General features: G+C 35.1%; 12 protein-coding genes, 1 long non-coding RNA gene and 1 other non-coding gene across 18 annotated transcripts; 6 read left to right on the top strand and 8 right to left on the bottom strand.

The window, feature by feature from the left end:
* The first annotated feature begins 2,714 nt into the window (after positions 1 to 2,714).
* LOC18037394 (probable ATP synthase 24 kDa subunit, mitochondrial) lies at positions 2,715 to 6,707 on the top strand. The gene is made up of 7 exons (XM_006427893.2): positions 2,715 to 2,895; positions 3,328 to 3,421; positions 3,724 to 3,868; positions 4,305 to 4,415; positions 4,728 to 4,874; positions 5,384 to 5,506; positions 6,287 to 6,707. Exons 1-7 carry the CDS (start codon positions 2,857 to 2,859, stop codon positions 6,348 to 6,350), a joined length of 723 nt encoding a protein of 240 aa, XP_006427956.1. The 5' UTR covers positions 2,715 to 2,856; the 3' UTR covers positions 6,351 to 6,707.
* A 758-nt stretch (positions 6,708 to 7,465) lies between these two features.
* Positions 7,466 to 7,789, bottom strand: LOC112097003 (protein DOWN-REGULATED IN DIF1 11-like). The gene has a single exon (XM_024181262.1). The coding sequence runs from the start codon at positions 7,787 to 7,789 to the stop codon at positions 7,466 to 7,468; it is 324 nt and encodes a 107-aa protein (XP_024037030.1).
* Positions 7,790 to 10,158: 2,369 nt separating this feature from the next.
* LOC18037677 (RNA cytidine acetyltransferase 1) lies at positions 10,159 to 22,339 on the bottom strand. Of its 3 annotated transcripts, XM_006427892.2 has the most exons (26): positions 22,037 to 22,339; positions 21,803 to 21,894; positions 21,133 to 21,304; positions 20,928 to 21,050; positions 20,353 to 20,526; positions 19,404 to 19,514; positions 19,159 to 19,292; positions 18,971 to 19,064; positions 17,941 to 18,039; positions 17,660 to 17,796; positions 16,701 to 16,798; positions 15,852 to 15,975; positions 15,680 to 15,767; positions 15,507 to 15,606; positions 15,355 to 15,407; positions 14,605 to 14,781; positions 14,474 to 14,511; positions 13,091 to 13,184; positions 12,621 to 12,800; positions 12,389 to 12,497; positions 12,214 to 12,286; positions 11,991 to 12,138; positions 11,394 to 11,522; positions 11,064 to 11,189; positions 10,633 to 10,698; positions 10,159 to 10,526 (listed from the first exon to the last, which is right to left on the bottom strand). In XM_006427892.2, exons 1-26 carry the CDS (start codon positions 22,139 to 22,141, stop codon positions 10,269 to 10,271), a joined length of 3,102 nt encoding a protein of 1,033 aa, XP_006427955.1. In that variant the 5' UTR covers positions 22,142 to 22,339; the 3' UTR covers positions 10,159 to 10,268. The 3 variants fall into 3 exon arrangements, with proteins under 3 accessions (XP_006427955.1, XP_024036191.1, XP_024036192.1); XM_024180423.1 differs by having other exon boundaries at positions 12,389 to 12,800; XM_024180424.1 differs by lacking the exons at positions 21,133 to 21,304; positions 21,803 to 21,894; positions 22,037 to 22,339 and having other exon boundaries at positions 20,353 to 20,437; positions 20,928 to 21,010.
* Positions 22,340 to 22,396: 57 nt separating this feature from the next.
* On the top strand, positions 22,397 to 25,001 carry LOC18037676 (protein SLOW GREEN 1, chloroplastic). The gene is made up of 4 exons (XM_006427891.2): positions 22,397 to 23,190; positions 23,664 to 23,810; positions 23,955 to 24,035; positions 24,618 to 25,001. Exons 1-4 carry the CDS (start codon positions 22,534 to 22,536, stop codon positions 24,801 to 24,803), a joined length of 1,071 nt encoding a protein of 356 aa, XP_006427954.1. The 5' UTR covers positions 22,397 to 22,533; the 3' UTR covers positions 24,804 to 25,001.
* A 510-nt stretch (positions 25,002 to 25,511) lies between these two features.
* On the top strand, positions 25,512 to 27,850 carry LOC18037494. Its single transcript, XM_006427890.2, has 2 exons — positions 25,512 to 25,953; positions 26,487 to 27,850. The coding sequence occupies exons 1-2, from the start codon at positions 25,627 to 25,629 to the stop codon at positions 27,795 to 27,797; spliced, it is 1,638 nt and encodes a 545-aa protein (XP_006427953.1). The 5' UTR covers positions 25,512 to 25,626; the 3' UTR covers positions 27,798 to 27,850.
* A 677-nt stretch (positions 27,851 to 28,527) lies between these two features.
* LOC18037457 (F-box/kelch-repeat protein At3g18720) lies at positions 28,528 to 29,441 on the top strand. Its single transcript, XM_024181261.1, has 2 exons — positions 28,528 to 28,950; positions 29,016 to 29,441. The coding sequence occupies exons 1-2, from the start codon at positions 28,528 to 28,530 to the stop codon at positions 29,439 to 29,441; spliced, it is 849 nt and encodes a 282-aa protein (XP_024037029.1).
* Positions 29,442 to 29,671: 230 nt separating this feature from the next.
* Positions 29,672 to 29,742, bottom strand: TRNAG-GCC. The gene has a single exon. It is a non-coding gene; the product is annotated as a tRNA-Gly (tRNA).
* A 756-nt stretch (positions 29,743 to 30,498) lies between these two features.
* Positions 30,499 to 36,439, bottom strand: LOC18037591 (tRNA(His) guanylyltransferase 2). 3 transcript variants are annotated; one of them, XM_024180513.1, is made up of 13 exons: positions 36,074 to 36,438; positions 35,824 to 35,955; positions 35,690 to 35,734; positions 34,998 to 35,167; positions 34,742 to 34,827; positions 34,544 to 34,651; positions 33,692 to 33,948; positions 33,158 to 33,289; positions 33,019 to 33,063; positions 32,205 to 32,374; positions 31,955 to 32,040; positions 31,283 to 31,390; positions 30,499 to 30,691 (listed from the first exon to the last, which is right to left on the bottom strand). In XM_024180513.1, the coding sequence occupies exons 1-13, from the start codon at positions 36,175 to 36,177 to the stop codon at positions 30,551 to 30,553; spliced, it is 1,584 nt and encodes a 527-aa protein (XP_024036281.1). In that variant the 5' UTR covers positions 36,178 to 36,438; the 3' UTR covers positions 30,499 to 30,550. The 3 variants fall into 3 exon arrangements, 2 of the variants coding, with proteins under 2 accessions (XP_024036281.1, XP_024036282.1); XR_002904603.1 differs by having other exon boundaries at positions 30,603 to 30,691; positions 31,051 to 31,390; positions 36,074 to 36,439; XM_024180514.1 differs by lacking the exon at positions 33,019 to 33,063.
* An 857-nt stretch (positions 36,440 to 37,296) lies between these two features.
* LOC112097002 (glucan endo-1,3-beta-glucosidase 8-like) lies at positions 37,297 to 39,635 on the bottom strand. The gene is made up of 2 exons (XM_024181260.1): positions 38,755 to 39,635; positions 37,297 to 38,468 (listed from the first exon to the last, which is right to left on the bottom strand). Exons 1-2 carry the CDS (start codon positions 39,633 to 39,635, stop codon positions 37,358 to 37,360), a joined length of 1,992 nt encoding a protein of 663 aa, XP_024037028.1. The 3' UTR covers positions 37,297 to 37,357.
* Positions 39,636 to 40,601: 966 nt separating this feature from the next.
* Positions 40,602 to 42,952, top strand: LOC112096848. Its single transcript, XR_002904689.1, has 3 exons — positions 40,602 to 41,220; positions 41,962 to 42,175; positions 42,583 to 42,952. It is a non-coding gene; the product is annotated as an uncharacterized LOC112096848 (long non-coding RNA).
* Positions 42,953 to 47,126: 4,174 nt separating this feature from the next.
* Positions 47,127 to 72,569, bottom strand: LOC18037590. The gene is made up of 26 exons (XM_024180490.1): positions 72,340 to 72,569; positions 70,781 to 70,962; positions 68,407 to 70,602; positions 66,976 to 67,051; positions 65,468 to 65,590; positions 62,839 to 63,094; positions 62,258 to 62,752; positions 62,001 to 62,186; positions 61,577 to 61,873; positions 59,951 to 60,592; positions 58,637 to 59,033; positions 58,394 to 58,521; positions 57,693 to 57,860; positions 55,881 to 56,081; positions 55,115 to 55,675; positions 54,964 to 55,023; positions 54,518 to 54,843; positions 53,865 to 54,291; positions 52,453 to 52,920; positions 51,312 to 51,428; positions 51,092 to 51,213; positions 50,280 to 51,003; positions 49,821 to 50,075; positions 49,407 to 49,589; positions 48,888 to 49,229; positions 47,127 to 48,343 (listed from the first exon to the last, which is right to left on the bottom strand). The coding sequence occupies exons 2-26, from the start codon at positions 70,953 to 70,955 to the stop codon at positions 47,594 to 47,596; spliced, it is 9,675 nt and encodes a 3,224-aa protein (XP_024036258.1). The 5' UTR covers positions 70,956 to 70,962; positions 72,340 to 72,569; the 3' UTR covers positions 47,127 to 47,593.
* Positions 72,570 to 74,418: 1,849 nt separating this feature from the next.
* LOC18037662 (zinc finger A20 and AN1 domain-containing stress-associated protein 6) lies at positions 74,419 to 75,576 on the bottom strand. Its single transcript, XM_024180578.1, has 2 exons — positions 75,359 to 75,576; positions 74,419 to 75,154 (listed from the first exon to the last, which is right to left on the bottom strand). Exon 2 carries the CDS (start codon positions 75,140 to 75,142, stop codon positions 74,627 to 74,629), a length of 516 nt encoding a protein of 171 aa, XP_024036346.1. The 5' UTR covers positions 75,143 to 75,154; positions 75,359 to 75,576; the 3' UTR covers positions 74,419 to 74,626.
* Positions 75,577 to 82,876: 7,300 nt separating this feature from the next.
* On the bottom strand, positions 82,877 to 84,865 carry LOC112097001. The gene is made up of 3 exons (XM_024181259.1): positions 84,670 to 84,865; positions 84,236 to 84,519; positions 82,877 to 84,193 (listed from the first exon to the last, which is right to left on the bottom strand). Exons 1-3 carry the CDS (start codon positions 84,863 to 84,865, stop codon positions 82,877 to 82,879), a joined length of 1,797 nt encoding a protein of 598 aa, XP_024037027.1.
* A 17,910-nt stretch (positions 84,866 to 102,775) lies between these two features.
* Positions 102,776 to 105,822, top strand: LOC18036332 (probable disease resistance protein At5g63020). The gene is made up of 2 exons (XM_006427885.2): positions 102,776 to 105,450; positions 105,780 to 105,822. Exons 1-2 carry the CDS (start codon positions 102,776 to 102,778, stop codon positions 105,820 to 105,822), a joined length of 2,718 nt encoding a protein of 905 aa, XP_006427948.2.
* The last annotated feature ends 4,372 nt before the right edge of the window (positions 105,823 to 110,194 follow it).

The following is a 110,194-nucleotide window of genomic DNA, read 5'->3' as shown; positions in this document are numbered from 1 at the left end:
TCCAAAAACTGAAAACAAATACTCAAGACATTGATATGGATTTGAAATGTAGATAGGTACAACAGATGGGAAAATGGACAGCCAAGTAACTTAGCTTAGAGTTCAGTAGCAAACTACTGCTGGACCACAAAAGACTGGACAGAATGAAGCTGCTCAAAATGGGAAATTATGGAGAATAAAGTGGCAAGACAGTGGAATTACTTGCATCACAAGCATATGGACCCTATTATTTCTCAACTTCAATGGACCATGCATAGTGCCAAATAATCCAATCTGAAATCACACGTTGAGAGGCCCTCCATTTTGTAGTATCATTTTAAGATGAAAGAAATGTGAAAGACCCAGTTCGCAGTACATTTGCATTCATAAACCAGTCCCATGCTTTCAAGATGCACCTTTTTTAATGCATCAGGTGCTTAAGCTACCAACAACATCCTGAGATATTCACCATTGCCATATGCAAACTCGGACCAAAATGCATACACCAGCCGTTAGATTCTTCCCTATTTTTTATCACAAATCCTAACCTAAATATTGTTTAAGAAATCCCCAAGTTTAAAATATACATTTCTAGATTGATCCAGCTGTCACAATGGATTTTTGGCTCTTCACATCATAAAGTTTTGGGCACTGCAACAAAATGGTATGAGATAGAATGACAAAATAGAAACTAAAAGCTGCTTCTTAGGACTATTCTTCGCATGAAGATAATCAATTGTTTAACCAAACCTCAGTATGGTTTCTCATAAATTTGCACATGAAAGGTCTTTTCAATGTTTCATTTTCAATGCAAATCATTCCAAGATAAAAGAAATAACAATGATATCAAAAGTGATTACCTAACAATGTTTTCGTGCTTCAGCTCTTTCAAAAGAGAAACTTCTCTGATTACTGAGCTAGGGACACCTTCAGATGGATTCATGATTGGGATCTTCTTCACGACTACGGTATCACCTGTCAAAGAGTCATGGGCCCTGTGAACCGCACCATATCTGCCTTCTCTTATTACCTCCAAGAGCGTGTATCGCTTGTACAGACATTCCATCCATCGAATATGTTAGAAAAAGATGATTTTCAAGAAAAAAAATTAAACTAGATAAAAACAAAATCAGTGTCTCTACCTTGTTCTCCATTTGAACAGCTCAGAAAAGCCCCACCAATCAAACTAACAAAGAGTAACTAAAGATGCTGATTCATGAAAAGAGTTAACACTATGGTAACAAGATGAATTAACAAGTTAAATAAAAAATCTATAGTAAATAATGTATGGGTGTACTTGAACGGATGCAAGAAAGAAAGAAATGAAAATAATTTCAGCATGCTGATACATTCGAAAGAAAATTATGAACTAGCAGAATGATCAATCAACAAATAAAAATCAATAAGGAAAAAGACTCAGCACCAAAATTATCAATCTAGAATCTAGCTAAAACAAAGCTGTAATTTCCTTCTTTTTATTTTTCCTTACCAAGGAAGGGAGTGGAAAAAGTAGTTTCCTTTTATGATATATTGGATGCTAAAGAATATTATGAAAAGGGAAACTTTGGTTAACACCTACAATTCAACAGGTTTATGCTTATTATCTGCATAAAGATAAAACCTTTCATAAAAATGTAGAACAGATTGTGCATTATTTCAGGACTTTCAATGCATTATTCCCCACAATATGACAGACCAGAAACAAACCATTCAAAACAATCTAAAGAAGATCAACCAATCAACAATTAGATCTACATATGAAGTATCTAACTGATTGTGTGAATGCTCAGTTTCTTTCTCTGCATCTAGATTAACAAATTATTTATGCAACAAAGGAACTAAAAATTGCAGTTTTATTTGTTGTGTCGTCAATGATTCGTTAGAAAATCCTAGACTTAGATAACAAGGGCCAGAAAGAAGATAAGGAGGGTAATATTACAAGCCAATGTCCAGTCTAATCTTTGTGCATAGGCTTTAATTTTACAGTTCTCACGTAGGATGAAATGATTTTTTTTTTTTTTTTAACTTGAAATAATGTTCACAAGAACAGTACTCAATTCGCAAGATTTTATCAACCAAATAAATAGATAAAAGAATTCATCTAAAAGCTACGATCAAGAAACTCAACAAAGATTCAATATGAATAGCTACAGTCAAAACTTAAATTAAGTGATTATTTTACTCTTGATTCACTTTCTTTAGAATAATTTTCGTAACAACCAAACAGATCATTAGAGAAAACTAATTAAATGATTCTTATCTAGTAAACTTAGAATACAATTACAGCCTAGCCATTGATGTAATTCAAAGCATATACAAAGGAAAACAGGATAGGGAATGTAAATGTAAGCATGGAAACTTTCTCTTTGGTTGCCAAGAAAATGAAAATTTTCTTTCCATTTCTTTTCTCGGCAACCAAACAAGACTCAAAAAGAGATAATTTCCAGTACCTGTGGCTATGTGTGACCGTTAATCGCCAAAACGGAAGTGAGAAGTAAGCTGTAGGCTTATAGCGATCGAGTAACTGTATCTTTCGCTTAAAAGCGAATTTTTTCGATTGGGCGCCAAAATAAGTAAATAACCAAAACCGAGTCTGGAAGTGGGCCGATAGGTTCGGGTCGGGTATAAACTTATACACGTGTCACGTTTTCCGGGTCTATTTCTAAATAAATCAGCACCATCGATGGCGGATGCACACTCGACACAATCCGACGGTTTAAGATGAAGGAAATGCAACTCCTGAGAAGCATGAAGCCAGTCGTTCAACAGTCTCCTCACCTCAAAGGCTCAAAAATCAGAATCCCAAACGAACCCTAAACACGCTAAAAGCAGAAACCTCCAAGAAGAAGAACAACAGCTGAGGTTCTGATTCCGATCATGGCATTTGCTTCTCGCCTCGCATCCAAATCCAAACAGGTATATTTCTTTCTCGCTATTCCGATCTGGAATAAGAACATATCCGTATCCTTGTACAGGTATCCGTTATAATTAACCTAAATTTCGATTTTTTTCAATCCTTATTGTTTATTTCCTTCAATTTATGAAAGAAAAATGAGATATTGTTCGTTGGAGCTCAAGTATCGTGGCATTTGACTCATCGGATCTGACAAAAGAGTTATTTTTCTAATTTAATGATTATTTTTATTGTTTCATCTCGAAAAAAACCTGATTCTTGATTTTTTTTTTTTTGTATTTTTGGTGGTGGATTTTTGAATTTTTGAAGCGAAAATTTGATTATTAGTGGCATATTTATTATCATTTGACCAAAATAAATAAATATCTTTTAAATATTTTTATGGTATTTATCTCTTGTTTAATGCTGAAAATTTTTTGTTTGAAATTGTGCAGCTGTGTAGTAGCCAAGTGATACTGCAACGGCAGCATGCAATTTCAGTTCGTTTCTTTGCAAACGAAGCTGCTCCTCAGGCTCTTAAAGGAGATGGTTAGTCAATATGTTGTTGTTTCATTGTTTTTGCTAGCAAATGTGTGTGTTTTTTATTATGTTTTCTTTGTCTCATTTAATATAAAAGGGATTACAGCTGTTTGTCATTTTGAATTTACTTGGTATGCTCAGGGTTCAACACGATTTCATGAGTTATTTGTGTTTCTAATATTTTGTGGGGATTGGAAATGTGTGACTTTTTGTTATATTTATAAATGGTGATAATGCATTTTGAAGTTCTTATGAATCTTTGCCGCGTTATCTGGGAGTTTACTGAATGTACTTCTGTTTATGTTGAAAAGAGATGTTGAAAAACATCTTTTTGGATGTTAAGAAGAAATTTGAGACTGCCTTGGGGGTACTCCGGAAGGAGAAGATCACCATTGCTCCAGAGGATCCTGCTGCTGTTTCTCAGTATGCTAATGTCATGAAGACTGTCAGAGAGAAGTAAGTTTCTTTTTTATCCTCTCAACATTCATTTTGTTTCATGATTGTTAGCTTTAGTTATTTAGTGCACGCACGTTATAGTGAAATGAGTTCAGGTATTTACATTTTGTTTGTGCTCGATGCCTTTAAAAGATTGCTTCAATTCATCTGAATATTACTTCCATGTCATAAGCATCAAATTTTATTATTCATGGTATAAACTTTAGTACTCTTTGTTTCAAATATTAGATTTAATTAATCCATGGGGGTGCAAAAAAATTGTTTTGTGTTTGTGAGTAGGCGCTTGTCTGGTTCTTGCTACTGTATTACTATTAAAAATGTACCTATTGGTGATTGTTGAATTGACAGCAGAACTTTTTATCTTGCTATAGTCCATGCTACAGTGTGTCACCTGCGCTCTGGAGGTTGTATTAATGCTTAATTTACCTATGTGCAGGGCAGACTTGTTCTCAGAATCCCAACGAATAGCGTATACCATTGAAACACGAACAGCAGGAATTCCAGATGCTCGAACATATTTGTTGACGCTCAAGGAAATAAGGGAGAGGTATGCATTTGTTTGTCTTATAACTACTTGCTTTTAGTGGTATAGCTATAATCAATGTAGTTAAAAAATTCTTTTCTCCTTTTGGTAGAAAGAATGTTTTCTTGCCCATACTTTTATGTTATTCTTTTAAAGTTGACATTTAAGAAATGGTTAAATTTTCTTCCGGCCTGGAATCACTTTTTCACTGATGAACTATCTATGAAGTTGACCACTTGTGCATTTGTAAATCCTCAGTAGTTCCAAGCCACAACTAACTCTTGTTTAGTATATGTAGTTAGACGTAGAATCTCTTACCATTTTTATTATTTTCAGGAGAGGTCTCATTGATGAGCATGGTGCTGAGGCTATGATGATGGATGCATTGGATAAAGTTGAAAAAGAAATTAAAAAGCCTCTTATGAGGAATGATAAGAAGGGGATGGCTCTTCTTACAGCTGAGTTTGACAAGATTAATAAGAAGTAAGCATCATTCCAATAACCTAAGCTTATTTTTTTTACATGTAGTGTGTGTATGTATTGTGGTGATTACATTGCTGGTGCCCCCAGTGAGCTTGGCTTGTCTCCCGGTAACAATATTGCACTTGGCAAGGTCCAATTATGAGCTGCGATTGCATATGAATTAGTTTAGCATGACTGTTTTTCCTACATGAAACTCATATTGGTTTTAACTCAGAAAGTCAGTGTCCTTGTATGCACAAACATTTCTGCATGTGCTCTTGTTTGAATTTGTGCTTTTGGCGAAAGCCATGACCGTGGAAGTACCTTATAAACCTTTGACTAACATTTTGTCTTAAACCTTATATGAATTAGTTTAGCATGACTGTTTTTCCTACATGAAACTCATATTGGTTTTAACTCAGAAAGTCAGTGTCCTTGTATGCACGCTCTTGTTTGAATTTGTGCTTTTGGTGAAAGCCATGATGGTGGAAGTACCTTATAAACCTTTGACTAACATTTTGTCTTTATAGGCTTGGGATCCGAAAGGAGGATCTACCAAAGTATGAAGAACAGTTGGAACTCAAAATTGCCAAAGCACAGTTGGAAGAATTGAAGAAGGATGCTCTTGAGGCCATGGAAACACAAAAGAAGAGGTGCGTTATTTGCCCCTTGCTTACCTCCTTCACATCACAAAGCCTGTTTCTTAGGTGTGGTCTCTAGTCAGTTGGTGAATAGACCATTTAGAGAAAAACCAATTTTTTGTAGTCTTTAATTCCGAGGTAACTGTGTGGATGGTCATTCAGAGTTCTCTGAGGGCCTTATCTTTATTTCCATAGGATTGTTTTGGGTATCTTTTCTAGCAGTTGGTTGATTATCAAATGACTAGAACCTTTCTGCAAATTGTTGCTGTTTATCTGCTTGAAGCTATTGTTTTAGGCTAACATCTGGGAAGCAAAAATACAACATCATACAACATAGCATTGGTGGTTAAAAGATCGCCAAAGGCTAAGATCAGATTGTGAGACTATTAGGCAAGTCTGTTGGCCAGAAAAAACATTAGAATTGGAAGGTTGCTGTTAATAATTTTTTGGTTGTGGAGGCAGGATGCGCCTACTTATGTGAACCCCAATTTTCGGTGAAATATAGGAAGTAATAGTTAAAATAGCTAAGGCAAAGTTGTAGATGCACTGACTGGGTGATGTTGCAATCACAGTTAGATGCATTTGGAAATGGAAAGTTTGTGAATGACACAGATGTAGCTTGCCTCTAAACTGGTCTGTCAATTTCTTAAATTATATTTGATTAGAAATACTTTCAATTGTTTGGAACTGCTGCTTCCTGGTTTTGCTGGTACTTGTTATCCTTTATTGTCTATAAATAATAATTCTATAGAAACTGAACTTCGAATTGATAATTGTCCTCTTTATTTGCAGAGAGGAATTCAAGGATGAAGAAATGGTCGAAGTGAAGTCCTTGGATGTCAGAAACTTCCTTTGAGTCTCTGCATTTACTTTTTACGGTTTTTGAGCACAATGGAAATCAGCAACTTGGAATGTGGAAAATACCATCATTGCTCTCGATTTTAAGAATAAGAGACCATGAGAGAACTGGAATTCCGTTTATCACTGTTTGTGCAATGAAATCGCACATTCGGCACCTTTCATCCTCTGTGTTATTAGCCAGTTTTAATGTATTTAATGGATCGTATTCCCATTGCGCTTTTCCCCAAACGAGCAAAAAATGGACGGATTGAGTTTCTAATAACCCTGGAAGATAAGTATTTGCTTGCCACATTGAGTTTCTAATAAAAGAGGTTACTTGAGTTTAAAGGTTTTTGGTTGATGTTTCGGTGAATCGGTACTGAATTTTCATGGACGCTGTGTACCGTACATTCTGCTCAATATCAAAATCCACTGGGTTTTTTTTTTTTGCATTAAGATCCTTGCAAAATCGAATGCTCGTACATTTTTGTCTTTTAACCACTGGTTACAATTTAGATCATCAGGTAATCCTGGTAGTTTACAGTATTTCATAATATGGATATCATCAAATGATGATAATATTAATGAAATCTAATTATTTAACGGTGTTCAGACTTGTGAATTGTGATCCCATGAACTGTTATCGGTTCTAAATAAAGAAACAATATGAATTTATTATTCTATTTTCATTATTTTAGATAAAATGTCAAACATGCATCTACAATATATTCCATCAAATGTCCATTCAAAGTTTAAGAAATACTAAATTGGATCGTATTTTACTAATTTTTCAAAACAGTTTTCTCCTGAAAATGTTCCTAACCTGATCAACCATAAGTGTAGAAGAACATTAATGAAAGGTTATAATTAGTGAAAAGAAGTCGTATAATTCTTGAAGCTTCAAAATAGAAGAGAACACAACTCGAACATATAATTTATTTGATACTCATGCTTGTGAAAAAAATAATAAATAAATAAATTAGATAATATGAGTAGTAGTAAAGGACTCTGGATCTAAAATCGAGTGGCCAATTAAGTAAAACTACTTAAAAATCACTCAATTAAAATTTCTGAAGGAAATTGCCGCGATACATCATTTCGGCAAAAACACAAGCTATTAATTAATTCAGTTTAAATTAAACTTCGGAAGTCAACAACCATACAATGGTCCCAAATTTCAACACCCTTAGCCACAGCTTTCTTTCGATTAACTTGAGGGTATTGAGGTGCAGTTACCTGCATAAGTTTCTTGTGACAGGCACTCCCTGCAGTTATAAGCTCCTTGCAACAATCATCACAGGCTTCCTCATTTTTGAATATGCTATTAGCAATATTTTCACCACACTTTTTGCTTAAATCTTTCCCACATTCCTCGAGATCCTTAATTGCAAGAACCGATGAGAGCATCACCAATGCACTAATTATGAAGAAATATTGAATCTTGATGACTCCCATTTCGATTCTATTTTAACATGTACTGTAGTTTTTATAAGTGCTATTTTAGATGAGATCAAATGAGGCTCATTTATAGACTATGAGAAATGAAAGTTTTTACTATTTTTAGAACTCTTATCATTTATCGCAGGCTAATTGGGCAGCTATAATGCATATATAGGTTGTTTTATTTAAAGCTCATCTATTTAATTGTTGTCTTTGACGAATTCATATGTAACACTTTAAATAAGTGGTAGCTATAGAAGGGTCTTTTGTTATCCACCTTTTAACAAAATTAGAATGACCTTTTAGTTGCATTTTTGCTGCAGTACAAGTGTAAATTAAACGAATACAATGGGTTCTGGTGCTCAAAAGATCATTTTCATTAGGATACGGTTTAAACTTTTTTGTTGAGTTTGTATTCTTTCTGTTTTTAATAACTAAATGACTACGACTTTGTTAGACATGTATGTCCAATAAATTGTTTTCTGAATTTAAAAATTTATAGAAGCATGTTAACACGAAAAAGACAAGTATAATAAGTCAAATCCTCTCATCGTCATGAGCATGTACAGCTCTATATATTGTGCTCCTTTTATTTTGGATTAAAATCTGTTGTTCTCAAGATTTGAAGAATTCATGTTGCTTTCTGCTTAGGATATTTGAGTCATATTAAGATAAAACTTGGCCCCCAAAGATTTGATCAGGGCCACTTTATTTTACTCGTCACCTGAGTTCGAATCTTGAGAAAAGTATGAGATTGAAAAATTGATTTAGCAGAAAACTAATTAATTATAGTATCCTTCAGAGATAATTCACCTCTTACATTAATATATATTAAATGTCCCATTTTTAGTACCACTATTTATAAAACTTATCGCAATAATATTAGTTAGAGATCCCAACATTCGAGTCTCAATTAATGCGACGACATATCATGTTAAATATTAATTACCAACCTAATGTTTCAGTTACAAATAAGTTACTACATTAGTTGATACTCAAATGCTAATGCTTCATGATTTATTAGGGACATGACTTTGGTAAACCTAAAGCTTCAAAATAGAAGAAGATTAATGCTACACTTAAGAGTTACATAGTTGGAATCAATACATAATTTATATACCGAGTTATGTGAGGTATGACGTGTCATTCACTGATAAGTGATGGAATGAAACTATCACATTAACAGTAGACAAATAAGCAAAGACAATCGCTTGAGATGCAAACTATGTAAGCATCATTATTCTATTTAGATATATGCACGTTGAAATCATTGAATTATTGCAATGATTTAGGTGGAAGCACATTTCTAATTTTGAATTTGATAGCAACATTGACACAATGGTTCCAAAGTCGAACACCCTGCTGCATGGCATCGGAGTGATTCATTACTTGGAAGAGACTAGGCAATGTTACCTCCACAAATCTCCTATGGCAAGTGGGTCCTGCAACTATTAGTCTCATGCAGCATTCATCTGAGGGCTCAACATCTTCTTTACGGTTGTGCATAATTGCATTGAAAGTCGCCCCACATTGTGCGGTTAAAAATTGTGCACATTGCTCTAACAAATCATGAAGTTTTGCTCTCAGTGGGGGCAAAGCCACAATCTCTTCAGCTGCAAGCACTGATGACGATGAGAATATGATGACTAGCCCACAGAGAAGAAGTAATAAGGCAATTTTGATGGATTGGTGGATCTCGATGCTTATTGCCATGCTGCCTTTATATGTATGCTTTATAAATGAGGCTCATTCATTTATAGGATATGAGAAATGGAGCTTCCCCAATTTATAAAACGTATCATAAGCTTATTATCCCGGAACGTTTTGTATGGAGCTCATTTACTTAAAACTTTAATAGCGTGCTGTTAGTGTGAATGTTCTTTATTTTAAGATTTTATTATCAATAGAAATTGAATAACACATTCTCTTATTAACCAAGAAGGTGAGGATCACAATTAAACGTCTAAATTTTAAATTTCAGTTTACCCCTTTATAGATTGATATATTTCAAATCCCTTAACCGATTGAAAACATCCATACACTCACATTTATCGTTCTAAAAAAGAAGCCTTGGATTGATGAAAAACATTTTATCTTGATGTTTTCAATAGGTTGTAAGGTAAATTCAAGTACATCAATTTATTTGAGTAAATTCAAATCTAACCCCTCTCGTCGTACTAGAAAGTCTAGAATGTAATTATATATATATATAAAAAGAAGCACTATTACGTACCACTGCCAGATTGAACCCAAGCCTTATTTATATTTTATAGCTGCAACATAATAATAATAAACCAAAAATTGAATAAAAAATCAAACATTTTCTTCTAATCTAAAAGCAGCCGCCAGCATGTTATTCACTTGTTGAAGGAAAATTACACAGATTACAGTAAACCGAGGGCAAAATTGCACATATCGATTGATATTCTAAGTTTAGTTAGTAGAACAACAAAAATAACCAACTAATTCAATCTTTTGTGCGTCTAGTCTATAACTAAGATTTACGCTTTTTATTTGATTTGGAGCCGCTTACATCTTTGTTTCGCTTTTTCCCACTTTGGTGACTCTCTTTGTGCTTTGCGGGCTTGTCAATTTTACTCTTGCTGGATTTCACACTTATAACCCCCCCAGCGGCAATCTTTCCACCACCACTTTGTAAAGCCTTCTCTAAATCGGCATTCTTGTCAACAATGGCATACTGTTGAAGAAGCTCGGGATTTAACAGTCCTTCCATCTTCGTTTTCATTCCCTCCTACAGATGGCGTCTCATCAGTGGATTTGGTTTGGAATGGACAAAGAGAGAGCTTGAGGAAAGAAAATAAGGAAAAGAAACAAAGGCCACAGAGTGAAGAGCTCACCTCAAATTGCTCTGCACCATCATTCAGATCCTCATCCAAAGAGATATTGTGAGGTTCAAATGCTCCCTGAAAGCAATTTTAAAAAGTCTCAGTAAGGGTGCTGAATTATTAATGACTAAAGCATTTCAAAGAAGAAAAACGCAACAAATCTTGATTCTAAATATAAGGATTCTATACTTTTTCCTATAGACACAATTAACCCACAATTTTCTAAGTACCTTTCAGGTTTATGCGATTGGGATAGTCATTGATTTTGACTAAATATACTGACAGATCCACTAGTCACAACTCAAACAACCTTACATAATTCCCAGTGAAGCTTTTCACTTCAGATTTTCCTTAATCGATGTGCCAAACCAGGAGAAAGTACAATAAGCCCAAACATCAATCTACTGTAAAGGCAATAGTGACAAGGTGGCCGCTCAACTTACTTCTTTCAGTCTAGGAGGAGCTGTTTTAATCTCCTCTGAAGAAATTTCATATAAGTAGTCAGTAAGTTTTGTCATGACCTTTCTGAATAGCACAAAAATCCGATCAGCTTCTAGCTTCATTTGGTCCTGAAATACGGAAGTTCAATTAAGTATCAATCAATGTCTAAACATTATACATAATAAAATAGACACCAGGACAACCAGTGGGACGTCAGTATGAATGCATAAGGTTCTCAAGAAGGTGAGAAAACTGATTCATAATGTTACATGATGCAAGCAAACGGTTGTCTATGTGCACAGAGTTATTCCAAGAGTCTGGTGAAAGCAAACCTGAATGCATGAGATGTCTTGTCCCAGCATGCCAATGTAAAGCAGTACAGCAGCCTGAACATATGAAAGTGTAACTGGAAGCTTCTCTTGAAAATATAGATGTGCCAGTCTTGGAACAAGGTCTAGGATCTGGAAAAAGATGATAAAATAAGGGCCCCAGAGTCATAATCTAGAACTAAAAGAGAGCCAACACTTTTAAATTTCTCACTGCTGGAACTAAACAGCAAAGACAACATGTTACTGCTAATTTGAACTTTAGTGATTGATTGCATCAGACCATCAGTTAAACTTTTGCAAGATCTTTAATCTGTAGTTTCATAACAATAATAGGAAATAAAGAACCAGTTTCTTATTAAATGGGCTTTATATCCTACAAGTACTGATGCCATAGCCATATAATCCAAACTGTGTCACTAACAAAAATTGTAAGGAAAACCAAATCCAAAGGTTGAGGTCCTCAAGGAAATGTTTTGATCGAGCAGTTCAGTAGATTATTTAAGTGCAGATGCCATTTTATTTATCATGTATCAATATGACGTGTGTCGTTTTATGAACAATTCCAAAACAAATACATAATTGTCATCTAAGAGATCTTACTGCATAATGCTCAATAAGACCATTTGTATAATCTTTCAGCCGCAGGATATCATTTGCTGAAAAAACACCAGTCAATGACTTCAAAAATTTATCTGAGTTGTCCTGTCTTGGGTCCAGTTCTTTAAAGTTGATTTTAGGGTCCAAAACACTGGAAAATTAAGATTGGAATGAGAATACTTCACAACCAAAACTAATTTGAAGAGGGTAAAGATATAATCCTAACCTCATTAGAAGCTTATAGTCCATTCTCTGTAACTTGTGTTGCACGAGCAGCCAAAAGAATCTTTGTTTGAAATCTAGGGGCAAGAAGCAAAATATAAAGCTAGGTACTGAGGATACCAACCGAGAAAAGAAAAATATACAGACGAAGAAAACATCATTGTCAAAAGTGGCCTCACCTCGGTAGAATGGACCAAAAAAGCCCCATTCATCAGATTCATTGACTTCGATATCTTCACTATGTAATGGTTTCAAGACCATACATGTATGTTCACCAGTTACCGCATTCTTTGAAGGAAAACAAGAAAAGTCAAATTCCACACTAAACATCCAAAGTTCCAAACCAAGTAGCACTGTAAAGCGAGAGGCCAAGAGAAAAGAAAAAAAGAGTGGTAAAAGGAGCATCTTAACTGCATTCTGGGAAACATAGAACGGAGCAAATTTATGCTTCCTCCAAAAGCGGAAAAGGTCTAATGTAAGCCCGAAGGAGACACCAATGTAATTGAGCTTCTCTGGCTGCCGTTCACGAAGATGTACTAGCAAAGGAGGGAGATTCGTCTTAGGCTTTATATTTTCTTCAAGCAATGAAACCTGCAAGCACAGTGTGTACAAGGCCAGAAAATTCAGATATACTGCTAACATAAATACCAAAAGAAAATGCCAGAACACTAATTCAAACCCAAAAGACATAATACTAATAGCTGAAGCCAATCAGATGCTTATGGTCTGTTGACCGCCATTTTATTTCAAGATTTATCAGATGATCGGCCAACAAATGAATGTGGGTAAATAGCGGTTTGAACAAAGAATCAGCTCTCAAAGCTTTATTTAAAATAAAAAAAATTGTAAAATGGAGTATGAAGCTGGTTCTCTAAGTGAACCTTTTTTGCAGCTTCTGTAACTCTAACTTCTGGAGTCTCCACAGTATCTTCGACGTCTATTTCAGAAAACGTTGTCAACTGTCCTTCATAGTACCTGTGGACACTATACTTGTAAATGGCTCCCTCCAAAACAGTTTTGAAATTAAATTGTTTTGATCATATTAATACAAATAACAGTAATTTCTTATTTTGATTGTAATATGTACCCCAAAAAAATTGGATGTCTTATCATGTAACAAATTAACACGAAATAGCTCTCCCCAAGTCATTTCATATTCCAGAAATAACTGCAGTTCAAATTCTCAGGTCATTAATTGTTTTCCCCCTTTCAGATGTGGTGGTGCAATGGACCAATTTCCCTTACATTAAACACACAGAATTCTTCATGACTTAATAGCAGTGAATAAGATCGACAAATATTAATGGGAAAAGAAAACCTGTGAACCTAACAAACCACATTTAATTTAGACATTAACAATTTTTCACAAACAATAAGCACAGCAGTAACTGAAAACATTTAAAGATGGCACTACACACCATGCAAATGCAATATTTGCCACCATATACGACACCTCTAGGGACACTGCACCTTTTTTCTGTTTGAATCATTTTCCAAATATCACTTGCAAATGAGTAATGGATGATGTTTTATGCATGTTCTACATCTGTCAGGTCTTATGAAACATATAACGTATAAACAGACACCTGGAATGAATATTTTATGGTTCTTCATTTTCCTTCCTCCTATTTCAGGGGATTATTAGAACCCAAAATATAATAAATGTATGTTTTTAAAGTTGAAATCCATCACTCCTGCTCCAAATTCCACCAAATCTCCCCAGTAAACTGGTATCAATTTTCAGGCTGGGACACTTGACAGACAACCCAATTTAATGAACTCATGGTGATTAAATCTTAGCTTGCTAGTCAGTATCCTTGTTTAGAAGAGTAATGTTATGGCTACAAATTATTTTTGTACAACCGATGTAGAAATACATGATTGGTTGAATGAATATATAAAATAAAAAAAATAGATCCTGCGGACCAAGTGATGTCTTGATTAAACCAGTCATATGATACCACATCAGTTTGTACAAATAACTCGTACAAAAAGTTCCTAGATGTATCATTACTCTTGTAAGAATATTGGCCTCATCAATTGTTATAATCCATCACAAGGAAAAAAAGCATGACACAGATAAGCAGAAAGTACCAAAAATATGACCAAGGATGACAAAAAGAATAAAGTTTCTCCCTTTCTTATCATGTACATAGGGTGAACATACTCATCAGATTCTCCGCAACACTTATGCATCCTAGTGCGAGTTCAGTGATTTATCTAGAAGAGTAATAAAATGAACAAAAAGTGAAAAATGCATGTACCTTGTTAAGAGTTCCACAGCAGTAGAACCATATCCAAGCTGCAATGGCCACATATTAAACAAAGTAAAATAGCTTGACAGGAGCCTGCAAGTAAAATCAAAACCAAAAGTATCCATGAAACAGAAAATTACCCTCATTGCACTTGGATGGGTGGCAATGCGTACGATGCGAGCACCTGAAAGACTTGGAAAAACTGCATCCCTGAATTGCTCAGAGAATTTCCATGGTATTTGGTCCCCAGAGGGTTGGTGTCCCTCGCTGAAACTTTTAAGTACAGATCTTCGAGAAATCTGCCCTTCAAGACAGACCTGTAAAAAGTTGCATACATAAACATATTCATTCATACATGCATGTATACTGATATACATGGATGTATATGTAACACATGTGTACATGACAATCATGGAAAGTTGCTAGTTAAAGGTCTTCTAGAAGCTGTCCCAGCATAACTTATTTATAAAAAGGGAAACGCAGAACTTTTGACAAGGGAAATTTGCTAACGACACTTCTATGGTTTTAAAGACAGCCACTCTGAATTTAAAAAGTAGTAGAAAGCTCAAGAGCATTGCTGATACCCACACAAACTGACAGACTTGAATACTTGACAGCAGTTTAGTTGGCAAAATTACAGCATGACACTAGGCAGGGAAAACAGGCAACAAGATATAAATAATTCAATTTCATACATATGTGAAACTTGATACCATATTTTTTCCTATTTCACTTTTCCTGCTTTTACACTCATTTTGTTGTAAAGCCAATTTTCTTAAAGATATGCACTTGGATCAGAGAACCCCACACACTACAGTTTAGTTGGCAAAATTACAGCATGACACTAGGCAGGGATAATTAATCTGTTTTGTGATGTAAGAGTTGCAAACCTGGATGACACAGAGGATATCAGGAAGTTGATTTTTTGACTCATCAACAGGACCTGTGAACAGCCAGTTAGGATGAGAACCTCAGGTTGGAAAGGTAAATGAAACAACTAAGAACAAAAAGAAAAAAGAAAAAGGGAAAAAAGGTGATATACCAAGTAACACAAACAAATGGTGAGCTGGAGCATCGGCCATTAATTGTAGATCATTGGGTGAATTTTTATAGTGAGAAGAAACATATAGTGCCATCATCCGCTGCAAATAATAAGAGATATAAGTGCCAATTTTATGTTAAAACAAAATAAACATTTAAGTATAAGGTAATTACCTGCAAAAATAACTCGCTTTCTTTATGGTAAGAAAATAGTGTATCTCGATTAACATAGTAAAGATCACACTCACTGGGAGGAGGTAACCTAAATGTCAAGAGAGAGGAATCAATAAAGATAATGAAAATGCGTTTTTGATTTAAGACAGATCATAAACAATCCAAGCCAAACCTGTTGATATGGGGTATGGAATTCATAACATCCAGGCAAAGCAACCCGTTAAGCCAAGACTCTATCGGATCTCCAGGGGCATATCTAATAGATTCACTAAGTTCTATCTTTTTGAAAAGGCATCCTGCATTTAAGCACAATTGAAAACTCAACAAATTTAGATCAAGGAAAAAAAGGGTAACATTTGAATACATGTTGGCAAAATATACCCAAGCTGGAAAGGTTTCTTGCAAACCTTATGGCAGGCTGTAATCTTTATGTATTGATAAGAAACAAAAGAAAGTTTATTATAAATATCATATTGTTAACTAGTATAGCACAGCCTTCATATGTATCACAACATAGTATACAACAATTGTCAAGAAACTATAAACATGTGCCATGACCATGCTTTATACATTACAAAGCAAATAAGAAAATAAAATTACATAACAAAGATCATTCCTCACATTTTAGGATCTGATTTGAAATCTTTGCTGAGTTTAAAACACCCCCAAAAAAAAAAAAAAATCTCACAGGGTTTTTTTTTTATTATTAAAAAAAAAGATGGTACATAGAAATTATCAATTTGACAAAGGAATTCTCTTTATTTACTTATTGGATGGGAGTTAGGGAGAAGAGGTGCATTAATTTGGTTCATCTAACACAACCAACATGAATTGTTGGACAGCCAAACAAACATAATGAATAAGTTAAGTCTGGTTCCATGCTCGGAAGCTCCTCTGTATAACATCTATGACGTGGTGAAACTGCTATCTTTTATTCTAAAAATGCATCTTTAAAGGTCCATACTCCATGTGCATCAATTTAGCCATAGAGCTAAAAAAGCTAACTAAAGCTCAAATATACCGTGAGCAGAACCCTCGACACCCTTTGCAGGCATATGGCTTTGCTGTTCCAATTGGTGCAGAAGTTTCAACGACAATGATCGGCCAGTTCCTTCATAGCTTTTAGGGCAAGAATAAGAAACAAATGAAAAACCTAATGTCAGAATTAAATTGAACCACCCATCAAAAAAAGAATTAAATCAAACCAAGATTTTGGCTCCTGAACTAGGAGACAGTACTGAACATTCTCAAGGGAGAAAATTGACCAAGAATTTGCATCACAGGAACGCAAAGGTAAGCTAAAGTCAATGCATTAGGATGTGTATGGCTAGCCAAACAGGATTGGATAATATAGGAAACGACTAATATAGTATTATCTTGTGTTTGGTTTACTATTGGATTGGATATGAATGCAAGATGAATAATACGATAGAACTAATCAAAACTAATTTAAATGAAAGTCAAATTAAAATATTTTTATATTATCAATTAAAAGTTTATATTAGCCACTAATAAAGATAATTTAAGAACTAACTGAATAACAATTTAAATAAAATATTAAACATCGATGATTTTTTTTTGAAAGAATATTGATGAATATTTTACCTATCATAAACTCAAAAATGTGTAATTTTATATTAATAATTATTTATATCACTAATTTTAAATTTATATCATTAGCTTTTTTTCAAAAGTTCAGATGGGCATGAGAAACCTCCTAGAGGCATTAATGTTATTAGTTATCATATTGACTATTTAATGACCAGTTATAAAATTCATATTTACATTTTTACTCCGTAATTTAAATTTAAACTATGACAGAGAATTTAGTCCCATGAACATGAGATAAACAAAACCAAAGACATCCAAATGATTATTTATCCCATGACCGTGGAATTATATAGTACACTCAAAACTTATAGTAACTTGTTCATTAGACTCAATTAATTGTTTCACAAGATTATCACAAAAATTTCATACCCATTTACTGTAGATGAAAGGAAGACAAGATAAGGACCAAGCAAGGATCTGACAACAGGCAAGGGAATAGCTGCAGCTTCATCAATCACTAGAAGCTCAACTTGGGCAAGCTTTTCATGTTCATGTGGCTCCATATACTGTAAGTCATGAAGAATGAATATGTCAGCAATTTAAGCACACATTAGAATTATTCTAACACAACAGTTATGATATTCAAGCAGTATATCACAGGAAAACATCATCTAATACAAAACAAAAATACGTATGCATTTTTATTAAACCTGAATTGTTTGTCTGTGCTGCCTGTAGATATTGATTCTCACAATTGGTTTCCTGAGATCAGGATTAGAACTTCTAACTATATCATAATCAATGTGTTCCTGAGAATAAAGATTAAGAATTAGAATAAATACAAAAAGGATTCAGAAAACAAACAAAATAGCACGACAATTGTGCTGTGAATATCTAACTAAATCTTATAAAAGAACTCAGTAGACAATGAATCACTTCATGCACAATCACATGAAATTCAACATAACAACTGTATTATGTTGTCAATATCTAACTAAATCTTATAAAAGAACTCAGTAGACAATGAATCACTTCATGCACAATCACTTGAAATTCAACATAACAACTGTATTATATAATCAATATGCCTACTGCAAAACTAATTGAAATTAAAAAATTTCAATGAAACAGATCACAAGAATGGGCCAGCAACTACCCTGCATAACTACAACTTATTCAATGAATCTGGAAGTGAGTAAAGAGCAGTTTTGGTACTACTAATGTTATTCTTTTAATGTGATTTGGTAAGAAACAGACACCATATTATAAATGAAAGCGAAAAACTACAGCTGGTGTGGATGAGCAAAACAGCAAAACCAGAGAAAATTAAGAGACAAACAGCAATGGATCAAAGAAAGTACAGCTCCTAGTTAGATTGGGTGAAAAATTGAAATATCTCCAATCTCATTAGAATTAGATCCCAACAACCAAGCCAGAAAAGAAAAGTGTCCGGTAATACTTAAACATATTCCCAACACTTGATTTTCACCTTCTTTTTCATTTCATGCAATATACATCCTTTCAGTTTCCTAAAAAACCTAAGAAGTCAAATAAATAAAGCTTTTCACATGGTGCAAACTTGATGTTCACTGAGAACAAGCAACTCAATGGCGTTTAGTCTAATTCCCCCATTTATGGGAAAAGTACAACAAGAAGAGCATAGCGTGAGTAGGATGCAAAGGACTTATTTTTAAGAATCATATAAAAGAAAATGCACCAAGGGAGAGGGTACAACTTTACCTTATATTCAATTGCATTGAAACCTTTGCAAACAAATTCGAATAATGTTTTTAAGTTCTCAGGACTGGGCGCAGTCACAAAAATATTTGAATACCTACCAGGATATATTTCTTCCATCAGAATCTACCAAAGGTCAAAGTCAAAACAAGAAAAGGAAAACAATTAATTGTATATGTTCAGCAGATTACCCAGCAGCAATAGCCCCAGCAATTGCTAAACCAAGTGCAGCCGACTTCCCACGGCCACGAGCAGCAAGCAAAGCCACTGTACTACGTAGAGTTTTATCCAAAATTGCATCAAGAAATGTAATGACAGCTTTACCCTATTTCAAACACGAAGATATGATCTCAAATCATAAACAAAGTATTATTGAGATAATAGTCATCCACACAGGAAGAATAAAAAATATTGATACATGCCAATCATTCTCTACCTGATCCAGGGTACTACATTTCTTAATCAAAGGACCAACGGGAAAATCATCACACAGTTGCTCTTTCAAATCCTTCAAGTCCCGTTCTGCTTCTGAAAGCCCTTCAGAGTCCTTCAAGCACCAAACAGAAGATAAAGAAAAAAGTTACATAAAAGCACAAGAACATTTGAAAGTCAAAAACCAATGAACCAACACACGACAAAACAGTCCCTGGTTAACAAACACAATACACAAACTTCATTTTAATTCCCACAATTATAAGGCATGCAGCAAAATTCTTTACACATCCCAAGAAATAATATGTGGATAGGGAAAATAAACTATGCATCAAGCTTCCCAGTACAGCTAAAGTTTAGCTCTTTAAGATACTTTATCGCTGGTTAATCAAGCTCAAACAGAAATCTATGGTTGATTAAAATATCAAACAGGGAAGAACAGTCCCAAAGTTCTTTGATTTGTTAATGAGTGTACTACATATATATATATATATATTTTACCATTTGAAATAAATGAAATTTATTAAAAACTGAAATATATCTTATATTCATAACGAATAATACAACATACATAACCATTTATAAACTCTATAACACGGCATATTGTCATAAACATGCAATATTATAGTTAAAACATAGGAATTTGAAATGAGACATAAGATTTGTTTATGTGATATAGCCACTAAGCTCACAAACAGGTTTGAGCAGTGAGAAGGTTCAGACTTCAACAAACCAAAGTTGAAAACTGATTTGAGCTATGTCTGAGATTAATTGCAGCCTCAAGTTCAATCTGTGTTTAAAAACACACACACACACACACATTCAAACAACATAGTGCAACTCGAGATAAGCTCTTTTACAGCCTTATCCCAGATGGAGTACAATTCAAAGTATTATGACACTAAAAAAGTTTCATCATAGTCAACCACCAAAACAGTCCTGCCATAGATTACCTCTTTAACTGGAACAGCAGTAATTGACCTTATATGAGATGAAATTGGTAAAACATTCAGCTCATCATCCATAACCACACATGCTCTGCAAGATGCAAGTGATAATAGAAAACGTTCATTAAAACGTCCAGCAGCTTCAGAATGGGATTCAGTACGAAATCTCTCATGAACATCCTGACATCAGCAAGCTTTCTATAAGTCTCCATAGTGATAATATGTGTGAAGTATGAAAATCAATAGTACAATAATTACTGAAAGTCATTGTGAATATATATATATATATTGTTTAGCCTAGTGGCAACCCAATCCCCTCCTCACCCATGTGAAGTGGGGTTCAAACCCAAATCCTCGTCTTCAACACAAGAGATTTTATCATCTCAACTAGATAGCATCCACAAAGTTGTCGTGAAATTATAAAGCACGAAGACGAGCATTCAGGAATAATTATTTTTATATACAAGCAGATCAATGAAGTGACCAGCATAAAAATATAGCTAACCTAAGCCAGGTGCTACATTTTCTGAATTCCTAATGGAGAATGTCAAAATCAATTAAAAAGTGCGAATGATTCATACCATGACCATCGTACATAACCTGGTTAAAGAGGAAAGAGATCGAAGCAACAATACAATTAATCCACCACCCTCCACTGTTTCTATCGTTCTAGCCAGTAGATTTGGTGTCAACGCCTCAAAATCCTAAAATCAAATCACATGAAGATCTTATAAGATTATGAGTCAGCAAAATTTGTTAAAGCAACAAGCATCTACAGAGCTTTACCTGTAATACGCACATTCCAAATGTATTACCAAGAATCCTTTCACTATCCTTGTACAAGCAATGTGTCAATCCTCCAGTTTCAAGAAAAAGTTGAAAAGGATCGACTTTCTCAGGATCGAGCAGTCCTCTCTGCATTAACTTCTTTATCTGCTTTTGACGCTTTTTCTTGTGACTGTATAATTGTAATCACTTTGTAATTGTTTCACACACAAAAATTCTAGGGTATGAATCAACAAATGCAACATAAAAATCCAAAACCAACTATATCTCTTTTCTCTCTTTTGGTTTTCGCTATTTTGGCTACTAAACAGAGTCTTGTTTCGGTATAAGGGAACACCTGAGATTACTTTTGGAGAATTTTTTGCGATAGCACTGATCAATTGTTTAAATGCATTTTTGACAGAAACCCACTTTCCAAAATACCACCTCCGAAGTACTTACAGGAAAGCATAAGAAGTTACTTTTCTATCGAAAAGCTGCTTTTGTAAATTTCATAAAAACACTACAAAACAAACATAAAACTGTTTTCGCTATTCGGAAAACCAAAAAAAAATTATTTGTATTGAAAGCACTCCCAATCCCCCAAATGCACCTAAAAATTTGTGTAATATAGATTATAATTATTAAAATTTTAAATACAGAAAATATGAATTGAACTTAAAAATAAGACCTGCTGAGCTCCAGTTTATCTTTGTAGCACCACAAAACAGTAGGCCGAGATTTGACCACCGCTTTGCTCTGCATATAGTGAAGATTCACAATCTGCATAACACAACATGGCACGAAACAACATAAAAGCAAACACAGTTATTAAATCTAACTCAAAGTTATCACATTTTATAACCTTTAAAAAAAATAAAAGCTTAAAATTTATAATTGAAAAAAGAATTATAAAAAAGCGTACCTGGTCGCGAGACTTGTCGCCGATTATGACGAACATGGAACGGTGTCGTTGCTTGACGCCATTTTCGATCAGAGTTCTGATGCGTTCGTCCACTTTCTTCCTCATCTTCTTGTTATAGTATCAATGGATAATGTTTCTTATCAAAATTATAACAATAATAGCAATAATTAAGCAAACGCTTGTGTTATTGAGTCAGTCTCTGCGCCTGCTCTGATTTTAGGGTTTAACTAGGGTTTTTGGAATAACGAGGCAGGCACCCGGGAAAACAAACTAGTTTGGTCAATTATCAGTACGAAGGGTAAAATGGTACCGTTCTTTAAAAAAAAAATTAAAAATTAAAAGTAGGTAGAATGAAACGACGCAGTTTCAACTTTGCCATCTTCAGACAAAAACCCAATTTCTTCAACAGGTTAAACCCTCGCACTTTCTTCTGTGGAGAGCCCAATCATTTACCCTGATCACTCCCCATGTAACTGATAACCTAATTCATCTTCAAAATGAGTTCAATCAAAACATTTTCTCTTCACTTGCACTCAAATTATGACCGCCCCGTACTCCCAGACCCTAACAAATCATCATTCTTAAGCTCACCCAACAAGCAAAAGCATCACACTCTCTCATTTCAACAAACCCAAAAACAAAAATTTCACTCTTTGTTCATCACAAACTTGTCCCAATCCCACATTGCTAAGATACCGCGTTCATCTCTCTCACCTGAGAACAAAATTATGAAAGTTTTGAAAGAAAAAGCAGTCATTTTTCTTGCTGGGTCTGTAATTTTCTTGGGGAGTTTTGGTTCTAACCTTAGGCCAAGTGTGGCACTTCCAGGTAAAATGAGGGCTAGTGAGAATCTGAAAGAAAAGAGAGATGCCCTGATGGGGAAAAGTGAAGTGGAAGAGATGTTTGAGAAGCTTTTAGAGAAAGAGCCAAGAAATGTTGAGGCTTTGAAGGTGGTTATGCAAGGGAATATGAGGAGAGGGAGAAATAAGGAAGCTTTAGAGTTTGTGAAGAGGTTGATTGATATCGAGCCGAATGAGGTTGAGTGGAAGCTTTTACAAGCGCTTTGTTACGAGTTGATGGGGAAGCTGAGTACTGCAAAGAGATTGTTCAAGGATATCTTGAAGGAGAGGCCTCTTTTGCTTAGAGCTCTGCATGTATGATTCTTACTTTCTCTTTTTTATTGTTTTTTTCATTGTTGGTTGTTTTTTGTGTTATTGTGCCGTGCGTATGCTATGCTTTGCCTGTTTGCATAGGACTTGGGAAGGTATGTAAGTATGACTTTGCAAATTCAGTCACTCTTCTAAATGAATGATTCGTATATGTGAGCATGCATCCTCGGATCACCCATAGATTCAAGCTGATGGTTGACTTTTGAGTGAAGTGGTTTCATTCCTATCTTTGTAATGTTTAGCTCTGAGCTAGAAGATAACTGAAACTATCTTCTTATCTTGTGGGTATGCTTAATTTATAGTGAACAAATATTATGTTCAATCCATCAACAATTGGCTTTCAGTTGAAGATTGCTGTTGCCCCAGTTGCCTGGTGGACAATGACATGAATGAAATTCATACCCATTTGTTTCCTTTCTGTGCTAACAGCTACTAACTTAAGTGTGCTCTTTATGCAGGGTCTGGCATTGGTGATGCACAAAAACCATGAAGGCCCAGCTGTCTTTCAGATGCTATCAAAGGCTCTAGAAGTTGCTCAGCGTGAAAAAAGAGTCACTGAAGAGAGGAACATAAGAATTTTAATTGCACAAATGCATGTTGTAGAGGTGACTTCTTAAGAAATTCTTGCTATAAGTTCATATATTCACCAATTGAAACCATTGCAATCAATTGTTCTTGCATTCAGTATGAATGTAAACCTTTGGTCAGATAATCTAAATTCTTCTCATTCGTTGCCATACTTCTTGCAGGGGGAGTTGGAGGAGGGGCTGAAGAAATTTCAAGATCTGGTAAAAGAAAATCCTCGAGATTTTCGGCCTTATCTTTGCCAGGTAAAGTTCTTTAACAATATACCTTCTGCAGAAATTTGCTATCTGTTACCTGCTTCTGTCAAAATGAATCCTTTCTAAATTTAGCTTAGGGTGGAAAGTTTGTGGGGTTGGACCAGTAAGTATAAGCCTAGTGGCATAGCAGTAGAACTTAGGGGATCTTGGGTTATTATTTCTCCGATGGCCTGTAACAACTGATAATGTTGATTGTTGATACTCTGACAACTTGAATCATTGACACTTGGAATTTGTGTCCATGTAATTTTTGGAGACGGGAGGCCTTATGCATACCTGGTGTTGGTTCCCTCGGATAAAAGTTCTGTTGAATTTATAAATTGGCAGGAAAGAGGGTTGGTAAATCAATTTAGACTACCACTGAAATGTATGGTTTTCACATAGGACATGCTAAAAGGCCAAAATAGATTTCTTTTGTAATTCATATACAGATTTTGTGGCAAAATTAACACATTTTAGGAAATTGCTATCTGCAATAGCTCATATAGGGATTTGTGATCGCATTGAAATGAAATAATATTTTGTTTCTGAAGTCTTTACTGAATAACCAGTCGTTGAAATTTGTGGCAGGGAATAATCTACAGTTTGTTGGATAAAAAGAAGGAGGCTACAGAACAGTTTGAGATTTATTGGAGCCTTGTACCTGATGAATTTCCACAACGAGGATTTCTCGATGACGTGGTTTTGACAGCAAAGACCAAATCTAGAGAACGGTCTCAGAAGAATTTGGATGCTGCATTCTCACACCGGAAATAAAGCACCAGCTCCTTTCTTTTCTTGCTCTTATTATTGATTTAGCTGCTTGCTTGTCATATTTTTAGGTTAGTAACTTTAGAAACAGAGAGAAAAGTTGCTAAATTATGTGATGGTAATGTACAGTGTAATTTTTGGGCAATATACAAGCTCTTTTGATACGATTGGTCTCAAAGAAATATCACAATTCACAACATTTCAGCCGCTGCTAGTTTTAGCCTTTTTCCCACTCTTTCCCCGGCGAACCCCAAATAATCAATTAAAATTCAAACAAAAATGAGCATTGGACATTGAATGGACATCAAAATCTCATGGTAGAGTAATTTAATTTGATGTTATAGTAGAGTAATGATTCAGTGGACGACAATATTTATCTTATGGTAAGTGATAATATTGGTAAGTGATAATATTATGTAGCACTATTTGATTATTTTATAGTTTTAATATTATTCACAAGAAGATATAAAACTACACCACGTGTTTAAATGTTCATCGTATGATAGGTAGATATAGAACTGCACCACGTGTTTAAATGTTCATCGTATGATAGGTATTAGTGGTCGCTAGATTATCATCATATGACAACTATATTTTAGAGAATTTTATAAAAAAAAAAAATTGAGAACTACTTATGTAATTAGCTATATCTAAAAGGACTAAAGAGGCAATTACGCTTTTATCTTAAAATAGAAAAAATAAAGTAACCACGTCATCTGAAGACCAGACACTCTTCGATTAAGTTCTATTTCTCCAACGGCTTCAGCTCCCACATTCTTTGCGTTCCCAAGCTTCTTGCTCCTCCTCCACTTCATTTGTTACCACAATTATGAACACGTCTCTAGAAACACCCCCTTTCACCAAACAAAATCGCGGTTTTTGCCAACTAAACCGCCGGTTCAGCATTTCCCCCACCGGCTCAACTCCATTCATCCGCCGCCACAAATACATCGCCGTTCCAGTAGCTTTGTTTTCTCAACCGAAAAGTGAAACCTGTCTCCGTATTAAAAGTAAAGTGCCCGCGGTTTTGGAGAAAAATGAGAGGGCGATGACTGAGAAGCTAACTGACCCGCCGGTGAGAATAGTGGCCATCGTGGGTGAAGGTTCTGTCAGCCCTTTAAATAACGCCACGTGGCAGGAGGTCATGCTTCACACGGTAAGTTAAAGGCAGTTGATAGCGTTACGCCTAGTTTGTTATTTCAGTTTATAGATGTTTCTATATGGTTGCAAATCCGACGTCGTTCTGCCTCAGTGTTGTTTATAATTTTCCCAACCGTACTCCGAAAAGCACTTCCTATTAAAAGTGCTTTTTGAGACAGAAACTTCGATACTTTTTCTGGAAGCACGTTGTGAGTACTTCTTAGAAAGTGCAAAGCACTCGATTGGCTGTCTCTCATAAAAGTACTCTTAAACAAGCTTTTTTTTTTTTTTAAACGTAAAAGCGCTTTCAAGCATCTTATGTGACTTTGGATGTGTCCTACGATGTTGCACATGAAAGGGTATTGAGTTTGAATTATTGTGAAATCTTTCAAGTTTTGTTAGATTTTTTTCCCTCCCTTGACCAGAGGATTTCAAAATTTTCCTGCTTATAATGCTGCAGATTTGTGTTTTGTCTCATGGACTTTGCTTTGGTCGTAGAATTTGTTGAATGCTTATATCGTGTATGCTATTTTCCTTTTGTGTAAGCAGGCGAAAAGACTAAAATGGGTTGATGAAGCATATGAAATGGTTGTGTTCACTGACAATCTGAGTCGCTCTCATGAAGGAACAGTCAAGAATCTGCAAAGGGAACTAAGCCATGCAGAAATTTTGGTGACTGTTGCCGTAACAAATCAGGAATCAGTGAAATGGATTCAGAGCAACAGCAAAAACATCCCGAACATAATCAGTTTCGACTCTTCTCCAGATATGACAAACAAACTAGGAGGATCTTATGTTCATAGTGAAACAAAAGGTACCTTTTTCGACAAAATAATCAGTGTTTCCCAACCGAAGAAAGCAAATGAATCTATGGAAGTTATCAATACTATATCTGAGGCTTGGGCCCGGAAAAATACTGATGATATAAGGTTCTGTTTGTTGGTCATAATCAATGCTTATATACGACCAGTGCCAATACTACAGAACTTGAGATCAAAGGGCTTTTCGACTCTAAGCTGCATGGTACAGAACTGTGGACCTCAGATACTAGACTGCCTTTTGGATCCTGACTGTAGGAAAGCTCTTCAGTGCTTGAACCAGTGCAGTCCAGTGGATCAAGTGTGTAATTATCGTTGTATTGCTTCCTATGAAAGTCCAAATCTTGAAGCATTTTCACTCTGTGTACTACAGAAGAACAATTGTCTAGAATTGAATGCTAACATTCCAGAGAAACCTCATGTGCCTCCAATGGTTAAGTTTCGAGGAAAAGACTTGTGTCATGAAACTGCTGAAGATCTCTTTGTCGGATGGCTGGGGAATCTAGATTGGAGTTGGCGTGTTGTGGCTGGACAAAACCCAGCTTATGATCAATTTCCATGCCAGTATCAGCTTTTTTACAGGGGAAAGGCAAAAGGATCTTTTTGGTATGAGCCCGTTTTTCAGGTTAAAACCCTAGAAGGAAAATTGGTTTGGAGAAGGCGGAGGTATAGAGTTAAGAGAAACAAGATGCCAGGGACATTTTACTTCAGTGTACTAGACAATGGGGTTGTTTCAAATGAGTTTTGGACTATTGTTGATGTATCCGATGATTTAAGCTGGGGATTGTTTCATTACCACGGGGCTGCTCGAGTAGCAGGCCAGTCTTATACTGGAGCAGTGCTCGTTAGCCCGGATGGGGCTCTCCCGAAAGAGACAGACACCAGGAGATTAGCTGCTGCTCTGGAAAAGTGTGGAATTAAAGAATGGGAACTGTTTACTGTTGATAATTGTTCATGCAAGGATCCTCCTTTAGGAATTCCAGACGGTTCAAATTTGCATTCTGTCATTGATGTTAAAGACCGGAATTTGAACCTTCCTTAAGCTGCTGCACTGCATATGCAAAAAGCCTCGCTCAATCTTGATTTTAATGCTATCAGATGAATGATTTATCGGCTCCTGATGGATCGTGGGATCAGTAGATCAGGAAATTACTCCACACAGATTGTTGAATATGCAACGTTTTCTTTCTCCTTTTTCTGTGAAATTATAAGCTATATAGAAATTATGAAGGAAAAATATTTATGCATGAATGAAAGTCAGTACGTAATTAATTAAATTGTAATGTATGTGTCATTATTTTTATTTTTTTGTCAAACCTTAGACGGAACGAGGGAATGTATATGACATTTAATTCCATTGCATCAATAAAGTTTGCAAACAATTTAAATACATTGTTATACACAATTGATATCAATAGTTGAAGGTTTTGAATTAAAATTGGATGATCAATTTCTTTGCGAAAGGAAGAAAAAATGCTAACAAATAGCTAAATCCAAACAGGAGTCTATAAGCAGCTTAATCATGTGTCTTTAAACTTCACAATCTTCAACTTTGAATATCAGCCATAAATTTTTAGAAAAATTACATCTGATCCGGAAACCAAAACAAAAAAGGAAACAAGATACAAAAGAACAAAACAAATCAGGAAAGAAATTCTGGTGAAATTTCCTTCTTTCTTTTGGCTTTGAATATCGCATTCCCGCACATCAACCAGCCAAAACTTCAAAAATTGTCTTTGTTACTCGACTTACATCCACTTAAAGCAGCAGCCATGGGTCAGCCTTTTCAACTACAACAAGATCAAGCTCCGTCGCCTTTGCTGTTTTTCTTGGGTGAATTCTCCGGTGAAACCAAGAATGCAATTTATGATCCTCTAAAGAAAGCATTCTCAGTTGTTGATTTTCCAGAACTCAGCTTCCAAATCCAATGCCTTGCCTCGGGACTGGGATGGCTACTTCTGCTTTCGCGAAGAACGACTTCTCTCTTCTTCTTCGATCCATTAACCCGCCGACGGATTGATCTTCCTTATCGAAGCTCCGTCTTCAATGCTGCAACTTTCTCTACTGCTCCTACATCTCCTTCTTGCACCGTGCTCGCCATTGAAAGGGACCCTTATTACGGGAAATTCAATTTTGACGTGTTGCGCGTGGGGAGAGAGAAGTCCTGGACTCGCCATCATATTCTGTTGGCTCTGGTGTCTTTGGTTATGTTGTCAACGTTGTTTCCTAGAATGGGGTTTTCTACTGTGCGGACATGCAGGGAAGAATAAGTTCTTTTGACACCAAGAATTGGGAATACAGAGTGCTTTCCGGGAAGCACTTTCGGGAAGCTGGGGGCAGGTTCCCGGTGGAGCATAACGGAGAAATTTTTGCAGTGAAGAAAGGGAGTAACGGGATTCCTGAGAAAGTAAACAAAATTAAATTTGGAGATGATTTTATAGCTCATGAGGCTACAACTTGGGAAGAAGTGAAGGACTTGAGAGATGCAACATTGTTTCTTGGTCCCCATGGAGCTTGTGCTTGTTCAGGATTAGATGAAGATTTGCAGAACACAATTTTTGTTGCTGAAATGGGGCCTCAATCTGAATTAGTCTGCAGCAAGTTTAATGAAGGTGTTGAGTGCATGGATGTTGTGGAGTTTGATGCCAGAGAATTTAGCAGCCTACATGCTCCTGTTTGGATATAGTTAATTAGTTATTATCTTTTTTGAATTCAATTAGATTAATTTCAGGCTTTTCAGCAGCAAAAAGTTCCGTTCTTAATGCAAGTTCAAGTTTTTTTTTTTTTTTTTTTTTTATATATATATATAAGAATGCAAGTTCAAGTTCGTGCTTCATGATTTCGACAAAATTTTGTTCCAATTTGCCGGAAACCTTAATAAAACGAAAAAATAAAAATAAAATGAAAAGAAAATTATGCACCAGCCGGGAATCGAACCCGGGTCTGTACCGTGGCAGGGTACTATTCTACCACTAGACCACTGGTGCTTTGTTTAATCGTTTCAAAAACAAATTAACAAATTCGTTATTTTATGAGTTTGCCTTTGATGTCCCACAGAATAATCCTTGTTAAAACCTTCGCTGATAAAATCCTATGAATTTTTTTTTTCTCCAAACAAGTAAATTAGATAAGAAAAAAGAGTACAACTTCATTTGTATTCTAACTTCTAGGGAGAAAAATTGCCTCTTCAAAAACTAACTAAATTACTAAAATACCCAAACAAAAAATCTAGTGAGCAAAAGATATACAGTTTACCACTTGTGGTCTTGAGTCAAAAACTCCCTTCATTGAGCATGTTCTCCTTTAGAGTGAGTCGAATACTTAGTTGACAAAAAATATACCAAAAACTCCATTATATCTCAGTTTCTATAAAAATCTTTTTAATTATCATATATTTTTCACCAATTACATGTTAGAATTATTTGAACTTAAATTCTTTGAAAGTAGCATGGGTGTTTTGTGTAATTTAAAAAAAAAATACATGGAATAATTTTACTCTTTTTTTTTTTTATCATGATTCTCTACCTACCTCTTGTTTGAGCAAATATAGCATCGTAGTTGGTGGTCAATAAATAAGAATATAATAAATAAGTAAATATTATCTAAATGACAAAAAAAAAAAAAAACACCACCAATCTTTAAATCCATGTAAGCAAAATCTTAAAACTCGTAATCTCTACACAGCATTAGCGAGATAATATACGGAAGCAGAAGCGCGCCAAGAACAAAGGAAAAAAGGGGGGGGGGGGGGGGGGGGAAAGGTTACATGAATCCAGGTCGAGTTATGCCGTAAGTTTAATATATAGGGGGCTCCTCATTAAGGATGCTTGGGTGTGCCATCCAAAAGCTCGGCTCAATTATGTTACAATGCGACACAAGCACTTTGTTCCATACTTTAACGGATGATTTATTCTCAGATGCCACACTCTTCTCCGTCTGCATACAATATGAACCAATCAGTTCCAGTCAAGGAAAACACTTACAGAATAAATTGCCACTCTCATTATATATAAGTACGCATTTTTTTTTTTTTGCTGTAGTCGACATAATAAAAAATCTATCAGGAAACTTTCATCCTCTAAATTCTAAATAAAGCACGAAGAGTTAAATTTGATCTTTCCAGCAATGAACACGATCTGTGAATATAATTTTGAGCAAAGCACAAGTGGTAGGTGCATAATTGATCAAAAATTTTCATGACCACTGCTGTATGGGATTGCCCATCAGATGATGAGTGCGAAAGAGAGAGCATTGACAGGAAGGTAAAAAAGAAGGGAAGGCCAAGTGGAACAAACCATAAGAAGAAGATGGCTTCTCAGCTCAAGCAAGAGCTGGCTCCAGCCAACTGGACCATGAGCTTGGAAGAAAGCTTACTAAAAGCTAGATTAAAATAATTAGACGAGGTAATATATATAGCCATGTCAACCCATCTTGTTCTAACCAAGTATGTACTAAGTGCACAACTATGTTATTTGTGCATATAGAACATAAACAAGCACTATGGATTTAGCAAGGAGAAAAAGTAACCCTGGCGCGAAATATGGAGGAACCCTGTCGGAACATGAGTGGTAATTTGCTGTAGTCAATACCAAATTTCTGTATTAGCAGTTCATTCTTCTCTCGTGCTTGGGTGCCCTGCAACGCAGACAAAGTAACAATTAATAATAATCATAATAATAACAACAATAATGACAGTAATTTCAAGAACTTAAGGAGACATGTTAAGTATATACTGTCTCTCACTCAGGGTATTCACAGCTGATATATGCAAACACGCTAAAAATATCACAGCTCATAAATGATACTATCAACCAAATGATTCTATTCCCTCTAACAACATGCACACTGCACTGATTGGAATGGTCTAGGTATAGGAATATAACTACAATACATCCAGCTATAAGTAATGAGAAATAGGGAGTGCTTCTCCACTCTAAATCTGAATACGTCAGGACTACTACAATGTTTCAAATACATATTTCTAAGTTGTCTAAGTTGCAAGAGTAAATGGTCTTCTAGATCCAGTATTTCATGCAATGGAAAAGCTGATACATCATGGGAAAAGATACATCATACTGAATTTGAAAGCCAGTATAATGTACACATCAGAAGCATCCATAGTCAAATCTGCAACTTATAGTAGTGCAATATTTAGGTAAGGAACAAGTCCTACTAATACAGTATGAAAAGCAATATCACCTTTAGACAGCCCTGAGCTTCGCTTTTGCTTTTCCCAGACTTAACAAGCATCCAGAAGCAAGTATTGTACTGATTATTAATGTGGCCTGCAAATAAATAATTTACATGACCATTGACATAGTGTCTATATTGACATAAAAAATGCTCCAACTTCAATGCAGTATTTAGAATACTGATTACTTTTCTGTTCATATTAACACCTCAAAATGTAAAATCATTGGCTTTCAGAAAAATACTAAAGTATACTCACAATCTACTTGCCTCCATGCCAGATAATCTCGTATAATGTCAGATGATGGATAACATACAGCTCGTCCATCGAAAGAGGGTGGATAATTCAACTTTTTCTGTGGGAAGAACTCTTTCCATTTCACAACATACATTGAAGTGAAGAAAGAAACAATGACTGATACTATTTCACTGCACAGATAACGTAAGTTCAAAGTTAAACATCTGCTTCTCAAGCGATACGTCAGGATGAAACAGCTTTATATCACATTTGGCACAATTCTTTGAACAAAAAATAAAAACTCTAGGGGCCAAAGTGACCTTTCTCTGCCAAGAAGAGACAGCAGATGATAAGTTACAAAAGGCTTTCAAGAGAATTGTCATCTCAAAGCCCATTTTGTTGAAAAGCAGAGAGATCTCAAACAGATTATAGTAGACAATGTGGGATCTGGGTGTTCCTATCTTGAAAGATTTAACTATTTCTCTATCAGAAACTACAAATGGAAGATAAAATCTTTTGACAATAATTCGAAACTGAATTCAATATTTACTTTCGCTATGAACTATATACATCTCCAGATAAAGATAACAAATAACTCCCTCAAAGTGTTTTGTTTAGAGTAATCTTCCAGGATGGTGATGCAAAAAGCATGGAATATATGTAGTTTCTGCTACTACTAATGCAAGTGACAAATATCAAGAGATGGTAGTTTTCAACAGACAAGATGTTCCCATAAAGGAGTATCTACCTAGATAATCATGTCACATAACAGCCCATAACATATGCAGCAATGTAAAGTTGAAGAAACTTATACATAAAAAGAGACAAGAGAAACCTGGCTTGTCTTTGATAGAACATAGATGCATTCTTCAAAACAAAGCTGGAAGTTATGACAGCAATGAAGTGATTAGACTTTTCGTAAAAAAATTAAACTGAGCCAAAAAATTACAAAATATATAAAAACGAAGTGATACCTGTACTCATCACTGACCCCATAAGCAAAAGTAATATCTTCAAATTCTTCCAACACAGCCACTGCACATGAATTCATAAGATTCAGAGCTTGCTCATCATTGGGCTTGTCAAATTCATGAACTTCAGAAAATCTATCAAAAGACACAAAATGTCTTGAGTCTGATTGCAATATCTTAGCAATGCAAACAAGGAACAATATGCTATGACGTATGATCTGTGCGACAATATTCTGTTCATGGAGAATAAGGAAAGTTACCAGATGGAACACACTTGATTTTAAACTTATTTCCTAGAATCCTAAGGGGAAATCCTAAACTGTCAAGACTGTTTTACATTGAATGTCATATTCCAATTGCCCTAGCCAATATGTAAGAATAAGAGGAAAGGCACTTTTTCCGAACCTCAGATTGTGAAAGCCTAAGATAACCACTCAAGTTACCTATATTGATACAATACTGAGAAATGGTATTTTTATATTTTCAACAGACTCAATAACCAAAGACGGAGATTTGCTATGTGAACTGCAGCTTTACCTGTGAAAATGGCAGCCATCAATTCTGATTACGATCCATGTAGATGGTATTAACTTGTTCTCAAATACAAATGATCTGACATAATCTGGTTTAATTTTGCCAACATCCTCATCAAACCGCCCAAGCTCCTTTAGAAGACACGAGTGACCATTCCAAAAGCTTTTCCCAGCTATGTTCTCTGAGTGGACTATTCTTGCTTTTCTTCGCAGTCTTTTGACAGGAGCACCGTTCTCATTGTATTTCACAATATCTTCCATCTGTATGAATTTTGAAAGGACAAAATCATAAAACAAAAAAACAATATCAGGGAGATCAGAAGTTATAAACAAGGCAGCCATGTGCATCATCTGACAGTTACAAAAGTTCAACGAAACTCAAATGCATTATATCAAATAAATTAAGAAATGAAGCTGAATTGAGAAGCTATACACCAAATACTAGCCTAAAATGCCTCCAGCAGCTCCTCATAACATAAAATCTGATCCTCAAAGCAGCATAAAAATCTCGCTTGATTTCTCAAAATTTCTTTTTGTCATATAACACCTAAAGATAATTGATGGCCATGTAAATCCCATCCAAATAGGGTCTACATCATTCAATTTCGAACAGGAAATAATATGATCAACTCTGCAAAACAGAGCAACTAATCCAATCACAAATACAAGAAGATTATTATATATTTAAGGAAGACACCTAACAACATTCATCATTTTATATTCAAAATGATTGCCAAGATCTGAGTGTAATACCTTTAAGCTAATAGGGTGGATAAATGATGAAAACGAGCCACTGATATTTATTGAACTATGAAACTTAAATCAAGAATGTCTGCATGATAAAGGGCAAGATTACCTCGGTTTTAAAAACACAAGATCCCTGACGAAACATTTCAGGAATTTTCTTATAGTTGATACCAAACTGTTGAAAGAGAAGCTCGTTTTTCTCTTGTTTTTGAGTGCCCTACAGAGTTGACAAATGCTGTTAAGTAAACATAAAACAGAAAACTTATAAACATTTTTGTAACACATGATTTGGACAAGCAATTAGCACCTTCAGAATTTCTTGCGCTTCATTTTCACTCTTTCCATGTTTAATCAGCATCCAGAGACAAGTTTCATACTGGTTATTAACATGACCTGCCAAATCAAGCATGATTATGTATTACCAATTTCATGTTATTAACAAATTTTCTCTTGATTTTCAAAAAGGTTTGCATGAATTCAGGGATATTATGGGAAGAATAAGATCATAAATCACATGAAAATGAAAAAAGATAATATAGGAAAACCAGAACAATAGTACTTACAATCATTTTGTCTCCATGCAAGATATTGTTGAAGAACCTCTATTGATGCACAACTTATGACCCGTGACTGAAATGAAGGGGGATATCTGAACTCTTTCAGAGGGAAAAACTCTTTCCACTTTGTGACGTACACAGAAGTGAAGAATGATACAATGAGGGAAAGTATTTTGCTGCATATTGAATTTCAAGTAGCATATAAATGACATAAAATTCACCACAAAGGAGGAAAAGGGGGTGGGGAATCTACATGAATTGTATGAAACCCTGCATGTAAACACTATGATGAATCGGGACAGGGAGAACTGAAAACAATTATTATGGTTTGGCCAAATTAGATTAAAATCATAGCTAGACCTACATACAGAAATGAGGCGCTAAACAAGCCCCAAGTACTAGATCGTAGAACTAGATGCCAAGTTCAATATTTCTATTAGGAAAAATGTAAGAAGACAAAATATGCAAGGTGCTCTGACTATTTCAAAAGTTCAAACCCCAGGGGAAGGCTGAAGCCTCATGGTATTTCAGCAAAGTTATCTATCCCGCCCGGTCCTTTTAGCAGACCATACTAATAACATTTAGAATCTTTTTTCTCGGTATTATGACTCAATAACATGAATGATGCAGTAATAACACTGCCAACAATCATTTATAATGAGATATAATGAGAACTAAAATAAGAGCAAACTGAAAACCTGGCTCGCCGCTGGTAAAACTTGGACGTCCTCTTGAAAACAAAACTGTAAATGATATCAACTCAAAATAAGTTATAAATGCATAAACCATACAAAATTGAGATACATGATTAATACCGAATCAAAGCACCAACCTATACTCATCACTATACCCATACGAGAATACTATATCCGGATACTCCTCTAACACGGCAACTGCACAAGTGTTCATCAAATTCAATGCTCTCTCATCATTTGGCTTCTCAAAGCCATGATCATGAGAAAATCTATCGCAAAATAACCAAGCAAAGTATTAGAGCAGAAAATAAATAAATGAAAGCAACCCACTTAAACAAATCTCACAAGAAATCGACAATAAATGATAGGGAGGGTGTGGTTGTTTACCTTTGAAAGTCACGGCCGTGGATTCTAACAACGAGCAAATTGGGGGAGAAAATTTCGTCTTCAACTTCAAAAGACTTCACGTATTCATATTTACTATTTGCCATTCCTACTTTAATTTCTTTCTTCCCTTAAATTATTTTTTTTTCTTGTTACAGGATTTTAATCAGACACTTGGAGACCACGAGCTCCGAACGAGCAAAGATAAAACTCATGGATTTTTTTTGGATTTTCATTCCCACGTAACCCAGTAAAACAATAACTACATCTGAAAGGCCGCGAGGTTTCAAATTTCTGCTCTGCGCGGCGGCCGCTTTACCCGTGAAGATTTCAATTTTTAAAAAGATAAACGAAATATATTTAAATTTTAAAAATAAAAAATTAGAAGCAGGATGCGGGACAGGATATTTAATTTAATTTCAATTATATTTAGGGGGAATTTTACTATTTTTATATTTTCACGGAATTTGAAATTTTGTATTAAAGCGAACAATAACCAAGCATTATTTCTTAATAAAATACTATAAATCAAAAGAAATAAACGAAAAAAATAAAAATAAAATAAATTTCCCTATAACGTTTAGAAACCAAATTTTGTCAAAATAACATGAACCTTATGCCCAATGGCCCCGAAATTTATCGATCTATCATTCGCTTCATTCCAACATCAACAACACACCATATCTTACATTAGATTATGTCACCGAAATTGTTACTTCAGATTAATTTAGGTTACATTTGGTATTGAGACGGTATGATTTTTGTGTTATAGTTGTATTAAAAAAATTATAATTATAAAATAAAAATTAATTTTGTATAATAAATATAATATTTAAATAATAATTTTAATAAAAAATAATAATAATTTCATATATTTTTCATTAACAAATAGTGTATCAAACCAATTTAATCTACTATTTACAACTGCCTATGTTTCTCAAATATTTTAATGCGATAACTTTTAATTAAGCTACAACGGCACCCCAATTTTAACACCAAGCAGGGCCTAAATAATTTACGTAGCTGCTATAATATATTACATATGATGGTCTGAAGTTAAACTCAACAAGATACTAGAACAAACAAGTTAATTATTATTGAATTAGCCGCATGCACAGATAATACATAATGTTTCATTTACCAGCTTACACCACCAAACAGTGAATACTCAATTCCAACCTTTGAAGACAATTTTTTTTTTTTTTTTGTTATTAAAAGATACACAAATGTGATACATCCTCTTCTTAAGTCAGTTAAACTTTGTCTAAGCATGCACTCATATTTTGATTACATTAGAATTGTCAACAAAATTCCAGCAACAGTAGCTGCCATAGCCGCTGCCCCAGTGGCCAATTTCACCAAGCTTGCCGCATCACCACTATCAATCTGTATAGGAAACAAACAGTTGCCGACACTTGCATTCTTATCCGTGATCAAAGCCAAGCCCTCAAAGTCACAAGCTTTATTAACTTGCTGATTCATTTGAAAGTACATGTTAAATGCGTATGAAACTTTTGTTAGGTTATCAAGGCCGCTGCACGACGAACCCGGTTCAGTGGCCGTGCAATCTCCTTCTTGGCAAGCTTTAAACAGCTGCTGGTCTACCAACTCAAAATTTGTGACCCCTTTATCAAGCACACACCATTTGTGATCATAATACTTCACCCCTTTGGCCCCAACTGGCATCTTATTCTGCCCTCTCCCAGTGAAATCAATGGGGAATTTCGGCTGCCCGTCAAATCGAAAGATCCCCCAATGCCTCTCGAACTTCCCCGGGGCAATGCTCTTGGCGTCTTCATCGAGAAACCCAAACAAGTAGACATCAAATTCAGTTCCTGGCCTGAGTGGGGTGCCATCTCGTTTAGCCAACTTTTTGAACAACCCATCATAAAACTTCTGTGCGCTTTGGCTGGTGGCCGCCTTGTGACCATCCGTGGGCCACCCGATTTCTCCGATGATGATCTTGATATCCGGGTAACCGGCTTTCTTCAACGCCCACAAAAGGGTGTCGTAATTTCCATCAAGCACGTTGGTGTAACGGTGGTTCTTGTCCTGAAGGCCTTTGGCACCCTCCTCGAAGAAGGCGTACTCCACGGGGAAATCAGGGCTTTCGTAGAGACTGAGGAAGGGATAGATGTTGACGATGAAGGGTGATTCGTTGTCGTGAAGGTTTTTCAGAATGTTGTTGATGTGCTGCTTTATGTCCTTGCGGAAAATCCCGTCCGACGGCAGAGTCCCTTCATACACGTCGGCGTTCAACGGCACGGTGGCCTTGACCATTTTGCCGTGGCCAGCCTCTACCAGAGCCTGTTGAACGTTCTTCAAGGCTGGGAATGTGTCCTTGACGAACGAATCATTGTAAGATTTCAAAAATGGTTCATTTCCAACGGCTACGTACCTGCATGCATGCAAAACCATTAATTTTTCTTTTCAAAAACCGCACAAAATATTAGTCAATATTATCATATGCTAGTAAAAAATAAGATAATCAATATTTACATGCATTGATTTTTTAATAGTATTGTTTGGTTGTCAGCGTCAGTTTGAATTTTTTAATATAGTCTTACTTAACTTTTAGTTAATGAATATTTGCTTATTTAAATGCTCTTTTTTTTCTTGATTAATTTATCCAGATTTTATTTTAATTGAAATTGAAAAATAGATAAGGAAAAAAAAATGCATACTTGAGCTTCACGGAACCATCCTTGACCCATCGGGTGACATTTTCTTTGACCCAATTTTGGGCATTGCTATAATCTACAGCCATGTCAAATAACATGCCATTAGGAATGGCAACCATTACTTCAATGCCTGTGTGTGCAAGTTCTTTGACACTCGTTTCATCGGCATCGAAAAGTTTCGCCCTCTTGATTCCATTATCCTTGAGCATTTGCACAATGATCTTCGCCGGCAGTGGGTGCGATGCAAGGTTGCCCCAGTTGACGCCAACGTCGACGGGTTTAATATGGGCATAGTCAAAATTGTCGACCTTGGCGTTGTGATTGCCGCCGTTGTTATTGTTACCGTTGTTGTTGTTGTTGTTGTTCCCACCGTTGTTATTGTTATTACCATTGTTGCTGTTGCCATCGTTGTTTTTATTGTTGTTGCTGTTGCCGTTGTTGCTATTGTCACCATTGTTATTGTTGTTGCCATTGTTGTTATTGTCATTGTTGTTGCCACTGCTATTGCCACCGTTGTTGTTTCCGTTGTTATTACCATTGTTGCCATTGTTATTGCCATTGTTGCCATTGTTGTTGTTGTTGTTGTTTCCGTTGCCATTGTCACCGTTGTTGTTGCCATTGTTATTGTTACCGTTGTTGCCACCGTTGCTGTTGTTATTTCCATTGTTGCCATTGCTATTGCCGTTGTTGTTGTTTCCGTTGTTATTACCATTGTTGCCATTTTTATTGCCGTTGTTGTCGTTGCCGTTGCCGTTGTTGTTGTTTCCGTTTCCATCTTTGTTGTCCCCATCGTCTTTGTTTTTGTCATCTTGGGCTAAAACTTGACATATCAAGTGATTAGAGATGAACAAGAAAAGGAAGAAAAAGAACGCGGCTCGAGCCATGGTGTTGAGCCGGCCGGTTCGGTAACCAGGCTGTAGAGAGAGAGATTACTAGTGGTTAATGGTTGATCAACACAAAGATTATTGATTGAATCTTTGGGGGTTTATTAGCTTCTTGTGGATTAAACAGATTATGGTAATATGAATGGTTAATTCGATTAATGAGGTTTCAATAGAAAGTTACGACAATATTGGGAGGCCAAGCGGGAGTTTAGAAAAATATTTGCTTTTTATAGAGGTTTTTATTTTTTGTGTTGTTAATTAATTTCATTTTCTTGGTAATAATTGGAAGCTTTTTTTTTTCCCTATCATTGTTGTTTATGCGGAAAATAAGTTGTCTTTTGGCTAAAAAGAATTTCTAAATTTAGGAATCGTTTTGGGAATGCTTTCTAGATTAATGTCAAGAGGAATAATATGAATTTTGAAATTTATTTTACGTTAGTACGAAGATTTGATTTTTTTTTCCCCTTTTATACAGAAAGTTACAAAAGAACAAATTTTTGTTGCACAGTTAACGCTTCGATATACATAATTTTTGTATCTTAATATTTACAAAAGACATCTGTATTTTAAAAAGTGAGCTAAAGAAAACTATATGTAGGAATTAACGATCAATATCTTTTTAACTTTATGTAGAGTTTTGATAATTTTTCAATATAGAGTTTTGGTCCATTCGCAAGACAATGTGGATAAAGAAGAATTGATTACATGAACTGACATAAGTGTATAATTTACAACAATCTCAAACCGGCCTCTTTTTGCTGGACACGGCTACCATGCAGGGCCTAAAATCCCCTGTATGGTGCAGGGGCTGCCATTGAGCCATTGGATTCAGTTTATTTGAATCCAACGGTTGAGGTTTTAATTTGAAAAAAAAAGAAAGAAAACGTGAATAAAAGCAAAAAAAGAAGGGCAACCGGAAGAAAAGCATTTTCATCCCCCTCTCTTTCTCCCCCACCCCCTTGTTCTCCTCCCCCCCCCCCCCCCGGAACATTGAACCAGAAAATCCTCATCTTTCTCCCTCTCCATCCCCACATTCTTCCTCGCTCTCGCTCTTGCTCACTCTCGCGCTCCTGCTCACGCTCATGTTCCCGCTCCCGCTCCCGCTCCCGCTCCCGCTCCCGCTCTCACTCTCGCTCTCGTGTTAAACACGTTCTCAGATGAATCAGAAATTATATCAAAAAAGAAATTGCAAAACAAAACCCAAGCCTAATCTCCTTATCCCGATCGAAATTCACATCTCTTTCTCTGTCATAGTTCTTCAACCACGATTCGTCACAGCTGTCTCCCTCTCCATCACAGTTCTTCAACCAGAATCGACTGCTGTCGTGTCTCGGCTTCTCTCGATTGGTGGTGGTGGTGGTGCTGCTGCTACAATTTCTCTCTTAAGGATCGACTGCTGCTGTTGCATCTCTCTTTAGGAATAACTTGTGATGCTGCTACTGATGCGTCCATGCTCTGTCTCGGCTGGTGGTGGTGGTGTTGCTGCGTCTCTGCTTTGTCTCGACTGGTGCTGCTGCTCTCTCTCTCAAGTTGCTCCTATAAAGAGATCGGAGCATATATGTTGAGAATCGACATTGGCTCACTGGTATTATTCTTCTATTTGGGTAAATTTTGAGTAATTATTATTTATTTTGTGCATGTGATGTTGGAAAGTTCGTAGTTTATGTGGAGTATCTAGACTTTGCTACTTGGGTTCTCTGTAATGAGCTCCCCCCGCCCCAAAACCTCTCTTTAGTTTTTTTCTTCTATCTATGAATGCTTTAGAGTAGACTGTATGTGAGTAATATTTTGTCTTATTTGAATGCTTAAGCTCTCTTTCATTTTTGCAAACTTTTTTGGCTTTTGTGAAGAGATGTTTTGAGTAATTCTTATAAGGAAGAACGCTTAAGCTCTCTTTCATTTTTGCAAACTTTTATTGCAGTGTGAGAGGAGATGTTTTGAATAGTTCAATATACGGACTTGTGCAACTCAGGGAGTGTCTATAGTCAGTTTTTAACCCAAGCTTTCATAGTATTTTGTTTGTGTCCTTGTTAGAATTTTTATCATGCAATGATAGATAAGGTCAGAGTTATGGAGGAGTGTGGGACTAATTTTTTTTTTTTAAGGGGGTTTTCCAACATGCTTTTGTTTCCCTTTCATTACTGAATCCTTGAAATTTAGTTTAATGTCTTTCATTTTCTTGCACATCTCTGGAGCAGTGATGGCAAAATGTTTTTGAGTATTGGGACCGCGCTACATTATTTCTTGTATTTTTTATCTGCACCTATTTGAATATTTGAACTGCTATTTTTTACAGCTTTTTATTCTTACATATTTTGTGCTGCAGTTTTAGGGGAAGTTTTGGTATTCTCTCAGTAATTCTGGGAGATTGCCCTGTGGCGCGTTAGGATAAGGCTTTTGAAGTCATAGATCTGTCCGCTTCGCTCTCAAACTGTCCATCAAGTGCGAGTTTAGTACCAACAAAGTAAAGTTCAAGCTCCGGGTCGGATTTGGCAGCGGACTTAATGCTGAGGCACAAGAATCTTATTTAGGCAGGAGAGGTAATATATAAAATAAAATTCACTCACCAATAATTTGATTTTGATTTAATTTGATTTTGATTGAGAAACTTATCCACGAAAGCCCTTTGTGAGTGCTTGGAACTTGCATCATCGCCTGCCTGGAATTGGAATTCTTACTTGTCTCTGCATTTTAAGGAACAGGAAAAGAAAAGTAGTTTAAGAGAAATAATAAGAGTGGAAATGGCAATGTCGTCCATGAAGAAGAAATGTTTCATTTTTGCTTTGGTTTTGTATCTTATTATGGATGCGAGATTTGGTGGTGGTGTCTTTGTTGCTGAGTTATGAGAAAGCAAGTTACATTCGTGGGTTCAGTAAATATTTTGGCAAGATTTTTTATACTTCTAGTTATGGGATTTGGTTTTTGCTTTCTTGTTTGTGTCTTACAGTTGGAATAGCTGGAAATTATTCGGAGGGGGCAGAATCTGTTGGATGATGAACTTTGCTGCGGCTTTGTTGCAATTTTGTTGGCTGCAGAATTTTAGGGTTGGCTTTAGTAAATATAGGTTGATATTTGCAAGGCATCTTTTATACGGCTTATGTAAAAAAAATTTCTTTTTCCATTTACATTGCTGGGTTTCGTTGTAGTTGCTGAGCAAGTGATAGAACACATTCAATTTTATACAACAATTATAAGTATTGACCATGAGGCAGGATACTGGAAAATTGTTGTGTTATTACCCCTCAATGGTAAAATGATTGCAATTGATATGGTGATCACAATTGATGACTTTTGAATGAAACCATATGTTTTAATTATTTATTTATCCTGTTATTTATTTTAATAAAGCTTAGTTTATTTCATTTGCATGGATGTTTATTTCACAAGATACTTATTTGAAAAATGTCAAAAAAAAATGTTATACTGCTAAAAAATAAATACGTTGTTAATAAGCTGTGCTGAGCTTTTACTTTAAAACTACTTACCTTTCTTCCTTTTTTTATTTGTCGTAAATTTATGCAATATATCAATCCACTTTTTTTTTCGGAGATGGTACTTGTAATAAGGTTGGATGATACACTTGGTGTAATGTACTAGATTTTGGTGGATTTTTAGGATGATATGTAGAAAATATTATGTTTGACGTAGGAATAGTTAATTTGATTTATTTTCATTAAATTGTGTTTCCTATAATTAGTTAAAATAAATTGATTAAATTGATTTAGCGGATGGGAAAATAAGCCTATAAATTTGTGTGGGAATTAATAGAATTAAAAATGGTTGCAAGGTTATTTATAGTGGAGATTTTGGCTATAAAAAGCGCCAGTGGAACATAAGAGCTCTTCCGAATTTATTTGTGAGGCCACTTATTGCAACCATTAGTATTTTACTCATTTTAGTTTTTTTTTAATCAAACTTAATAGTTAAGTCATATTTTGCTTTAGCACACTTATATATTCAATTGTACTTTTCTTTAATAAAAAGCGAGTGCTATATTTCAAAGATTAAAATTAAATATAAGACACTAAGAGGCTTTGATAGTTCTCCGACCAAACGAAAGATTTAAAACACTTAAAAGCAAATTCGGATTGGAATATTATTATTTTGTTGGTTACCTTTATTCATAATACAAATACTTCGAAAGTGATTATATTTATAAAAAATTAGATGAAAAATGTTTACAAAATAATATTATTGAATGTTTAAAACGAACACTTGTAGTATAAGGTATGACTATTGAAAGATTAAAATCAGTGCACGAAATTAAAGTGACTAGAAGCTTACAAGCCGTAAACGGCTTGCCGGTTTGACTTGAACCGGAAATCCGGTTATGTTCCAGCAAGTCCTTCACTCGAATCCGGTTTTCCGGATATCACAAACCGGCTTGCCGGTTGGATCCAGAAGATAGCACGTTAAAACCGGCTTACCGGTTTCCTTAACCGGTTGGCCGAATGAATCCAGAATGCTGCCAAAGTGCAGCTCGAATCTGGATTTCCGGATTTACAGAACCGGCTATCCGGTTAAATCCAGTGAAGGCCATACGCGAATCCGGTTTTCCGGATTGATAATCCGGTTATCCGAATATTGACCCGAGAGCAACCAAAGAAAATGCGGCTCACCGATTTGAACAATCCGGTTATCCGGAATTTGTCCCGAGAGAAATCAATAAGAAAAACGGTTTTCCGGATGAGAAGAAGTGGTATACCGGTTTAGACTTGGGAAATCTTTTTGTCTCTAATTGGGTAAGCTCTTATACTTGTATTACACACACCATTTTATTTTTGGCCTTTTAAAATTGCTTAATTTTAAATCATTTTGAGATTTAAAACCTTTCAATAAGCCATTTAGGGTGAGTTTGGCACACTATATTGTATTATGCTGTATTGTATTATTTTAATGCTGGTATATTGTATTATGTTGTATTGCGTTAGCATTGTATTATAACAATATTGTAGAATGTTTGATTAATTAAATTAAATAATTAAAAAATAATATATATTAATACTTAGAAAAATAATAAATATAGAAATCTTAAAATTTGTATTATAATTATGATAAAAAATTTTATAAAATTTAATATTATATGTAAATAATAAATTTAGATTATAATTAATATTATAATTGTTAATATAAATTAATAAATTATTATTCAATAATATTAAATTATATTTTAATTTAAAATATATTATTATTTTTACATTTTAATATATTAATAAATTTTTAATTTAATATAAATAATTATAAATATTGAAATTTGCATAAATTTAAATAATATTAATTTTAAAATTAATATTAATGTAAATAATATTATAATATTAATATATTATTTTTATATGAATCATTAATAAATAAAATAATATTATCATATAATTTATTTTTATATTTTATTCATTATATTAGTATTTAATAATAAAATAATTTATTTTTATAATATTTTAATAAAATAAATTTGCCTCAATTGAGGCAAAAAGCTTCCGCATTACGCAAACCCGAGGTTCCCTTGGGTTTGCGTAATGCGACCCCATGCCTTATTATGCTGTATTATAATGCAGTATAATGAGGTCTCAAATTTTACCAAACAACTTCTTGGTAATAAATTAATGTGAATAGTGGTATAATACCACACAATCCCATGCACTAAACGCGCCCTTAATGCATGAAATATAAAATCATAAAATTACAAGTATATCAAGCTATCTAATTCATGAAGCATAAATTCATATAATAACAAACATATCAAGCCATGTAGTAAAACATAAATCAAGATGCAACATTCATCATTCCAACAAACATTAAACAACAAACATTAAACATTTTACTTAAAATATGCAACAGCGAACATAAAATATGAGTACCTCCATAACAGTGAACATACAACGTCAAACATGAAACGTAGAACAGCAAACATGAAACGTGGAACGTAAACATGAAACGGGGGCAAAAAAGAAAAATTTCGGGGTATTTGAAAAATCAGTACATGAAACATTGCACAACCAACATGAAACATATCACTTAAAATATGCAACAACAAACATAAAATATGAGTCCCTCCGTAACATGGAACATGAAACATAAAACATGAAACGTAGAACAACAAACATGAAACAGAGAACGTAAACATGAAACGGGGGCAAAAAAGAAAAATTTCGGGGTATTTAAAAAATCAGTACATGAAACATTGCACAACCAACATGAAACATATCACTTAAAATATGCAACAACGAACATAAAATATGAGTCCCTCCGTAACAGTGAACATGAAACATAAAACATGAAACATAGAACATCAAACATGAAACATAGAACGTAAACATGAAACGGGTGCAAAAAAAAAAATTTCGGGGTATTTGAAAAATCAGTACATGAAACATTGCACAACCAACATGAAACATATCACTTAAAATATGCAACAACAAACATAAAATATGAGTCCCTCCGTAACAGTGAACATGAAACATAAAACATGAAACATAGAACATCAAACATGAAATATAGAACGTAAACATGAAACGGGTGCAAAAAAAAAAATTTTGGGGTATTTGAAAAATCAGTACATGAAACATAAAACATAAAATATGAAACTTAAAATGTTAAACATGAGATAAATTTCATAGAAAATGAATAAAATTTTTGTCTTTTTGTTAACACACATTTTATTTTATTTTTTAAAATATTTATAATAAAAAATATTTTTTTCATTTTTACTTTACTTGTCATTTTTTACTTATTATTATTATTATTTTTTAAATATTATTCGTTTTAAATATTTTTTATTTTAATTTATTTAAATAAAAAAAACATATTAATGGCAGCAACCGGCTGTAAAACCGGTTGCTGCCAGTCAAAAAAGTTGTTTGGCTGCCAGATGGCAGCCAAACAACAAAGGGGTCAATAAATTGACCCCCTCTATGATACAGGGACTTTGAGTCCCTGTATCATAGCCGTGTCCCTTTTTGCTAAATTGTAAAAATTTTGATTCAATTCTCCAGAATAGTTAATTGCTTTAAAATAGTATCCAATAAATAAGTGGCGAGTGTGTGGTGTCACTTATAATGAGTTGTAAAGTATATTTCATATGGATAAGGGTGTATTGTGTGATGTAATATAAATTATGATGAATCATAAAGGAGATTCCTTTATGATAAAGTGTAATGATGTAAATAGTAAAAGATGATTCCCTTGGTGCCTATAAAAAAGATTCCCTAATAACGTGTTGAGGCATCGAGTCCTGAAATTTTATAATATAAAATTGTAGTAAAAATACTTAGGTAAAATCTTATATTCTTTCTTCAAGTAATAAAATCATCCTTTGTGTTTTTCTTACTTTATTTTAGTATCAGAGCCAATACTCCCAAAAGAAGTTTTTTTAAACCTTCTATAATAAAGTATGCTCTGTGGTCGCAGTTGAAACTGATCTTCCACAACAGAAACATTACTGAAGACTAGTGAGAAAAGGTCAAAAAAAAAAAAAGGTAAAAAAAAAACTCAAATGAATTTTATTTGTATTGAAGGCTGATATTTACATATTGTACATTTGCTACAAAATTGACATAACCTCACTACATAGTTCATTCAATGGGAATTTTACTTTGCGCTGACTTGTCATCTGAAGAAGTGATATGTCAAAAAATGAAAGAACTCAACTACTTTACAAAGACTTAGCTAGCCAAAAACATACTGAACCTAATCTGAACAAAATCTTGAAGCCACAGTTTATCTACCTTCAGGTGTACTCAATGAAATCCGTGAAGAAGAAACTAATTTTCAGAGCACATCAACTAGTTTACATACATCTGTACTAATTTTTATGCATATATCTTCTTGCTAATTCTTCAAGAGTCATTCCGAAGATTTAATTTCACCACGATCAAGGTGTTACATCTGAAATGCTGTATCACTGCCCTCTCAAAATCATCATTATAAGCATGCACTCATATTATAACAGTTGCCCATCAAGATCACATCAATGGAAGGTATGCCCCGCCATGTCCTCTCCTCAGCACAAGTGGCCCAGCATTTTCAGGAACTCTATCCAATGCTTTCGAGCATGCATTGACCACATCATTGAACCCAGTTGCCACAGTTGCCAACTGCAACCTTAACCTCAGATCCCTAGTTCTCTTCAACAGGCATCTAAATGACCTACCCAGATATTTAGCCCATTCTGCAGGCAATCCTCCGCCAGTTAGCCAAACTGAGAATTGGGACTGGTCACCTCGGGCTGCCACCTCAGCCCTATAAAATTTTGCCAGTTCTCCTAGCATAGAAGGCTGGAGGGGAAGTACAGCCACAAACTCAGCCACAAACTCTTCCGTTCGTTCCGGATTGAGCATCTGATTCCAAAGCACCAGAGCCCACTCGCTTGGCTGGTTAAGACCATAGGCTTCTGCAACAATTAGAGCCTCCTGAAAACGAGATTGCTCAACAAGTGCTCTCCTGGCATTGGTTTCAGATAGGTTGAGCCACTTAGAATCGGGCATTCGGATTTGAAGGGACACAAGGGAAGCTTGGGCACAAGCTCTTCGTGTTTTGTTGCCAGCATCAATAGAAGAGTGGACTTCAGCGGCTTCAATAAAATAGCGCATGGATTCTAGGAGGTCTTCATTCTGGTCCTTGTCGACACGATAAAACCACTGCCGAGAGGATTGCTCTGCTCGTGACTCTAAAAGAGCAGCTGTTTCATGCTTCATGTCAAAGTGGTTATAGACCTGCAAAAGGAAGAAAGGGATAAAGATGATAAGACAAAAACTGATACATGGCCGAAAGGTCCAAAATATAAATAAGAAAAGTAAAGGACATATTGCATGAGCCTATGCAAAGAGGAATTGAACCCTTGACCTCTTGCTTCAGCAGCAAGAGGTCAACCAACTAGGTTATCCTTATGGAGAATACATTCATTAGATAATTCAGCAAAGATTTTTTCCACATACATATCTCAACATAATAAATAAAGTAGCTGTGTTGACTCAAAATCTTTCAAACAGTCTAATAGCTTTGGATTTCCCAGGATCTCCAACCCAGATATAAACATCCCCTACACTAGCTTTACAGAAGAAATTGAGGGATAACATATATATAATTAGAAATGATTGATGGTCTGATTTAGGGGCCAGCATGTCTGACAAGAAACTATATTCTTGAAGACCGATACCACGACTCATCAGTGCCTAACTCTCATCTGTATGATGTACGACCACACAAGTAGATGTAAAAAGTTATCCAAGATATAAAGTCAATGAAGCATATACAAACCATTGCAAATGCGTCAAGGTCATTAGAGTTAAAATGCTTCAACGAAGTGAGAACAGCCATTCGGAATCCTCTGACAGCCTCAGCAGTGCCTGTATTTGTGTCTGCAGCAGCAGAATACTTCTGCAGAAGTAAATCCAGCTGACCATTTTCAATGAGAATGCCCAAAATGAAGTTTAAAGCATGGAAGTTCCCCACTCCAGTTATCAAGCGAGCTAAACATGGGAAATCACCCTCATATACATAGGCTTCAACTCTAGTTGCAGCAAGGGCGACAAGAACATCAACTCCATCAAGGCAAGCTGATGATTTGTAGAAGTGGTGGCAGAGAATGAGAAGCTCAACCTGACAACGAAATTGATGACTTGCAAGTCAAAAACAAGATGAGAGAGAAACAGCATATATAGTTATCATTTTTTTATCTTTTGTAGTGATTATCACCAGAATTGGTTGGCACTTTCACAAATTCTTTTTGAATGTGAAAATCTCAATGAAAACACACTTCTCAAATAACAACCATACCTCACATGCATGTGGCATTTCCTGTCCGGTAATTACTAACCGCATCAATGCATGGCCGATTTCTGGTTCAGAAGGACAAAGCTCTGCCCACTTCAAGAAGTCTGAAAATCTCCACAATAGAGGAGCTGGTCCTTCCTCTTTTTGAGAATCCATATAACCCCCACGATGTGCAGCCAATAAACCCTGGAGAAAATGGAAAATGTTTAACCAAAACATATGGCAGACTACAAATCCCATTGACTAGAGGAATGGGTTTGCACATAATTTATCATAGACGAAAGTGATAAGTTTCTGGTTCGAAAGTCTATATCAGTAGGATAGTATTGTCTGGCCAAAATCAATTCTTAATGCAAATCCAAAAGTCTAGAATCATAATTTAAGCATTCCAGTGAAAATGAAATTTGCATGACACACCTTCAAAAAGGATTCAGCAAGAATTTGAGCAATACTAGCAGCTGGCATAGAATGAGTTTGCACAAGAAGATGGGCTTCTTCAAATGATTCTTGTGCTTTAAGAGAAAGAAGCTGTAGCAATTGAACTGGCTGCTTGTTGAATGCCTCCGAAAATTGAAGACCCAAGACATTTGCAGCTTTTACAACTGCTATTATCCTCTTACAAATTCCACGTCCACTACCTTCAGGGAAAGAAGTCACCAAGCTCTCTAAAACCTATATTTGCACGTTCAAATATTAGAGTCCAACAAAAAATAGAAACAGGAGACCATCAAAAGGTAAAGAACCAAAGAAACTAAAGGGTCAACATTTATCACGTTAAAATGGCCTCAATATCTGGTATTTACCATTGAAAACGTAGTTTATTTACATTGACCAGCCAGTAACAGAAGAAAGAAAATAATAGATTTGGACAATAACCTGCAATGGATTGATCAATTGTCGTTCAAGCGGTATATTGCATGACTGAAGGACAGAAAGCACTCCCTCATCAAGGATTGATATTGATACTTCACTACTAGGTGTGGAGATAGATGCAAGCTTTAAAGCAGTATCCACAAGAATGAATTCAGATGGTATGTGAGCTGGAAACAGCTTATGTTGCAGTTGCTTGGCCGCTGTTATTTGTCCAACCTCCAACAATGAAAGAACAGCTCTTTCCAGCTCAGCAGGTTCAACCCTTTCCTCCCACTTTGGAAAAGACATTTCTACCATCGAGCTTTCATCTGGCAACAGTGAATCATTCCTGGAGTTAGGAGGACCAGAACTATCTTCTGAATCAGTACTTCTATCTACAGAGTCCGTTAGTTGTCGTCTAGAAGAAACAAAGCCTTTGGCCCTCCGTTTTGTTTTTGAACTTCCCCCAGCAGTGGTTGAAGAGCTGACATCTAAGAATTGGCTCTTGAAATGCGCTTGGTTATTTTCTCTAAGATCATGTTTCTCTACAATTCTCTTCCTCATTGTATTGATATGATTATCCATTTTTGTTATTATATTTGCAGTCTGGTCAATTATATTTGAAGAATTTTCCCGGGTAGAATTGATTAAACTGAAGTCTCCTTCACTTTTCACCTGTGCTTCTGATTCCACTGCTAAGAGCCACACTCTAGTCTCGATTTCCCGCAGAAGATGCAATGGATAAACCCTGATAAATTAATCATCACAGCAGTCAGAAAAGATGGTTATACACTACGAATCATAACAGAAACAGGATCTACATTAAAATCACTTACGGATTAGACTGGGTTATCATCCCACTTAGCCACTGCAGTGAAAGCAGCAGCATCTCAAGAAGCTCTTTAGCAGGAAGATCCTTCTCCAGCTTTTCTGCATGTTTTAGGAAAAATAGTCCAGCCTGCAAACCAAATGACAGTTGATCCTTTAAATAATATGCAAGCAGATGGAAAAGTTGTGATTCTGCTTGGAGAGTATTGATTGCACAGACGAACATACCTGTAAAGGAGGGAAGGAATATCTTATAAACAGCGTCTGGCAGTGGCTCCACAAAGCAACTCTCTCTTCTGGGACATCCCAAAGGAACTCTTTCCATTCAGCCACCAAGGATTCAGCCTAAAAGTGTGAAAAGCAAAAAAAATTGAAAAGATAGGAAAGGAATTGGCATTAAGGATGTTCAAAATAATACCAGCTACAGCTTAAAAGTAAAGAATCCATGCAACCGTGAATAATGCGGAGGTATGTAGCAGAGCAACCATCAGCAAAGAGGCATTAATCTGAATTTAAGCATTAAAAGGAAACAACAGAAAGGAAAACTCCAGGTAGAAGAAAAGAAAAATAGTTTACCCTCAAACAGTGTCCAAACTAAAACTCAACTACATGTAAATGATACTTATTCAATCCAACTGCATGTAAATGACACTGTTCTTCAATCTCTATATAATATTAACATTGGGTTTCACTTCAGACTGTCATCTCAAAAATTGAAACATTGAGATGAACATTTCCCTGAAACCTTCTTATTAGAAGCGTCTTCAAGCACATGTACAAAAGAACATACAACTTATCTGCCATCAACAAAAACTTAAGCACTATGCACGAAAAGATCATCACTAAGAGAATTCAACAACAATGTACTAGAGAACTGTCTAGGGTCATAAAAAATGTAATTATCCACTTGTTGAATTTTAGGTAATAAGGGAAGTCTTGGAATAATAATCCTGTTTTAGAAGAATGGAAACAACTATCAGGGTGGCCTCAACAATACCAGAGACTTTAATGCACTCAGCATCTAAGGAAAACATTTTACCAATAATATCACTACTATCACTCTCAATTTCAGGTAACAAAGTCATTTTAAGAATGCAAATGGAAATCGATAGAAGTCCTCCAATCACCTGATATTCTGGAAATAAAATGTCTAGCCCATCCTTATTGAGTTAATGAATGTAAGGATAAAATACTTTAAGAAAATGCACTAAATTCATACTCGTGTGGACTTCATAGTTCATCCTTCCACACTTTAAATTATTTATTCTTTCTTACTTCAAATCCAATCATAAATCCTTTGTTGTGAGATTGGTCATGCAACACAGTAGCTTTCGGAAGGAAGAAAAGATTTCCTTTGTATTTATAGTACCTGATTTTCTGTAACACGATGAACAGTAGATTTCCAAGGTCCACCACTAGCATCCAACTGCTTTGCCCAGTTGCGTGCTTGATCCCATTGGCCATTCCTTTCTAAAGCTGTTAAAAGCGAAGCATCATCTAAAGTCTCATTCCCTAGGTGTAGACCATCATCTTTCCGCAATGAGGGTTCTGCTAAATTAATTTTCCAGTAGAGTCGTCGATAGTAAGTGGCAGCAGAACTTCCAACACCAAAGTCAGTAGCAGCAAGAAGTTGCAGCAAGCATCTTTTTTCATAAGGAGATGGACAGGCTGAAAGCATGGCATCAGCAGCTTGCACAGCAGTTGAGCTAACCCATGAAGTTCCAATCTGCCCCTCTTTTCCTGTATATGCTGGCAACTGGCTCGATTCTTCCTTTATTCGGGCAGAGAAGGAACCCAAATGTGCTGATGCTTCAGATAGGCGCATCTGTGAAAATGCCTAAACAAAATAATAAACAAATGAGGTTGTATTAGAAAATGATCCTCAACTCTTTTCCAAATGCAAATACACTGTCAACAACTATTGTTACTCAAACAAGTCAATAATTATTCCCAAGTGAAAATACCTAAACTTATAACTGAGGAAGCAGGCAATATAGGGTATGTTATAGTCAGCCAATAGTATATTCCATGTAAGCTTTGACTTTAATGAATCCCTTATGTTTCTTCCTCAAAACCCCATCAATTAGGCAATTCTTAAAACATAACACTTAAAAATTTCTGCCCACAATAACACTTAAATGAAAATGTTGCACTACGGTCCAAAACGGTTAGAGACCTCAAATTATCAAATAAAAGGTCTAATGCTTTGGTTCTGTTCTACAAGAAAATGGGGCTGCTTAATAACCCATCATCTGAAATTATGTATTCTCCTTTGAACTCCAAAAGGAGCATGTAGATAACACTAATTAAACTTCATTCCTTTTCAATAGAAAGAGAAAACAGATTGTATAGATAAAAGGAAATTAGCAAAGGTGAACAATCTGGTGAGATGAGCTAAGAAGGCAGAGTTTTTGGATATTTTTATTTTTATTAATTTATTATTTTCCTGAAGGAAAAGTAACGAATTTAGATGATCGTATTCTTTAAAATTATTTTATATAATGTACTTTAATTACTTGCTTTGGAGCTAAGCGAATATCCATCTATATTCGTAGGATCATTGGTCACTCAATTGAGTGGTTCAGACATTAAGGAATAAAACCTACAGCCTGCCTCCAAAGAGATCAGGATGCATGAACCACCATTCGGTGAGTGCGTCAGAGAGGTAGATCCATCTGACACAGCCAAGACTCGTAATTTAAAAAAAAAAAAAAGTTTCTCCAATTAAGAAATGCAATCCAGGGTATGGATGGAAAAGCTGAGTATAGTTTGGTTACCAACCTGAAGAGCACGGATAAAAGGTAAAAAAGAACATGACGGAAGGAACATTTCAAATGCCCTTAACAGTGGCAGAAACAAGTGTTGTTCACAAAGCACTGCAACCATCTTGGAGAGAGAAGCAGATCCTTCAACTGAATCACTTTGAAAATTTAAACATTGATTAACTTTTTTTTTTCCTTCTTCCCCAGTAGAGCCTTGGGCAATAACTACAGTTGAACTAGGATAACTAATTGAAACATCGGATGAGACAACCAAAGGATCTGCAGATATTGGCTCTATAAGCCGCCTACGTTTTGGACTCTGTCGGTTGTAATGAAATGTAAGAGCTCTACCATCCGCTGGTATAGCATTAGTAGCTTTCACAGCTGCTGCAACATTATCTGCTATCTGGGAAGCAATGTCATTCACCTTTATAGAAGAAGTTTCCCTGTAAGTTGATGAGCATGATTGTATGTAAGTCTTGGCAATCAGCAATATAATGTTTTCACAGAGAGGACAACTCTTAAATAGTAGCAACAAAAACACTCATTTTAGCATAATAATTAAACAAGCATGTGGGGCTGCAACCTAAAGCTCAAACATTTCTAACTTGAAAAATCATTCAAAAATAAGAACTAATAAGGATCATTTTATGATAAGATGTTGATGGTAACCTGGCTGCAGTAATTTCCAGCCAAACTGTTAAGCAGGATAATGGAGTCACATCTGGATAGCATGATGCAATCATTGCCAACACAGACCAGGATAACTCCTTTGCTTTAATCAGTAGGGCCTGTCCAGGACTTTTCTGCTTCTCACAATCTGCTAAAATCCTAAAGAGCTCAACAGGGATATATAAATTTTCATCCAATACGGAACTTTCACTGCTTTCTGTAGCACCTGAGTTCAATGAAGAGCTAGCTTTTTTTCTTGACTGCAGGCTTCTCAAAACTGTTAATATGTGAATTTTGAGACGTGGATCACTAAATTCCTTTGATGCCTGAACCACAGAAAAGGACACAAAATGGTAAATATTTTCATTGTAAAGCTGTGATTTTCATTGATCAGAGCAAAAACTAACCTACAATCATACAATAATAAAAATGGAAGTGAAACTTACCACCTGGACCACAATTTCAAAAGGGTATCCTCCAACCTGAGCTTCGTACAAAAATCCAACCTTACAAAAGAAGAATGATAACATAAGATTTGAAGCCGGAAAACAATTCATCACTCGCAAAAACAAAATATCAAAAACAGTTGAGATATACCCAATCATTGTCTTGTGCTAATACAGCAAGATATTTTGTGCTTAAGGGAAGCTGATGCATCTGGCAAAAAACTGTGACTAAATCCCAGTGCTGACTTGCAGCTTTCTGTTGAGATCTTAATTCGGTGCCATCACCATTGCCAGTTAACAGCCAAGACCCACATGTCTTTCCATCTAACAGCACTGGAAGACTAGCCTTTTCCAAATGCTGTAGGACAAGCAGAAGAGCCCTAGAAGGCCGTGCACTAGCAACTGAACTTGGAGATCCCTTTTGCTTAGCCTTGGTCGCACTACCCTCTTGCAGATATTCGTCCGCTAGTGCTCGAGCTAGAGATTTTGTAATGTCACCTTCATGGGGTAATGCATAAAAAGCAGAACTCTTAGGCGAAAGTTGCTTATAACTTTCAGCATTTTCGCTAGATTTATAGAAAGAGGATATCCTTCTCAAGGCTGATACATCCACTCGGAGCAAGCTGGCAGATAGACCGCAAAGCTCCAGAAAAAAGGTACATGAAGCAACCAATACAGAATCTTCAAAATGCGAAATAGCAAGTGGCATGACCTAAAAATTTACACGCCATCAGTTACATATAACTAAAAATAAGTAACCTGACTACAACATTATTGTAACATAAAACAGAATATAAGTTGCATATATCTAAAATAAGTAACCTGACTACAACATAATAACAGCATAAAACTTATAAAAGCAAAAGAAACTCATTCAGTTGTGACTAAATATAGATTATAAGAAAATTGATCCTTACGGATGAAAGTAGAAACTCTTCATTTTTTATGATGGGAGCAAGAAGTGTCTGAACATCAGATTGAACATTTGCCAATCCAAGAGCTGAGGAACTTGATCGGCCTTCTGATTTCATCTTCTCAATTCTAACACCAAGAAGCTGGTTGAAAGCTGCCAGTGCACGACCACGATGTAAATGATGCTCAAGTCCAATTCCAGTTTCCTAAAGGTAATGGAGGAAAGTGTGACAAAACCATATACGTGATCCAAGCAACATGAAAGCAGCCAATGAGCCGAACAGAAGTAACAGTAACAGCATCCAGATGATTCCGTTGCAGCCATGAAAAGAGCTTTTTTGGTCAGATTTTTGTCTTTCAAGCACTTAAGATTCTGTGCAAGATCTTCCTGGGCATTCAAAGGAGTTCAAAGCAAGCTTGATTTTTAAGGTCAAGTTGGATTTAATCTTTTTTTTTTCCCGCCTCAAGAAATCTGGGTTTAGAAATTTCCATAGTAATTGATAGATTGTACATGTTTGGTGTTTACACGTTTTGATTAGGAAAAATATTGAGCTAATGATAGTGCCTTCGATTATCACTACTGTAGTGAAATACACAATTCATTCACTGCAGAAACACATTGTTCATGCTGCTGTAGCTGAATTGTACAGTAGGAATCTTTATCGTTTTATATTCTTTCAACAATGATTTTTCTTTATTATTAGGATGTCTTTAATCTAAGGATTTGAGTCAATGATAATTATTTTATAAATAGCTTCAATCTACTTTCTAATATGGCAAATGATTATTAAAAAGATCATGGGCACAGCTCAAAATTTTCATTTGCGGGCCCATAGTGTTCAAAAATAATTTGACGGTCAATGCACAAAGATTAGGCATGGTAATTTGGGTTGGCATAGAGTTTTATCCGTAATATGCCGTATTTTAGCCAACAGGTACTAAGACCGTGTATTAATCATGTCAAGAATATCAAATACTAACCAAACCCATTTATTAGTCATGTAACTTTTTTACCATGATTTTAATTTTATTTAATCGCCCCTTAATATTTTTAAAAACATTCTCCAGAATATTTGTATTATTACCTAATAAAACTCTAATCAACTTTTTAATATAACTAAATATTTTTTATAATATGGCCAAATTAACAAAGTTGAATGGGGAGTTAAAAAAAAAAAAATCAATACAGTGTGGTTAAACAACCAGGGAATATGATTTGCTTAAATTTTGCATAAATAGAAAATAATATTGTAAATGTTTGAAAACTTGCTTAACCTACAAGCTTACGCTCAGTGATGGCCAGAAAAAAATAGTTTGAAGCTCTCAAATAGGCCGCAAGACCCATACCAAACGGGCTTATCATGTGGACCAGGCCCAGAAAGAGACTCAGGAGAGATAAATACACACACACACACAATATAAACAAATACAACAGCGATCGTGAGGGGAGATAGATTCAAACAGAAGACCTCTAATACCTCTAATTCCATGTTAAGTTAGCTTGACATGAAAGGTTAAGCTTAAGCTCTCTACTAATAGTGAAATATCAAGCATATCATAGAAGTATCCTTTATATAGGGAACCAATCATAAACACCACTTGGAATCTCCTCAATAAAGATATCTCAACACATGTAAGAAATTTCACCTACAACAATACTAATAGTTCCATCTGCAACCATACTAACTACTCGGATTTCAGGAAATAATCCTTGGGCAAAAAGGAAAACTCTGCCAAAATTGGATTAAAAAAACAGTATTTCATCACGTTTCATCTAAATTGCATGAACTGATTGTTTTATGCAAAAAAGTACATACCTTGAGTGAAGCATCATAAAGTTCCTCTTCAATGTGTTTCTGGATAGTTGCTTCCCACGAAATAGCACTGACCTCAGCATCTCCATCAGCAAATGTGAAAAAATCGACATCCCCTTGCAGCAAAGTTTCTGTAGGCAGACCTGAAGGTGACTGCCATCCTAGAGGACCCTGCAATCCGCAAAGGCCATTCCCAATTACCAAGAAGATAAACATATTAGATCAGTAAGAAGTAATAGTTAAACTGCCTCCATACAATTATATAAGCATACAATAAATATTTTCACTGAGTTGTAAGAAAACAACTGTGAAACCAATTTTGACCAAAAAGCTAGAAAATAACTTTGAAAGGACAACACCATAAGAGATTTTTTTTTTTTTTAAAATAAACAAATAAGAAATGGGAAAATATAATAATAATAAAAAAGAGTTGCAACTCCCAAAAAAAAAAGTTACAGGAACAAAATGCAGAACAAAAACATCATTTGACAACAGTTTCCCAATTTTACAAATAAAGAAGAGATCCCCTAAACTCAGCAGAAACCAACACCAAAGAGACCCAAGAAAATGCACTTTATCCCAAAGGAAATCAAAGCCCTCATTTTCTGCATCCTAACCCAAAAGAATTTGCATGAAAAAACATTTCCATAACTATAGCAGATGAGGAGCACAAAAACATGTTAGCAGGAGATAAAAAGACTGACCTGCACATAAAGCTGAATCAACCTTCTTACAGCCTTCGGAAACCAGCAAGGCAGGATCTGTGAAAGTGAAGTATCACGTCCAGAAGAGAAGAAGATGCTGTCACGCCAATTAAGGTAGTCTGATAAATCTGAATTAACAAATATAGAAAAAAAATTATGCGTTAGCAAATTAAGACCACCGAAGGATTAATCTTTACATGTACAAATCAAAGAACCAAAGAAAATAAGAGTTTTAAAGCTAACCATTCTTTGCTTTAGGACCCAAAAAATTGCACCTTGGCTCCTCTCCAAAACATGCCGCTACAAGTGTGCGCCACAATGTAGGGAAGCGTTGCAGGGTGGGTCTCAAGTTCTCTAGTGTGCACTGGGCTGAAGAGCTACTATGCCTTATACTACCACTACTTAGGCAGTTTTGAATTGGGGCTGGAGCATACATTAGTGTTGCTAAAGCAGCCATTTCTCCCCCTCCTTCAGCAATGTCATCAACAGTATGAATTATATCATCAATCTCAGGAACACTCAGGTTGCTACCAGACACTAGACTATGCGACATTGTTGAACGAGCATTAGAAAATGCTGCATCATATTCATGCCCCTTAACCCTAGAAAAGAGCAACCATCTGGCCCAGTGACAATTTCCCTGAACAGTTGTATTACAGAAAACAAAGACATAGGTAAGAGCGCACACACAAAGTATTTGTCACATAAGGGCCATGTGTAAATAGTAGCAAAACACGAATGGTATCAAGGAGCTTAAACATTGCTTATCCTAAGCCAATTGACAACAGAGTGGAGACTGCACCTTGATTATAACACTCAAAACAGTTCAATATTGATATGTTTTGAAACTACACTTAATCTTGAAGTCTACTTCAGAGTGCATTAGGAAAGAAGTTGAGCATGCAAGGGCAGGGGAATTTTGTTTAACCACCATTCTGCAAGTTTCCCTCCTCAGCAAAATTAAATGGTGACAGCACTCTCTTAGCTCAACTAAAGTAATTCTGCGTGAAAACTAAGAAATCACCATCTCTAAGACTGTCATTAGCATGTATCACACAATTTTATGTTCCAGTCCGCACAAAACAGAATTGTGAGCTTGGACCAAAAAAAAAGAATTGAGCTTGGACCAAAAAAAAGAATAATAAAAGAAGAAAATTACTATTCTAGCTGGAAATAACACATTTATTTTGGAAGGGCTTGCTTTGTGCTGGCTCATTCATTAATTTTCTGAAAACGCCAAGATTTACCAACACCAATGCCTTTAGTTCAGACTTTCTCCAACTAACCAAATGGAGCTTAATAATAAGGGTAGATTATCATTATCAAAACCTATTTTCTGTGTCTTGAATCAGAAATATAAGGACTACTCTTCCTTGAAAAAAAAAATATTTGGAGATAAAAATAATTAATTTCATCAACTAACATGAATCTCAAAGATGATGACTTGATGATAAATAATTTATAGCCAATAAACATTTGGATGCAAAATTGTGATTGATAGAAATAATCAGAGTAAATCCAACACAAAAGATGATAATTTAATGAGAAAACACTTACTGCTGCTTCTTGTAATGAACAGAGTAAATCATTATCTTGAACCAACTTGTGATGATCAAGGTAGAGGTCCAAAAGGTTTGGCAAGTTATGTTCTGCACAGTGATGTACGAGTAATTTATGCAAAGCGTGCAGTGTGTCAACAGTAGATCTTCCAATATTTGATAAATTCAGATCTGAGAAACTCTCAATAGAATCATCCTCAGGTGACATTTTATTTCTGTTCATAATGAAGCCTGAACGGGCCAAAAGAGATACTATTTCTCCTGTGCCTTCCCAGTATTCCTTCAAAAAGACAAACTTTTTTGCCAGCTCCTGCTCCATGAGCATTCTTAACCACGTGGAGCATATACCATTGGCAGAAAACCTGAAAACTTTAATTTTGGGAACATCCAAGCAAACAGCATCCAGATCTTCAATAGAACATATATAATTGCCAAAGTCAGGTAACTCACTATTGCAACCAACAGTAGCAGGCTGCAAAACATCTAAAGCAATCTGGAGGCTTCCCTCTGATAGCACTGACGCAGGAATAAACTCCAGAAGTTTGGAGACTTCCTCCCAGTCATTATGGCATATATGGTACTCCAATTGTGATTCCCACAATACATGAACACCCATATGAAAAGGTTGGTCCAGTACTATCTGTACAAATAAGTAATCTATTAGAAAAATATTTAAAAATTCATATTTAAGTACTAAGCCATATAGAGAAATGAAACCAAATTATGGTTGCAAGAACCATAATAATACGGTGCAATACAGCAATAGTATTCAACAATAAAGATATGGAGATTAAGATGAGCAAGAAGATAAAGAAAATAACCATAAGTATGGAATGCAAATATACACTTATCTTAATTTCAAATATAAACATTCACTGAGGGACCACCATGAGTTCACTGACAGATAAACTGAGTTTTAAAGCAAAAAAATAAAAATAAATAAATAACTGAGAAAGTATAGATTATTGTGAATTATAAAGTAAAAATGAAAAAGCCATTGATTTTGTAGAAAGAGAAAGAAATACTATAGATATCGTGAAGAACATGTACCACTATAGGGGCACAGAGGAAATAATAGCTCTCTTACTTTTAAGGAGAAGAGAGCCATTCTTTCATGCTTAAGCATATGAATCTAGAACACTAATACCTAAAGCTCAACATTCAGTTATGGTAGAACTGTAGGGTGACAGAGAAGTAAAGAATTCATTCAACAGCATCAATTATTGCCTCTTTTTGATATCTTGTAGCATGAGCTTATTGTAATTATCCTGAAGCATAAAAAGGTTAAAATCATCGTATGAACCGTACTTTGTGCTCAACTTTAATTACAGCAATTATTAAAATTTAAAAGATCCTACAATTCAAATTGAGAAAAATAAGTGGATCGTATATCTAGTAAATTCTCAATTGATCACATACACAAGAAACATTTAAAAGTTATTGTGCAATAAATTTCTTGTTCATAGGTATTTAGTGAAAACATACATTCGATTTAAATATAGTTAGTCGAAACCTTGACCAGGGACCAGATTCTATCTCACTACAACGACAACTTCCTTCCACTACAAATTCAAAAGGATAAATGTAATATTTTAAATGGTAGGACACAGAAGTAGTGACTTACACGATCAATGGTTCTTTGATCCCACACATTTGACCACACTGCAGCAGCAACCCAATATCCAATATGAGCATTTTCTTCATCAATCACAGGGTTCGATGAACTTTCATTGACATTTGTCCACGAACCCAAAACAACCCCATCCACCTCACCACACTCAATGGTAAGATTGTTAAATAAAGGTGAATCCAACAGGCACAAATATATTTCTCCTGGAGACTTTAAAGCTGAAGAATCACTTATGAATTCTTTTTGCCTGCCATGAAATGTTTTCCAGAAACTACTGCTAGGGTAAAGCCTCTTTTCCACCAGATAGAGAAGCACAAAGAAGGGAGATCAAAGAAATAATCAGACTTTGGACCTCAAACATGGAGCACATGCTTGCAATTAAGAGAATTACAAATATCACTTTATAACAATCACATACCTGAAGGAGTGACATCCTCTCCAACATCTTCCACTCATATGATCCCAAGTATCCGTATTTTCTCATCTCCTCAGCAATTTGCATTCGTAGTGATCTCCTCACAGTACCGAATACCAACTGTTTGAGGCAGATTTCGATGTCTTCCCCAAGTCTCTGCAGTGTTGCCACAGCTAGTCCAGTTTCACCCTATTGTTCATGTACCATTAGTGCAGAAATAAAAACTACTATAGCTTTGTTCAGAGTAACAATAAAGCTACCTTCAAAAATAAGTCATATGCAATAGCTCTTCCAATGTCGCGAACTTCGGTGAAGGTATCATGATGCTCTTCTTCGCTGGAAAATTCTGTTGAATGATTAAGATGCAGCTGAAGAACTGCCAAAGGCAGACGACCAGAGAGTAGAGCATCTTTGACTACAGTTTTCAAGTCCAATTTATCTATTTTCCAACGTGCAATCATCTCCTTTGGATTTTCCAAGGGAAGAACCTTCCTCCTGAGAGCTGCTCCTTGTGGCACTGGAAGAGATGTTTCACCAGAATCTTCCAGTTCCAACACAGCTTTAGAACTCAAGGAACTGTGAGGCATCAATGCAAGGTTCTCAACGTCACTAGCGGCGGCCTCAGACAGTGTAAATGGAATTTCACGTTGATTTACAGTATCCAACAATCCCACATCTGCTGCAACTATAGACAGTTGAGATTCATCCTGTGGCAAATTTGGATCCACCAAACATAATGCCTCCTCACTTTCCTCCTGTACCATGATGAAAACGCATTGCTTGATTCTAATGATATATGTATGAACTATATCAACACGTAGGAAATAAAACAACAGCATACCGGTCCTTGGCCTGGCTTTTTAAGTTTTGCACTAAGTCGGCTCTGCAAATTGCGAATAATCTCCAAAAATTGAGCCATCTCATAAAGCCTTTTACAATTTTCCATCTCATTTTGTTCTTCATCTGGTAAAATTGGTGGAAGAGGAAGTATTCCATTTCCATTAAAGCCCTGTAGTAAGTATGCATCATTTTTTTGCTGTTGTAGTCCGTATTTGCGAATCATTTTGGTTACAAAGCTAGTAGCCACTGCAAGAAGCCTGTGATAAAGAGCATCAGTAACTGGAATATCTAGAATACTAAATGCAAAATAAAAATAATGATAATCATTAATGCATTATGATACCAAAGTTGATTAACATCCAGAATCATATACTTCATGATTCTGTAACCTGAGACAACTTTTAAGATTGATAGACTTTTTTCCTTTTTCTTTCTTTCTTTTGATAAGAAACTGTATATTGTATTAAAGACGAGGAATCATTACAAGGAGTGGATCAGCTGTCCGCTAAGAAAGCAAAATAACAAAAACTTTCTGTGCTGTACGAAAATATACTAATCACCCCTCTACAATACTAGACCAGCCTAGACACCTGTCCCAAAACACTCCCACCTATTCATAGATGTTATTCTTCACTTTTTTAAAAGAGACAAAGAAAGCTGTATTAATACAGGAAAAATAAAAGGAGGTACATCTGAGAACCAGTCATCCACAAAGGGAACAAAAAACAGGGGAGGGGAACTTCTCTATACCAAAAAAAGCCAAAAAAAAGATCCTTATTTTTTGCATTAGAAACTCAAAATTGTGTTAAAGATGAAAAATCAATACAGTGAAGTGGATAGTTGTCCACAAAGTAAGCAAAAACTAAAACATTTCTGTTCTATACAAAAATATATCCGATTACCCCTCTACAAAGCTTGACCAGCCTTTACACCCCATCTCAAAAACCCCCTCCTAGTTTAGATGAATGAAGACAATAGAAGAATCTTGGTAGTAATTAAGGGTGGGCAAAAAACCGACAACCCATAACCCAACCAAACCCAAACAAAATTAGATAGTTTGGGTTGAAAACTGATATGGATTGGGTTGGGTTCAACCCCTTTTAATTTAGTTTGGGTTGGGTCCAACCCATTTAACCACTCAGCCAATAATTATAATATTTTAGGCATCAAATTTACTCAGTCCATAATACAGGTGAAGGTACCACTGATTAATGGCGCAATGAGATCAGTGCGCAGACTGCCCTTACTGGTGGTTTTTTAATAAAATCAATTTTCAATATAGGTAAAGGTGCCGCACATCAACAAATAGACTAGAGGGGGCATTTGCCCACTGTTTTTTTTTTTTGGGATACAGTGAAGGTAGCATGCATTAATTTGATGACAGAAAGAAGGTAGCAAGCATTAGTTTGATGATAAAAAGAGACTTCAAATAGAGGGACACAAAGAGACCAGAGGGGACAGTCACCTTACTGGATTTTTTTGAACAAAAAGATAATTTTAATATGTATTTATTATTCAAATGCATGACAATTGATAATGTTTTTAATAATATTATATGATAGGTGAGTTAACCAAAGTCATTCGAATTGAAACTCAAACCAAATTAAAATGGGTTGGGTTGGCTGGGGTTGCAAAAACATTAGGTTGGTTTCAGTTTTCTCCACTCAAATCAAACCAAGAAAGTTTAGATGTCAATGCAATGACCCCAAAATTATGGGCTGAGTAGATTATTTAGCTGGACCCATCCCAAACAAAATAAATTTTTAACCCATCCAAACCAACCCCAATAACCTAATTTGGTTTGGGTTTGGGCTTAGTTGTGGGTTGTTGGTCTTTGCCCACCCCCACATGATACTCCTTAGAAACTAAAGCACAAAGTAATCCTAGAAGATGGACTCCATCCCACAATTCTTTAAACTATCCACATCTATCTCCTCAAAATTTAAAAAAATATATATATATTTACTGCCACAATACCCCAAAAGAGAGCTGCCACTGCACATTTCCAAAGAGTTTTAGCCTTTATTCCTTTACCAAAAGCTAAGGAATTCTTCATAAGAAGAGAGTTACAAGAAACCGGGATGACCGAAAAAATACTAGCCTCTTTGCGTAATCTATTCCACAACTTTGACTAAAACGATGAAGGAAAAGGTTTAAAAGTTTCTGCACTTCTTTTCTACAGCACACACCAAGAGGGAGGGGGACACAAATGTGTCCGAAAAATATTTAACCAAAGTAATAGAAATACAAGAAATGAACAACTCATATCAACAGAAGCAAACTTAAGGAATATGTTGCATTCAGACCTACAAAAAAAAAAGAAATCCCTGATGGACTGTGTGGCTTTCTATCTGGAGGCAAACACCAGTGTACCTACACCTCTCTCCTGAATTATCTAGAGGAGGAATAACCGACGATTCCATGTGGAACAAAATTTTATTCACAAATTTAAACACTGATCAAGATAAGATCTAAATTGTTGACAAGTTTTGTCCGAAATTATGAAACCTTCAACAGTCATCATGAGGAGATGATAGAAGCTTCTGCTAACTTGCTTTGCAAATGAATAACAAAAATGCAGACCTTAGCAAATCCACAACAACAAAAGAAAATGGATGATAAGTCTTTACCTTGAAGCAGTAGAAGACTCATTGTCATTGCCATTTGTACGAGTCATCAGATAAACTGCAGCAAAGATTAGTCTCAAAATGCCCTCTTCTACCAGATTGACATCCACCAACATTTCTAAAGATCTGTTCATTTATCAGGATAGTAAAACCAAATAATCAAAAATGTTAGTCAAGCCCTTGTAAAAACCTACAGCTCAGTTTGTCCATTACGCACATGATGTTCAAAAATCAAATGCTTGTCTGTTATATTAAAAAGAAGAATTAGGATTTCAGAAAACAAGACCAGAATTTATATTTCCAACCAACTCCGAGTTTTTAATCAATATAAAGGCATGCGAAGTAGATATGCACGACGACAAATAGATAAACATATTCAAGTCTACCCCACCCTATCTCACCTAGTATTTTCAGATTGGTGCTTTATTGATCTTATCAATTTTCTTTAAGGACAGGATTCAAGAATTTACTGCCGGAGACAATTGAAAGCCTCCAAGAAAACAATTCCCAAATTAATGTAAAACTGTACTCCTGAGACTGTAATAACTGCTTTAATCTAAGAGTGATGCACTTCTCAATTCATTATTCCAACAATCGCTATGAAAATCAACCCAGCCTCAGTCCCAAAACTATCTTGAGTTAGCTATATGAGTACTACCTCTATAATTATCACAAACTATCACCTAAAAAGTAAAAACATTCTCCTCTTATCATTTTGCATTAGCACTCAAATCAAGTTTCTATAAGGAAAAAGAGGGGAGGAGAATGAGGACAAATTTTTGGACCACATTATGAGGAAATACACCATCTGAGACAATTCAAAGCCCCTGAAAAAACAATTCCCTATTTAAGCTAAAAAATAATCCTGAAAAGTACCAACTGATTTAATCTAAAAGTGATGCACTTCCAAATTCACTATTACAATAAAATCTACGATCAACAACCCAGCTGCAGTCCCAAATAAACTATTCTTAGCAAGCTACAAGAACACCCGCTCTACAGTCACTGCAGTATATCATCTATAACATTCTACCTATTCTCTGAGTCAGTACTTCCTCTGCTCCATATCACTATTAGCATTCAGTTACAATTATTCAAATAAGTGAAATATAAATAAATAATACATATTTAAAGGAAGCCTCTTGCATGATATTCAAAGATATATATCATAACTTCACTTTATTTCATACATTTGAATTGGTAAGGAGTTTAAGGTTAGATTGATTTTGTCTTTCAGGAAGCTTTTGCCTCTCTTTCAGATGTTGATAATGTTTAACTGTCTTCGAGATGCTCTCTTAATTTTAATTTATTAAGCTGTTTTTGAGGCCAGGGGACATCTTGTTCACCTTTTGTAAATTTTTTTCCCCTATATAAAATCTACTTAACAACAGGATTCAATGAAATTTCCACTTCATCGATCAGGACAAAGCAGTTATAGAAAAGAGTGAATATACAAACACACAATGTACACACATAAAAATGAGTGTATGCATGCTCGCACAGAATCTTACTTTTTTATTTCATCAAATTTCATGTACTCTAATGCCATTTGCAATCGACGCATACGAGAAATTTTCAGCTCCCACCCTGACATTGCAGTAACACACATGTCAAGATTACATTGAGAAACAGTGTATCAAATGCTTGATAGTGGCCACTCTATCCAAGCAACAAGTATCTATCACAATATGCTAGTACATAAAAAAAATTCAGTAGAGGAGCTACACCTCACAGTAATTGAATATTAGATAAAAGATCTCATATCATGTGTTTGCCCTCACTATAATCCATTTGCGATTAAGAAGGAATGATTGACATTGCTGCTCCCCCAGATATAGACCACTTCAAGTCTCAGCAGTTCCTATTACTGTAAAGCTTGTATCCAGCTTTACAAGAAATTTTTATTTTCTTATTCTTTTTTAAGAAATTTTTTTCTTTGACTATTAAAATGGAAACATGGTTAAGAAAATTTTGGTCTCATACTCTTCAAAGGAGAGTAGTAATGAAAAACATGAAAAGAGAGGGTAAAGAATGAAATAGAAAAGGAGGATCCTCCAGTGAGAGCCAAGTTCTTTCTTCCTCTCTGTCAACTAAGAAAAGAAAATCAAGCTCCTCCTAGCATAGGAATTCTAACAGCAAGCATCAACCACATCAAATGTTAAATTTTAGGCTGCAGGAGGAGCGAGCAGTTCTTGCATAAATGACAAATTTGCAACAGAAAACAAGAAAAATGCAAGTGTCCACAGCAGCTTGCTGGACTATATCTAACCACAACAGCCAAGACAAGATGAGTTTTTTCAGAATATACAAGAGACAACCCGTTTTTGACAGTCATGGCAAAGATTAATGAACAAAAGTGTGATGTGCACAAAACTAAATGCAAGCACCAAACCGTTCCAATTAACACCAAGATGCATTCATGCTCCTAATCATTCTTTAATATACCTAGGAATAAGATTAAGAGACTTGGTAGTCAAGGAACACACCGTTCCTCGTATATAGCCTCTTTCAGCACAATAACAATCCTCGTTATGATCCTGTCACTACTCCTAGATATTAAAATCATCATTTCAACAGCAGCAACAAAGTCAAGTTTCAATCTACTTTTCTCCTTTTTTTGTGTCATTATATTGAATTAAATTGTTTAGTGTCAACAGTAGGTTCATTGTACTTCATCAATTGTTTAGTGTCAACAATAGGTTCATTGTAATTCATCAATCTCACTTAGTGTTAATGAAATCGAGGCATAAACTTGACCACTGCTAAATTTAGCAACATTAGATTCTTAACTTCAGAGTCTCAATGAAGATCAAAAAGCCAGATATGGAGTAAGTAGTTACACTTTACTAGATGATAACTACGGAATTGAAGCATTGATCCTAAACACATTCATAGACACCAAATTAAAGACCACATGCAAAAACTTGAAGAATTACTCTCACCATTTTCCAAACACAAGCGATCTGCCTCTTCAGGGCCTTCATACAGGAGAACTCTATCCAAAATTTCAACTTTCCAAGGCGACCAGGGCTGTTTAAATTCTTCCATTTCGAGATTGCTTTTTATTTGACTTCCTACACCTGTATTTATACATGCCTGCCGATATCCAATGGTTTCAATAGGGAGGAAATTTGGTGAAACTGAAATAGCAGGGAGAACTACGGAAAGACCACCCTCAGTTACCAAATAAAAACATCCCTGGAAAGTACAACCCACTGCTTCTACAACAGAACTTTCTTTTCTCCCTTTTAGAGAAAAAGTTTCCAAACCAGGATTTAAAAAACTGTCATCATGAACTGCTGAACTCATATGAAGATCAAAGTGAACAACTTTAGCACCATTTTGCTCCTTAGTATGATGCTTCTTGGCGAGCCGAGTGATTCCCAAAGATGAAAAACAGATGCAATCATCCTCAGCATATCTATCAGTGGGGAGAAATATTTTCCGCATAAGGTGCAACTGTGCTTCAGAATCGCATGAAGTCTGGTCATTTGTCTTTGACGCAGCAGAAAATCCATTCAAAAAGATATCTTTCCGCCTTCCTTTTCCATGAAAGATTTGATTAAAACCATGATTATGAGAACTTGAAAAACAAGAATGTACCCTTTGATGGCCTATATCAGAACCACCAGCCCCCCAACCAACCAACATACCAAGCCCCAACTGCGAAGAATGAGCAAGCAGTTTCGTGGAAGTGCTATATTTTTCCAGAATATCATCACCACCACCTATGACATATATTACACTATATTCATCAACCACAGCTAAGAGGGTGGTATGTGAAGCAGCAATCAACTTTTTAAACATCCTCCCATCAAAATGGCCATGTTGATGACAAGTTGGTGTGCCACAAACTTCATCTTCCTGTTTAACTTGCATATCAGCAGCCGTGGATAACTTCTCTTGCTCCTGCAAACTTGAGCACAGGCTGAGCCCATAGGTACTTGGAATATCAAGCTTTGCCACATAGTCGCCAGACATAGCAGCATAGAAAAAGATAAAGCCAGAAGAGCTGAGGCAAACAAGAAGCTCATCGGTAAAGCAGAAATCAGTCCACTCAATCATTGACCCTCCATTTAAACTTTCCTCAAGCTTCACGGCAGAAACCCATTGGATTCCCCAACTACTCAACCTAGAAACAAGAACTGCATGTTTGCTTCTGTTTCTCTCACTGCCATCCCTAACACTTACAGACAAAGGATCGACTAATGCTAAAAGGAACCCAAGTAAATCATGTGAATTCCTAGAAAACACTCTGGTGCATTTGAATGAAATGTTATTGTCAATACCTAAAAGATCCGGTAACACGTCAGACTGAAAATTTAGGCTAGATGAAGCCAAATGAGAATTTGTAGGCACATCCTTCTTAAGATCCAAAACATTCTCCTGCCTATCCTCCTTAAGTGATACAGAGTTACCATTAGCGGGGATTTCGAGATTTGATAAATTACTATCAAAAATCGTAAATGAAACAACCTTTGCAGACTCAGGAAATGAAGACTCCTCAGGAAACCTTGTCCAAAAGCCACCATCTGATTTGATGGTTTCAGCTTTGGTGAAAAAAGACCTCAACCACCTCTTCGAACCAACACCTCTCAATGACTCATCATCCCTAGCTTCCATGTGCATATCGTGTGAATTTTCCCTATTTCCATTAGTTATGTATTCATCGTCAGCATCTCCAGGGGCCTCACAAAATAAACTAGAAGACTCTTCTACCTCCACACTATGAACTAAAGTAGAAGAAGGCCCCCACTCCACCCACCTCCCTTGTCCAAAATTATCCTGCATAGCACGTCTGGCCTTTGAACTGATATCACTAGGATGACGAAAAGCATGGACTGTCACACACTGGTCGCCAGACACAAAAAGAAGCTCTCTAAATGAGGTATCCTTGTGCTGATTATAGGTGTCCCCACATACACCCCAAGCCAGTGAGTTCACATCAGAAACAAAAGAGTAACTATTAGATCTTGAAAAATTACGTTCATGAGAAAAACCATTATCAAAATCCACTACTGATCCAGAAGTGCATGGGGCGTCGTCCTTTGAATCTGACCTACTAAGAGAAGATGAACATGGATCTTGCAGACTTCCGTCATAACAATTTTCCACATTGTTACAATCCACAGAATCCCCTGCACATGACAATCACGGGGAAAAAATAATCAAATCAGGAAGCTGACATGGATAAAACAACAACAGTAGTACAACCAAACTAGGTGAAAAATATATGCAGTAGTATCACAGGCAACAAACAAACATATGTTCAAGTATTGACAGTCTGGAAGAGACAAAGTAAGGAAAGAATGTTACCTGGAATTAGAGGAAACAGCAAAGCTTCACAATGATACGAAAGCAGCAATAATAGCTCTTTCGTTGGAGATATAAAGGCTTCACGAAATTCTGAAAGGTCGAATGGGAACTGGGAGGGGCACCATTTGCGCAACTGAAGTATTGCAATACCTTCATCCCCAACAGAACAACCCATTTTGATCCTATGAGTGAACAAAGGAACCAGAACATGAAATATGAGAACTGAGATTGCAATAGTCAGCATAAATATCATGATACCATTCAAGGAAAGGTGAAGCAGAAAAGAAAACCTCTTTAATAGAATTCGGTTGAGAACCAATAAATGCAAAGAGACGACTCATAAGATTACATTCATAAGGCAAAGTCAAAAACCATTTCAAGTTAGTCAAAATGTACTGATCAGTAAAATGATATGAAGGGATAACAAAGAAACAAATAATTAGACACTTCACCTACATCAGAAATCATTCATAACAGAAGGTTAAAATGTTTAATGGAATTCAAAGTTATAACAATTTTTTTTTTAATAGCAAACAGAGAAACTTATATTGTAATCCAATGTAATAAGAATTGATTTACATGAATTCAGCAATTGGAAAGGCTTTTTACCCATCTGAGTTCGACTCATTTCGGAATGCAAATTTTCAATTACACAGTTTGGCTGTTTATATACAAGCTATCTCCAACATTCTTCTCACTACTCACTCTAAAACACGTCAATAATGTTAGTTCAGAAAAGAATAATTGATTGAATTTCATTAACTACTAATTCCACAGAAAGGTGCAAATGACACACTAGGGTGCATTCGTTATCATCCCCAAAACTTGTGTTACATTTCTCCGAATCTCCGAGCAAATTAGATTATACATTTATTACTAGTTTCCAAGCACTAGTGAATTTCATTTTCCAAAATCTTGTAATACACTCAAAACCAATTTTTGTATTCTGAAAAGGAGGAACTGCTGCCATTTTAGAGATACAATTCTCTAACACGAAAAGCACAAAATTTAATTCCCATTTTCATATGACGAAACAGTTACTGAAAAAAATAATTTGCAAAACAATTCAAATCAGTCACTTAACTCATATTTTCTATCAAATGGTACCTGAACTCTCCTTTTCCGCCAATGACAAGCTTAGAGAAATAACACTACAATCAAACAAATCATGATTACTTATCAATTGAATATCACTAAATGATAATCAATAGCTCTTAATTTTCTCAACTAAACATCTCACCTAATTTCACTTTCCAACACTTCTAAGCATTAAGCAACCAAACACAGCCTTAATCTGAATACATGCTAAGGTACTTTAAACTTAATAGAGCAGTTGAGAAGCCAAAAAAAAAGAAAATTAAAAAATTAAAATCGGATAATCAAATTTCAACTACGTCATCGATAGTTATCGAATACATATAAAATATACGCACAAAACAACATCGTATAACAGAAATGAAGTTAGAAAATCAAAAGGAAGCATCACTAAAACCCTATCACATCACAAACAAATTGAACTTCAAAAAGGAAATGCAATAGAGGAGGATTCGAGAAAGAACCTGAAGCCTAAAACGGATTGTCGTTTAACGAACAAAAGCCATCGCTGCAAATCACAAAATTCTCAATATTTTATTTTGCTTTCTTTGAATTTTAAACTTTTCTCTCTTAAAGGATTTTGTATTTCGTTCTTTTAAATAAAAATAATAATTTCTGAGAAGATCCTCGGAGGAGAGAGTGGCGTGCCAGAGGGCGTGAATTTTAGGATTCGAAGCTGGGTTCTGGCGGAGCGAGCAAGTTAAGGGTTTTTTCGACATTTCACTGTTTAGACCACGATGCGTTTGAGGCGTCCGCATGCAGAAAATCTCTGCCTTTTGGCGGACGTTCAGTTGGCTGACTTTCAAATGATGGCGTTAGATCTCAGCCGTCCATCACCCGGGAATATTTTTGGTTCCTTTTATAATTTAGTGAAAAGTAATTCTGATATAAATTTTATGTGTCAATATTTATTTGCATGTATTAAGTGATATTTATTTTTACCATCTTTTCATTAACGTGGCAATTAGATCATTGAATGATACGGTTTCGTGATATAAATTATGTTGACAAATTAATACAACAACATTAATCTGAAGATATTTCTAGAAATTTTATTTGTTAAGCTTCGGATTTAAACATTAATTGTGTATTTCTTCGGGCATATATCTATATTTAAAAGGTTCTTAATAATAAAAAATGAATTGTTTCAGGAAATAATTTTTTTCCAAAAATAAAAATTTTGAATCATCTTAAATGAAAAAAAAGGTACTTCTACTAGTCGGTCGAACATATCTAAAAAATTAGGTACGCAAATGATAATTTACCCTCCATAAATTTTCATACTTCATATTATGACTAGGTAGGGATATATTTCCACTATACGTGTAGTAAATCCACCCAGTTCAAAAAATTATTTACAAAAAATACATATTACGTTTTTAAATTTAAAATAAAGAAAAATTTTAAACAATTAAGTAATTAAATTTTTTTAACATAAATCTCCCAACTGTTGTTTGATCATTAATGTTATTTTAACATAATTTTAATTTGACTATTTTATCACTGTAACAAAAAATCACCTAATTGTCTAAAACGAAAACTTTTATGCCATGAGCTTAGACAACTAATAAGAATTTTTTGTATCTTTACCATTTTTTATTTTTAGTTATGAAAACATAATTTTGATTTTCAAATTATACATTCTGACTTTTGAAAGCATGCTCGGATTACCGTAAAAGTAGTATACTAAACAAGATAAGAAACATGCCCAAGTAGACAAGTAAAATAAAATCAAATAATCAAATTAGTATAAATATATATATAAAATCTCTCCTTCCATTCATTGTGATTTGTGGGACAAGAAACTGAATATTCATTTATTTAAGATTATTTCAAACTTCCAGGGTATGTAAAGTTTGGGTTTCATTGACAAGCAGTAGCTAAAGACTGGACGAAAGAGTTTTAAAAAACATTATTGAAAATATCAGCATTTTCTTCCAATAGTAACATCCCTTAAAAAAGCATAATGGGAACAGCAGGAATAATCGGAAGCAATGTGCCAACAACACTAAGAGCTCAATCATAGATATCGGATCATTCCACTATAAAAGCAATAGAAGAGGATTATGTGCAAAAGAAATAACATGTACTGAATTTCATATAGATCTAATGCGCAGGTCATCAAATGCTAAATCAAGAAACAGATGCTTTGTATAATTGATATCCCTTAAGATGATCCTAAGCTGCTGCTGTATCAGCATCAAAGTCAAGATGATTGCGTTCGTAATTAATTAAACCCCATTCCTAAACTATTATATGGAGAATATGAATTCGCTGCTTGTACGGACTTTCAATGCACAATATTTACAGCTAAGAAAGTTCATATTAGAAGAGAACCAAATTCATTAACAACACACATTGTATCCCAAAGATGTGGTAATTTCATCAATCAAATATCATTTTCTAAACATAACTCATGTCTCCATATATATGGAAAAGATATTACTGCTATGGCACAATAACTGAACAAAGACACGAAAGCTACAGATAGCTACCAAACAACAACTGGTAAAAGCAATGAAACATATACACAACAACATCAATTCAGCACAATTCAAGGCTAATGAAATATCACTGAACGATATATAAACCAAATGTTTTGACATTGAGTTCCATTATGCAATAATAAAGCAACCAACTGTACACAGACACAAATAAATACCGAAGCAATAGTACTAGCAGCTTATTATCATTAAAACCATAGTCCATTCATCGAACCACCTAAAGCCCACCACATTTCACAACTCCTTGTCAGATCTTCTCAATCTTATCCGCCTTCACAACAGGGTTCGCTTTAGCAATGGCATCCTGCCCTGCACTCTTGTAATCAAACACACAGTTGTGCTTATCAGAATATCGATGCAAGGAGCAAAATGTCTGCTCACACCTACATTTAAACCCCGTCAAACCAATCCTCTTGCGGCAAAAGCTGCACCGGTTAGCAGGCCGCTTTTCAGGGTTCTCCGAAGATGCCCCTTCATCAACAACAACAACTTGGGCAGCCGGATCTCTATTTTCAACCACACCCCCAACTGGGTTGGCTTCAATTTGTTCAATGTTCATTTTATTCTTGTTCTTTTCCTCTTCAATTGGGCTAGGGTTAGGGTTTTTGGATTGCTTCAAAAGATAATCTTTGTAACACTTCGAACAAAGATTATTAGTGCTTGCACTTCCAAAAAATCCACAATTATTTGCACAATAAATTGGAGCGTTTTGAGTCTCGTGGCTAGTCTCTTCTAGCTTTCTCTTTTGTGATTCTTGCTCCATTTTTTCTTTTTTCTTTTTCAATTAACCAGGCAAAAAATTTAGAAAAATTAAATAAAATTAAAATTTCCAAATTACAAGAGAAAAAAACTAAACCCTTTAAACATGAATCTGAAATAAGAGGATTTAAATTAAATTTTCATAATTCAAGAGCTAAAAAGAATAAATAAGACATAACTTTAATAAAATAAGAAACGTAAACGATCAAGGGCAACATACACAGTTGAGATGAGGACGAATTCAATTCACGATGGCAGAAACGCAAATAAGAGGGAATTTTCGGGTAGGTAATACAGATCGAGAGACCATAGACTCAAATCAACGGCTGTGATTTGCTGATAAGTGATTGAAGTATCAGAGATTCGAGGGTTTTGGTGGAAAATTGTAGAAAGGGGGTCTCGAAGATGGAAGAGAGACGAAGAAGATAATTTTGTAAAAAATTAAATTTCCATTTTTGAACTTGTTTATATATGTGGAGGAGTGATGACACTCTGATCCCTTTAGTATTGCATTTCCATAAATAAGAACATAATTTTCGATTAATATCAAATAGGTCCCCATCCCGTAACTCCTTATGAGCTACTAGGAGTGTTCACAAATCGAATTTTGCAAATCGGACATTAATGCATATGCAACATACGATTTTGCGGATTACAAATTTTAAATCTAATCTAATCCGTAAAATAATAAATTTAATCCATATGCTTGGGGATCGATGTCTGACCTAATTCATATCTAATTCATTATTTTGTGGATTAAAAATTTTTAATTTTATCGAATTCAAGAAACAATTAAAAAATTGATATAAAAATTATTTTACTACTGATTAAATTCAAAATTAATTTTTTAAATAAAGCTAAAATTAATATATTCAAAGTTTCAAAATATAACACACCAAAAGGAAAAAATAAATAAAAAGAAAAAATAAATCTAGATCAATGTATGAAAAGCTTGAAAAGAAAGTAAGAAATTAAACTTAATTACCTCAAATGGTGAGGTAAAAAGTGATGGCTCTGTGAGTTTAATGGGATAAAGGTTCGGTTTTTATGCTAAAGTGTTTAGTTTGGCTTAGAATTTTTTGTTTTGCTTTAGAATTTTTACTGTTTAGGAAATTATATTTGTTTATTTAATTATTCAATTATTTAATTTTTATTTAATTTTATATTTTTACTGTATAAGATATAATATAGTGTTAATATAACTACATTTAACTTATTTATCTAATAGTAAGTAGTAATCTCACATTTATAAGTTTTATTTTTAATTAAATAATTATTTTTTATTTTTTTACGGCTTCACTGATTTTTGCAAATATACAAAAGAAAATTCATATCCAATTTACCGACTGTGGATTTTTAAATTTTCAATCCAATTCAATTCACCAATCCACAAGTCAATTTTTTACGGATTAAAAGGATTGAGCGGATTAACTTGAATTATGAATGCTCCTATGAGCTAAACTTAACCCTTAAGGCATGTTTGACCGTGGGATAAAACACAGTATTTGACTATTTGAGACAAATCTTATCCTATCTTATAAACGCACTCCTAAGGTGGGCATTTTAGTTCGTATGCTAGGCCAGTTATTGTGCTATTAATTTTGGTCGATATAAATCTAATTTATTTATAATCACATAGAGAATGTAAAATACTAAGTCGATTTTTTAATTCACATACCCATTTAGGGTTAAATTTAAGACCTGAATTTTAGGAAGATTGCTCCTTCCCATTGAAGCCAAACTTTAGCTTCACCCAATCTATCAATGAATCGTATTACTAGTTTAATATATTTTAATATCTTTTAAAAAGAAAAGTTTACATGTTTAATTGTTTATTTTAAATCAATATCTAACCCCAATGGTAAGGCTTTATTAGAGCTTAGCCGCATAGGCCTTAAGTTCGAGCTTCAATAAGTGCATGAGTTAATGATTAAAAAAAATATTTTTAATAAGTTTTTAAAAATATTTATACTAAAATCTTATTAGTTTTATCAAAATACAATTAAATAATTACAGCCGTTAGATTTTCATCGAACGATTGAAGGACAGTTGTGTACCTTACATTATTATATAAGATAACAAGTACCTTTATTGAGTAATTAGAAATGTTTTACAAAGGCTGCAACAAATTCAATATTTTAGTTTTCATCATGTGTGTTGTTCTTGTATTGTAGCTGCTCGTGAACTGGTTAGATTAGCTTTGCATGTTAACGAGTTTATAGTGTGAGTGAAAAGCTTTCCATCTAATATATTAAGCTACTTTGCATCCTCCGAGATTCAAATTAGGGATGACAATGGGTGTGGCATATTGTGAATTTGTCATTACCAGACACAAACTAAAAAAAAAATTAAATTCCTAAATCCACCTGTAGTCCGCTACATGTTTTTATTTTTAAAAAAAAATCTATCAACCTACAGTGGTTTTTTTGAAATTTACAGATTTGAAATTACAAATGTTAGAAAAATGGCTTCAATAATATGTAAAAATTTAAATTATATAATTCAAACTATAAATTTATAACAATGACCTAAAAAATCTGCATAAAAAATTTAATTCTAAATTTTATTAATCTAAATGAGAAATTAAAGTTTCAGCAATAAAACAAATGCACAAAATACATCAACATTAATACAAATACACAAAATATGCCAATCTAACATAAAATATTTCTGTTATAAATCATCATCTCTAAGATTAATGCTTTACTCTATCTTTTAATTAATATACAAGTATTGTCAACTATACTAATAAGTAAATTTCGGATAATTACTGTTAACATTTAATCAAATAAATTAAAACTCAACTTTGCTAATCAATCATTAGGTTCAGGTCATTAAAGTAAAATAAATAAAATTAATCAGATCAAAATAAAATATCAATAATATTAAACTTAAAAAATACAAAATTTATATTTATTAAAAGCTTATTGCATCAATCTTATATTACTAGAAGGCATAGGAAGTGCGGCTGCGATGAGCTAGGTGTCACGAGCAATAAATTTAACTTACATATTTTTATGGTTAAATTTTTAATGCAATTTTATGATTAAAATTAAAATATAGATATTACAAAAAAATGTGGTTTTTTTTTCAAAATACCAAACCAACCACGCAATCTGTTTTTAATTTAAAATACTAAATTTGCCAATATTCTGGAAAATCCCTCAAAATTTTTAGTGGAAACGATATTTGGTCTTTAAAAAAAAAAGAGTAGAACTTTTTTGATACAAATGGATCAAATATGTTGCTAAATTTCGTCATCCCTCAAAGTTTTTAGTGGAAACGATATTTAGTCTTTTTTTTTTTTTAAAAAAAAAGTAGAACTTGTTTGATATAAATGGACCAAATATGTTCCGTTTTGTAAAAACGATAAACAAAAGGGATCTAAATATTATTTCCCTGAGGCGAACAGGGTTCCTCTGTACACGTGCGCATCGTGGATCTGTTGCTGTCAGTGAGTGACGGAACACGTTCGCCTCGATTATCGCGGAGCTGCTCTGTCCTCTGCCTAGCTGACGTTGCAAGTTCTGTGCACTTTTAACAAAAGTATTTTCTCAACCAGATTATTCTTTAAAATTCTCATCTAGGTTTTTAATCTTTATACTGTATTAAATAGATATAATCTTCTTTTACCCAAAAAATGTTGTATATTATTTATTTTAAAAAAACCTGTTATTTATTTTAGTAATGATAGAGGCCGATATTTTTTAAATGAAATCTTAGATTCTAAAATTTTATTTTTAACATTTAGCATTATGATTTTACCAATACAAAATGAAAATCTCCAAAAGTCTGGCTAATTAGTTTTCAAGTAATTTTACTTGATAAGTCATTAGAGTTTGAATTATGAGACATATAGAGGGTGTGAAGAAAATTAGTAAATTAACATCTGGGGTTGAAAAAACAATTTTGTTTTTCAAATTTTATGATATAACAAGTTTAGTTAAAATTGGGTACAAAGTTGTTTTACCACTATAACATTATGTTGATGTCATAATTTTAGTAAGTGGTAATAAAAAAATAATAATAAAATGTAAGATTTTGTGATAAGATAGTGAAACGGTATGTCATAATAATCCTAAAAGAAATTGTGAAATGTCGATATGAGTTACGACATTGCAAATTCTCAAATGTTTGATGATCATGATAGTAATCGTATTGATTATGTTGATAATTAAATCCGTTTGCATTAATTAGAATAAAAATTTAACAATACAAATCTCTTATTTCTTCAATTAAGATAAAGTAAAAACTTTTCAAGTTAAGAATCTTAATTTAAAAACACATGTATTCATGAACGAGCTGCATACGTTGGCCTGGAAAAGTGAAAATAACAACAACAACAACAACAATTGTTCTTCATTAGCAGGGGTGTAATCAGATTATTATTGATGCTTAAAAAAGGATGCTACGGCGTATGCTTGTTTAGGCCCTTTTCTTTCACCTAAGGTTTCCTTTAAGCACTTGCTTGTTTTGCTCAAAATAGTGGGTACATATTGCAAAAAATGATTTAATTTTTTTTATAAAAGTAAATACGGCACGCCCTATTTACTTTGATCCCAAAATTTGGCTAAACGATGCGATCGGGTTTTGTGGAGATTGGGATGTGAAATTTTGTTGGGACAATGCTATATGACTTCAGAAATCGAGTGCCATGATTTGCAAGACAAAGAAAATAACAAAGTAAGGGTGCTGCCGTGATGGGATTGATTACGGCGAAGACCCTTCGATGAAACAATTGACATAAGTACCAAGTCTATAAAGTTTACTGTTGATGCGAGATTCTGGTTATCCTCGTTCTACGACCAGGGTCTCTGCTCGATCAACTTCACCACGACCAGGATCTCTCCTCGTAAAGCTTCTTCTCCAGAGGTTCCTGCGCACACAGACAGGTCAGAGTACGCCGGTTGTTTTCCCGGCGCAAACCCTCCGACGCTCAAGTCAGATATGAAGGTTCGGGGAACGCTTGCCACAAATCTTATGGCTGTTAGGTTGTTTTCTCTCTTTTCTTAGTTCAAATAGCAAAAAATCTAACCCTTTTACCTTTGTTGGCTACCTTTTTATAGGCTTCCTCTGAGTCTCGACCTTCCGCAGTTTACGCTCGTTATTCTCCCCACCTTCGGATGTGGATTCCCCATTTTCCATAGTCGTGGGTGGTTGCGTGGCCTTCGTGCCTAGATTCTCGGGCTGGAGAGCGTGCCTCGCCAACTGTCGTTGACCGGGTCTCCTCGAATAAACCCTTAGCAAGAATACAGCAGGAATGGATTTATGCTTCTTACAGGAAATTGGCCTCGCGGATGACGTGCTCGTGGATGAGCAGGATATTCCTGCCCCTGTTCCCCTGCTACCTGGCTCTTACAGGACACACCTGCTCGCAGACTTCTGCCACCAAACATCTGCTCATCACGTCTGATCTCGTCGGAGTATTTCCCTCAAACACCGGTCCCCCAGTTTCTAATGTTGACAGTGAAACGAATCAAGACTGGAAACTTTGGTGGTCTACTCGCCTTCGCTTGGTCGAGCAGATCCTGGCATGCCTGGCTTCTGGTCTCGCCATAAACAGGCTTTGAGACTTGGTGAGTCTTTGCATGCCTTAGAAATTTTTTAATGCTTGGGAGTCTACTCGCCTACACTTGGTCGAGCAGATCCTGGCACGCTTGTCTTCTGGTCTCGCCATAAAACAGGCTTTGAGACTTAGTGAGCCTTTGCATGCCTTTGAAAATTTTTCGAATGCTTTGGAGTCTGCTCGCCTTCACGTGGTCGAGCAGATCCTGGCATGCTTGGCTTCTATCTCGCCATAAAACATGCTTTGAGACTTGACGAGTCTTTGCATGCCTTGGAAATTTTTTAATGCTTAGGAGTCTGCTCGCCTACACTTGGTCGAGCAGATCCTGGCACGCTTGGCTTCTGGTCTCGCCATAAAACAGGCTTTGAGACTTAGTGAGCCTTTGCATGCCTTTGAAAATTTTTCGAATGCTTTGGAGTCTGCTCGCCTTCACGTGGCCGAGCAGATCCTGGCATGCTTGGCTTCTGTTTCGCCATAAACGGGCTTTGAGACTTGACGAGCCTTTGCATGCCTTCGATGATTTCTTCAAAGCTTGGGATTCTGCTAGCCTTCTCGTGGCCGAGCAGATCCTGGCATGCTTGGCTTCTGTCCGCCATAAAACAGGCTTTGAGACTTGGTGAGCCTTTGCATGCCTTAGATGATTTCTTCAAAGCTTGGGATTCTGCTAGCCTTCTCGTGGCCGAGCAGATCCTGGCATGCTTGGCTTCTGTCTCGCCATAAAACAGGCTTTGAGACTTGGTGAGCCTTTGCATGCCTTAGGTAATTTCTTCAAAGCTTGGGATTCTGCTAGCCTTCTCGTGGCCGAGCAGATCCTGGCATGCTTGGCTTCTGTCTCGCCATAAAACAGGCTTTGAGACTTGGTGATCATTTGCATGCCTTAGATGATTTCTTCAAAGCTTGGGATTCTGCTAGCCTTCTCGTGGCCGAGCAGATCCTGGCATGCTTAGCTTCTGTCTGGCCATAAAACAGGCTTTGAGACTTGGTGAGCCTTTGCATGCCTTAGATGATTTCTTCAAAGCTTGGGATTCTGCTAGCCTTCTCGTGGCCGAGCAGATCCTGGCATGCTTGGCTTCTGTCTCGCCATAAAACAGGCTTTGAGACTTGGTGAGCCTTTGCATGCCTTAGATGATTTCTTCAAAGCTTGGGATTCTGCTAGCCTTCTCGTGGCCGAGCAGATCCTGGCATGCTTGGCTTCTGTCTCGCCATAAAACAGGCTTTGAGACTTGGTGAGCCTTTGCATGCCTTAGGTAATTTCTTCAAAGCTTGGGATTCTGCTAGCCTTCTCGTGGCCGAGCAGATCCTGGCATGCTTGGCTTCTGTCTTGCCATAAAACAGACTTTGAGGCTTGGTGAGCCTTTGCATGCCTTAGATGATTTCTTCAAAGCTTGGGATTCTGCTAGCCTTCTCGTGGCCGAGCAGATCCTGGCATGCTTGGCTTTTGTCTCGCCATAAAACAGACTTTGAGGCTTGGTGAGCCTTTGCATGCCTTAGATGATTTCTTCAAAGCTTGGGATTCTGCTAGCCTTCTCGTGGCCGAGCAGATCCTGGCATGCTTGGCTTCTGTCTCGCCATAAAACAGACTTTGAGGCTTGGTGAGCCTTTGCATGCCTTAGATGATTTCTTCAAAGCTTGGGATTCTGCTACCCTTCTTGTGGCCGAGCAGATCCTGGCATGCTTGGCTTCTATCTCGCCATAAAACAGGCTTTGAGACTTGACGAGCCTTTGCATGCCTTAGATGATCTATCACAGTTTCAAGTGAATGACATTTCTCGACGTTCCATTAATTGCAGGTTTTGATTTTACATGAACTTGCTTTGGACATAAAATAAATAACCGCAAATACGAACAGAAAGAACTTGAAAATATTAACAACTCTTACTGGAAATATTTCCTGAGATGTGCTGCGTTCCATGGGCGCTTCACCTCGTGGCCATCCATGCGGACCAGCTTGTAAGCTCCTGGTCCAACTAGCTGCCTGACTCTATATGGCCCCCCCCAATTTGGACCGAGCATTCCTTGAGTCGAGTCTTTTGTGTTCTGATTTACTCTCCTTAACACCCAATCTCCAACCTTAAACTGCATACATTCACGTCCTGGTTATAATACCGAGCAACCCTCTGCTGGTAAATGGCTGATCGCTTGGCTGCTTGATCTCTCTTTTCCGTTAGTAGATCAAGATTCAATACCGAGCACATCTGCATGAGCCTGTAAGCATTTCACTAACTCCTGGTTCTGCTCTTCCTTATGTTTCGACCCGATTCTGATCGTCGTTCCCGGATTCTCTGGTCCCACACTTACTGTCTCCAGCTCCTCTACAGGTTTTTGTCTGCCTTTCTTGCTTTCTACTCGGGTGTTGAGGGATGTTATCTGCATTGCCTCCTTTGCTGCCGAGGAGTAGCAGCTTCTAGCGATTCTCTGGTCCCCTCGTACCACACCAACTACCCCGTTCACCCGGTACTTGAGAGCCAGATAATGGATGGACAATACCGCTTTGCTCATCCTTAGAAATGGCCGACCTAGGATCATCTGGTAAGGACCTTCTTCATCCACCACCACAAAGTCTAGTATCACTGTCCTTTCCGTCGGGGAGCTCCCAATCGTGATAAACAGCTCGACCACGCCCAGAGAGACCAGCTTTCCCCCTCCGAACCCCTTTAAGGAGGTATTGGTGTATTCCAACTTCCGGTCTGCTATTCCCATCTCCTCCAAAGTTGACTTAAATAGCACATCAACTGAGCTCCCTGTATCAATCAATATCCGGTCAAACTTCTTGCTAGCGACCGTAGCCTTGATGACCAAAGCATCCTCGTGGGGGTATAGAATCCCTTCCTCGTCTTTATCCGTCCACATGATTGGCACTTGCCTGACCCTTGCTCGTTCGGCTGCTGGGGTGTTGAAGAATACCTCTTTGCTGGTCATGGCGTATCTAGCATAATTCTTCCTCGACCTGTTGGAATCTCCGGCCAATGTCGGGCCCCCAGTTATCACCCTTACTGCAGGCTGCTCGCGCTTCAAGCTCCTGTCACTCTGCTCCCCTTCACTTGTTGAGGCTACCATTGGGAAGGTCCCATCTATAAACTCATCCAGATAGCGATTTCTCACCAAATCTTCAACCTGGGTCTTGAGATCTTTGCAACCTGCTGTGGTGTGGCCATGAGTGCCATGGAACTTACAATAGCGTCCCCTATCCCTCCTGTTGGGTAGCTTTGTTATTGGGGCAGGGGGGTACAGCAATCCTCGATCCTTTATGACCTCGTAAACCTCGTCCAGGGACATCTTCAAGGAAGTATACCGCCCATAGTCCTGGTTCTGGTCGATCAGGTGCACTGTCCTTTCTCTATTTGCTCCATTCTGAGTTGGAGGCGGTGGCAGCACTTCTAGTCTGCTCCCTCTACTATCGTGGGAGTGTTGATGAAGACCACCATATGCCGAGTCATACCTTCTCCAAGGCTCCCTAGTTGGGGAACGAGGAGGTTGAACCCTGCTGAGCTGGTACTGTGGTGGCCTCTAATGAGGCTGGTAAGCAGTTACCCGACCTCCTGCTCCACTACCCGAGGTCTGGTGGTCCCTCCTCCTGATCGGCCCATTCCCTGGTAATGCTCTCTTCTCTTTCCTCCCCAACCCTTCTAACTGGTCTGTTTTAATCCGTGCGGCCTTCTCCTCTTCAATCTCAATGTCTCTCTTAGCCTGCTCGTATGCGGCCGCATACGTCTGAATAATTAGGCTTCTTAAGTTGTACCACAGCCTTCCTATCTTCACCCCTTCTTTCAATCCCCTTAACGCCTGAGGGTTGTTGAAGGCCCCCAAGTCGAGGACTACACGATGAAACCTCTTGATGAATTCCCGAAGGGTTTCCTGCTCCCCCTGTTTCATGCTTTTCAGCTCCATCATGTCATCTTCTGGTGCCATTGCCCCACTAAACTGCTCTGCGAATTCCTGGCACATCTGCTCGAAGGTTTTAATACTGCCCCGAGGAAGTTTCCTGTACCACTCTCGTGTACGTCCCTCAAGGGATAGTGGGAACACCCTGCACCTTTGGGATTGAGATAATCCTTGTACCCCAGTTATGTCGTTAAAGCGTTCTATGTGCACCAGCGGATCAGTTGTTCCCGAGTATCTGAGGTCTGGGAGGCAGAAATCTCTCGGAATAATTGCCCTCATGATCTCTGCTGCAAGCGGTGATTCTCCGTCCAGCATTATCCTCCAACCAGGAGCTCTGCTCCTTCCTTACATGTTGTCAATTATCTGCGCTAGCCTGCGCACTTCCTCCTCCAGCTGCACTGCACGACCAGGGTCACGTGCTGCAACTTGATCCCGCTCTTGCTCTACATCATGCAAGTGTTGCCTCAACTCTGTTTCCTCTGCATTCACCACCCTGTCGTTCTCGTCAAAAATCTATCTTGCCGGGGACTGGTCTTCCTTTCTATGAAATTCTCCCCGCAAAGGTATGTTACCTCTCTCACCACCAAATCTCCTGGTGGTTTGGCTTCTCCTCACACTATCGAGACCTGCTGCCACTCCACCACCTCTCACCCTTTCCTCTTCGGGTACCCTTGGCTCGCTCCGCAGTTCATGCAAGATGGTTGTCAAGGTCTCCATCTGCTTTTCCATCCGTTCCATCCGGTCGAACATGGCTTTTTCCCGTGCTTCGCTGGCTATCTCCCTCAGCGTCACGGAATCGTTAAGCCTCATATCCCCCCCTTGTGCGCTACTTCCTCCTATCTCCATTGCTTTTCAGTTGCTTTCCTTCTCTTCTTGCTATCAACAGAAGCTTTTTGCTCAGCTCCCCACAGACGGCGCCAAAATGTTGATGCGAGATTCTGGTTATCCTCGTTCTACGACCAGGGTCTCTGCTCGATCAACTTCACCACGACCAGGATCTCTCTTCGTAAAGCTTCTTCTCCAGAGGTTCTTGCGCACACAGACAGGTCAGAGTACGCCGGTTGTTTTCCCGGCGCAAACCCTCCGACGCTTAAGTCAGATATGAAGGTTCGGGGAACGCTTGCCACAAATCTTATGGCTGTTAGGTTGTTTTCTCTCTTTTCTTAGTTCAAATAGCAAAAAATCTAACCATTTTACCTTTGTTGGCTACCTTTTTATAGGCTTCCTCTGAGTCCCGACCTTCCGCAGTTTACGCCCGTTATTCTCCCCACCTTCGGATGTGGATTCCCCATTTCCGTAGTCGTGGGTGGTTGCGTGGCCTTCGTGCCTAGATTCTCGGGCTGGAGAGCGTGCCTCGCCAACTGTCGTTGACCGGGTCTCCTCGAATAAACCCTTAGCAAGAATACAACAGGAATGGATTTATGCTTATTACAGGAAATTGGCCTCGCGGATGACGTGCTCGTGGATGAGCAGGATATTCCTACCCCTGTTCCCCTGCTACCTGGCTCTTACAGGACACACCTGCTCGCAGACTTCTGCCACCAAACATCTGCTCATCATGTCTGGTCTCGTCGGAGTATTTCCCTCAAACATTTACGTTTTCACATTACAAGTTTAAAGTGTGTTGTTATGAGTGTCGCACACGATATGAATGCGGTTCAACAATATAAGCATGCCCTATTTTATATATGAATAACGAACATGTCAAATGGGTATCAATTTTATGTATATAATATATTTATTCAAAACTCTTTAGATATTTATATAAATTTTCTAACGTGTGGAATCCTCATCAGATCAGCACTATATATACAATCCTTCAATAGTGACACATTCTCAATTTAACAAAGTGAAGATACCATTAAAATGAAAATATATATATATATATATATATATATATATATATATATATATATATATATATAGATTTTTAAAAATATTAAAAACTGTGTTTTTGCATCCCCATCTTAATTAAGTGAGGATGTTCTTACTAGAGAATGGTGATATATATAGGGATAGAGAGAAAAAAAAAGAATTTATTTTTTTGAAGTAAGAATTTCATTAAAATAATAAAAACGCATATTTTAGTACATTAGAGAATTTATTTTTTGTCTATTAGTGCATTGAAATTTATATATATATATTTTATACTTTTGTAACATCTTCACTTTGATGTCCTCATCGAAAAAATAATAATAATAATAATAATTATTATTATTATATGAGTAATTTTACAATAAGGAATTCTATTATTTTAATAAAATAAGGAACAAGTTAAAAGAAAAAAATCTCAAATTTTAATATATCGAAAACAGTGTTCTTAAGCTATTAATATATTGAATTATGTATTTTTTAAATATTTTAGTGACACCCTTACTTTATTAAAATAAGGATATTATCATTAGAGAATAATTTTATATTTATAAAGGTAGAGAGGTGGACAAAAACTAAATTAATTTAATCCTGTACTTTCTTCCCTGGTGTGCCAACCAAATAAAGTAAAAATCATACGGGCAGGTCCTTAGAGGCCAGAGTGATAAAACTCCAAAATTAATCATTCCTGAAAACACAAAAATCTAATTCGGCATAAAATTATTGCAATAATTACCTTATCAACAATTCAACACTAGCTTTCCCTCTTTTAATAACGACTCTTACTAAGTCACAATTAAAATATTTTATATTTTAGGGTTTTAGGCTCTTCATAATCTTTTACATCTTGGTTCAATTTTCACTTATATTATAATTATAAGTTTATCTAACATTTGTTTATTCGATTGATAAAATCTCTTGATATTGGTATCTGATCTATGAAGTATGAATCATGCTTACATATTTTGGGAGAAAAATTATTTTTCGTAATTCAACACTTAAAAAAAAAAAAGAAACAGTTGCCTCGATCTCTTAATCAATTGAAAGAAGTGCTATGGCACCAAACACAGCCATTAGGACAAAAATGGTTAATATTGATTTTGCCCTTGTGATTTTGACTATCATCAAATTATTTTTTTAAAATCTCAATTTACTTTTTATTTTTGTTAAGACTGAAAAAAAAATTTATCAACCTACCTGTATTTTTTCCTTATTTTTTGGAAAAAAAAAAGATAACATGAGATTTTTCAAAAGTAAGAGCGTTGATTTGAAGTCAATTCATGAGGAGAATAATTTAAATTTTACGTGGACAAGAATAACATTTTGTGTTGAAAAATGGGTAAAAACCTATTTAGTCTCTTTATTTTAATATTAGTAACCATTTAGTCCTTATATTTTTTAAAATACCTCGAAACATCCCTGCCGTTAAATTATTAATTCCCCTACCATTACTTTTTATTTTTTTGTCTTACTTTTACAATATTACCCTTTTATAATAATTTTTTTGTTTGGACATTAATAAAAAGAAAATAATCAAATTACCAATTTAACCCTAGAAAATTAAAAAAATTATATTAATTTTTTTGCAAGCACCATTTGCACACTTGGTAGTTTGCATACAATTTTTTACAATTTAATTTTTGCCAATTAAAAATTAATCTAATTTTTTAGGGTTAAATTGGTAATTTAATTATTTTCTTTTTATTAATGTCCAAACAAAAAAATTATTATAAAAGGACAATATTGTAAAAGTAAGACAAAAGAAATAAAAAGTAACGGTAGAAGTATCAATACTTTAACGGCAAGGATGTTTCGAGGCATTTAAAAAATATAGGGACTAAATGGATACTAATCTTAAAATACCGGGACTAAATAGGCTTTTACGCTTGAAAAATAGACAAATTTATATATATATATATATATATATATTTTGAACAGAAAAAATCAGTTAATCTTAATATTTTGATTTCCTTTGGTCTTTCACAATCATGATCATTTACAATTACATGTTTGTGATGCTTTCTTTCTCTTTTCAAAATGAGATCTCATATATAGATTTAATTATCAGGTAAGATGCATGGGTTCATCGTATCAACCTACGATATGAAACATAGTTGATTTTTTTTTTAAATGAATATTAGTTGAAAGTATCTTTAATTCATGGTTAGTATCAATTATCTGCATGAAAACCCTTAGAATAGAAACATACCATATGTCCATATGAATGTCTATATATAATAACCAAATTAAGATTTTCCAATCGAATCTCGTGTGCGTGTTGTCGCCGGGGGGGGGGGGGGGGGTGTGAAGACTTATAATGCAAGAGCCAACAAGTCCCATTTACATTAACATAACATGTAATTATGTCATTTGCATCTTCAACTGTGATTTGTTAAACAATATAAAATACAGTTTTCAGTTGAAAGTAAACCATCAAAAGGCAAATTTGAGTTTGGGTGAGATTATTTGAACCCACATCAGTACTCTTAACACCCATGTTTATGTAATTTTTTTAATTACTTTAATAGCCTTAAGTGAAATTATTCAAAAGTTAAAAGGACAAAATAGATTAAAATAATGAGTGATGATAGAGCCACAAACTCTTATACAAATTTATCTTGTACAAACTGACGTGACATTAATTCATTGGTTGAATAAAAATATAAAATAATAAAAACAAATCATGTGGGTCAAGTAATATTTAATTCAACCAATCTTATCATGCCACATAAGTTTGTACAAAATAAATTTGTACAAGAGTTTATGGCTCTATCATTACTTTAAAATAATATATACACCCAACCTATCACGATTCATAAATATGCCTATTTTCTTTTCATAAATTTTTATTCAAAGTAAGAGAGAAAGTTTCATGGTATTAAACTTGCCAATTAATTATTTATTCAAGTGTCATCTTTTCGTTTCTGGTAACTAGCTACTGATAATCAATACCCCTAATTGTGCATTTGGTGTAAAGATACCGACGCAGGAGGAAAGGCTCCGCATATACGTTCCTTTGATCTTTCCATGCTTTTTAAGTTACAAAATTTATACGTGGGTTGATAAAGAATGAATTTTCTCTTTTTTAGTATTTATATCACATCATTATCGTTTCCTGTTCAAACCTTACTGTTGTGCAACTCGACATGAATTTTATTTTTCCTTTCTTTTTTTCTCTTCAGTCAAATGATGGCAAGCAACTCAAAGTTTTGTTGAATTTTCGGATGATTTGAAAAAGTTTTATGGCCATTTTCACTTCTAACTTTTATTAAACAGCAATTTGTATTAATGGCAAAGGGGAAAAGAATTCTTCATGCGTGGGTTTGAGAAGAAAGAAGAAATATGAATAGAGGAGTAAATTGGAATTACAATTAAAATTTAATGGGTCTAAAAAGTAAAAATGTGATTTTTAAAATTTCATAATGAGTGTATTGAAAAATTGAGTGAAGAGAGTATTTTTGTGGGTTCAAATATCCCTATCTTTTGACTTTTAGTTTAATCAATTTGCTTGCCAATGTATTATTTTTTTCCCCATCGTTAACATCGGCAATAGATGATTAATTGAGCTTTAATTGTTGGAAAAACATGCATGCTGAGACAAAACGTGCAACAAAAATGAGTAAAAGGATTAGGTTATTATATATTTCTTTATATTGAGTTCACACAAATTGGATAGCTAAACATTTTCTGGTTTAAAAGAAGGGAAGAGTAAAACCAATTTTTTATATTGTGCTTAATGCGCAAAGAGCCTGACACTTCTTTAGTTGCTTTCCTATTTTCGAGAGAAAGTTGTGTAGCTGGATTCTACCGTTTGGTAGAATAGTGGGATACGTTATTTTAAGAGTGTAAAAAAATTATTAATTTTAATTTTAAAAAAATTAATATTTTAAATTAAAATCTAAAAAATAATAGAAAAATAAAAAAGGGACACATAATTTATTTTCATTATTTAATTTTTTAATTCAATCAATAGTGTTGCATCGGGTAATTTTCGGATACCTCCCCTGAGGTTTACCCCTGCTACACTTAGAGAGAAAGTATGAATATATTGACATATAGCACCCCTGAAAGTATATAAGCGTTAGGGAGCCGTTTGGTTTGAAAATAAAAATACAATAATGCCCTTCATTCTACAGTGCAAGAACTGGCAATTGGTCTTACCTTACAGAGTTGTCAAATCATCCCTTGCTTCTTGGCGCCAAGTGCATAAGAACAAAGACAAGGCTGATATTATACTCTTATAATAACTTAATTTGACAATAAACAAATGATATAATGAGACAAAATTCATGTGATTGCTGGAAATGCTAAGATCCCCTTAAAAAAATTTATTGACAGTTGAATTTAAAAGCAACAAAGCAAGGCTGATTTAAAAGCAACAAAGCAACAGCTCAATTGAAAAGCAACAAAGCAAGGCTGATATTACCGTTAGAACAACCCAACGGTAATATCAGCCTTCTTGAGCTGTATTTAAGAGCAAATAACAGTCATTTTTTGCCAAGATTCACCACAATCTAATGCTTGTTATGGATTCAGCAAGCTCACAACAAACAACCAGATCCAGCAGCCGTGAATGCAGAGGATGGAGGGATGAGATTAATGGAAACCTCATTTGATTTGCAAATAAGATATGTAAGTGCAACGGAAGAGCAAGTGTGAAGATTTCGGAATCGGATGACAACCCAAACAAGCTATATTATTACTGTATGGACATGGCTGCGGCTACTTCAAGTTCTGAATGGCATCCCCTAATGATTTCAACAAAGGTGAAATATTTGAAGGTGTAGGAACATGTCAAGCAAATTATGAGTTGCTGCTGAACATGCAAAAAGAGTTGACAGATTTGAAGTTACTGATGCAAAACACACATAAAACAATAGGGAAATGCAGTGGTATGAAAATATGTTTCCTGAGCATGTTCTTTTTCATTTGTGCTATTATAGTTTTAATAATGGGTGTAATTTTAGCTGCAAAGTAGGCATTATGCAACATTGACAGCCGCTACCAGCCACCAAAAGGAAATTGGAAGGAAGAGATATTTTACAGCTTTCCAGGAAACAACATGACATGAGACATTTAGAACAGTACAAGCTTCAATCAGTTGCTCATTATCTCATTCAAGTTTATTCAACTCCAAGCTCACTTAACTCCATCTCAATATCATCAGAACATTAAAACAACAAGCAACTGCAATAAATTCAAATCAAAGCATAATATATAATATGAAACCACAAAGCATGGCCATATGGATAATTGTCATTCCAACAGAAACTCAGTTTAAACATTCATTCTTTGGCTACAACACACCGAGCCTTTACAAATGACAGAAGTACAACATATAAATATATATAGTTATATCTCTCATCATAGTTTCATGTAACTAAGCCAAGACAATCATATATAACCTATTTTTGGCAGTATGAAAGTCTCTACGTTTCAGCAAAATATAAATCAAAAGAACTCAAACCTATATGTTAGGTGAGTAACAGATGATACATCATCTATTGATGCTCTGGAAATTCAAAGGTGTTGCATCATCTAATCCCCTCAAAAAAATCGAGTATAGGGTTTTATATGTGCTCTGTCTTGTCACATACTTTTAGCTCTATGTTCTTGAATCTGCTGGATGCTTTAACTTTAGTAATCATTCTTGAGTCAAATGCCCTGCAAGCATATTGCATATTCAGTATAAAAACTACAAAATTAAGAATATTAAGTAACTTGAAATGTTTCCAAAATCATTATTACCATTATCATGGGCAGATGACTGGGTTTGGCTAGATGGATTGCCTAAATCATGTGAGTTGGTCTTACTAATTGGTGCCTAGAAAATGAAAATTAGTGATTAGTTCATAAATCATGTGTTTGCAGCAGTTTTCATTAAGAATAATTTCAATACATTTGTTTTACCTTGCCCTTAACCCTTTTCTTAGCCCTTTTCTTCTCATTATCACGAGTTGTCCTTGGGCAAGTCCTCTTGTTATGTCCCCACTGGTCACAATGAGAGCACCTCAAACTTGAACTTCGCTTAAATGTTGAAGATTTATCTGCTTCTTTCCTCCTTTTAGTTTGAGGTCTGCCAGCTGATCTTATGACTGTAGGTGGCTGCAAATTGTCGTGGAGTTCAAGTGGCCACTTTTTTTCATCTGGAACTGGTGTAAACTGATGTTTGTATGTCCCAATAAAAACTGTTTTTTTTCAAATATGGATGTATAAAGTCTTCTACAGGGTATCTCTTTGCATCTATGCAACAAATGGCATGTTTGCAAGGAAGTCCAGATATTCCCCATTCACCACAGTCACAATTCTTTTTCGGCAAATCAACAACAATAATCTTTGTCGCATCTTCAACTACCTAGAAAGTTTCATTATGCCCAAAAATAATAGACAATGATCTTGCTGCTACTCTTCCCTCAATTATCTTTCTTCTCACAACTGGTGGTAGCTCATCATTCCATCCAAGGGCTGCCTCATGCCTTTTGTGAATTAAGCGCATAATTTTCCTTCGTATCTCCTCAAACATCCTCACAATTGGCAAACCTCTGTAGTTGTTAATCCAATTATTAAAAGATTCAGTCATGTTATTAGTGACATGATTGCATTTTGTGTGTGGGGAGAACAAATGCTTTGCCCAACATGCAATGGGAATTTTCATTAGCCATTCATAACCATCGGGAGTTATATTCTTCAATTCTTTCATATGGGAATGAAAGTCAGCAGCACTAGAACTCCTACAAGCCCTCCAGAAAACTTTTTTCAATAACAACCCAGGAAACTTGTTCTTGAAGTTTGCATAGATATGTCTACAGCAATACCTCTTGAACGACAGAGGAAATACTTTTTCTAATGCATTGAGGATACCTTTTTGCCTATCACTCATGAAGCATAAACCTTCACCACCATTACAGCCGACTTGATCATATAATTTTTCCAAAAAATACAGTCAAGACTCATTATTCTCAGTGTCAACCACACACATAGCCAAATGATAAATTCCATAGTTTGCATCAATGCTGACAGCGGTTAGGAGTACACCTTTATACGGCCCTTTTAAATGACAGCCATCAACCCCAATGAATGACCTGCACCCTTCAAAAAATCTCCTTCTACTACTGTCAATACAGAAGAAAAACCTCTTGAATGTGGGAAATTCAGCACCACCAATCCAATCCCTTTCAATAGTAGTTCACAGAATGCTAAGCTCTGATATTACATGACTGATGAGTGAATTAATGCTATTATTATTAGTATTTGGGCATATTGGGCATCTACAAATGTGTAAATCTCAGTAACTTTGCTTATGATACAGTGTTAAATTCCTAAAATCAAACAAGAATATAAAAAATGCAATAAGCAATCCTTTCAACTTTGCCAATTGTAGCAAGTTCCTGAAACTGGCATATGAACCACAGACCTTGGGTAGTCGCAAGTATTACATTCTAGCCTTGTGAAGCTCTTTGTACCAGCCATATGAACCACATATTCTAATTGTGTACTCATAAAAACTGAAAGAAAACCTCCCAACATTGTACCCAAAATATCTACTCTATGCTTGCCGAAAGAAATGATGGAATAATATCTCTGAGTTCCAGCCCAAGCCTTGCCATTTTTAATTTTACCTTCTCTCATGACAAAGCCTAAACCTCTTATACAAGTTCTAAACAATTACGGGATCTTCTACATTAGCACATGCACCATCCAAATAAGAATTGAACTCGTAAGAGAAAAGCTCACTAGTCAACTAAACTAGCAACCCATTGAACAGAATCCCAGAATAAATTAAACCAAAATTAAGCTTACAGATTTTATGGAAATACACACCTGGTGCGTTCTTCATTGATTGACTGCTCAGATGCTGGTTGTGGCCGAAATTTAGCTTTTGACATGCTTAATCTCAGAGAATTTTTCTCACTGTATTTTTTAAGTTCATATAAGTTGAAACCTGTGGGTATTATATGGGAATGAAAGTCAACCCATGAGAAGAAGTAGAGATGGGTCGCTATCCCCTTGGTTTTCATTGTGTTCCATGCTTTGTCACTGTGCATTTTGTATGTACAATGCTTTCGTTCAGCAGCTATTGTGCAGGATGCAAGTGTTTAGATTAATCAGTTTACTGTTTCTTAACCATTTAAAAATTGTAAAATTTTACAATTACATTATCACCCTTTCAAACCAAACGGCTCCCTAACACTTATATACGTCAGGGGTGCTATATGTCAATATATTCATACTTTCTCTCTAAGTGTAGCAGGGGTAAACCTCAGGGGAGGTATCTGAAAATTACCCGTGTTGCATCTGATACATCTTTTTTTATGTAAAAAATTTTGGTCCTGGCATTACCTTCAAGAGGAATAACAAAAATAAAACTTGTAGGAGAAAATAGTCACGTGCATATTAAAAAAAAAAAGTGTGTGACTCACTCAAGATTGGTATCATTCAGCAATATCATACGATTGTTTCAATGGTCATTTGTACGCTTCAAGTGATTTTTATTTTCAATATTTTTCAATATTGAAAAATATGGTCATTTGCCGCATATTGTTTCAATATGGAGCCAAAATAGAAATGAGTTTAACAAAAATCTGAACAGCTAAATTCAAATATCTGCAATTTCTGCAATTTTTTCATTTCTAAATAAAATGTTTTAAGGATTTTCTTCTTACAAATTTATCTTGGTCATTAAATCAAAGACGACTGAATGACTAAGGGCCAGTTTAGAATTGCAGTGGCTGATAAAATAAGTTACTTCTTCTATGCAAATGAAATAAGTTGTATATTAAAGAAACAATTTGATGTTTGATAAATTAATTGTTTAAATAAACTAGAAAATAAATTTTAAGTTTCAAAATATAACACATCAAAAAGAAATAAACCTCATTTGTTTAGATCAATACATGAAATTAACTGATTAGGAAGCTATATTTGTTTATTTAATTATTTTTATTTTATATATTATCGGATAAGATATAATATGATGTTCATGTAGCTATGTTTTAACTTATTTATGTACTAGTAAGTACTAATATCATATTTACAAGTTTTATTTTTTAATTAAATAAATACTTTTTATTTTCTGTAAATCCATATTCAATCCATCGATTGCTGATTATCAAATTTTTAATCCAATCAAATCCATCAATCCAGAAATTAGATTTTTACGGATCAAAATTCTACAGATCAAATGAATTGAGTGGATAGAATTAGATTCTAAACACCCCTAAAAATAATATATAATTGTCTTTTTATTATAATATTAAAATTATAATAGAAACTTTAAAAAAGGTGTGATAGCTTATTAAATATGTTACTTATAAAAAATAACCTAACTGCTTTTAAAAGCTGCTGTAAAAATAGAGAAAATTACTTAATAAGTAGTTTTTTAAAAATTTACCCAACACAATTTTTGTCAAAATTATGAAATAAACAACTTATAGAATTTCAACCTCAATCCTAAAGGAGGCCTAAGAGTGAATCATATTCAATGTCTAGTAAGAAAAATTGTATATGACTAAATTTGAATCATATTAAATGTTTTGATGTCTTCAACATTAAATAAAGTTTATAGAGAACAAAAATCAACAAGGGTTAGCAAGTTACCAAGTCAACTACTGAGGCCCGTATTAAGGTTGGGCAGTAAGTACTAAAGTGTTTGACAAACTCTATTTCTTATGTTTAAAAGAAAAGTTGATATGATTCATCATTTTATATGAAAAACTTACAATATCTTTATTAATTTTGTCAAAATTATTATTCAAAAATCATATTTACTACACTTTTATTTTTTAATTCATAATTACAACTTTTTTTTTTTATAGAAACTGTAAATTAAAGAATACAACACCTCAATAATAAATAGGACCTCAGGCCCTTCAACAAATACAAATTTTATTATCATTTTTCAAAGAAATCAATTAAATTAAAATCTTCATTCAAATATTTCAAAAATTAAGTTGCAAATGATACAAGACTTTAAAAACTAGCTAGCTGAATGACTCTTGTCACAAAAGATTCAGCACCTCAATGCTAAAGAGGACTGTCAGCCTTTCAACAAACAAAAATTTTATGATATTTTTTTTCATAGAAATCAATTAGATTAAAATCTTCTTTAAAATACTTCAAAAATTAAGTTGCAAAAGATATGAAAAATTTAACAACTAGCTAGCTAAACAACTATTGTCACAAAATATATATGATTTTAAATGTACACACCAGTACAAGTGGAGTTAACTGGAATCATAAACATGGAGAGTTTTAGTACTCTTTTTATTTGGGCTGTTGGGGTGGAGGGGTGGCGGGGAAGAAATCTTGACCCCATAATTGTGAAAGGATCAATTATGGTTCGTGGGTCTTACTAACGATACATCATATGTAATTTATAACAATTCAAAAATAATTACCTAATAAAAAAAATTAACATTTGAAATAAGTATAAAAAAAAATTACCCAATACAAAAAAAATAATAAAAATTGTAACATGTGAAATTAGTAAGAGTGGGAGATAATGGTTAACAAGTTTTAGTTTACTGTAAGTAATATTATATGTAACTTAGCAGCTGCCTTTGTTTGTATGTGCTCTGTTTTCTTTTTTATTTTTCTTGTATACTTGTTCTTTGAAACTATTGATTCAAGCAAATAACCAACATAAAATGATATTAGAGCTTGAAGATCAAATAGGATGTTGCTAGAAAGAATTAAAAAGATTAGGATATCATTTATTTCTTGACACTGAGTTCGCACAAACTGGCTAGCAACCATTTTCTGATTTAAAAAGAAAAAAGATTAATGAATTTTCTATTGTGCTTCATGCACAGAGAATTTTAACTTTAATAATAGGGTCAGACTGTCCGTCGTTGTTCATTATCAGCGGTGTAACCAGATTATTATTGGTGCTAACCAAAGGATGCTATGGCATCGGCTTGTTTAGGTCCTTTTCTTTCACCTAAGGTTTCCTTTAAGCCTTGCTTGTCTTGCTCAAAATAGTGGGTGCAAATTGCAAAAAATTATTTAATTTTTTTATAAGTAAATAGAGTGTGTTGATCCCCAAATTTGCCTTAACGATGTGATTGGGTTTATGGAGATCGGGTTGTGAAACTTCCTTAGGACAATGTTATATGACTTCAGAAATCGAACGTCGTGATCTGCAAGATAAATAAAACAACAAAGTAAAGGTGCCAGATTTGATACCGTTGAAGACCCTTTGATGAAACAATTAAATGTGACATAAATTTTTTACAAAATCATCATTTGAGAAAATTATTTTGCGATTTATGTTCAATACCACACAAGCATATATATATATATATATATAGTAGTTTTCTGATAAGGGATTTTAAAGTGCGGGAAAGTCCGGGAAAGCTTTAAAACCACACGGCTTTGAAGGCTTACAGTTTTAAACCTTTAAAACCATGCGGTTTAAAAGGTTTCCCGTATTTTCCCACACTTTAAAATTCCTGACTGGAACATTTCTCATATATATATATATATATATATATATATAGATAGATAGATAGAGAGAGAGAGAGAGAGAGAGAGAGAGAGAGTCTGTGTGTGTGATAGTTATTCTCTAATGACGACATTCTTATTTTGTTAAAGTAAGAATTTCAATAAAATATTAAAAAAAACACATAGTTAAGTACATTAAAAAATTTATTTTTTATTTTTATCTGGTAGTGTATTGAAATCTATATTATTTTTATACTTTTGCTATATCTTTACTTTAATGTCTTCTCTGAAAAATTAATAATGATAATAATAATACTACAAGCTGATGCCCGGGAAATATTTCAGCAACTATCTGGAATAATAATTCATGACCAGCATGTTAAAATTATTGAACCCATAGAAATTCCTTAAACGAAACAAGTGCCCTCGATCTCTTAATCAATTGAAAGAAGTGCTTTGTGGCAGCATACACAACCGTGACAAAAAGGACTAATTTGGATTATCCCTGGTGAATTTGACTATCTTAAAATTATTTACTTTACCTTTTAAAATCTCAATTTAACCTCAAATTTTTTTAAGAAAAAAATTTATTAACCCACCCTTAATTTTCCTTTATCTTTTGAAAAAAAGGGATAATTTGAGATTTTAAAAAATAAGAAAAGTGATCTAAAGACAATCAATTCATAAAAAAAAAAATCTGAAATTTATCCCGACAAAAATAACATTTTGCGATGAAAGATAGACAAAAAAAAATTTGATCTTTTTTTCTTTAATTTTCAACAGAAAAAATTATTTAATCTTAATATTTTCATTTCCTTTTGTCTTTTATAATCGTGGTCATTTATAAATTTAATGTTGTGATGCTTTCTTTCTCTTTTCAAAATTAGATCACATATATAGATTTAATTATTAGGTTAGATGAGCTCATCTTATTAATCTATGATGAAACATAGTTTAAAGTTTATTATTATTATTATTATTTTAATGAATATTAGTTGAAAGAATCTTTGATTCACGATTAGTATCACATTATCTGCATATAAATCCACTAGGAAAAAAAAAAAAAAAGCACACCATGCTTCCATATGTATGTCTACGTGTAATTAATAAACAAACTAAAATTTTCCAAGCGAATCTCGTGAAGTTTTGTCTTGATATATGCAAAAGCCAACAAGTCCCATTTAAATTAACATAACGTGTGGTTATGTCAATCGTATTTTCAACTGGGATTAGTTAAAGGGTATAAAATACAGTGCTTAATTAGTTGAAATTAACCATCAAAAGCCCTATTTGACAACTTTTAATTAATCAGCTTGCTTATCAAGATATTATTTTTTCCCCCATGGTTAACATCAATAATAGATGATTAATTTAGCTTCAATTGTTGGAGAAAACATGCACGCTGAGACGAGCAATAAAAATGAGTAAAAAGGTTAGCAAGAATCAAATTGTGTTTCGTGCACATTGCTTTCATTTTTTCCAAGAAACTTGTGCAGTTAGACTCTTACCATTTAATAGAATAGTGAGTGTTATGGTGGGACTCACTATTTTAAAAATGTAAAAATATAGTAATTTTAATTTTTAAAAAATAAAAATATTTATTTAGTTCCTATAACAAGTATATAATGTTCATCACAACCAAGCATACTGTTGATTCAGCTTAGTCTAGAACACCAAATTGTCATTGACTTGGCACAAGACCCTAAAATCAACTCTGCTAATTAGTAAGTGTATATATACTTACATTGATGATCCATAATGGTATTGGTAGCGACATTCTAGTGATTAGGCTTGGCAAAAAAGCCTGTGCCAGCTTGACTCTCGGACTAGCTTAGGCTCGTGGGCTTAGATCCGACCCTCTTTTTTTTTTTTAAATTAAATTTATAAATTAAAATAGAAAATAAAATCTAAATAATAATAATAATAAAAAACTTAAATCTTTAATTCATAAATCAATGATGATAAAAAAAACTTAAAATTATAATACTAGACCCCCTCTTAAACCTTAAACCTTAATTAATTAAGATGCTTAAATTAGAGAATTCCTCTTAAATCTTAATTAATTAAGGTTTTTAAATTAGAGAATTAAGTATTAAAAAATTACATTTGTGGTAAAAAATTAAATTTTTGAGTTTTATTTAATTTATTTCTTTATTTATTATTTTATTTTAAAATACTTATTTTCTTTAATCCATGATTGAATTTACAATCATTTAAAAAAATAATTAAAAAAATATGAAAAAGCCTAGGCCATACCCTAGCCCGGTCCAAACCGCAATTAACCATCCATACTATTGATAATATTGTTCATTAATAAATATTACCATAAATAAAAAAGTAATGGTATAACCACAAATTTTTGTATAAACTTATCTTGTATAAACTGATGTGGTGTTAATTCATTAGTTGAATTAAATATCTCTTGACCCACATGATTTATTTCTATTATTTTATATTTTCATTCAACCAATGAATTAATGCTACTTTAGTTTGTACAAGATAAGTTTGTACAATAATTTGTGACTGTATCATCACTCTAAATAAAAAAGTCAGTCAACACCTTACACTGAACTATCTAATAAGTATAAGGTATTAGGATTAGATTTTTTTTTAACAAAAAAAGAATAATATCAGAAAAAAGGTCATCGCAATGATGTAGCCAACAAGCTACCATAATCGACAACTTCTGAAGGACAAAACAAATTAATATTATACAAAATTAGGACAAAAAAATAAAGAAAATGACGTTAGATTGTTCGTTTTATTTTCTTACATTTCTTGCCTGTCTGTAACTAATAAAAAAAATAATGTCAACAAGAAATTATTTCTTTCCATGTTAAAGATAAGGATCTTTATTTTGTTTGCATTTACATTTTCAACTGTGAATAGTTAGAGAATAATAAATTAAATATTAAGCCATCAAGTGGCCAATTTGTCTTTAAATTAATCCGTTTGCTTATCAAGAAATTATATGTGTTCTTTTTTTTTTTTGTCAATCGTTAACACCAACAACGAAAGATTAATTTAGCTTGAATTAGGTGATGTTTGGTTGAGAGGAAAGGAGATGAGTTCATATTCTTTCATGATTCTTTTGTTTGGTTGGTCCTAGTTGATTGGAAATCAATTTCTAAAGGAAATTAAAATCAATGAAATTGAGGAATTTTAATTCTGCTCCATAATTTTAAAAGAAAAGTTTCAATGTTGTTCTTCAATAAGTTAAAGTGACATAATAAATAGTTTAAAAGAAATAATATATATCTATTATTTAATTAATTAGAAATTATTAGTAGATCATCACTGACCACCGCCATACAGACATCGGAAAGCTGCCAGACCACCGTTGTCGACATGATTTCTTCATCAATTTTTATACCAACTGAATTTCTAAGAGCCGATCTACAATTTTAGGGTAATGAAAATGGCACTAGATGTCTTTTTTTTGGGCTCAAACCTCATTGTAAATATCTGAGAAACTTTTAACTCTTCTATTTCCAACACAATTGTAAATTTTTTGGATATTTTTATTTCTCAAATGAGTAGAACGTTAGTTTCTGATCATTTTAGTGTAATCTTGGAGATGAAAAACTCTATTCCAAACAATGATTAGCTATTTGGCAATGAGATTTTAAAATTTAAATTATTTTCTAAATAAATAATTTTTAAATACAATTTCAATTTATTTTATTTATTAGTTGTTTAATTTGTTTTAGTATTATATTTATAACTAATGTTGAAAGTTTAGTATGTAAGGCAAATGGTAAACTAGTTCAAAAAAGAAATTTGTAATGTTCTTTCCCTTTAAAGTTCTATGTTAAACTAAACAATCAATTTCAATTTTACTTTCTTCTCATCTCCTTTTTTGTCCCCTACTCTCCACAATACTCCTCTCCTCTCTTTCCATTTCTTTAAACCAAACACCACGGTATTGGAGAAAACATGAGTGCCAAGACAAATGAGCAATAAAAGTAAAAAGGAAGGAACGAGGGAGGGGATCTGGAATGGAACCATAAATATTTGTATAGCGAAAACACCCCAGAACCCACGTGACTTATTTTAACAAATACCTTTATACTACATCCGATTGTACAGAATAAATCATATGCAATAATATATGATTTATCACTGCTATAACTGTACAAGAGAAAGCAAAATCATTTTTGGGAGTAAATAAATAAAATACGAAAAATATTACATCATGTGATAACCATAGACTAGACATGGTAAAAGAACCTTCAAGAAATAATATTTTTGTGTGATTCATATTTAAAATGATCTTTTAGAGTTAAGTTGTGACGGAGCGAGGTTGCGAAAGTGGGATTAATAAGGTAAATAAACATTAGTTATCTTTTTAGTGTTGGTCCAAGTTAATGTGATTAGATTACACTCTAATCGAACCGTGATTAGATTTCGTTCGAATCTAAATAATTCTACAAGAGAGATTTTAATAGACAATTTCAAAGAAAATTATAAAAGAGAAATTTTTATTAATTGGAAACTATGAAAATAATAAAAAGACCTCTTTATCTATTGTAGGGTAAACTATTCCCCAAGAAATAAAAAAAATCAAAACACTGACTATAACTAAAAAAAACAAAAAAAAAATATCAGGAATACCTAAATAACAAAATTCTAAAATTTTAAAAGTTGTGCTCAGATTATAATAATGAGAAGGATCCTTAGTGGTGAAATTGATCAATTATGGTGTTTATTCGTGTATGTATATAACCAACCTTTTTCGTTCTCTTCCACCTCAGAAACTAATCACCCCTTAGTCATTTCTCAATATTCTTCGTTCCCAATTGACTTAAGCAAGATTTTAACTGGACGCCTTTTTCCAATATTTCTCAGTTTCTGTCTTCGTAGCCTTCCAAAATCATGATTTTGGGCGACATCTGGACCATTCTGAGGGATTGCTTCCTGTGCTCTTTCTATGTTTACGGTTACATCCGTGATCTCGAAGAAAAAGTAAATACTTTGAGCGGGAAAAAAGGTGAACTCCAAGGCGTCTATGGTGGAGTCAATGGAAGGGTCCAGGAAGCAAGACAAGATGGTTACGTGCCTAGACCGACAGTGTTACACTGGTTGGGATATGTACAAGATGATGACAGAAACCAGAGAGTGAATTCCCTTTTGCAGAGAGGTGTAGATGAGAAAGCAAAGCTATGCTTGCGAGGTCATTGTTCCTGGAATTGTTACTCGGCATACAGTGTTAGTTCAAAAGTAGTTAGGATGACCGACGTTTTGCCGGGATTAATAGAAACCGGGAATGGATTCCAAGATGTTGCCGATCCGCCGCCTCCGCCTGTTGTGGAGATGTTACCAGAGGAAATCACTGTGGGCATGGAATCTAGACTGAATGAAGTTTGGGGATACGTTCAAGACGATAGTGTGAGAATCATCTGCTTGTATGGGATAAGAGGGGTGGGGAAGACTACCCTGTTAAGAAACCTCAACCACAAGTTCAGCAATGCCGGGCGTAACTTTGATCGGGTGATTTTGGTTGAGTCGCACACAGATGTAATAAATATTGAGACAATTCAGTTAGTTTTAAAATACAGACTAGCGATACCGAATGAAGTGTGGGATAACAAAAATCAGCAAGGTAGGGCAGCAGAAATATTCCAGAGGTTAAGCCAGAGAAGGTTCGCTTTGTTGCTGGATGACTTACGAGGACCAATAAATTTAGCTGAAGCGGGTGTTCCTGTTCAAAATGGATCGAAAATAGTATATACAACCATAATGGAGGACGCGTGCAACGCGATGGGTGATCAAATGAAATTTAAAGTCGATTGTTTGCTTCCAGATGATGCATGGAATTTGTTCCGACTCATGGTGAAGGACGATGTACTCAACTCCCATCCTGATATTCTAGAACTTGCTGAAACTGTGGCCGACCTGTGTGGAGGGTTGCCGCTTGCTCTTATCACTATTGGAGGAGCCATGGCGAATAGAAGAAACCGTGATGCGTGGGAAAATGCAGTTGTGGAATTGAGAAATTATCCGGCCGAATTTCCAGGTATGGGGGACCTTATCCTTCCTCGTTTGAAGTTCAGCTACGATCACCTGCGCAGTGAAACCCACAAAACTTGTTTTTTATTTTGTTCGCTATTCCTAAAGAACCAACTTATTAGGAAAGATGAACTTGTTGATCTTTGGATTGGAGAGGGACTTTTACGTGGTTCTCATAATATTGCTGTTGCTCGAATGCAAGGCAAATGTATAATTGATAGTCTGATAGGTGTTTGTCTATTGGAAGAGGTTCAAACTTACTTTGGAAATTATGTTAAGATGCATGATCTGCTTCGGGATTTGGCTTTGTGGATAGCTTCCCAAGATGAGGGCAACAAGATTTTGGCTTCAAAGCCTGAAAATGATGAGTTGATTATAGAACAACAAAGTGTTACCTGGAATGAGGCTGTACGAGTATCGTTGTGGAGTTTTTTAGTTACATCCCTCGCACCGAGACCATTCTCATTATGGAGATTTTTTAAAAAATCCCTCACCACAGCGCCGCCCTCTTGTCCCCGTCTCTTAACTCTGCTCGTAAGGTATGCTAGTATGAAGGAACTCCCAGAATGGTTCTTTCAATCGATGCCTGCCTTGAGAGTTCTTGAGTGGTCACGGAATGGGAACTTGACAAAGTTGCCTATGCAGAAGGGTGAACTGATTAACCTGCGGTATCTTAATCTGTCAGATACAGTTATATCAGAGTTGCCAATTGAGATTAAGGGATGCTGTAAACTGATAATCCTACTGCTAGATGGTACTAAGAAACTGAAGGCAATTCCGAAAGGACTGTTATCAGAGCTTTCAGCTTTACAGGTTTTCAGCAGGGTACCAACTGTTCACTATAAATCATACAAAGACAAGTCATCCGTCTTTGGTGTTAGTGTCTCGTCACTGCTTGAGTTGGAGAGCTTGAAACACATTCAAGATGTAAGTGTCGTCTTATCAACTCTTGAGTCTAGGAAGAAATTCCAATCATCCTCTAAGTTACAGAGTTGTATCAGAAGACTGATCATCAAGACCCCAGAATCATCTTCAACATCATCTATCACAACAATGCTGCACGATGGCGATTTTCAGAACCTTCAAGATCTATTTATCAGCAATTGTTCCGTGCAATATTTGACATGCCTTGTCAAAATTCCTCTCCTTCGATTCTTATTTGCAACTAACTGTCCCTTACTAGAAGAAATAATTGCTAATCATCAAGCTGAGGAGCCCATAATTGGATTCACTCATCTTAAGCAACTGAATTTGAATGGTCTTCCAGAACTGAGGAGTATATGCGGCAGCGCCATGGCCTTTCCTTCCCTCGAAAGTATATATGTAAGTCAGTGCCAAAATCTCAAAAAACTCCCTTTGAACTCTCAGAGTGGGAAAAGAAATACAGTTTTGATAGGAGGAGAAGAATGGTGGAACCAACTGGCGTGGGATGATGATGCCACTAAGGATGTTTTCAGTTCAAAATTCATCCGATTCTCAGATTTTCCTAACAGCAACGAACTGGAGCCATGTTACACATATGAAGCGTCAGTAATGAAAAGGTACTCCATAATGTTATAAACTTGTTACAGTGTGTTAGAAAAATAAATGATGGAGAGCCTAAAGCTGATGCAATGGTGATAAAGCGCATGCGGGATTACAGTGTTGATTCAAAACTTGTGCCGGATTGTAGTATTGAGTCATTTTTATTTCCATTGTGTTAGATCTTTTTATTCAAATGTCAGTTCAATGAGCACCGGTGGAGTCATAACATATATAAAATATATGGTATTATTAATTAATTAGTTCGTTCAATGTATAACAGATGAATGTTGAATTCATCGAATGCTTTTATTGTGTTAGATCTAATGCTGCTTCACAACTTTTGTAGTGCCTTAATGGAAGATCTCCCCAATGCCTGCAGCATCATGTGATTGACGAGATGTTCAGGTGAAATTTATCTTTCTTTCTTGTTATCGGTACGTTGCAATTGCATAACCTCTTTTTAATTTAATTTTCTACGAATTCTGAGACTTTGATTCGCCGTTTTTTGGCTTGAATTTAAAAAAAAAAAAAAACTGTATGTCTTCATAACTGTATCCGATGATGCTAAAAAACTTAAACCTAACAGAATGCTAATATAAGTAACGGTAAAGCTGATCTGCTTTACTCTGTTAATCTGTTTTACAGTTGATCTTGTCAGCGTTTTGTCTGATATTTTTGTTTAAATACCATTACTCATTTATTATTTCTGTACTCACATAATCGATTATTATTGCATTGCAAAACCTGTTTGATTAATAGCCTTTTTAAATCTCTGAAACAGAAGAGAACCACAGGAGTGCTTGCAACTGTGTGGACTCGTAATGTTTATTTATTAGATGCATCGGCTTTCAGTGTCTTGTGCGAGAAGCTTGCTCATCCGTGTAATCTGATTATGTGTGAAAAACTCATGTATTTAAAATGCTCACTGGTTGTTGCTTTTATTGGTGTGGTACTTCCATGCTCATTAGAGGCTGGAACTGTTCTATCGGGTGTGTTTGGAAAATATAATGTTACACTGTATTTTATAACTGTTCACGTTAATTTATTGTTTAATATGTTTGTAATTGGAAATTTTAGAAGCACCAAACTTGAGTATTACACAAACTTGAGTTCCACTCAGGTCTCTGTAATGCACCAATTTTTGGCTCAAACGAAGTATTAAATATATTTATTTCTATTTTAATTTTCATTATAATAAATAAAATTATAAATTATATTATAATATTATTTTATGCAATAATACTATTATTATACTTATAATCAATGTAAAAGAATAATTTAATGATAAATTTAAATAATATTAATATAAAATGAATATAGTACAATGTAATATTAAATAAAGTCAATATTATTATAATACAATATTAACATAATATACCTGCATTAAATAATATAATTAATACATTGTGTTTAATGCATCCTCATTGTTTAAATTTGGACTCACAAAAGACCCTTAATTAACATTTAATAATACACAACATTATTATAATAATAAAAAAAGAGTGAACCTAAATGCAACCGTCTTGTGTTAACAGTGTTGAGGGAGTGGGATCGAATTTTGTAATTGCAGGAACTGTCAAAGTTTTTGGCTGCAACTTCTAGAAGCTACATCTAGAAGCATTGATGCAGCAAATGTTGAAGGGACCGCCAAGGAAGAATGAAGAAGATGTTGCAGAAGTTGATCTTGACAAATGATGGTTGAAACGCCAAAATGGAAGAAAGAAAAATGTTGGAACACGGCTTTGAAGAAGCCACGAGAAGAATAAAGAAAATATTAAAATAATAGCCAATTTTGGCTATATAAAGAAAGCTCCCCATTTTTGGTTTTTTGCATCTAATCCTCGGCTTCTTTTCTTCATTCAGAGAGTATTTCTTTGGGGTGTATTTGGGGCTTAGGTGAGAGAAAATTATTTCTGAGAGTGTGGTTGTAATAATTTTCCACATAGTGAATATTTTTTCTCTGGTTGTCTTTTTGACAACGGCCGTGGTTTTTCTCCGGATTTGGAGTTTTCCACGTAAATCTTGTGTTGTGTGATTGGTGTATTCTCCATTAAATTTTTTCTGTTAATTTGTTGCTTGACAAATTGCTTAGAGTGATCTTGGGAGGAAGCTCAATTTCCTAACAGTGGTATCAGAGCCATTGATTTAAGTTTTGGTGTTGGGGCACTGTTCACGTATACGGTACTGTTCACGTATACAGTACTATTCACGTGAAGCAGTGGGAGCCAATCCAAACAGTCTGTGGTGAAGAGTAAAAGCTTATCTGCAAAGCAAATATGTCAGGATTGAAATTTTCAAGTCCGGTGAAATTTGAAATAGAAAAATTCGATGGGAGAATTAACTTTGGCTTGTGGCAAGTTCAAGTCAAAGATGTGTTAATTCAATCTGGGTTACACAAGGCATTGAAGGGGAAGCCATCCCCTGCTTCCAGTAGTGGCTCTGGAAAAACTAGTATAAGTGATGAAGATTGGGAAGAATTAGATGATAGAGCTGCAAGTGCCATACGACTGTGTCTAGCAAAGAATGTTCTTGCAAATGTAGGAAAAATTCCTACAGCGAAAGAACTTTGGGAGAAGCTAGAAAAGTTGTATCAGACAAAGAGCATCTCAAATCGATTGTACCTGAAGGAGCGATTTCACACACTGCGAATGGCTGAAGGTACAAAAATTTCCGATCACCTCAGTGTTCTCAATGGTATTGTGTCAGAACTAGAAGCCATTGGAGTTAAAATTGAAGATGAGGACAAGGCGCTTAGGTTACTATGGTCACTTCCAACTTCCTACAAACACTTGTTACCTACTTTGATGTATGGGAAGGAGACAGTAGATCTTGAAGAAGTTACTAGTACTTTACTCTCAGAAGAAAGGAGACTGGGTGGTGAAAGTACTAAAACTATAGATGTCTCGGCTTTGGCAGTTGTAGGGAATTGGCAGAAAGATAAATCTAAGAAGAAAGGAGTCTGCTGGGGGTGTGGACAATCGGGGCACTTAAAAAGAGATTGTCATAGTAGAAATGGAGCAGGATCGGCAAGTGGCTCCAGATCAGATACTGATAGTATTGCTAGTGGTAAGTCTCTCATCATCGTGGGAGACGATGATCCCTTGTAAAATGGATGATGATGACATCCTCATGGTATACCGCTAGTACCATGAAAGGGGATATGTTACTACTAGCGGGTCCACAAGATTTACACACAAGGCATGGTTGGCATTGATGCAGGGTGTGTGGTGGAATTTATGTCGATGGCTGACAAACTTCCAGGAAGGCCAACATGGAAGTTGCACCATAAATTTCAGCAGGATATTTCGACATGTGCCGACGTAAAATTCTTAGAATTGGTAATTAATTCTAAGTGGTATACTCTTTTATGGTGGGGTATGATAATTCTCTATGGTGAGGAAAATAATAAACTTGGTGTGAAGATTGATTGGTTCTCAATCAAATCTCCAAGTGGGAGAATGTCAAAGTTTTTGGCTGCAACTTCTAGAAGCTACATCTAGAAGCGTTGATGCAGCAAATGTTGAAGGGACCGCCAAGGAAGAATGAAGAAGATGTTGCAGAAGTTGATCTTGACAAATGATGGTTGAAACGCCAAAATGGAAGAAAGAAAAATGTTGGAACACGGCTTTGAAGAAGCCACGAGAAGAATAAAGAAAATATTAAAATAATAGCCAATTTTGGCTATATAAAGAAAGCTCCCCATTTTTGGTTTTTTGCATCTAATCCTCGGCTTCTTTTCTTCATTCAGAGAGTATTTCTTTGGGGTGTATTTGGGGCTTAGGTGAGAGAAAATTATTTCTGAGAGTGTGGTTGTAATAATTTTCCACATAGTGAATATTTTTTCTCTGGTTGTCTTTTTGACAACGGCCGTGGTTTTTCTCCGGATTTGGAGTTTTCCACGTAAATCTTGTGTTGTGTGATTGGTGTATTCTCCATTAAATTTTTTCTGTTAATTTGTTGCTTGACAAATTGCTTAGAGTGATCTTGGGAGGAAGCTCAATTTCCTAACAGGAACTTCTACTGTCCTTCCAAAATTGGTGGGTAAATAATCTTACTTGAATTGTTGGTAAGCACGATGTCTCTCCAAATATAAATAGAAGCAAATATGTTAGAAGTATAGAAATAAAACTTTAGATCATCTCTTATATAATAAAAATGATTTGGGTTAGTTGCGAAGGCATTGATTATAAAAAAATAAACATTAGTATTGAAAGTTATGTGTGTGTATACATACATACATACATACATACATACATACATACATACACTCACCCATATATATATGAAAACCAGCCAACGGAGCCCTAGTCCTGTCTGTCCGAAGTCCAAACACCTAGCTCATAGACTCACACAATAATACGATTGTCCCTATTCATTAGTGGGGCTGTGATCAGATTATGAGTGGTGCTTTTATCAAAAAAGGGAGGCTATTGCTTGTTTTGGTCCATGAAAGTGGCTTACCGGCCTTCTTTCAAACTCTTGCTTGTTTTACTGAAACTAGTGGGTGCAAAAAAATAAAAAATAAATAAATGAATAAATAAAATAAAAATGAAAATAAAAATCAGAAGGAAACGGGAGAAACAATTATATGTAACATAGATCTTTCACAATCTTATCAATAAGTGAGCAACAACACACGGGACATCAGCAACAACTTTGCAATAAATCAATTTGGCGCATGTGACAGTAATTTACTTGATTGATGATGATGGAAACGCCATTAATAATTTCAATATTCTCTTAATCTTCGCTAATTGATTG

The sequence above is a fragment of the Citrus clementina genome, unplaced genomic scaffold (assembly GCF_000493195.1).
Source record: "Citrus clementina cultivar Clemenules unplaced genomic scaffold, Citrus_clementina_v1.0 scaffold_7, whole genome shotgun sequence".
Lineage (NCBI taxonomy): Eukaryota > Viridiplantae > Streptophyta > Magnoliopsida > Sapindales > Rutaceae > Citrus > Citrus x clementina.
The sequence above is the reverse complement of the archived record's forward strand: the minus strand, read 5'-3'. Positions and strand labels throughout refer to the sequence as shown.

Bases quoted from the DNA above. Each gene is read 5' to 3' on its own strand.
- LOC18037677 (XM_024180423.1), bottom strand. From the start codon at position 22,141: ATGAGGAAGAAAGTGGACGAACGCATCAGAACTCTGATCGAAAATGGC. The intron at 17,797-17,940 runs GTTTAATAAAAA...CATGACTTACAG, and splicing joins AGCACAGACAAACAATTCAG to TATATGGAGCCACATGAACA. The intron at 14,782-15,354 runs GTTTGCAACTCT...AACTTTTTACAG, and splicing joins ATATCCTCTGTGTCATCCAG to GTCTGTCTTGAAGGGCAGAT.
- LOC18037394 (XM_006427893.2), top strand. From the start codon at position 2,857: ATGGCATTTGCTTCTCGCCTCGCATCCAAATCCAAACAG. The intron at 2,896-3,327 runs GTATATTTCTTT...GAAATTGTGCAG, and splicing joins TCGCATCCAAATCCAAACAG to CTGTGTAGTAGCCAAGTGAT. The intron at 5,507-6,286 runs GTGCGTTATTTG...CTTTATTTGCAG, and splicing joins ATGGAAACACAAAAGAAGAG to AGAGGAATTCAAGGATGAAG.
- LOC18037591 (XM_024180513.1), bottom strand. From the start codon at position 36,177: ATGGCAAATAGTAAATATGAATACGTGAAGTCTTTTGAAGTTGAAGAC. The intron at 35,735-35,823 runs GTTGGTGCTTTG...TATCATTTACAG, and splicing joins GGGTATAGTGATGAGTATAG to TTTTGTTTTCAAGAGGACGT. The intron at 33,064-33,157 runs GTATCACTTCGT...CATAACTTCCAG, and splicing joins GGGGTCAGTGATGAGTACAG to CTTTGTTTTGAAGAATGCAT.
- LOC18037676 (XM_006427891.2), top strand. From the start codon at position 22,534: ATGAGTTCAATCAAAACATTTTCTCTTCACTTGCACTCAAATTATGAC. The intron at 23,191-23,663 runs GTATGATTCTTA...CTCTTTATGCAG, and splicing joins TTTTGCTTAGAGCTCTGCAT to GGTCTGGCATTGGTGATGCA. The intron at 24,036-24,617 runs GTAAAGTTCTTT...AATTTGTGGCAG, and splicing joins TTCGGCCTTATCTTTGCCAG to GGAATAATCTACAGTTTGTT.
- LOC18036332 (XM_006427885.2), top strand. From the start codon at position 102,776: ATGATTTTGGGCGACATCTGGACCATTCTGAGGGATTGCTTCCTGTGC. The intron at 105,451-105,779 runs GTACTCCATAAT...CAACTTTTGTAG, and splicing joins GAAGCGTCAGTAATGAAAAG to TGCCTTAATGGAAGATCTCC.
- LOC18037662 (XM_024180578.1), bottom strand. From the start codon at position 75,142: ATGGAGCAAGAATCACAAAAGAGAAAGCTAGAAGAGACTAGCCACGAG.
- LOC112097003 (XM_024181262.1), bottom strand. From the start codon at position 7,789: ATGGGAGTCATCAAGATTCAATATTTCTTCATAATTAGTGCATTGGTG.
- LOC112097002 (XM_024181260.1), bottom strand. From the start codon at position 39,635: ATGGCTCGAGCCGCGTTCTTTTTCTTCCTTTTCTTGTTCATCTCTAAT. The intron at 38,469-38,754 runs GTATGCATTTTT...GCATGCATGCAG, and splicing joins GATGGTTCCGTGAAGCTCAA to GTACGTAGCCGTTGGAAATG.
- LOC18037590 (XM_024180490.1), bottom strand. From the start codon at position 70,955: ATGGGTTGTTCTGTTGGGGATGAAGGTATTGCAATACTTCAGTTGCGC. The intron at 55,676-55,880 runs GTAAGGATCAAT...GTAAATTTTTAG, and splicing joins AAGAGTTTCTACTTTCATCC to GTCATGCCACTTGCTATTTC. The intron at 51,214-51,311 runs GTATGTTCGTCT...TTTGGTTTGCAG, and splicing joins ATTCCTTCCCTCCTTTACAG to GCTGGACTATTTTTCCTAAA.
- LOC18037457 (XM_024181261.1), top strand. From the start codon at position 28,528: ATGGGTCAGCCTTTTCAACTACAACAAGATCAAGCTCCGTCGCCTTTG. The intron at 28,951-29,015 runs GTGTCTTTGGTT...GCGGACATGCAG, and splicing joins ATCATATTCTGTTGGCTCTG to GGAAGAATAAGTTCTTTTGA.
- LOC18037494 (XM_006427890.2), top strand. From the start codon at position 25,627: ATGAACACGTCTCTAGAAACACCCCCTTTCACCAAACAAAATCGCGGT. The intron at 25,954-26,486 runs GTAAGTTAAAGG...TTGTGTAAGCAG, and splicing joins AGGAGGTCATGCTTCACACG to GCGAAAAGACTAAAATGGGT.
- LOC112097001 (XM_024181259.1), bottom strand. From the start codon at position 84,865: ATGAGGGCAATTATTCCGAGAGATTTCTGCCTCCCAGACCTCAGATAC. The intron at 84,520-84,669 runs GTATTAAAACCT...TTCATCGTGTAG, and splicing joins CAGGAAACTTCCTCGGGGCA to TCCTCGACTTGGGGGCCTTC. The intron at 84,194-84,235 runs GTAACTGCTTAC...CCACAGTACCAG, and splicing joins GTAGTGGAGCAGGAGGTCGG to CTCAGCAGGGTTCAACCTCC.